This window comes from Aplidium turbinatum, chromosome 3 (assembly GCF_918807975.1).
Source record: "Aplidium turbinatum chromosome 3, kaAplTurb1.1, whole genome shotgun sequence".
NCBI classification, from domain to species: domain Eukaryota; kingdom Metazoa; phylum Chordata; class Ascidiacea; order Aplousobranchia; family Polyclinidae; genus Aplidium; species Aplidium turbinatum.
The window spans coordinates 32,605,782-32,723,643 of NC_137474.1; the positions used below are offsets into that span (position 1 = coordinate 32,605,782).

The window sequence follows — 117,862 nt, forward strand, 5'->3', positions numbered from 1 at the left end:
CGGGCCTGCATTTTTCTTCAATCGCACTTGGGTGACTGCCCTTTTCATGCTTTGCACACTTGGCAGTTTTGCTGCCGTGGCTTGACTGAGTCCAATAGTTTTTGCTGAGACGAGGTAACTTGGGGCATCACGACTGTCTTTCGCTGCTAAACGAATATTTTTCATAACCTTTGCTGCTTCGACATGACCAGCATCTCCAGCATGATTGTGCTCACCTCTGGATTGTACAATGGCTGCCATAGCAGTTGTTACTCGTGCAGGACATTTCTTATTAAAATGCTCACATTTCCAATAAGTAGTTTCTTGCCCTTGTGCGTTAAGTGCACTATAATCTTTGTAATAAAGCTGGCCACTATACAAAAGTTTTGGCTTTCCTTTTTCGCTGCTCACAAACTGTAATGCCATTTTGAATCAGGGACTCTACACTCTGTCTGCTCGTCTACACTCTACAGGTACAGCACGTCTTTAAGCACAATTAGCACATTTTTAGCATATAGGCTACCCTAATTGATTGTTCGTAAACAATTGTAACCATAGCCGTAGGAGATGGGGGAGCAGGGGGGGCGATCGCCACCCCGCTGAAAAAAAAACATTACGAATTTGGGCAAAAAATGTCCACTTATTTGGGCAAATCAATTGTTCCATATTTCGACATCTTACAAGTTTAAGAACTTTGCATAATTATAATTATTTATGAGATAGCCTACATTAACATTTTGCAATGAATGTAAAATGTAGCCTATTATGGTTTTGGTTTTGTACGTTTTTTTGGTTTTGTACGTTTTTTTCCTTGTGTTTTCGTACACGGCCAAGTTGATGCCTGTGGAGTTATTAGACTACACTACCGCAGCAATTGAGTAATGTTACTTTTCTGGAAACGTTTTGCAAAGACAAAATTTGGGCAAATTTTGTTTGCTCCCCCAAAAGGTTTTACTCTCCTACGGCTATGATTGTAACTATTTTTTTTTTTCTTAAAAGCTGTAGCCTAACTTTTATGAACATTTGTTTACGAACAATTGGTAATACAGTCAATTGCATGCCCGAAGAATTGCTTTACGAAGAATTGATTTTACGAACAATTGCTTACGAACAATTGTTTTACGAAAAACTGTTTACGAAAAAAACGTCGGACACCAAAGTTAAGTCTCTATGTTTCTTGTTGCTAATTCCAGACTGAGATATTTGAATGTTTGGTATTGGCAAAACTCGCTCTTTTAATGCAGTTTGGTTTAAAATTAGGCAAACTTTGTTTTAGAGACATAGGTTGATTGCTTTTTTTTTGCGAGATTATTACAGTTTTATTATTTATCAATTTTCTCCTTGGTTGATTCAAAAAACGATCTTATTCTGGTAAGTCACTAACTTTTATGCTCTAAAGCAGGGCTTCCCGATTCGTTTATCACCCCACACCCCATGGGATTGATGAAGCCAATCTCGCACCCCCTGTTCTGAACCGGAGTGGTTCTGAGAAAAAAAAATTAAAATACGTACGAAAACAACGCAGAAAAGTAGCTCATCGGCCTTTATATGGCTAACGAATAGGAAAATTTCTGTTATCAGCAACTTGTTGGGTGGTATTTTTTTGTTGTTGTGCAATGTGCATTGTGCTGTATAGGCCAACATAGAATGCTCTGAGATAATCACCACCTCAAAATCCATCTCTATATACGGTATAGCTCTTCTTCCTCGATGTATTTTCGCACCCCCAGCAACAGCTACTCGCACCCCCAGGGGGTGCGGGCACCCCCAATAGTCAACCCAAAGTTTAGAAAATGTAACGTCATAGAGGTCATACATCTTGATGAGTGTCAAACAAAAAGCTTTGAGACAATGAAGTTACTTTAGGCTATTTCTGATATATTGAAGTTTTGTATAACGAACAGCTGTTTAGATGTTAATCTAGATCGAACAAGCGATCTCAGCAGTTGCAGATGGCTTGCATCCTTGCACAGTTTGACGAGAAAGTACATCATAGGCTAAAACTTTTCTTGTAGCCTAAACAATGTAGAACATCCGCAAATTCAATTTGAAAGGTTGAAACCCCGAACCCCCCTCCCTTGGCTACGCCACTGGTGCAAGACAGTGGTATATTATTTAATTTCTCTTGTTTTCTACCAGGGCTGGAAAAAATGTTTAGCTTCCCGGGAATCTGTTTTTTAGAGAAAAAATTTCCCGCGGCTTACAATCACGATAATGAGAACCTTATATTTTACTGATCTCCGGAGCTGACGTAAACCTTAAAAGTCATGTCGACATATTCTTGATGCCCCCCTTATCGAAAATTGTTCTTTGTAATACCGCTTTCAAGGAGGATTACGACTATGAACAAAAGAATAAATTTTAAGCTTCATTTTGAATTGAAAAGACATGACGTAATGTCTTCCAACCTTAGTTATATATTTTTTCATTATGTAACGTCTTGTAGGAATAAATTGAAAATGAGTATAATCACTCAAAATGAAAGTAATGGGACTACGAATCCTCACTAAACCAATCAATCAATGGTCTTGTTGCACTGAAGATGACAACCTTATATTTTACTGATCTCCAGAGCTGACGTAAACCTTAAGGCATAGATTTGTTAACTCAATTCAAACCCTTTGAAAGTTGGGGGGGCTGTCAATTCAACTTTTTTGTATCAACAGTTGTATCTTTAAAACCACTGAGGCTGCGACTACGAGATTTCTTGACTTTTCCAAACTTTTATTCACCTTTATTGAGCTTAAATTTTGAGCGAATAAAGATTATAAATTGAAAGATATAAGGCATTTCTCAGCACATCCTCTGAAATATTTTCCTACCAGCTGGATGAAAGTAATTAATTTGGCCCATGTCTCGTTAATCCTAACTGTTTCACAGCGTGAAGGGCATTGGCTGTATGTAAAATAATGTAAAAAAAATTAATCACAACATTACTATGCACGTTCTTCATTACTCTACCAAAAAATAATGTGTAAACTCACGCTACAAATTACACTCATAAGTGACCTCAACATTTCAACGTATAGGGGAACGTTCAAATATTACGTAACGCCTTCGAGGGGGAGGGGAGGGGGGGGGTTTATGCAAAGCGTTACGTGAGCGTCACATCGGGGGGGAGGGGGTTCAAGCAAAACGTTATGTAACGCTTTCGAATACGTAATGGTAGTTTTTTGTGCTGAATTCGTAGTGAAAAAGCGTTACGTTGGGGAGGGGGGGATTGAAAAAAGCGTTACGTTGGCGTTACATGGGGGAGGGGGGGGTCAAAAATTCGGAAAAAAAGCGTTACGTAATATTTGAACGTTCCCTAGGCCTATGACCAGTTCTAAAATTCACATAGTTTTAATTTTCGGATATGCTCAGCGTGAATAATTTTACAAAGTGAATCCCAAATTTTGAAACCGTGCCAAAATAACAGAGATATCACTCCTAAAGCATAAGAAGAATTGACAGCTCCCCTCCAAACTGAGCAAGACTCCAGGAGCCCAAACTTCTAAAGATTAAAAGTCATGTCGACTTATTCTTGATGCCCCCCTTATCGAAAATTGTTCTTTGTAGTACCGCTTTGAAGGTGGATTACGACCATGAACAAAAGAATAAATTTTAAACTTCATATTTGTATTGAAAATACATGACGTAATGTCTTCCAACCTTATCACATTTTTTTCATTACGTAATATTTACCACCACCAAACCACTTTTGACGATCGAATTTGTTAATTTATTATTCGGTAAAATGTTTAGATGATGTCACGTCATTACGCCGATTTGTGAAATAAATTTGCAGAACAATGTGAATGCCGAAATGCAAAAAGTTTACAACTGGTTGAAGCTTAAAGGCATACTAAAGGAAAATTTCAAACCGGAATTAAGCATTAAAATGAGTAAACTGAACATTCAAGAATACATTTCAAAAACAATTACCCAAAAAAATTTGTTTTCAATGGCGCTGGCAAGGCCCAAAGTCCAGTGTTTCATTTATTTTTATTTTTTTCAAAATGACCAAAACGTGCAAACACAGCTCAAGAATACGTCATAAAGTCCAGCAATAACAAAAACCACGTTACCAATCTGATGTTTTGAGCAAACTGTCTGCTGTTTTGATGTTAAAATGTGCTGTTTTGATGTAAATACATACATAGCCTACAGTCAAATCGCCCGCAGTAACAATTATTGCGTGATCGGTTGATTGCTAGACTTTATGACGTAGACTTTATGACGTTCTTTACAGTCGCACGCTTCGTTGCTCAGGCCAATGTCGTTTTGAAAGCTCTGACAAAAGCACGCGCACAATGGTGGTCAGACCGCAATGGGGCAAAATTTTATTGAAAATCGTTTTATGGTAGCATGTTAAACACAAAGAACGTGGAAAATCGCCAAGTCAGGTTTTTCCTTTAATACCCCTTTAATAGATTATCATTAAATTTCTCAAAAACTGAATACATGCTAATAACAAATAAAAAACACATAAAAAATTTTAACATTAACATTGGTAACACAAGCATTCAACAAAAAGATCAAATAAAATACCTTGGCGTTTACATAGATAACAAATTAACATGGAAATATCACATAGATAAAATTTATGGAAAAGTAGCAAAAGGTTCATGGGCGTTGCTTAAACTCAGAAATTATGTCAACACAGACACTTTAAAAGATGTGTATCACGCTTTGATTTACTGTCATTTGCAATATTGTATTTCAAGCTGGGGAAAGGCCTGTGACAGTGCACTGGATCCATTAATAAAATTACAAAAAAAGGTTATAAGAATAATTACGAAACAAAATTACTATGCTCACACTAATTTTTTATTTTTCAAAATGAACATCTTGAAACTAAAAGACATTATAACATTGAAATAAAAAAACATATGTACAAAGTTCATATGAATGAGTATCCGTCTACGTATTGTGATTTATTTACAAATGCTTCATCTATTCATCAGCATAACACAAGATATCAAACAGGCAACAATTATTTTATAAACAGATCAAACACAGAATTTGGCAAGAAGTCCATGCATGTATTGGGACCAATGCTCTGGTCAGAGGTTCCAAGTAGGCTAAAAAACTTATCATTTCATTGTTTCAAAAAAGAGATCAAAACGTTAATTTTACAAAGCTACAGTGCATCGTAAGTGATATGTTATGGAAACCAACTTGTCAGTTGCTTCGGAAACTTTATTATTCTCTGCTTGCTTCATGGAATTTTGTGTTTTGGCCTACGTTATCATCAATATGTTTTTTTTATGCGTAGGCTATGCTGTTGTTGAAGCGCGGGAACGTTTCAATTACTGTATTATTTTTCTCTTGTAAGCTTATTTTAAATGGCAAAATCGTAATTTCCGTAGGGTGGCAATTGACTAGTAGACCGTATGGTCGTCTCGTTGTCTCCCTGTCGGTATGGGAACTTGTGTAACTTTTGTACTGTGTATATTGCATATTTCAACATGTACCTATGTTCCTGTTACTGACAAATAAAACATTGATTGATTGATTGTAATTTCATTCATGACGTCGTATGGATGAAAAACTTTTAGCCTACAAGTTTTATACTCTGCTGAGATTAAAGAAGAAACATAAATAATAAATATTGGAGAAATTGAGTCTCCTTTACAACTTAAGAATCGAACAACTCAAAACTGCTGAAACAAAACGTTTTGTTTAAGTGAAAGAATCACTGCAAGCAACCAATGCCAAAATGCGCGCGGAAGAAGTCATGGAAGTGTGAGGTAACAAAAATTTTACAGGTTGTTATTTTCTACATCAATATGTGACGTTAGTTAAAACTTTAAAAAGTCTATATCTTTGCTTCTGTAGAAAATCTTTTTATCTACTGTAACTGTACAATTTAGTCATCAAGGTTTTCCATACTTTTTTTTAAAGAGAGAACTTTTACCCCCCCCCCCCCCCCCCCCTTGCAACTTGAGGTTGGGATCCAAATATAAAAAAAAAAATATTAATATGTATTAATAAAAAAAAATTAAAAAGATGATGCCCAAAACATTGGGGGGGCAGCTGCCCTGCCTGCCTCCCCCTCGCCGGCGTCACTGCCTGACACTGAAGAAATTTGTTAATATGAAAGACTCAATTAAAAGAGGAGGCAGGCGACGGCCATTTGGAGTTTGCTACAGATGCGGTAGACACGGACACTTCGCCAGGGAATGCGTTGCTGACGGCGGACATTCGGAAAACAGACGTTGCCGTGACAACCATTGCTACCGATGTGGGGAGATTGGACACATAGCTTGGAGCTGCCCTTTTGATGAAAAGGCTTGCTACAATTGTTACAAAGAAGGTCATCTCGCCAAGGACTGTCCGGAGAGGAAGTGTTTCCGATTTAAGAAGATGAGTCATCTCGCTCGCCGGTGCACTGAAGACATTGAGGACGTTGGAAACTTTCGCAGAAAACGTAATTATTGTTTTGAAAAACGCCGTCCTTGGTAATTCATGCAACGATGGACTAATGAGTCGTTGAAGATAACTTATGAGAATTGTTTTATCGAGTAATTATTTGTTTTGTAATGTGTTTTGTATTGATTGTGTTGTTATATTGTTTCCAACAATATTTTAAGGGAAGGCGTATGTCACAATCAATGTGCAATGTCTCGCGATGGGTTGCTTTGTTTTGCAAATTATTGTTTTGAAAAACGCCGTCCTTGGTAGGCTAATTCATGCAACGATGGACTAATGAGTCGTTGAAGATAACTTATGAGAATTGTTTTATCGAGTAATTATTTGTTTTGTAATGTGTTTTGTATTGATTGTGTTGTTATATTGTTTCCAACAATATTTTAAGGGAAGGCGTATGTCACAATCAATGTGCAATGTCTCGCGATGGGTTGCTTTGTATCTTGACCGAACGCGCTGTTTTAATTATGGAATTCTTGAGCGGTATGTTATTATCGGTCAATGACCAGTAGTAACCTTTGGTTGGCTACAAAACGTTTCATTCACCTGCAAACTGGCATAGCCTAGTAAATGATTGTGTTGGCATAATTCGTTTATACCCATAAACCCGTATCAATCGCTGGGTTACTGATTGGTTGTTGGTTGCTGTCATAAAATCTTCTTCAAAATCAGATACTTTCCATCAGATACGGTACACTAACAAAGTTGTGGGTAGCCTACGTGTCGAGAGCTGCAATCAGATGACTAAATGCAGTCACTTGTTAGGCTATTTATCAGGGACAGTAGGCTAACACAAGCCTACTGACTTTATTCGTTGCTTTATTGCATGTTTGCGATAAAACTGAAAGATAAACAAACACTCACTGGATAAATTCGAGTATGCGCCCCATTCATCGGAATGGATTTCGGTGCCGGGAGCAATGTGGAGTATAATTTCAGCCACGAGAGTAGTTCGGTCCCGGCGCGGCACCAGTGTGATGAAACAACAAAACACTGGAATTAAAACTCCTTTTAAACAGGGTGTTTATTGACATATCATAGTATATTGTCTACAAATAATAAGTAGCCTAATATGGACAACAAGATATTGACCAATTGTCATAGCTACTAACTGCGTTCGCTGGACTTAACCGCTAAGCAATTACCAAGGAGGATTTTTACCTGAAAGAATTCGACCCAAAACTGTTGTCATAACTTAGAGTTTAGCAGGCTGAGCAACCTTTTTCTTCTTTCCGATCAAAACCAGGCAATGTAAAGTCTTGTTACTGAATCAAACAGGGGTGGCTTAGAGGCTACTGATGAATGATCGATTCGCCTTTACAATGCATTGTAAAAAAGCTTCTCCAGGCGATTAAGTTTGAACGACGATTGCCCGTTTTGTAGATGAGACATAAACTTGAAACTTTTCTGGTGCATAAAGCAAGACATATTGTTTTAGCTTGGAAAGAAATAATAGTTTTATTGTAAAAATTAAATTGCTGAGAATTGGTACAAGTTGGTGAAGTTTAAGTTATCACAAAATAAAGATAGTAGCCTACTTGTTTTGGGTTTGTAGCCAATTGATTCAGGTAGATGTAGGCCTACGATCGTGCTTTCCAACGATGGCAAAATTGCTAAAATCCGAGCAGTATGAGAAAGCTACAGCACATAGTGGCAAAGGTTTCATATTTTTGATGTTAAACTTTAATTAAATAAATTTTTAGTTGAGTTGATGCAAATTGATAAGCTTTAAGTTATCCTAAGGCCTTATATCGAACACTCGACGTTGGTGTAATGTTTTAATTGTAAAAAAAATAGTCACTCGACGTTGGTCTAATGTTTTTATTGTGAAAAAATTGTCAAAAAATCCATATTCATTCCGCCTTATCACCTCCATTCCGCCGCTTTTTACATTCCTTTTTTTCACCCTCCCAATAATAGTTGCGTGCGTTTTGTGACGTCATATTGACATAAGAAGCGGATTTTATACGAGCAATGGAGCACCATTGTTGCCATTATTTAGTTACAGTCTCGCGGCTGGCCGGAGAGATTTTGCGCGGCTGAGGTTGTGATTTTTAGTGAATTGCGCGGCTGCGCCTGTGATTTTTCATGAATTGCGCGGCTGAAACCGCGGCTGGAATTTGAAGTGCGCGGGGGATTTATCCCCCGCGCAGGCCAAACTTTCCAATGTGGGCACACCCTAGCTGAACTAAAACCATTGCTGTTTTCGCTGCCTTGTGACGTCATTTTTCTTAATTGTTTATTTTAAATAGCACTCGCCAAGGTGTCAGTGCACTAGAGATGCAGCGAACCCAAAATTTTTATCCGCACACCGCACCGCAACTGACTCATCTATCCGCGCACCGCACCGCACACCGCAATTTATCTGGAACTTTGACACTGCACCGCACCGCACACCGCAAATTACAAAATTAAAAAAAAAAATTTTAACGAGTTATTGTTTAGAAAGTCAATTGTAGGAAAAAGCATCCATGGCATATAACTGGTAACCTAGTACCAATACAGTTGTGCACTAATTGGCCAGGCTAACCAGATCATATTCTCTTATCAGCAATGCATCTAAGTTCTAAGACATAATACAAACTAAGACAAATAGAATGTTCCTGGATCCAGTATCAGGACTTTTGAACACTTTTTGTAAGCAATAATGCAATTATAATGCCAGTGGCTATATGAACTACACACACAAGAGAAAAACTTATAGCCTGAACTCACTGGGCTAACTGATATAGTAAATAATGCGGTAGTTGCGCTAGGCCTATAGCCTGGTAACTGAGCTTATCAGCTAGGCTACTAACCAAAAACATTCGTACAGCTTCCCTGACAAGCAAGCCCTAAAACCCTGTCAACTGCAAGCCATTTGCAATTTGCATTTGCATAGCTTTCCATCTTAGGGTTTCCGAAGGGAAAAATAACTGATCCGTGTTTCCAATTTAAATTTGAAGTTTCATAGCTGATTCTTGAAAAGTTGAAAGTTTACGTTTACGAAAGTTTAATTTCTTGAAAGTTTACGTTTACGAAAAATTAATTTCTTGAAAGTTTACGCGGCAAGCGGCGCGGCGCGGCTTTGTCATTTCAACCTTCCACGCGGCGCGGCGCGGCACGCGGCGAAAAAGTCAAAAGCGGCCGCGTACGCGGCGCGGCGCGGCGCGGCTTGCATCACTACAGTGCACACCCAGCTTAAAGGTAATGACCGAAAAAAATTAAAGGTAATGACCTCAAACGTAGGAGTATTAAAATTAGAAGGGGACGAGTTTTGCAATTGAAAAGAAAGCAATCAGCATGCAGCAAGATGTTAAAATATCAGGAAAGTAAAAAACATCGACAACCGATGGAAATTTTCTTTTTTTCTGGATTTCTTGGGGTGTGCAGTGCACACCTTGAACACCCTGAATATACGCCACTGGTCACCACCCCGTAGCAATAAGTCTAACTCAGTGGTTTGTCTATCCCGTTAGCTCAGTAGTTACGCGCCCGGCTCAAGATCACGCGACGCAAGTTTGACTCTCTGGGTGTGGGCTTGAGCAGCGCATTTCAGGACTGCTCTCCATTCAGCGTTACATAGTGAATGGAATAATTCTCCAGCAACAACACTTCAACAATCGGAAAATTTCACTCTGCCAATCTCGGTAACCGGCCCTGTGTCAAAAACCTCTAACAAGTATGCGAAACTACCAGGAAAAAACAATGGCATTGTCAGTTCGAAGATAAAGATTCAAAACCAATAAACCTAACTACACATTTGATAGTTGAACATTTGAAACATTTGAGCATTTTTACACACTCAAAAAAATGTTTTGTAGAACTTAACCATTGCGAGAAATCAAGAATTATGACGACAAATCGAACGGAAATGAAGCTTGTATAAAAACTTTAAAACATAGCCATTTTATCATTTAAAAATATATATGTGGCAACACGTTTTTTGTAATTGTCAAAAAGCAAAAAGCTTTAACATGGTCATAGATTTAACAAACAAAAGTGTAAACGGAAAAAAAAAAATAAAAAAACAAGCGTGGTTTACGAAAATGAGAGAATAAAAATACCACGTTTTTAAATGTTAATTTCTCTATTTATTTTCTTGTTTTCGTAAACCATACTTTTTTTCTTTACCGCTTATATTTTTCTCTGGCAAATCTACGACCATGTTAAAGTTTTTCGCTTAATACCCTGGCAGTGTCAGACCACCGTCATTCTGGCAGAATAATTTCTCCGCTTTCCGCCTAAAAAAGTCATCCGTGAATAAGTGCGAGATATACAATGCGACCCGAGGTACTTTCGACAAATCTCAAATAAAACTATAATCCGCAACATATGCCACTTAAATTTTACATGCATCGGATTCAGTATTGAAGTCCCTTTCCAGGGGTGTGCACCAATAGGTGGGCATTTGGTAGGAACTCCCAGCAGAACGGTTCAAAGATGGAGGATAGGCCTATATTGACGATAATCAAGAGAATAATGCAATTTTTGCATAATTGACACCTCTCTAATAAAGCTCAAATAAAACTATAATCCGCAACATATGCCACTGAAATTTTACATGCATCGGATTTAGTATTGGATTACCTTTCCAGGGGTGTACACCAATAGGTGGGCATTTGGTAGGAACTCCCAGCAGAACGGTTCAAAGATTGAGGATATATTTACGATAGACATTAAAATAATACGATTTTTGCATAATTGACACCTCTCCAATAAACCTCAAATAAAACTATAATCCGCAACATATGCCACTTAAATTTTACATGCATCGGATTCAGTATTGAATTACCTTTCCAGAGGTGTGCCCCAGTAGGTGGGCATTTCGTAGGAACTCTCAGCAGAATGGTTCAAAGATGGAGGATATATTGAAGATAATCAAGAGAATAATGCAATTTTGCATAGTTGACACCTCTCTAATAAAGCTCAAATAAAACTATAATCCGCAACATATGCCACTTTAATTTTACATGCATCGGATTCAGTATTAAATTACCTTTCCAGGGGTGTGCACCAATAGATGGGCATTTGGTTGGATCTCCCAGCAGAACGGTTCAAAGATTGAGGATATATTTACGATAGACATTAAAATAATACGATTTTTGCATGATTGACACCTCTCATCCGCATATGTTGCGGATTATAGTTTTATTTGAGCTTTATTACAGAGGTGTCAATTATGCAAAAATTGCATTATTCTCTTGATTATCGTCAATATATCCTCCATCTTTGAACCATTCTGCTGAGAGTTCCTATTAAATGCCCACCTATTGGTGCACACCCCTGGAAAGGTAATTCAATACTGAATCCGATGCATGTAAAATTTAAGTGGCATATATGTTGCGGATTATAATTTTAATTGAGGTTTATTGGAGAGGTGTCAATTATGCAAAAATCGTATTATTTTAATGTCTATCGTAAATATATCCTCAATCTTTGAACCGTTCTGCTGGGAGTTACTACCAAATGCCCACCTATTGGTGCACACCCCTGGAAAGGTAATTCAATACTGAATCCGATGCATGTAAAATTTAAGTGGCATATGTTGCGGATTATAGTTTTATTTGAGCTTTATTAGAGAGGTGTCAATTATGCAAAATTGCATTATTCTCTTGATTATCGTCAATATATCCTCCATCTTTGAACCATTCTGCTGAGAGTTTCTACGAAATGCCCACCTACTGGTGCACACCCCTGGAAAGGTAATTCAATACTGAATCCGATGCATGTAAAATTTAAGTGGCATATGTTGCGAATTATAGTTTTATTTGAGCTTTATTAGAGAGGTGTCAATTATGCAAAATTGCATTATTCTCTTGATTATCGTCAATATATCCTCCATCTTTGAACCGTTCTGCTGGGAGTTCCTACCAAATGCCCACTTATTGGTGCACACCCCTGGAAAGGGAATTCAATACTGAATCCGATGCATGTAAAATTTAAGTGGCATATGTTGCGAATTATAGTTTTATTTGAGCTTTATTGGAGAGGTGTCAATTATGCAAAAATCGTATTATTTTAATGTCTATCATAAATATGTCCTCAATCTTTGAACCGTTCTGCTGGGAGTTCCTACCAAATGCCCACCTATTGGTGCACACCCCTGGAAAGGTAATTCAATACTGAATCCGATGCATGTAAAATTTAAGTGGCATATATGTTGCGGATTATAGTTTTATTTGAGGTTTATTGGAGAGGTGTCAGTTATGCAAAAATCGTGTTATTTTATTATTTTCTATTTGAATAAGCTGAAGATGCTATTACTATAGCGAAATCGATTCTTAACTTAATAAATTACACTAAGAGGTTAGATTGTTGTGCAAATGCCAGCATTTGATGAATGCAAATTAGCAGTACTATTTTAATGTCTATCGTAAATATATCCTCAATCTTTGAACCGTTCTGCTGGGAGTTCCTACCAAATGCCCACCTATTGGTGCACACCCCTGGAAAGGTAATTCAATACTGAATCCGATGCATGTAAAATTTAAGTGGCATATGTTGCGGATTATAGTTTTATTTGAGCTTTATTGGAGAGGTGTCAATTATGCAAAAATCGTATTATTTTAATGTCTATCGTAAATATATCCTCAATCTTTGAACCGTTCTGCTGGGAGTTCCTACCAAATGCCCACCTATTGGTGCACACCTCTGGAAAGGTAATTCAATACTGAATCCGATGCATGTAAAATTTAAGTGGCATATGTTGCGGATTATAGTTTTATTTGAGATTTGTCGAAAGTACCTCGGGTCGCATTGTATACCTCGCACTTATTCACGGATGACTTTTTTAGGCGGAAAGCGGAGAAATTATTCTGCCTGAATGACGGTGGTGGACTGGTGGTGTCAGGCAGACCACAACCCAGGCAAAGAGGAAACTGCTGGATTGGTTTACTGAAGGAAAAATGGAAAAAAGTGTGTGTAAAATCTAAAAAGAAAATGGGACCAATACGGTACAGCTCAGTTTATCAACAAAAGATTGTTAAATGGTCAATAAAATAAAGAACTTTTAGCTTCTGTTGGATGGGTGGTAAGTTTCAAGCTGGTTTGTTTTTTCGGTCATTTATCGGTTATTGACCGATTTTTTAGCAAAATGTCCGAAATCAATTCGGTCAAAACTCTGAAAATTTTTTGGTTTGTATCAGCTACTTGAAAGGAAATATTTTCACCAGAAAAAATGACCGAAATAAGTAAAAAATGATCGAATTTTTTCAAGTCATTTCGGACAAATGACCGAAAAGTCTCAGCGAAAAAAACCCCCCAGGTTTCAAGTACCGGTATAATCAATATAGAGTAGGCTAAGAGACATTAGCTGAAGCTATGCTAACTGCCCCTACTGGGATGCAACCTAATTCGTACCATGAATAATTCGTACCGTCAGTTTGTACCTTAAAAAGATCGAGAGAAAAAATTAAAAAAAGACGAAGTCGCTGATTGCAGTTTTCGCAAACATTTTAAAATTTTCCGCAAAGAAACAAAAACTCTTAGGATCATTACCAGAACTTTTAAAATGTTTGCAGAAACTACGATCAACCCTAACCCCATCCCTTTTAAAATGTTAGCGGAAACTGCAATCAATCCTAACCCTAAACCCTATCCCTTTTAAAATGTTTGCGGAAACTGCAATCAGCGACTTCGGCAAACTCTTAGGATCATTACCGGAAAATTTAAAATGTTTGCAAAAACTGCGGAAAAACGGAAACTGCGATCAACGACTTTGGCTTTGTTCTGTGTTTTCTCTCGATCTTTTCTGTTTGTTTGTTTGCGGAAATACCATAACCCCTTTAAAATGTTTGCGGAAATTACGATCAGCGACTTCGGTAAACTCTTATGATCATTATCGGAAATTTAAACATGTTTGCGGAAACTGTGGAAAAACGGAAACTGCGATCAGCGATGTTCTATTTTTTCTCTCAATTTTTTCAGGGCAATACTAAAAGGCGGAAATGCGGAAGCGTGGAAATAAGTCGAAATAACTTTAGAATTAAAACAATCATAGTATTTAATGATCTCACGATTGCTTCTAAATAATATCTTTCAATGATATTTCAACATAAGAAAATGTTCGGTATTGAGTTGTGGCTAAAAATCGGATTTCCGCCTTTTTCCTATTTCAATAAATTCCATTAAATTTCGAAATTTACTCCAATAACTGTGGAGTTAAAACAGTCAAAGTATTTAATGACCTCACAATTGCTTCTAAACAATATCTTTCAATGATATTTCAACATAAAAGTAGGCTCGGTGGTGAGTTGTTGTTAAAAATCGCATTTCCGCCTTTTTCCATGTTGCAACATTTCATTCTTTCATGATGAAGTTATCACTATGTTAAACAATATAGACGCCAAGATCGTACTTCCGCGTTTTCTACATCGGCATTAAATCGCTACTTCTGCGGACAATACGCCATTTCACGCCCGGCTTATTTCCGCCTTCCGCATTTCCGCCTTTTAGTGTTACCCATTTTTTCAGTTTGTTTGTTTGCAGATACTGATACCTAACCAATATTACGATAGTGTTGGGCGATACTGAAAAAAATAAAACGATACGATATTTGAAAAAATACTCGATATTTCGATACTTTTCGATATTTTTGTTCTAATTAAGAAAAGAGTTTCTCAGTCTTCGAAATTAGTGCCGGCAATTGCCGAGGTGATTGTCGACGCAGATGCATGAATGGCGCATTAGCGTCGGCAATGAAAATGCCGAGGCCAAATGAGCGCTTGTAAGGTTAGGGTTAGACATTCCTCCCGGTCGTTATGCCACAGCCATAGATTTGCTCCTTAGTCAACACCCTGATGGAGCTCTGCGAAAGAGGCGTGTGGATTAAGGCGATGTGAAAATCACAAAATTTAAAAAAATCAAAAATTGAATTATCACACAGGGTGACTATTGCTATGTAGAGTATTTCTGTAAAATTTCACGCAAAAATATTCAGTAACCTTAAACATGTAGTCGATTTTGTCTTTGGCATTTGTTGCAAGCACAGAGTTGCCAGGTACAAATTTTTTGAAGAAAAAACTTTGTTTATCTTTTTTAAATTGTAAAAATTTCCAACTTTAACAACCACAACAACAATTACATATGATGCGACTGCTAGTTGCCCTTTTAGGTAAAGGCTGGCGGTGTACGGTAACATATTAAACAATCACCTGGCAACCCTATTTTTGCTTGGTCAGCAAAAACTGATGATATTAAAGCCTTTTTCACTTCTGTGGCAAGAGTAGGAACGCACTGTGCATAAGATGACACTTTGGTTTTGTTGTAGTAATATGTATTACATAATCACACAACGCACTGCATTAATATTCGATTGTTTTCGCCGATTTACATTTGTTTTTTGACAGATATAGTAACTGTAACTCTCCAATAGTAGCTTACACATCAACCAACCAACTTTATATGTGCTTGTAAAACGTGCACAAACGCCACAAACGAATGAAGAATAAAGACAATGAACAAGAAACAATGGTAAATATCAAAACATTGTACTGCAGCCAATGAAAGAAAGTCAGATTTCGTGTCTGCTTTCGGCAAGACCCTACGCGAAACAATTCTCGCCCGAATGAAACCATACTGTCGTTAATGGCCAGCAACACTTCCACAGTCGTTAGTGACTTCCCAAATGATACGCTGCACAGCCTGAGTATGGGCAGGAAAATGAGGGCATTCAAACTTTGTGTTTATCAAACCCTTTAGTAATAGTTCATCTATGGTCAAGTGTGAAGTAAGGATAGACTCAGTAAGCGTGACATGGTCCCAATCAAAGAGAACAGTGAGTTGGCATCCAAATTTATTTTGGTTGGGTAAAAGTGCGGACAGAATCAGAATCAAGAGTTACTGCCTTTGCGAATATTTTCTAACATGTTCACAGAAAAAGATCGCAGAGCAGGATCATCACTGGATACCAGGGCATTGTCACATTCAGATGTGCCAGGTGCAGCTGGTTCGAAAGGAGAGTCAATTTCTTTATGAATTGCTGCAGAAAACTGCTGTTTTTTTCCAGTTCTCTTCCTCTATCACTTGTGACTGCTTTGCTGCAGCGAAATTATCTTCTCGCTGTTGTTTGAGGCTCTTGAAAAACAAGTTTTTTGTGTGAATGATAAATGTAAAGAACACAAAATAATCCATGTAAATCAGTTCAGTTTGTTTTTATTTCTGACTATCACAACGAAAACAATATATGCCAAACATAACAAATAATACTCTTTCGGACAAATGGCAGTAAAAATCAGTAATAGTCAAGAAAAATCTTCTCGCCATAGCACGACTAGCTTTAGTGAAAGCACAAGCTGCCTGCCTTTACAGACATAGAAATCAGAACATCTGAATCACTTTCCCACGAGGAAATGCTTTAGGAAAGCGAAAAATCCTTAAAGCACCTACTATCTAGAGTTGGTTGCACTACATCTGCAATGGTGAAGTGGGGTTGTAGAATTGGCAGTAATCCATTCTCCTTCTCATATGGCTCCATTCAACAAATGTTGTTAGAAGAGCCATGTCAATGACAACAACTGACCAACCCCAGTACACAACATGGGACATGTCTATGCATGACCCATTGACCCTATTATCAAAGAATATATATAAAAGCCTTACATTTCATAGAAAATTACTAGACAAAAAAGTTTGAAAAGATACCTTATGTAAGAACTTACCTTTTGTTAACTCTCTTTTGAAGTGTTTTCGTTGTCCTTTTGTCAAGAGGCCCAATTTGGTATAACGACGTTGGAAGAGGAGAAACCTCAATTGTTTTAGGAATGCGGTCTTCATTTGAAAAGAGAATAGTTAGCTTTTTTCCAACTTCCTGAAAAATTAATTCCTTATGAGTGCTCTGTCTCTGCAAACGTGCAATTAATTATTTCAACACATTAAGGTTTTGAAAAGTGTCTGCTAGTTGGTTATTGTAGCCTACGTGTACTGTTCATTAATGCAAGCTATATGTTAGTATTTTTAACAACTACCCTTCATCCATACGAAGATATACGAGTTGGTCTATGTTTTATGTCACTACCAAGCTTAATTAAAACCGGTCAGAGAAAAAGTTGCAGTAATAAAGTACTTGAGTATCACCTTTAACAAAGTACAGAATGCAAGAACATATCGTAGTGTTGGTAAATCAGCAGTGGGAAGCTCCTTGGAGGGTCCAGTGACAGAAGAGCTTTCCATGCTTCTTACTCTCTGTTTAGAACTTTTAGGCATGATTTAACAGTTAACAATGCTACCCACAACAAGTTCAGTTTTATGAACTAAAAATAATATGTGAAGAGATTAATGTATTTTTTGAAAAATAAACATAGCCCACTTACAGTACACAGAACTAAGAATTTAAGTGCTGAAAACTTAGTTGTCTGAGCCTTCCGTAATAATACGAACTTTATTAGTGTCATTCTCAAAGCTACATATAAAAAATGCAGGACCACAAACAGCAACTTCACCTGAATAAGCAGTTCTTATTCCAGAAGACCTGATAATTACAGACACTGCCTCTTAGGCCTACTTTACACAATCTGGAAAACCTAGCCTAAACTAACTTTGAACCGAAGCTTGAATGATTATTTAACAACCAAGCATAAAATCATAGCAAACATTTTGCCTGAACACAACTTCTTATCTGAATTTTGCAGCCTTATCTTCAATAATAATCAGCAATTCAGCATCTCAAGCTATAAATCTCTCAGCAGCAGACAGCATTCAGCAATCGCTCGCGCGCGCATGTGTGCGGCACACAACGCGTTTTCCCTAACTAGCCATTCAGAGCGCGCTATCTGGATCACGTGGATTGATGCGTTGTGATAGTATTTTTTGTGGAATCACCTTGCAAGAATTAGAAAATACTAACCTTAAAACGCTTACATGTTTACGGATACAGGATTTTATTGCATAAAACTTCACAAAAAGACTCTACACAACAGTAGTCACCCTGTGTGATAATTCGATTTTGTCCATTCAAATTTCACATCGCCTTAGTGTGGATGGGTATCAAAGAACGAAAGCAGCAAAACGTGGACGCTCCTTTCAAGTAGCTGATACAAACCAAAATTTGCACTTCTTGACTAGCTACAACATTAAGTTTCGCTGAGAAACGTTGTCGTGTTTTATCTGAGAAAAGTTGGAACAGACAAACGTTTCTTCAACGTTCATCAGCGAAACTTCAACCAAACTTTTTTTCGGACATTTTGACCGAATTGACTATTTTTTTCGGACATTTTGCTAAATAATCGGTCAATGACCGATAAATGACCGAAAAAAAACAAAACAGTGTTAGTGCATACGTAAATCGAGGCAATCTTCTCGCAGGGAGCTATTAATTTGTTACCGGTACTTGGTTGAGCAATTAACGTTATTTTATGATAATTCAACGTCGCTAGATGTCGAATTAATGTAAAACAAACGTAAATTTCTTATTGGGCATTGTTGTTACGCAATATAACCAATATAAGCCGCCGGGAAAATTAAATCGATTTGTGTTGACTCGATCGTTGAATCAACCCAAAATTAACTTACTTTTATTCAACGTGAATCACCGTAACAGCGTGCGTATCGCGTTGTTCGCTTTATCGCTACTTTTGGTATTATTACATCACAACAAATCCAACAGTGCGGTCGTGATAGACTACTCTAGTATATTTTTCGCTTCTCGTTTTACATGTTTTGGTACAGTTTTTTTTCGTAATAAACGTTCACAGCAATTGCCGAGGCAATTTCAACTTTTGCCGTTTGGCCTTGGCAACGTTTTTGTATGAGTTTGCAGTTACGAGTTAGGGCTGTAATAGTCAAAATATCGAACGATATTGAAATAAATATCGATATTGAAAAGATATTGTATCGTATCGAAAATTCGATATATCGCCCAACACTATATTACGATACCCTAACTAACCCTAACAGGCCTTAAAACTCATATTTTTTTTCCTTGCAGCCATCGTGGCCTACCGGGAGCTCCTTCTCGGTGGCCAAATCTGCGCGCTTGGAGGCCAAAATACAAATATCGATAGCACATGTAAATAGAACTAAACTTGCAATAATGCTAAAATGATGGTGGCCGGTCGATTGGTCGAAAGACATTTGGTCGACAGTCAATTGGTCGACAGACATTTGGTCGACAGGACGTTTGGTCGACAGACAATTGGTCGACAGACATTTGGTCGACAGGACATTTGGTCGACAAGACATTTGGTCGACAAGACATTTGGTCGACAGACATTTGGTCGACAAGACATTTGGTCGACAGACATTTGGTCGACAAGACATTTGGTCGACAGGACATTTGGGTTAGAGTTAGGGTTAGGTTAGGGTTAATGTTAGGGTTAGGGTTAGGATTAGGGTTAGGTTTAGTTAACCCTAAAATGAATCGTTCTTGTCGACCAAATGTCCTGCCGACCAAATGTCTTGTCGACCAAATGTCCTGTCGACCAAATGTCTGTCGACCAAACGTCCTGTCGACCAAATGTCTGTCGACCAAATGTCCTGTCGACCAAATGTCTGTCGACCAAATGTCTGTCGACCAAATGTCCTGTCGACCAAATGTCTTGTCGACCAATTGTCTGTCGACCAAACGTCCTGTCGACCAAATGTCTGTCGACCAAATGACTGTCGACCAAATGTCTTTCGACCAATTGACCGGGTACCAAAATGATCACTTAGCGTTGCTGAAGTCTGGGCGATATCCTGCAATAGAATCGTTGTACCACGCAATAACTGCTTTATCGGGATTGCAATCCAGTATTGCGGGACCATCTAACGACCCTAAATTGTTTCAGCTGCTCGCAGCTCAGTAAATTGTTTCAACTGCATTACCGAATACCGCCTTTCAAGAAATCTGACCATTTATACCGTTATGATGTCACCATTGAGGGTGTGAAATCGTTAACCCACAGCGGGAACATTTCTCAACTATGAAGACACGTGTTTTCCCCTCGGATGTCAACAAACCTAGTTCTTCTTTTTAACAACGATTCAATGTCCGACAACATTGCATCGACATAAAAACGACAATATTGCCAGCGGCTGTAAATTAGCACTTCGGATTAACACTTTGTTTAAATAAACGTCGGGAATTACAAACAAGACTTAGTCAAACAGGCAAATAAGCGAAAGTTTTTTTAAAAACTTTATTCTAGATCATTTAATAAGCGGAAAATTCGTCTTGTTTTTGTTCAGTTATGTTCGTTTAGTACTGCTCTATAATCATGCAAAAAAATTGCAAACCTGGGACTTGCGGTTTCGCGTCGCGGTAATTAGCGCTATTACTCGCGCACAATGGATGAATGCGCGTTGGCCGAATGCGCGGGCAGACTACAGCTGGTGAAGTGGTGATCCCAGCTAGATATAATCCATATATACAGTAGCAAATGTTCCCGCACAATACAACAGTGGTGAATGGTGATTATAATGCGCTGACCTAATTCTGTGTCACTCTTTGATAAACTACCTATTTTCGACAGTTAATCCACGCTCATTCTATTGCAAAATTAAATAATTGGCTAGAAGAAACCGGCGGCCAAACTTGGCCGACTGAGAAGGTTACACCGGCGGTCATTCAAGCACTACTTAGCGGCCATGGCCGCCGGCTGCTTTAAGGCTTGCCTTAACCCTTTTAAAATGTTTGCAGAAACTGCTGAAAAACGGAAATTGCAATCAGCAATGTTCTATTTTTTTCACTCGATCTTTTCAGTTTGTTTGATTGCGGATAGCGATACTCCGATACCCGGATGCAACCTAGTTTGTACCCTGAACAGTTCGTACCCTCAGTTCGTACTCTGAAAAGATTGAGAGAAAAAATTAAAAAAAGCGGAAGTCCCTGATCGCAGTTTCCGCAAACATTTAAAAATTTTCCCTCTGAAAAGATTGAGAGAAAGATAGCACAAAGCCAAAGTCGCTGATCGCAGTTTCCGCTAACCGTAACCCTAACGCTAACCCTCGCTCATCGCAGTTTCTGCAAAATTTTTCCGCAGTTTCCGCTAACCCTAACCATAGACTAATCTATGCTCTAACCCTAACCTTCCCTGATCGCAGTTTCCGCAAACATTTTTCTGTAGTTTCCGCTAACCCTTACCCTAACTCTAAGTCTCTAACCATAGAGTAATCTACCGTATGCTCTAACCCTCGCTGACCGCAGTTTCCGCAAACAATTTTCTGCAGTTTCCGCTAACCTTTACCCTAACTCTAACCATAGAGTATTAGAGTAATCTATGTTCTTACCCTCTGTGATCGCAGTTTCCGCAAACATTTTTCCGCAATTTCTGCTAACCGCAGTTTCCGCTTACCCTAACTCTCACAATCAAGTAATCTATGCTCTCTAACCCTAACCCTCGCTGATCGCAGTTTTTGCAAACATTTTTTCGCAGTTTCAGCTAACCTTTACCCTAACCATAGAGTAATCTATGCTCTAATCCTCACTGATCGCAGTTTCCGCAAACATTTTTCCGCAAACATTTTTCCGCAGCTTTGCAGTTTTTGCTAACTGCAGGTTCCGGTAACCTTTACCCTAACCAAAGAGTAATCTATGCTCTAACCCTAACCCTCGCTGATTGCAGTTTCCGCAAACATTTTTCCGCAATTTCATTTTTTTGCAATTTCTGCTAACCCTAACCCTCGAGTTTGTTTGCGGAAACTCTGATCAGCGAGTTCGGCTTTGTGCTGTTAAACTGCGATCAGAGACTTCGGCTTTTCTTAATTTTTTCTTTCGATCTTTTCATGGTACGAACTGAGGGTGCAAACTGTTCAGGGTACGAACTAGGTTGCACCCCCGATACCCTAACCCTTTTAAAATGTTTGCGGAAACTGCGATCAGCGACTTCGTCTTTTTTTAATTTTTTCTCTTGATCTTTTCAAGGTACGAACTGACGGTACAAATTGTTCATGGTACGAATTAGGTTGCACCCTCCCTACTGTCCCTGTACTGCCCAGCTGGAAGAGGACTACCACCACAATTTCGGCGCCCACTTGTTTAAATGTTAAGTGTTGTGTTTTTTGGCGATTTGAAAAAAAATGAAAATAATACAGTGGTACCATGGAACTAGATAAGGACTCAAATAGATATCCTGGTACAGTTTCTGGCTCATGTATGGAGTGGTATGTGCCTAGATAACCAAGTGAATAAATGCTTAGAAACAAGATCAAACAACAATGGTTCACTTCTCAGGCCTAATGAGCATTAAACATTTTATGGACATTTTATTTTATGGACAACTCTTCAAAACAGCACTTAGTATAGCTTTTGCAAAGTTGAATGATTTTGGAGTCACCAGCCAATATGTAGTATAGCGTGTCTTGAAAAATTTATTGTCTGAGAAAATATTTAATATTATATATATTCATAGTTTCTTAGCAGTTTAATGTTTTACTAAAAATTCATATTATATATACAGCCTTTTTATAATTTTTTTTTGCTGAATTAGTATATATATATAAGTCATTCCCCTAAGCACGAATTTTTTTTCTGAAACACAAAATATTTTTCATCACCCACTCTTTAATTCTGAACTGGGTTTTTTTTTTTTCGCTGAGACTTTTCGGTCATTTGTCTGAAATGACTTGAAAACATTTGGTCATTTTTTATTTATTTCGGTCATTTTTGGTCATATATAGTCAATTGACTAACTGCAGACAGTGCACACCGTTTCGACCTTCCGGTCTCGTCAGTGCAGTGTTTACACTGGAATGGCCATGAAGGTATTTACCTCTGGAATGGCCATGTGACATTTTCCTATTTGTGGTACGTAAGCACCAAAAATAGTACTACTGCCAACCTTGCCAAAGTGCTCAAACTGCAAGCAGTGAGCTTTGCGCAATGCATAGCAAGGTGCCCCTAGTAAAGTGCTCAATCGGCGTAAACCAAGAGCGTCAATAACTGCAGACAGTGCACACCGGTGTGAAACTGTTTTATTCGCATCAACAGCGCACGGGTACAAAGGATTGACACGGCGAGAGAGCACAAACAAACATAGCCAGGTCGAAGACTTTTCGAAAACCGGCCTGCTACACCTCTCGGCGGCGGGGAGCGGCGTGATTTAGGGGTGACGATGCACCCGGAGGGGTAAGTCCACCAGCTTAGGTCGCGGGGGCCAGGCTGGAGAGTCGAGGTACCTGTGGAGGGAGAGTGTGGATCGAAAACGTTACATGACCCATCCGCAAATTTAGAATGGCGGAGCGGGCCAGGGAGACAGGCTCTTTCTGCATAGCCCAGAAAGATGGCCTGCGACGGGCCGGGTGACCCGTCGCGTGTGGATGCTGGAACCGGCAGTAATTGATCGCCGGGCGGCGTCCACGTCTCCTTCACGCGACCTCGGCGCAGGTACTTGACTCTTATACCCGGTCTGCCAGTAGGCAGAGCGGATAAAATTGGGGTCTACCACGAGGAAGAGAGTCAACTATTTAAGAGTAATTTGGCTCTCGTGGCAGACAAAATTCAAATAAAAATGTGGAGCAGAGGCTCGATTAATCAATAGAAACAAAAAATATAGGTAGGAATGTAATACATACTCACTGGAGAAGAGTAAGCTTTGATTCGGCGAGCACGGATGTGCACTGGCCAGACGTTGAGGCAGGTTTGCCCTTTTTTCGGACATTTTGACCGAATTGACTATATTTTTTTTGGACATTTTGTTAAAAAATCGGTCAATGACCGAAAAAACCCCCCAGATTTTGAAGATATATTTTTTTGGTGGTAATCCACTTCTAGCTACTTGCGTCTACCTAACAAAACAACTTATTTGAGGCGAAAACTCCATTAACTTCTGGAATACGGAAGAAGATCATGAATTGGGAGTCAGGGTTTTTGTGGAAGGGGAAAAATCCCTAATGCGTAAGTGCGCAATTGGGGAAATTCGTGGATACAACAAATCTTTCAATTGCACGTTTATTTTGGAATAAATTTGCTTCCATTTGACATGGTTAGCTCCTGCATACCTACTGATTATTTTCACATACTGTAGTTTCATCCAAAAAAAAAACCTTGGCGTAATGGATCCCGAAACGATGTTGGTCTGTAGGAAAATATGTATAAATTACTGCGGATCTGCAATTTTCCTAATATTTATTTGATTAGTGAAAAAATATCAATCCAAACATATTAAGGACTTGAGAACACAATAGCAGTAATGACATTACTCATCAATTGATTTATTGAATCTTTATCCTCGGACTGGGAAAGCTTCTTGCAGAGCTTAATTCTGGCAGTTTCGCATACTTGTAGAAGCTTTGAATCACTGACGCCCGGTCACCGAGGTTGACAGAGTGAAGTTTCCGATTGTTAAAGTCTTGTTGCCAGGGAATTATTTCATCCATTACATGCCGCTGAATGGAGAGCAAACCATAACGTGCGTTGCTCAAGCGCACACATCGAGAGTCGAACCAACGCCGCTTGATCTTGAAGCTTCTTCGTTCCAGAAGTCACGCGCTAACCAACTGAGCTATCGGGGCGGACACCATAACACAACGCAACAGTTAAAAAAAAGAAATTTATTAAAGAAGTTAAAATAAGAAACACGAAAACAACACGGAGAAATTAAAATGATTTAACAAAGTCTTCAAATATTTTGACTCGCTCTGAGTGACGAGTGCGCGTGAGAGTACTATGGCATCATGGTTAGTGCATTGCCATTTGTTGCCTTTAAGAGGCAGCAATGCAGGGGTCTGCAACTATTCGGTGAGTCCGATTCGGTGAGTCTGATTCGGTGAGTCTGATTCGGTGAGTTCCTAACCTCTAACCCCGAACCCTAAAACGGCAATGATAACTAGGCTACGCTACCCGATAATTTATAAAAAAAAATTGAAAAAATCCCCCGGGATCGGACTCACCGAAACGGGCCATTCCGGCAATGCAGCATGGATGCAACAGATATTACGTCACATGCTTGGAAAATGGAGATGTCCGGATTTAAATCATCCGGGACATTTTGCACATTTCAAACATGTGTTATGTTTCTGTTACTGACAAATAAACCATTGATTGATTGACATTTGTAAATTTGCCTCCGGCTCTGAACACCCCCACACTAGCCTGTATAATATACATGTTTAAATAAGTTTCTACATTCTCTAATGCATATATCTGAATTATATCTGCGTCCTAGGCAAAGGCTAACTCTTCATTACACTTCCTTACCTTTTCCATGACCAAATCAAAACGGATATAATAAAAGCATGGCCGCTTTTGTGCAATGGTAAAATTGCTCGAATGCGCGAAATTTACTATCGCCATCTAGCTGTTGCTGTTTTGAACTTTTATTTGCCACATGGCGCTGGAGTATTATTTTCCGATTTTATTGATGTTTCAATGGCAATTCTAGGTTCACCAGAAGAGATTTAACAGCAAAGTTAGTGCAGACGGTCAGAGAGTTTTCAATTTTATTAGGGACAGGGTTTTGGGCCTAGGTGAAATATTTGCTGATTGCTGAAATCTGAAAAGCGATTTTGGTCTAATTTTTAGTGCAGATATAGGGATAGCAATCTTCTTACCTGTGCCATTTCAGTTTTTGAGTTTAAACAAACATTAGTCTGTTTTATTTGAAATTCGTGTTTCGGGTTATTTTACCAAAAATTCGTGTTTAGGGGAATCACTTATATTTCTATAAGACGCATCATTAATTGTTTTAAAATGAATGGCATAGCTTGTGCACGACTTTCAGAAGAACGAAAATCATGGAGAAAAGATCATCCTTTTGGTTTTGTCGCCAGGCCAACTAAATCAAGTGATGGAACTTTAAACCTGATGAATTGGGAATGTGCCATACCTGGAAAGAAAGGAACGTCTTGGGAGGGTGGTTTATATAAACTGCGAATTATATTTAAAGATGACTACCCCTCGTCGCCCCCTAAATGCAGATTTGAACCGGCTTTGTTTCACCCCAACGTATACCCTTCCGGGACTGTTTGTTTGTCAATCCTTGATGAAGACAAAGATTGGAGACCAGCAATTACCATCAAACAAATCCTTCTTGGTATTCAAGATCTTTTGACAGAACCTAACATCAATGACCCAGCCCAGGCTGAAGCATATGCAATTTATAGTCAAAATCGTAGTGAGTATGACAAGCGTGTCCGAGAACAAGCTCGACAATTCTGTGGACTTGATGTATAAAATGAAAAAACTTCTTCAGGTGATGACAGAAACTATGAGTATATTTCACTGTCAATGTGATGTGACTTTCGGATTACTTATTGTAAAGATCTTAATATTTTAAGTGCATTTGCAAATTACAATTGTTATTTAACCTGTTCTTTTGCTAAACCCAATTAACAAAACTCAATTACTATTGGTGTGCTTACTACTTAGTGGCATTGAAATATGAGTTTTAAAGTATTTTTTGCTGATGTGATGTTTTTGTGATCAAGAGAAGATATGAAAGCAAAAGTATTATAAAACTGTATGTTATTACTTTGACTTGCTATTTATTGGCGAGCTCAAGTAACAGGTGTGTCAATATTGAGTGGACTGCATATTAAGTTGCTAGACCAACGGTGGGCAAACTGCGGCTCGCGAGCCGCATGCGGCTCTTCAACATAAATTTTGTGGCTCTTGTATTGAATCTTAATATTACAAAAAATTTAAGTTTATATTTTATAAATATTTTCTCTCGCGAATTCAACCAAGCAGTGGCGTACCTCAGGTATGGCAGGCATGGCTCGAGCCATGGGCGGCACATTGACAGAGGCTAGAAAATCGGTTTGTAAAAATTAAAATTTGTTACTTACACTTTCTTCAAAATCTAATTTGCACCCAATACAATACAAAGATCAAAGAGGAGTCTCTCGTTTACTGTAGCCATTGTTAAACAATAGAATTGTGACGTTGCAAAAGCAACATTGTGCTTCTCCTGGCTCATTTTGCGTTCAGTCAGCAACTATTGGAAGTTTCATAAAGTCGCTAAGCAGCAAATTAATTGAAGCTTAGAAGTAGCACCAGAATTTATTTATTCATTTTTATAAGAATTTATAACTTTTTTAATTCAAAACATCGTGCAACCTTGACAAATGAACACTTGGAAGAATTCGCACAGCATCAACAACTTATCGTCCAAATTTTCAGAGATTAGCGAGTCAAGTACAAAACTGATGTGGATAAACAATCATTGTGTTTTTATTGCTGTTATGTTATTTTGTGTCAACTGATTTTGCGGCTCGCCGGTCTTTATAGTTTATTCGCAAACGGTTCTTTCTTTGAACAACTTTGCCCACCCCTGTGCTAGACAAATTTCTCCACAACAAAATATACAGTAATCTGCTGTGAAAAAATGTTCAGACCACATGAACAAATTAAAATAACTGCTTGATAGTCTGTCTTAATAGCTCAATTGGTTATAATGGTTAAGCAGTGCTGGTTCATGTGTGCTGGAATAACACCTGCATGCAGCAGGATTTAGTGGATAGGAAAAATCCACAGAAAACAACTTTTTTAGCAAGCACAAACTTCACTCTGTCAACCTCGGTGACAGGCCAGTATCAGTGGTTCAAATCTCTTCAGGTACTGCCTGGTATGCAAATGTACCAGATTTAGCTCCCAAAGAAGCTTGTTTAGTTTGAGGATCAAGATTCTCTCATTTAACTTAAGCATCGAAGTACTTTTAGGTGCAAGAAAGCAAGCGTTTGTGGTTTTATTAACTTGATTATTTTATTTCTGAACCTGTACAAATGTGGAAAGTTCCCCATTTTCAATCAAGTACGGTAATTGTATTTGAAATATGATCGGATACCAACTTGTTGTGAAAATTGCATTGAAATTTATGCTTATTGAGTATGCTTAAAGGAGTTTTCTCAGGAATCATGAGTATTCAAATAAATTTGATGTCACCAAATCTCTGTTTTTCTCTAGTCTGTATCAATGAGATTGTAAACTATTCAAGACCCAATGAACTAGGATGTAAAAAAATACTGAAAATTAAACAATCAATAAAATTGCTCAGTATACAACTTGGTATGTTCAATTGATAAATTTTTGGCTTATTGTAACAGCCGCTTTCTCAATATCTTATTCCAAAACTATATAGGCCTATTGATTTTACTTGAATACGATACTGAGGAATTACCTTCTTTGGCCGCCGAAAGTTTTATCAAAACCTACCTAAAATATTGTTGAAATTAAATCCACAACTTTCTGAATATGTTCATTGTACAATTATGTTAACAGTACAACCTTCCATAATAAAAGACCTATGTGCACAATGCGCATGCTAGAAAAGTTTATAACTGACACTGATCAAATTGACAATTTGAAATAGTCCTGATGCATTTCATGTTTAGGTACCGTAGTGACTACTTTTTCATTCATTTTCTCCTAAACCAGTGCTTTTCAACCGGTCTTGGGGGATTTCAGTTAATGTGCTCAACAGCAGAAATGGTGCATTGGTACATGCTTGCAATCCTTGTCATTCCCATACATACAGTTTTCTTGGTGAGCCTCTGTATTCCACACTGCTGATGTACCTTTGTGGCTGTTGTTGTGCAGCACTCTAGGTTGTACCAATGTACCATGCACTTTGGTTGAAAGGCGCTGTCCTAGACTATTTAATGATGTGACATGTATTGTAGCTTTCCATAAATCATTCTTCAAAACTTTTAATGTTGCAATTTCATATGTTAGTTCTTTATATATACCATTCAATTTTTATCAACTGAGTTATTTGTTTTGTTTATATAATAACTTTTTTTGTGAAACATTTGTGTTAAAAAATGTATTAAATCAAATTAACATGTTGAAGTAATTTATATAAAGTTGTATTTGTATGCTTTGATCATCTTTTTTCACTGCTTATCTCTTTGCATTTATAATGTTGACTAGGGATAGCCTAGGGATATATAGATATTTATATAATATCTTAAACATCACTATCAACTTAAGAAAGATCACTGTCAAAATCATTGTTGTGAAACAATGTTTAATTTATGCTATGGTAACTGAAGTAGAAAATAAACAATGGTCTTTATGCAATATGATTGATATCTGGTGCAGTAGTTTCAGTACGTCAAACAAGCATTTTGCAAAGAAGTTATATATAATTTTACATGTTCTGGCACTGGCAGCATCAGCTACTCCTGAACCTACTCCTGAATTATGAATAACATTGACACCTTTATAAAGTTGTATATATGTCTTGAATCCAAGAATTTTAGTGAATTTTGGTTTTTAGTTTGAGATAAATTAAATTACACTCAAATATGATGTCAACTTTAAATCAGTTGAAGCCTGTCATATTGTAAAGTTAAACTATTTTATGTGCACGATGTTACAGTTCCTTACAAAAGTCTCCTGTCAATGTATCACTTAGGCTATTCAAAGTTTTCACTTGTATGTGTGTTGTGTTGGCATATGTGGATGAACAGTTGAACACTGAACAATTCAGTTTGGATGGTGGCTTATTGTAATGCGTTTAAATTCGGATTTGCTTCATGCTCTTTTTTCTTAAAGATTTACTGGTCAGTTGTTTAGTGAAAAATGTCTGTGACATCTGATTCGCCTTCAAAAGTTGATAGTGATGAAATGGCTGACAAGGTTTTTGTTTGCCCATCCGCAGGATGTAATCAGGTGAGAAAACTCTTAGAATAATTCTTTGTAGTACGGTACTGCATACTTAATTACTTATTAACAAAAAAAAAAAATGTTTTTATCTGATTGTTTTGTGGTTATTTTCTAGTCCAATAAATTTATTAGACTTTTAATCTGCAACACAGTAAATTCCTTATTTTTTTAAACGCAGCCCCTTTTTACTTCATCTATAATAAACTCTATTGCTAACATTATATACATGCATTTCATCATTATTTATTTTGCTTGGTCTTCATTCCGAAACTTTAGGGTTGACCAGTTGTCTGCAGTAACTCCTCCAACTCTGTTGTTGGCATCTTCAATTTTCAGGTTTATTTTTGTCATGTCATTTTCACAGTGTCATATCACATTTTCTTTGGTCTTCATTTTTCTTGTCACTAGCTTACCTTATTTTAAACTTGCTTTATTGAAGATATCCAACCCAACTCAACCGTTGACCTCACAAGTATATACTCTTTAATATTCTTGACATCATTCCACTCTCAACTCTTAAGACATTATTTTTAATTTTGTTGAGAAGTGTCTTGACACACGACTTGTACGACCTTCCTTTCAAATTTGCGTTTGTGCTATGCAAACTTCTCATTCATGTAGTGAGGACTTCAACATTGTTGCATGTTGTGTTAAGCCTCGACCAACATTCTCAATGTTCAATAGTTAAAGGCTACAAATATTGTAAAAAGTACCAGTTCCTGTCATCAGTAGTTTTTCTTCATGCATTGAAGTATTTACCAGCAAACATCATTAGGGTAACTTTTGATTGAATTCATTGCAATCATAGCCATTACAAAAGAATCAATTGCATCCACTTTGCTAGAACAACAGATTGTTTCACCATTTACCAACATTTATCACAATGGAAATCACTTTTACCAGCTCAATTTTCAAAAACAAACAGTTCTTTGCATAGGCGTCATTTCAGGGGTGCGAAGGGTGCTTGAGCACCCCAAAATGAAAATCTGAGGTAACAACATAAATGCGAGAGCACCCCTGGGCCCTGGTTTGCATACAAAATACACCGATTCAAATGGAAATTTGCATTGCTAAATAACGTTTTTTTTTTCTTTCTTGAAAGTCGTTTCACCAAAGCGCAATATTTTCAGTGTTTTACATTTGTGGGTGGCACGCAGCGCCACACATATCAAAGGCAGACATGATTGTACTATTGCGTAACAATTAAGCACAAACACGCGCACTGCGTCAAGAAGTGCTGTTTTCTACTCAAACGTCTACAAAAACATTCTGCAAACGGCGTCAGATGCAATCGTTAGCCGTTTCCCTTCTTCATCATACCGAATGGCAGACTTGCTACTAGAGCTGCTAGAGCAGTGGTTCTCAACGGGGGCGGTACCGCCCCCCAGGGGGCGTTTTGATTTTGTAGGGGGGCGGTATGATTATATCGGCTCAAGGGGGGCGTTTTGATCATTAAGGTGCATTCTGGTTTAACCCATCTACCGCCCAGCGTAACGATTTTGTCAAAGAGCTCGCATCTTCGTGGTAGCATTTCCTACTTAATACCTGGTGGAAAAATGGTTTAGCGGTGTTAATCTGCTACATACCAAACAGCGAAACCCACTTGACATATCCATAAGAGGTGATCTTCGAATGTTTCTCACTGGCTTTACCCCGGATGTGAAGAAACTGGCACTTTCTCACCAAGCCCAAGGTTCACACTGACTACCAGTAGCCTAGGCCTATAGCCTACTGTTTTCATGCTGGCAAATATATATTTGCTTTTCGTTAAATAAAGTCACTAGTCTCTAAAACCCTTACAGCCTGTTTCATCCTAAAAGGGGAATCATCAAAAGAGGAATCATCAAAAATCTATTTGAATAAGGACCTTCTGATAATCCCCCTTTTAGGGTAAAACAGGCTGTAAAGGTTTTAGAGATTGGTAACTAGCCTATGTTTGATGTAATTCGTTCTGCTTGGCTTTTTGCTTGGCATTGAGCACTTTTTGTAGTATTGATAGTAAGTTATTCATTGTTTTATATTTGCTTTTTGTAATTAATCGATTTTGTTGGGGGGTGGGGGGGCGGTAATATTTTGCCAGTTTATGAAGGGGGCGTTGGGCCAAAAAAGGTTGAGAATCACTGTGCTAGAGAATCCCACAATGAAAGAAGCCGATGTTACGAAAGTAAGCAAATTTTATGATGGTGACTGGGAACGCAAGGATTTGCTGCGTGAACGCAAACAGTGGTTCGCTTGTTGCAAACGTGACGGTGATGTTGTGACAGTGAATACGCTAAGTCAGAAATTCATTGCACAGCCGTCAATGGTCGATATAATGCCAAATATATATGCAGCTCTGGTAACTTACATTGTTATGCCGACTTCTTCCTGTGAAGCCGAACGTTCCTTTTCGTTATTACGACGCTTGAAGACCTACCTTCGCAGCACTCAAACGCAACAACGACCGAACAATTTGGCCGTTACAGGTAGTCATCGCGAATTGGCGGAGAAATTAAACATGGAAGAACTTGTCACGGAGTTTGTTTCCAAGACAACGACCCGCAGAAACAAATTTGGATGTGATTAATTTATAGCAAGCCGCATTATAAGGCAGACGTGAACAAATTAAAGTCGAATATATTTCAATATTCAATGTAAGATCACTTTCGCCTCGCATGTAATACTTGTTTTCATTTCTATCTGATCGTTTGACATACCGCTGCAGTCTATTCGATTACACATACGACAAAATTATCTTCTTTTATGTTGATTCGACGTTTCATGACGTAGGCTAAACATGGTTGAATTTACTATTAGATTGAGTCATTTGTTTTAACATTTTCCATCGGTCAGGTTTTCAATTGATTAGCCTATATTGACAATTTTCATAAGATAACTTAGAGCACCCCTAATTTCGTCAAATTTTTTAAAAAAATTACGCCAATGGTTCTTTGCATTAATTTGTATTATTTCAATACAAACACTTGGTTATTGCATTGCCTGGTGTATGTCAGGGGTGTGCAAACCGAGGCCATCATGCATTAAACTTTAGGTCTGGATTTTAAAATGTTTTCATTGATGCTTCAAGTTTGCAACATTTAGTAAACATTATTTTTTGTTTGGCAACTCGACAAGTTCAACTAGTGTGAAACTAGGTTAGCTAGGGGCGAGGTAGCTGCGTGGTTGTTCATTGTGTACATACACATTCGTCATAATATAGTGATTGGTGAATCTTCAATATTTCCAGTGAACGCTAGTGCGGGTACTTGACAGTTAGGGATGCCCAAAGTAGAATAATTGCCTATTCTAGAATTTATTTTCAGATCTATAATTCCGAATCCTATTTTAGAATCCTCTTCCTCGGCGTAAATTTTTAACCTTTTCTTTTTGTTGAGAAAATACACATAACGACATGAAAAAGAAGCTTTACAAAGCCATCATTTTAACAAGTTCTCAATCGTTCACAACAGTGATGAATTGCAATGTGGAACGTTTATCTCCTCCAGATGCTGTCATGTCAGCCTTGCCCTCCAGGTGCAGCCCTGTCAGCCTTGTTTTGCTGATCGGCGAAGCATTTTTTCAATTTTTTTTTTTTTTAATATTTTTCCTTTCTCCTTATTTCCGAATCCAACTACCCGATAATAAAGCGGTTTTTAGATTCGATTCTGGATGGATTCGAATCTTTGAAATTCTACTTTGGGCATCCCTATTGACAGTACAGTAGTATTATTTCTTTCAAGGATATAGACTAGCCTGGTTGTGACATTGTTGATAGTATGTTATCGCACATTGCCTACGTTGAGGTTATTTACAAATGTATTTGCATAGTTAATGTGGAACACAGTTGTGGCCGTGGAGTGTAGACCTATATTATACTGGTTGTGTGTATTTGGCCCAGCAGTGCTGCAAGCTTACACACCTCTGGTGTATGCAATTAGACTACATTTATTCATATGTTCACATTTTCTTGGTTTATAAAAGATCTGTGGGCATAAACTTCGAAAATGTGTGATGTATTTTTATTCTTATTTTCCTAATACTTTCATGTTATCATCATATAAAATTATTTTTATTTTATTACTGTAATCACAATTGAACAGACATAGTTTGACATACTGTATATAAGTTTAACAATTGTATCATTAGTCTATGTACCCTTTATACCATGTCTCCTTTCACATTATTTCCAATAGAAAAGTACACTACCTGTACCATATCTTGAAAATTATTTAGAATCTAAATGTCCTTTTGCTGACATTGAGACAATGAAGAAATTGGATTGAATATCTTTATTCAAAGTATTACAAACATTGCAAACTCAAGTGTTTTCGGCGCATGACACAGTGCTGCACCGAAAACGTTTCAATTTGTTTCTTAAATGATGATTTCAGATTGAAGCGCAATTTTTTGATTGCTATTTTGCATCACAGAAATTTGACAGCGCGAATAGTTTAGCCGTCCACAAGCAGAAACACCAGATGACTTTAACACTTGGCCCTTCCAAACTGACAAGCATAGCGGATGTTTTACCTGTTGGTAAGTTTTGGATTTATGGTAGATGTTGTAAAGACGTAAACATAGACTTTTGTCAAATTTGTTTTTTTCTATTGCCTGTCGCACATCAGTCCGTTTTGAATGGATTTAACGCTTGCAGATGTTGAACCAATGTAAAAAAGTGACTGATGTGCTACATAACCTAGGCAACATTTAACAGGCAATAGGCATGACAGTGAGTTATTATTACGATGTAAACAGCAAGTTGCGTTCTATTTCATGCTTTCTTTTCTTGCTTATGAGGCTTTCTTTGACAATTCAGGCAACATAATGTTAGTTGCATAAATCGGCATTGATTTTTTTCCTGTCCAATTGCTTATCTCAAATCTGATAGAGAACACTATTCCAATTTATTGTATGTGGTGTATTGCATACTCCATAAGCAAAACCTTAATTGGCCTCCACTGTCAATTTTTTGTCAATGTTTTGACATTCTTGTCATGTAAGTTTCAGGAAGACTACTGGTACTGGTTAACCTTTTGACAACTTTCAACAAACTGTTGACAACTTTTGTGATTTTCAGATCAAACACCCACTCCCACAAGATTCCTGCACTTGGGAAACCAAATAGGATTATTTGATGAACTCAATCCTTTTGATAGAGAATTTAAATGCGCTCAAAAAGATGTAAGTCTGACAAAAATGTTTCCCTAAAAAGATATACTGTAGTTTAGTTCATGTTTAGTTCAAATAAAACGCGTGCTGTCACCAAAAGTACGCTTCAAAACTTGGTATCACTCTCTGGCCTAATGCAACTACCCAGGCAGAAAACCTGTTTTTTGCATGTATTGAACGTCTGCAGACGTTGAATCACTGCAAAAAGGACTGGTTTGCTGCTGAGATTTTTGCACCACTCAGTCCTCATTCAAGTTTCAAATGGAAATTACCACGTGTCACATAAGCCGACTTTTGACTAAAATTTGTTGTTGTGGCTACGTGTTTAGATCAAGAAATCTGTTTTAGTCGTGAAAAGTGCTGAATGAAAAACATGCTTAGGTACAAAGCGTGTTACAATAGTTTTAAGTAGTTACAATAGTTCGTGGAAAAACTATACTAAGAAGTGCAAAGTTTTCAGATATATATATTGAGATTATACTGTGAAGCTTTCATAGACTAGAGCTGACTTTTGACGCTATGAATTGTAGTGTGGTCGTAACCTTTCACCAATGTGACGTCATCCATGCTTACCGTAACCACACCACCCCCTATTGAACAGAAAAAGCACCGGCGTCCATGCTTAAATGCTCAATAATATCTGCTTACTCATTATGTTTTCATTTTGTCTCAAACACCACATTTGGTTAAGTATCTTGTCTGGTATAATTAATCACGGTTTGAATTGGCTGTTTTACAACACGAAAATAAACGTACAATTAGCTTTCACAAATACAAAGGCTGACTGCTGCTGTGGAAAAGTAATACGATGAGCTACTGTACTTTGATTGTAGTAGCAAGCCACTTGCTAATTAAATCAGTTTCTTGTGTATTTCTTAAAACTAAACTATATTAGTTTCTGATAACCATCTTTGACTTTTAACTGGGCCTATACTTTTAATCTGCCATTTTAAAAACGATTTGTCTTCGCGTTTACTCTTAAGATTGCGCCAACAACATGCGACTCCGGTGATTATGAGTAAACTTATCGTAACGTAACAACAATTTTTGAGTTGTTTACATCACACGTTGTTTACTACGTGCTTACGTCGTTTTTGCACACCACACGTTTGCGTAACTCCGTGCGTTGCATGCATCGGAAAAGTGCGGTGATTTGCGACTTACGATTTCATCTGAAAAGTTGTTTCCCAAAAAACGCGCCTTGCTTGGATGAAGTGGATAGTGGGACTTTGAAAATGTCATGCGCAAACAGTAACCGCGTTGCAAATGTAATTATATCCTGTACATACAATGGTAATCCCTTTTTGTCCACAACCAAATGATAATTGCTTTTTTGTGATGATTTTATTAAACTTTTTTATGTATTTATATTCACCCAAAAAGAGACTGCTATTTAAAAAAAAAAAAGTTTTTCACAAAAGTTCAAATGGAAAATGCCTACAGCGAATTGAACTTCTTTGATGCTTAATGACAGCTAGTTAAATTAGATAATTTCTGGGCTGGATCGGAAACACACCATTTCTAACTTATTGTTTATGTCAGTGCTTTAAGTTGCACTAACATGTGGTTGTGTGATCAAGAAGTGAATTATAAGCAAATGGAAGCTACTTCGTCTCCAGAGAGTAACTTAATTTTGTTCTTTTGTTATTTCAGCATCTTCTTTCAATCTATTACTCCAATATATATAGTTTGTAATATTTTTGTAAGATTTTCCAATATTATACTTTTTGTGACACAGTTGGTATCGAGTATTATATTGTACTTCTGTTGTCAGACAATGTCACTCTTAAGCACTAACATTGGTCCAATGAAGATATATATAGTTGTAATGGTGTATACATTATATATTTTTTTTCCACACTGATGTTGATTTTTATATCCCACATTTTCAAGGGTAGTTGGGGCAAAAATCGATTTTAGCTGTTTTAACCTTTTATCATATTCTTTGTACTTTAAATGTGGTTGTTACGTAGCCTATATATATATTGTATATGCATAAAATCACTTTTTTACTTAAATTAAGCCTTTAGAAAATTTTTACAAAGCTTAATGTAACCACAAGATTATCATTTGAAAGTCGTTGATATAGCATGAATTTCCCGATTCCACCATATAAAGCAATACATTACCAGCCTCGGTGGATTGCTGTGTTATTATTCTGTAACCAGTCGAACAAATCTTGGCCACTGCTGAAGTAGAACAGCTTCAAAAAATTACTCATTATCAATATACAACTCGATTCAACACAATTACATATCAGTCACTGCTAATCTTTTGCGTGTCCCCCAAATGTTTTTTTTTTTCGTTGAGACTTTTCGGTCATTTGTCCGAAATGACTTGAAAAAGTTCGGTCATTTTTTATTTATTTCGGTCATTGTTTCTGATGAAAATATTTCCTTTCAAGTAGCTGATACAAACCACAATTTGTACTTCCTCACTAGCTACAACACTAAGTTTCGCCGAGAAACTTTGTTTTTTTCAGACATTTTCACCGAATTGACTATATATATATTTTTTTTTTCGGACATTTTGCTAAAAAATCGGTCAATGACCGATAAATGACCGAAAAAAACCCCCCAGGCTTTCTAGGTTTGTCCACTGGATTTGATTTGAATTCATTTTACTTATTGTATTATATATCATATGTTCTATCGCATGCTGTTCACAGCTTCAGATTGACGTCAACGTTAGAAGAAAGTGTGCCGATTAAGGATTTATTCACAGCTCCGTTATATTTTGAATTTTGCTCATGTCATGTTTAACTGCTATGTTAATGATCTGTGTTATCAGACAAACAGTCCCACACCAGTAGACCGATAGAAGTTGAACACCATATAGGTTTTAGTCTGACAGTCTTCCAATTTTAAAACTAAAATTTTGTGTGTGTAAAACGATGAGTGTTAGAAAATTTTATACATTTTTGTAAAAAAATCTAAAACTCTAAAATCTTCAAGATGATGTCACTAGGCCGGCACAGCTTGCAAAATATATTTTTATATCAATTACTAATTAGAAGCATGGGAACATAAAAAGAGGTAGGCTATGCTGGAATTGGTTTACCACAGAAGATGATAGTGCCAATTTTATTTAGGACCAGTGCTGGCCATAGTAAAAAGGGTCAGATGTAGATGATTATTATTATGATTAGGCTAAAGAAGGGAATGCAGAAAGTGTTTGTATTCTTGTCGGAATTGGTTTGTAGCCTACAATCTTTAGTGTTGTAATTGATTGCTGGGCTGGGGTTTCTGTTATTGTTGTTTGCATCACCATAACGTATGTTTCCATGAAGTCGATTTTTTTTGTTCCATGCATGATTTTTGCACCATTGTGAGAGTGAAAAAGGCAACACACTTTTTGACATGTCTTTATTTGTTATATGCTGACGTGAAGCAAACCTTTTTTAAAGATGAACCACATGCTAACCTTTCCAACCAATGCAAACAGTTTTGTTTCAACTTACACACCATAAGTTATATTACACAAGCCAACACACTTTTTGTGTCAGCATAGTAAATGTCATTCTAGGGTATATATATTTTGGGTGCTGAATTCAAGAATCACATCAGATTTTTTATATCACATCAGGATTTTATGATATCTGAATGCTGTTTTGGTAAAAATGGGTAAAATCCACTCCTGATCTATATTGGTAGACAATGTCGTTTCATGGAATTTGAACTCTTTTTTTGTCAACAAGGTCTGTGATAAAGTCTAAATTCATCACGATAAAGTCTAAAGTCTACACAAGAGATACAAACATAATATTAATGAAAGCATTGAAGTATTTCAAGACCTGTTTTATATAATTTTTAATTTTATTGAAGTGTGGTAACTTGAACCCAATTCTTCAAAGTTTGTCTGCTAACACTAAACGTTCAGCGTCATTTTTTTTACAAGAGTAGGCTACATTGTTATTTTTTTCGTGTTAAGTAGGTTTGGTGGCTTTACAAATCCCCAATACATATTTTAAACCTTTTGGTTTTGCTATCTTTTCCTTTTGTTGGTGCTACAGTTGTGTGTTTGTAATGTCATTCGCTCTTATGTTTGCGCCAGCAAAGAAAAATAAAATTGAAGAAATTGAATAGAATAGACACTTAAAAATAGATTCAATTCTACAGAAAAAAGGAAATTTACATGCACATTAGGGAAACGTTACTCTGGACAAACTTTCGCTTGCATGATTTTTGTGAATGTTGTGAGTGGATTTAGGATTTCCATTGATCTATCGTCTTAGGTTTTCCACACAAGCTTTACATGCAGCATGTGTGGAGCCCATGATTTGTCCTGATCACCCAGGCGAATTTTAAAGTAGCTATGTAAGATATGCTTGTTTCACAAAACTTGTTATGGTTTGCCTTTGGTTAGGAACAGTAGCCTATAACTGCCACATGTGTAACGAAGAACATCAGGGTCATTTTCACTCTTTTTTGAAGATGTCATTTTGCTACTTATTCACACCACAAACAGAATTAACACCTTGCTAATATGAAAAATCTGAATACATGAAAATTCAAATAAGAATGAGTCATAGACAAGTTTCACATAAGCTTAAATCTTCACGTTCAGCGAAAAAGATAAAACCGATGTTATATATCAAAAAGTAGAATGGTACTAAGCATTCAGGCGAAAAGGAATGTAACCCTGCCTGTAAGGGGTGGTTTATGGACAGTTCTCAAAAGGTACAAAAGTTGGATGGTCTACCATAGCCAGATGGTCTAGGACTCTAGGTGACTATTTTGACCAGTGGACCATCTAGCTAGGGGGGCTTCTGACCAGTGTACCTTCGGAAGGTAGGTCGGTCACTCCAATGGTCATGGTGTCATCATACATCTCCAAATGTTACAAAATAAAATCATTTCCATGAATATGACAAATTTTCAAACACTATTGGCTCATAAGGTCTTTATAAAACGGTAACAGGAAGAGAAAATTCGGCCAAAAAGCCAATATTATGAGAAAAAATATCATGCAAAAATCTCAAAAACCTGATGTGGTGGGTAAAATCTGATGTGATTTTTGAAATCAGCAGCCTCAATATACCCCAAATCACATCTTACATTGCAGACACAAAATTTTTTATCTTTTTTGTTGGCCTGTGTTATTTATAGTTTGTGTTTTTTGACTTTTTTTTAACTCATCTTACTTATGAGAAAAAAAATCTTTTATATTTTCCAATTGCCAACCAAGTTTTTACATAACCTTTTGATTGAACAATGTTTTAGGGTATCACTTCCAAGCAAAGACGTGCTGCAGCCGTGGCGCAACAGTTGCAATTGCAAGCACTTAACAACAAGAATAAGTCTCCATCAACTCCAACTCGCACTGCAACCACAGCTGAGGGAAATGGCTACTCCTTCCCAGGGGTCAGTGTTTTGTTTATGTTTTTTTCTTTTTTATATTCATACTGGAGACTGGTATTGTACATGAAAGCATTGCTTTTTAAATGTAGACCTGTGCAATTACAAACATAAATTGTTTTTGTACTAGCAGTAAACTTCGTTATACTGTGACCCACGGTAGGTCCAATCTCCAGCCACTGCTACTGTAGAGTAGATGTTCACAGTTGACATTCAAATACCGTCTTGCGAATTGGTGCATTGTCTTTGTTGACAAATTTTGCTGTGACAACATAATCAGACGCAGCACAGAAGCTTGTTCCTTTTGGAAAGGGCAGAGCGGTTGTTATCAAATGACATTAATCTCAGCTATCTTCCCTTGTAGCTAAACGTGCATTATCTGGTCGGTTATCAGTAGCAATTGAAATTTATTTAGCTTTCTTCGACTTGCTAATGTTCCTAGTCCTGGTCTGAGCTAATTTTAAACTAGGGCAGTTTGGCATGAAGTTGTTGGAAAAAGTGTATTTTTGACTGGTTGTTTACTTTGCCTGTAGTGTTATATACTGTTGTTGACATTATTTTGTGTACCTCTCTTACACATAGGCCTACACTACTAGTACTACACAAATGGTTGTCACTGTATGTAGCTAATTTCTTAAATAAACGAAAGCTTATATATATAATTATTTATATTTAAATGTCAATATATTTTAGTATCTCTTTCATAACCTTTACAAGTATGGCAAAAGGAATCGTGTTAATTATTTGTATCTTATTTTTGTGAGTGGTTTTCTAATGACTGTATAAGCTGCGATATTTCTACTACTAGCATTCATCTCGGTTATTGCACGCCATATCTCGAAATGGCCCGTTTCGGCGAGTCCGATTCGGCGAGAACCTTTTTCGGCGAGTTCCCTATTCGGCGAGTTTTTGAAAATTTTAAAGGAAATTATCGGGCGATTTTTTGAATTTTTGAAAGGTTATCATTGCCGTTTTTACATCGTTTTAACGTCGCTAAACGTTGAAATCGTGCAGAAAAAAAATAAAAATAAAATGTTTGAACTATTAAATTAAAATTCGTCATGTTTCTGTCATTCGTTTATGTCTATAAGTTAGTACTTTTGAATGGTTAAAGTGATTACTTTGGATCAACAAATGTGTGGACAGCTTAGCTTGGATTGAAAGGAAATCATCGGGTATCGTAGCCTAGTTATCCCGACCAGCAAAAATTTGTTCCAATAACCCAGTTAGCCTGACAGTTCATTTTTACATTGCAGTAACAGAATGAAAAGGCTAACCAAATGTGTGGCTTACACCTTGGATTGAAAGGAAGTTATAGGGTACGGTAGCCTAGTTATCCTGACCAGCAGAAATTGCCGTTTTACATCGTTTTAACGTCGCTAAACGTTGAAATCGTGCATATAGAAAAGAGAACTTTTGCTGACTAGGATGCGTTGAAACTGAGAAACATTCACAGAAGCCCTTCGATTTGTTCCAAGAACCCAGTTAGCCTAACAGTTCATTTTTACATTGATTCAATGTCTGAATATTCAATCGTTGGATTTGCAGAAGGTGTCGTTGGATTTTCAAAAATTCGCCGAATAAGGCACTCGCCGAAAAAGGCTCTCGCCGAATAGGAAACTCGCCGAATCGGAATGGCCGAATTGGACTCGCCGAATAGTAGCAGACCCCCATATCTATTGTGCAGTTAAATTCAAAGTGGTTTGCTTAACAGTTGATTGAAGTACTACATAGACGATTAGACGTGCTTATTTTTTCACACCAATGTGTTTTTTGCAGCAACCTTTACATGTCCTTGCGCTGACCCCTTCATTGCCGTCACCTGCCACAGCCTTTCCCGGAGGTTCGGGGCAATTTCTTGTCCCCCCACTCTTGCCATCACCACAAGGACTTCTCCCTTCCCTTTCTTGCTACAATACAAATTCCCCTCTCCAAGCGCCATTGCATCTGCTCAGTCCAACTCTAATGCCTTTTTCCTCAGGTATTATATAAATGCTTGATAGGTTTTCACAGTTTTTTTTTAATGATTACGGGTTAGTCTATGCATGGCGGCCTAATGTACCTGCAAAGCGGTATATTGGTAAACCAACCAGGATGTTTCTAACTAATCTAAAAATATATATAGAGTCCAAAATGTAGACACTAAACTCATGTTTAGCAAACGTTTTGAAAACTGTCGTTATCTTCAGTGCTATAAATGTTCCATTGTATGAGTTTTCGCATTTGTAGCACTTGTTGTAGCATTTGTAGCACTTGATACACAATCTATACTACAAGCAGCAAGCCGCTGTCATGCTTCCCGATGGAATCACTGAATAGATGGAAATATCAAGAGGTGTTCGGCAGAGCTGTGTCATGAGCCCAGATCTCTTCAATTTGTATTGTGAACTCATCCTTAGAGAACTGGAAGATATTGATGAAGGAATTAATACAAACGGAAAACTTATAAATAACATTCGATATGCAGATGACACAGTCTTGCTTGCAACGTCACAATGTGGTTTGCAAATTTTACTAGATGCAGTTCAAACATCTAGTGAAAAATATGGATTAAAAATAAACATTAACAAAAAACTAAAACTCTGGCAGTCTCGAAAAGTCTTCCTGAACCAACAATTTGCGTGTACTGCAATGACAACCAAATTGAACAGGTCCAAAAATTCAATTATTTGGGCTCAATACTGAATCCAAGCACCCGATGTGAAGAAGAAATTAGACGACGCATTGCATTATCAAAGTCAAGTTTCAACACCATGGCAAAAATCTTTAAAGATCGAAAGCTCTCCAAAACCTTAAAAATTCGTTTGTTAAAATGTTTTGTTTGGTCGATTTTGATGTACGGATGTGAAACCTGGACGCTAACGGCAAAAATCCGAAAAACTTGAAGCTGCAGAAATGTGGTTTTACCGAAGAATTCTTAAAATTGCGTGGACAGCTTTTCGAACCAACAGAGCAGTTCTCTAACAGATGGGCTAGGAGCAGCAGATAATGAGATCTATAGAAATGCGGCAGCTGAAGTTCTTGGGTCACATCATAAGGAAAGGCGAACGAAGATTTATCTTTAAGTGGAAAAATACTAGGAAAACGGTCAAGAGGAGCTCAAAGATTCACATTTTTGCGCAATTTTCAACCACATATCAAAAACCCTACTGAAATTTGGCAAGACGCACGAGATCGATCAAACTGGAACATCATTGTACATTGAGGGCTGTATCAGCCATGATACCTACAGAGAGAGAGAGAGAGCACTTATGTGAACATTTGTAAAATAAAGCATTTACTGTATAGCATTGAAGATGGAGACAGTATACTTTTCAAAACGTTTGCTGAACATGACTTTAGTTTCTACATTTTAAGCTCTTCATTTTTTGATTAGATTAACCAGGCGTTCAAACCATTTTGCTCCTATGTCTGTAACTACTTAAAAAAAGCATATCAGCTGAGAAGCATCTTTAAATTATTATAATACTGTTTTATAATTAGTCTTTGCAGTCTGCATTACAAAATTCATTAATCGCCTTGTGAAGAAATCGTCCATTTCTAAATATAGATATCAGTTGTCATTTCCAAGTTTTGATCATAAGATTACCAACGTTTCTAGACGTTCAAGCGACGTTAAAAGAACATTTTTGTTGGCTACGCTGCCTTCCCAGACAACAAAATCCGTCATTTTTACATTGATTCAACGTCTGCAGATGTCAAAGTAAAAATGGCGGATTTTGCTGAATGGGTTAGACCGGATTGGCTCACTTTAGTCAATTAAGTTTGATATTGTTGATTCAATTTTTACAGCAAACGCATGTCAGACGTTGAGTTTGTAGATTGGCTTTGATTCAAACTTTCAAGCATCCAATTCCACTCTTGCGCTCATGAATCACCCAATGCTGTATCCCATTTACATCATTGAAATTGTAAATAGTACAACTTTAGTTTTTGTCAAACATTTTGATATCCATTATGCCATCATCAAGGCATGCTATTTAAGGAAACAGAATACCATAATCTAGACCCCTTCCATAAGTTTAGTTTTGAACCTCTAAGCAGGCCGCTTGGGTTTTTAAAAGAAATTGCATTCAGTTTTACATTTGTCACAATGACTGATTTTTGGTACAAATTAATAGTTTACATCATTGTTCTCATTGAAAAAAAAAGTCAAGTCTGGTTGCTTTAGTGCAAACTGTTTGCCAGAAAACTCGACAACCAAAACCAAGTTTTTTAGTCCTTCAGAGTTCTTTCTCACGTGCCCTTCATCACACAAACCGGAGTTTTTTTCCTTTTTGGGCATCTGTTAGCTTCAACGCAACCCTTCCTCTTCAACAATTACCAAATAAAGACTCTTGGATGCATGTTTTTTTGTGCTTCGGTACAGCTGTTCTTAAAAAAACGAAAATCTTATCATTTCAGCAGCCACAAAATTTTAGTTTTTATGTACCGGTATACTTACTTTTATACAGCCAAGTACACATTTCTGGACTTTTTGTTTTTTTAGCCTACCACTTTTATTAGAATTATTTCAATACCCTTGAACATAAATTGTGTTTTTTACTGTAAATCTTAGACTAGAGTTGGTGAGTGCAAGGCTGAGTTGTTTCTTTTTTCATTGGGTTGCCTAACAACCACTTGCTGAATTGAATTATGTCGGCTGCATAGGCGAGTGGTTAGATTGAAGATTGGCTTCCTTGCCTTGCCGTCCACTTAATCTAAATCTTTAACCACCAGGTGTTGTAAGCCTGGATGCGACAAACAAACAATTGAATTATGTTGTAATTTTGTTTTTGTCTAAGTTGTCTTTTCAGCTACTATTCAATTTTTTTTTCATTTCTGTCTTATTTGTAATGTGAATATATTGTTAACGTCGACTTACACTCACTGCTTTAACAAAAAAAAAGGTTAGCAGCGTTTTTAAACTTTTATCATGACCCTACCTGGAATCGAACCCAGATATTCTAGATCCACTGGCAGAGATACTAATCATTTGGCCACAGATGTGACTCTACATTTGCCATTGCTCGTGTTAGAACTTTTTTTGTTGAAAACCTTTTTTGTGACGTAAAGGAACTTCCGAGAATTGCACGTACATGCACAATGCGTTCTGTACAATACTAGCGACCAAAACGTTTTGTGCTGATTAACTTGGTGTTAGTTGTTTTCTGAAGCCTTATTCAGTTTCATCTTCTATGGCTAACCAACTCATGAACCGACCGACCAGTTGCAAGTAACTGCTGCTTTTGGTATACCGGTAACTTGGTTTGGTTCTAGATCGGTCTGAGCAAGGATTTAAAAATTGTATTGATTATTGTGTTTTGTCTTATATAGGTCATTGTCTCATTGATGTTGAGTTGGTGTCACAACGTAGTTTTATTGTAAATCAGATACAAACTGAAAATAATAAATTGCGAAAAACGTTGTAGTGTGACAAAAAATGAAACAAAAACATCTTCGTCATCGCCAGACGTCTGCAGACGTTGAATCAATGCAAAAATGACGGTTTTTGCTGTCTAGGCCATTGCTTAAACAACTCTCAATCCAAGCTAGTGTATCTAAACCAGGGGTTCCCAACCTTTTTACGATCACGTACCACTTGGACGCTCTGTACTGCCAAGCGTACCACTTCTTGCATAACAACTAATTTGATCAAATCATATTTTATTCAGAAGAAGAATATTGGCGTACTAATATAACACTATAAAAGCACTACAACTAAATTTAATGACATTTTTTTTTTACTGTCTACGAATTGGTCGATGCGCGGTGTAAATTTGCTAACAGCGCATCGAAAGTCATTGCCGGGCGCACCTATAGTCGGTTTCGATTTTTAGACTTGATGTTCATCATGACTGAAAATCCCAGTTCGCATTCCCGCGTGGAAGGGAAAATCAGTAGCTGTGAAACAGCATGGGAAGCTAGCGTTGAATATGAAGAGGCCATACTGTCACTGAGCCGGAAGTTTATTGGTTAACATTCCTTGTAACTGTTATTGATAGGCTTAGGGAATTTATTTTTTGTAAACAAAACCAGATAAATAAAATATGAAGTTGCGAATCCAAGTTTTTGTGAAAAAACAGAAGCTACCCGCGTACCACCTAAAATGACTTCGCGTACCACAGGTTGGGAACCCCTGATCTAAACCCAACAGGCTGAAACTTAAGACTAAAAAGTAATATCTTGAACGTTCTCATCAGCGTTCATCTGCATCAGCAGTTGAATCAATGTAAAAACGATAGATTTTGCTGACTGGGTGATAGTGAATTTGAGTACTCTTGAATGTAAACTAATATGACTACGTCAGGCAAAATCAAAAACGTTTATTTGCATTAAAAAAACGCAAAACATGCATTGAACTTTCACAATTTTTAAGTATTATACGATAGGCCTATTCACCAAAAAAAAAAATGTTCTTTTTACATTGATTCAACGTATGTAGATATTGAATCAATGTAAAAAACGACAAATCTTGCTAGCTGGGTACAACTTTGCTTGTCACTGGCGTTTGGGCCAACAAACTATCGTGGCATTGTCTATTTATCGTGTCATTTAAAACATTTTTATTTCATTTTCGTTTTGCAAACCTAATGTCACACTTAAAACATATTTTTCACCCTCATTTTTCAGGCTTGATGTCAGCTTCGTTGATGGCCGATGCACAACAGCGTGCAGCAGCGTTCACACAAGTAAGCTACTTACAACTTCAGATTGTTATCCTGATGTTTCCTTACCCAGACAGCAAATCAGCCATTTTTACATTGATTTAACGTCTGCAGACGTTAAATCAGTGTAAAAGTGGTTGATTTTGCTGTAGGTAGTTCTCATTATTGGAATGAATGGTCTCTCTTTATTGGAATGAATGTAATTATGACTTATAGAATTCAAAAATATATTTTTTGGCACTTAGCAGTTAGCCCTATAGCGCAATGTTCATGCCTACAGGTCTATAAAAAATTCAACTTTAATACGAATAATTATGTCTATTTTTATGTCACCTTTATGTTGTTCTTGTTTTTGATTATTACCAATTGATTGATTGACTAAGTAAAAAGTACAGAACCCGAAAAGCAGGAACTAAACTCATGTTTAGTAGTCTCAGCATTTCTAAAGCTATGCTGTATCCGTTATGGAAACATCTGTTCCGAAGCATGACTTTAGTCTGTCTCTCCGTTTTGGGCTCTGTCTTCTTAACTGAGGCTAATTAAGCATTTCAACTATTTCCCTCATGAGATGACATCGATTTGAAGAAAAGAAAAAAAAAATGTTTAATTCGGTGTCAATGCAGGCGATGTTTGCTGCGGCGGCTTCTGCCTCGTCACCCTTGGCAACCCACACACCTCCATTTCCATCTGCTTCGCAACAGCAGCAAGTTTCTTCGACGGTTTCTCATGCTTCTACAACAGCTAATGTCTCCAATGCGAATGTGAGTAACATGAAACCATCTCAATAAAATGGTTTTCTTCTTACTTATATTAAAGGCAGTAATGGCCGAAGTGTTTTAGAGCCAGAAGCATGTTTTGTATTGGTTCCTTGCTCAGTACTTTCAAAATGGATAAGCTTGTTTTAACTGCTCGTATTTGTAGACTTATGTTTGTGAGCTCTCAATATAAGGGAAACTTACTAAGAAGGGCTTGGAATTTTTTCTGGATTTCTTGTTGTGTCTACTAAGAAGGGCTTGGGGTTTTGTCTGGATCTTCTTGTTGTGTCGAGCATTAAGCAGTGCTCGACATTCTCTGGCTACGTGGTTTAGTTAGAGTTAGTCTCTCTACCACGCACACCTCTTGTGAATAAGTCTCACACTGACAAATGATCTCCAATTATTCAATTATAACACTAGGTTAATTTTTTTGTAACTATAACGAATTTATTTTTGTTTGAAAATTATCTTTCGTTAACACCTCAGTAATATGTCCACAGCCACAAAATCGCACAGAATCGTTGCCCATCCCGTCCTTGGTTGTCACTAAGGAGGAAAGGCCGTTGTCGGTGTCATCTGCTGACTCCGAGGCTAACAACAGGTTTCCAGATGGAGCCAGTGGAATGGCACAGTCTCAATCCGGCATGGCTGCCACATCGTATGCCTTGGATCGAACGTTCGTGTACGTTTCAATAATAGATTTTGTTATATCAACCACTAAAACTAGTAAACTACTATAGGTGGTTTTGGTAAACGTAAACTTTTTAATTGCGTTTATGACATGTTGAGCTTTTTCTTTAAACAGACAAATTAATTTTTCAATTTTCAAAAGGTTTGACAGTTTGTTTCAACTGTTTTCTTCATTTTTGCTTTGACGTAAAAATTGTTTTTTTTTTCATTATTTTGCATTATAATCTTAAAAGTCTTTCAGCTATCAAGTGAAAGTAAGGTTTTAAGTCAATTTAAAAGTGTCAACCAGTAACATTTTCTCTATGCGTTTGATATATTTTCATGTTGAATGCATGATGGTCTCCCAGACTTCACTAGACTTCCCATGATTCAGATTCATGATTCAGACTTCCCATGGCCTCCCAGACTTCACTAGTGCATTTTTGTAGTTGTATTGCCCAGTTTGTGAATCCTTTTTTTACATAAGTTCAACGTCTGCTGACGTTGAATCAATATAATAAGAACAAATTGTTGAACGCAATGTCGGCGTTCGGCGTGCTATTGACGTACCATCATCATTTTCAGCCTGTGGTATAGCCCATTGCTGAGCGAAGGCTTTCTCTTTCTCTTGCCAATCCAGTCGATCGTGTTTTTTATGTAGGCTATCAGTTTGCTGTTCCACATTCTTTGTCAATCTCGTCTCTCCATCTCATCTCGATGTATCATTATGACATACAAATTATACTTGAAGCAATTTGTTTGCACAGGGCTCCTGATAGCGGCTCAACTTACCCCGTGGTGGTGCAGTTGCCGAATGGCCAGACAACATGCATAGGACTGAGTTCGAACACTGGGACATCCCTAACCAATAGTCTTGCCTCTGCCGTCTCATCGTCCTTACCGTCCGTATCGAATCTTTCACGTCCCATAATGGTAACTGATGTTTATTGCACCACGTTGATTGCTTCTTTGTGTATCATGCCTGTTCCAGGCCTAGGCGTTCATGCACAATTCTTTCCATTTATCCCTGTATTTGACTGTATTAAAATTGTTGCAATTGTAACGTTAATGTGATTCTTAAGGTTATTAAGAAAAGTTTTCTTAATAACCTTATGGAAGACGCTGTTTTCCACGAGGTCGTTTTTCTTTGATCTTTCCACTAAAAGCAGTGTATTCTAATTTTTTCCTTTCTTATGACGTGGCCAAAAAAGCTCGTTGATTTAGCATAAACGTAACTTCGACTGTGACTTATTTCTAATTTTCTGTCAGCTTCCAAATTTCTAGACACAGGTTTGTGTATACTCATTACTCAGCTGCTTATTCTTCTCCAGAACACAAAAACAAGCGACGCAAACCACCCAGCTCATGGCTTACGAGCATCCAGCGAATTCGGGAGCACTTCTAGTTTGCTAGAAGCCAAACAGGTGATCTCACAGCATCATGTGATTATGATCGTGTCATGTCACTTTCATTAAAATCCTTGCATTTTGTGAACTATTTCGTGTCCGATCACATCATCTTTTCATATGATTGCGTTTGTATCACACAGCCATAATATACACAATGCCATATGATGTTGATAACACTTATTCTGCTCATGGAATTAAGTTGTTAACGATTAAGTTTAAATCCTTAATTACAGAAATCAAACTCCACCCCATCCATTTTGTTGAATCGTAATTGATCTTTAAACATCAAAGTTGGGAAATTTAACGATTTTAAACTACTTGCTTGTGTCAAGCCTTCAACCGACGTTTTTGTTCGGCGCCTTTTGCAAGGCACATCAGCTTTGGTCACTAATCGATGATGTTTGTGCAGAAACTGAAGAAAACCTTGACGAACAACAACCCGAACCTTCAGGCTGGGGAAGCCGCAGCAAATCTGGTAAGTTTTCCAATGCAATTCTCCCCCTCACTCTTTCTCTCTCGGCGAATCTGATCAAGCTCTCTCTGTCTCTTTTCTCTCTATTTTCTTCAAAGTAGCCTGGTCTTTATCCCGAAACATCAATGTCGACCAGTTGTCTGTAGTGGCTCCTCCACTTCTCTTTTTCGTTTACATCTTGAATTTGTAAGTTTCTCTTTGTCAGATCATTCTTCACTGTGTGTTTCCATGTTTTCTTTGGTCTGTTCTTTCTCGTTTTCCCATCATTACCTTATTCCAAACTTGCTTTGTTAAATTGTTTTCATTCATTTCTTCATGATCATTTCAGACGATGTCCACACAAGTACTTCTCAATCGGAATGGCCCGTTTCGGCGAGTCCGATTCGGCTAATCCGATTCGGCTAGTCCGATTCGGCGAGTTCCCTATTCAGCGAGAGCCTTTTTCGACGAGTGCCCTATTCGGCGAGTTTTTGAAAGTTTATTTTTGAAAGGGAATTATCGGGTACCGTAGCCTAACTGTTTTCACATTCGTTTTAACGTCGCTAAACGTTGAAAACGTGCAGAAAGGAATAAAAATAAAATGTTTGAACTATTAAATTAAAACTCGTCATGTCAGTTGAGTTGTTTTTATTTCTGACCATCATATCAAAAACAATACACGTCAACATAGCAAAGGTAGAAGCGACAAAACGCGAACGCTAAAATGTGCTTGAATTCGTCATATCAGTTCAGTTGTTTTTAAGGTAGAAGCCACAAAACGCGAACGTTAAAACGTGCTTGTGACCGAAGTAAGTTATTGAGTTGAAAGAAATTTGGCACGGTCGCAACACCTTCAGAAAAATTTAAGATATGAAGGGAAAATAAAAAAAAATAAAATGTTACAAAAAAAAATCATGTTTATGTCTATAAGTTAGTACTTTTGAATAGTTAAAACGATTAGTTTGGATCAACAAAATGTGTGGCCTACAGCTTGGATTGAAAGGAAATTATCGGGTATCGTAGCCTAGTTATCCCTACCAGCAAAAATTTGTTCCAAGAACCCAGTTAGCTTAACAGTTCATTTTTACATTGTAGCAACAGAATGAAAAGACTAACCAAATGTGTGGCCTATCGGTTTAACGTCGCTAAACGTTGAAATCGTGTAGAAAAGAGAACTTTGCTGACTAGGATACGTTGAAACTGGGAAACATTCACAGAAGCCCTTCGATACGTTGCATTTTTAAGATTATGCATTTTTAAGATAATGTATTCAGACGTTAAATCAATGTACAAATGAACTGTTAGGCTAGATGGGTTCTTGGAACAAATCGAAGGGCTTCTGTGAATGTTTCCCGGTTTCAACGTATCCTAGTCAGCAAATTTCTCTTTTCTACACGATTTCAACGTTTAGCGACGTTAAAACGATGTAAAACGGCAATTTTTGCGGTCGGGATAACTAGGCTACGATACCCGATAATTTCCTTTCAATCCAAGCTGTAGGCCACACATTTGTTGATCCAAACTAATCATTTTAACTATTCAAAAGTACTAACTTATAGACATAAACATGATTTTTTTTTTTGTAACATTGTCTTTTTTTATTTTCCTTTCGTATCTTAAATTTTTCTGAAGGTGTTGCGACCGTGCCAAATTTCTTTCAACTCAATAACTTACTTGAACGATCACAAGCCCGTTTTAACGTTCGCGTTTTGTCGCTTCTACCTTTTTCTACACTTTTGCTATGTTGACGTGTATTGTTTTTGATATCATGATCAGAAATAAAAACAACTGAACTGACATGACGAATTCAACACGTTTTAACATTCGCGTTTTGTCGCTTCTACCTTTGCTATGTTGACGTGTATTGTTTTTCATATGATGGTCAGAAATAAAAACAACTCAACTGAACTGACATAACGAATTTTAATTTAATAGTTCAAACATTTTATTTTTATTCCTTTCTGCACGTTTTCAACGTTTAGCGAGGTTAAAACGATGTAAAACGGCAATTATAATTAGGCTACGGTACCCGATAATTTCCTTTCAAAAATTTCAAAAACTCGCCGAATAGGGCACTCGCCGAATAGGGCACTCGCCGAAAAAGGTTCTCGCCGAATAGGGAACTCGCCGAATCGGACTCGCCGAATAGTAGCAGACCCCTCCTCAATACGCATTCACTCTCGCAAGGCATTATTTCTAATATTATTGATAAGTGTCTTTCCGCACATTATTCGAATCATTCACATTTCTGTTAATTGCATTCGCTTGATATCTTCTTCATTCACCTCCATAGCACATTACGCTTCTTACACATACCCTGCATAATCTTCCTTTTAGTCTGTGAGAAAGCGGTCTGCCGCAGAGCATGCTTGATAATTCTTTAAACTTCCCAATGCAGGTTGGCTCATTTTTTTGGCATTTTATCAAACCCACTTGTAAGCTACCGTGCAGTTTTTCAGCAATTATGCCTTTTTATTGACTTTGTTTCAAGTTTAACTCTACAGCCCAATAATAGCGATAAACTTTCTTGTCAGGCATCTGTTCTCCCCACGAGCACATCCGAAACTCGTGGTGATTCCAAGCCTGGACGTAGACGTGGAAGACAAAGCTTGGATATGGATCCTGACGTGAAGCGACAAAGATTTTTAGAGCGAAACAGGGCTGCGGCAAGCAGGTACCGAATATCTTTCCAAAAACGAAGACTGAATTGATTTGATGAAAATGCATGATTTGATATCAAGACAATCATATTTTGTTCCTTGCATCGAAGATATTTGTTTATTTTGAATTCACTGGCTAACTTTTGTTCTGTTGAGAAGGAGCGATGTTCCTGGCGTCTGCACTACCTGACTACTCACTACAGAACAGATATCATTGTGTTTCACTAACCATACCGGTGTAGCCTCCACACTAGCCATAAAGACTTTTTCAAAAACAATGAACATGTGTTACTCGGCATTCGAGTGTAGCAAGAATCGACAACGATAGACACGTGTTTCACCCATGAGGCTGGGCTCATTAGTATCGTACCACTAATTCATGCCACATAGTTATCAACGGCTGTTCTCAACCGGTAAGGATTCAATTGACTGACAAAAGCAGCGGTTGAGTTGGTTCTTGAGTTGTCCGTTTTTTAATCTGCAGAACAAATTGTTGATCTACTGGACGATAGAGGCTGAGTCTCTGCTTGAGGTATAGTTAATGCGTTTTATGAATTCGAGCAGTAGGTGTATGAAATCCACTGCTACTACTACCAAATGCTACTACTGCGACATCTAACTATCACTCTATGACAGATGCCGGTCGAAGAAGAAGGTCTGGGTAGACGGCTTGGAGATCAAAGCGAAGTCATTGGCCCAAACGAACATAGCCTATCAGGTGAGTGTCCACTATCCCTTGTGGTTCATTCCATTACATTAAGAACCTGTTCTAAAACAAAATAACTAAGTTTTTAAGCTCTTGTTTGTATTGCGATTAGAATTGAAAGAAGCACATTTCTGCAAAACAGAAATTGCATCATGGATTTAGCAAAGATTATGCATGTCAGGGGTTTTCGCGTAAGACCTCTTTTGCATGAGCCCTGCCTGCAACTGTCTGAAAACGTTACTAGCCTTATCAGCTGGTATTGAAAACCGCCATTTCCTCGACCGGTAGCATGTTAGCTCTATTTTGATGCACTAATACAAACATTTTGTTTAGAATGAAATTGCTACATTAAAAGACGAAGTTGCCACCTTGAAACAACTACTTTTAGCTCACCGGTAGGTTTGCCGACATTTGTAAAGCGCATTGCCTCGCGGACATGGTTCGTTGATTGGCAGTGCTGCGTTGTGACAATTGCATTACTTCATACTGTCACTCGTAAATACGGTTATCATGTCGTAATTGGCGAATCTGATTCAATTTCTTGCCTTTTAACTGCGCTTTTCTACGTTTGCCCTCATTTTGCTTCATGCTCTTACTTTCCTGTCATCGTGAAAAGTTACTTAACGAGCATTTCTAAAATAAATAAATATTGGAAACGAACCCAGTTATCCACATTTAATTTCTTGTCTCCAGAGACTGCCCTGTGACCAAGATGCAACAGCAGAGCATGTCCATGGCTGGGATCAACCTCGATCTCACGTCGTCTTCCAGTTTATCTCTTAAGCCCAGTTCAAATTATGAAACAGGTGAGTTGCGGACGCAGCTTGTTATGTGAATGTTTCTACAGTTGAAACATGTCCTCCACATGTTTCAATTGTTTTTGTTCATCAGGGAAATTTAGTGGTTTTAAAATTTCTTCGACATTTCTGTTGTAGACAAGCTTGTAAATTCTTTCGTTGACGTCATTGTGTAGCATCACCATGTTTTTTGACAATTTTTTGTGGTGTATAAATAAACTTCATACCGATTAGACATCTTAAATGTTTGTATTTATTTTCCACTAAACCTCATAATTTTTAATTTTATATGTCGCTATCAACAATGCAGTTTCTAGCTCATCTCTTTTACAGACCTTGTCCGCCAAACCTTATGTAATACCATGTCGAATGGTTCTATCAGCGACATCTCGCGGACAAGCTCCCAGCAGGTGTGTTCAAACTGTAAAATACACATTATAAGATATGAAAAGTAAACAATTTGCAACAGTCAATGCGATGTGATCAGTGCGTTATTATTATGATCAAAGACAACATCGCTAACCCACAGTTAGGTCAACGCAGCATAGTATGATTGACCATGGATCAGGCCTGCACAACTCGAAGTGGTGCAAGGCCGCAACATAAAAACTCTATTTTGCGGGCTCCGTACAATCGTTGTTGTAAAGTTTATATAAAGTGACTAAAAAAGAATGCAAGAAGCTTACAAGGAAAAGTAGAAAAACATGTACATGTGCTTTGTTGACTTGAAGAAGGCGTTTGACAGTCCCGAGGAGTGATGGAATGGGCAATAAGAAAAGGATGGATGTCGGTAAAAGACGTATACCGGAGGTGCTAGTAAGGGCGGTGGTGTCGATGTATGAAGGACACAAGTAAAAATTGGTTCAAGTGACTACGCAGATGAATTTTTGTGAAAGTTGGTGTACACCAAGGACCAGTGCTGTCTCCTCTGATATTTTCTATCGTGGTTGATGTTGTGACTGAAGGGGTAAGGGAGGGCTTGGTGAGTGAAATTTTGTATGCGGATGACCTGGTCTTGACCAGTGATAGAATATTGAGGGATTGGAAGAAAAGTTTGGAAAACGGAAGGAAGCATTTGAGGCAAAAGGTGTGAAGGTAAATCTAGAAAAAAAACGAAAGTGATGGTGAGTGTAGAAGGTATAGTTGTAAAGAGCTAAGTCGATCCATGTGCATTGAATGGAAAGGGAATGATAAGAGATTCGATGCAATGCTAGGAGTGTAGTAACTGGGTACGGTACATGCAAGATGTGTCAATAGAAGAAAAGCTACGGGAAGATTGACAAAGTGTTTTGTTTGTAGGAAATGTGATTAAGGATTGCGAAGATAGTTTCATGGAATTGAAACAGTGACGAATTTATGTTATTTGGATTACCAAATAAATGGAAGCGGTGGATGCGAAGCAGCTGTGACAAGCAAGGCTGGGTTGGGTAAAGTTCAGGGAATGTAGGGTAATGTTATACGGAAAAAAATTTTCGTTAAAAATAAAAGGGAAAGTCTGTCAAAGTTGTGTGCAACCTACAATATTGTACGGCAGCGAGACGTGGGTGCTAAAAGAAAGTGAAGTTGCAATTCTGAGAAAAGTGGAAAGGGCAATGGTGAGAGCAATGTGAGGAGTAAAAACGAGGATGAAAATGACCATTGAACAACTTGCAAGGGCAAATGGAGTAAGATGGTAAGGGCACATGTGCTAAGGAGGGAGGAAGGAAGTTTTCTTCAAAAGCATTGACTTTGAAGATAGGAAGAAGAAGCGGTGATGTCGAAAAAGGACAAGTGAAGAAGGCAACGAGGCCAAACTTCTTGTCTGCCTTCAAAAGTGTCTTGTCAAGTACACAGTTGGTTGCTCATGTTGGTAGTAGAGCCCGTGTTTTTTCGAATGTTTTGCTCATCTCTGTCTTATGCGAATTGTTTTTAAAATTGGAATTTTAAAAGCATAGGCCGGGCGCTTTTCCGTATGTGAAAAGATGTAGGCTATGCAAAGTAATTGCAAGCTGTGTGGAATCTTTAGAGTTAAGGTGCGTCTACAGGAAAAAGTGTTCTTGCTTGGAAATTCTTGCTTAAGCTAGTTTTTAAGCTCGTTTCGTCTGCACTCACAATCTCGAAATAAGATTTTGCCTGCGTGAACCGCGGTCACGTGAGTATTTCAACCGCAATGACGTCACGTTTCAAAAAGTTTGCGCCAAAGCAAGAATTAAACCAACTGTTGTTTAATAACTAGTCGGAGTGAGCTGACACTTTGAGTTTTTGCAGTCATTCAATAATGGCTTTCAAATGTTAACGTGTATTATTTTTGTTGTGATGGTCATGGCCAGAAATAAAAGCAACTGAACTGAACTTGTGTGAAAAATGCTGCAAAAAGATAAGGTTGCAAACACGCAATTTACTTCAGAAAGAAGTGTTCAGATACCTTAGTGAAGTTAAAAAGTTAGAAACAGGCGTGGCCAGAGAACACTGGGAGCATCAAATACAAAACAACAACTACAAACTTCCCAGTTGCTTGACGAGCAGCCAGACTACTGAGTGTAGACCTGAGGTTTTGCCACGAAAATATTTCTAAGCAAGAGAACTCGCTTAAGCGCTCAGTTTTTCGCTCTGGGGCGTATTTTTTCTTTCGCACTCGCTTACTCGCTCATTTGCTTAAAAGTAAGCGGCACAAAGTGCGATTATCTTAAACAAACAAGAAGTTTTGCTAGCTTAAGCAAGAAAACAGTCGTCGTGTAGACGCACCTTTCCTTCTCAGCTGTTGAAGCTGGCAAAGCGCCTAAAAGTTGTTTTGTTGCTACTGTTTTATTAACTTTGAATTGAAAATTATTGTGAAGTTTCAAACTCAGAACGTTCTTCATCTTAATACTTATTTTTATTTGCAGTCAAATGCTTCAAGTTCATCAGCAAATGGCTCCTTATACCAAAACATGTCCTCTACAACTAACGCATCATGACTATGTAGTTTTAGCATAATTTATACCTGAAAACTACTTGGTGCATGTCAGAGGCAACTTTTCGTTTGATTTGTAACTAGGGTTGTTAGCAAATCTTTTTGTCTATTCCTCGTTAAAAAAACAACAACAGAAGCTGCAGAACGCATAAAAGTTCTTGTTTTCATGGTACAGCATTACTTTAGCCTTTTAATTGGTTTGTGTTCATTTTTTTTTTCGTTGCTTTGATTTTGCTAAGCGTTATGATAACAGCAGCACTTTGAGTATCTTGTTTCTTTATTGTAAACATTATAATGTTGGTTGTGACAACATCAATCATGGACAGATATTGTCCCAGACAGCAAATCAACCGTTTTGTAGATTGATTCAACGTTGAATCAATGTAAAAACGGTTGATTTGATGTCTGGAGATGCAGGTTTCTCAACTATAGTAAGATCGGTTACTGATAAAAAGATGTAGCAGTTTCATACTTGATTGAGCTTGTTCTATCAGTAAAGTTTAAACAAGCTCAGTTGGTTTGTTGAATTCTACATATGTTTTGTTGAGAACAAATTAGTTTTTGAATTTGTTTTTGCTCATGTGTGTGATAGATTTTAATTGTACTGTCAGGTACAAAGAATCAGGCCTCCATAAGTGATCGAAGTTTTTACGTTGACCAGGCCTGGCGTTTACTATGGCCATGGGAAATTGTTTTCCATGTTGGCTGTGTGACATATTTTGGCTGTAATTGTCCGTATTGCACTGCCTACGATTGTCTATCTGTACGTCTTGAAATGCCGCAAAAAGTAGTAAACGTTTACCGGTAGTCTATTTTGAAACTATTTTGCGGCATTTCGTTATTTTTTAACTTGTTCAATGTTCATATAATAGAAAACTTATCTTCTTCGCAGTTTAACACCAATTCTGTCACTTTACTCCATAAGTAAATAGTCAAAATTAAGGCATTTGGAATTTTTAGGCCCATGCCCAGTGCCCACATCTTTATGACGTCAAAGCGTTTTGAGTGTCGAGTTTTTACCTAAAACCCCCCGACCTCAAACTTTCTTAAAATCAAACCTGGTGAAAATTTGAAACATACCAATAGACATTGGACATGCAACAAATATGTTGTGGTTATATATTGAAAAATATCATCGTAACTTCGTTGGTAACCTTGCCGTGATAACCCAGACAGCTAATTCGTAATTTTTAATTGATTCAACGTTTGCAGATGTCTGGGAAATTGCCATTACGCGATTTAAAATTCGATTTTTTTTTAGGTGGTTTGCTAGCCGAGCCATTTCAATTAAAGATTTGGCTTAATTGAACTATAAGTTACGTTAAGTGCTTCTCGCTTCAACCGATTATCTTAAAAATTGGACTTATGTTGCTAATGTATTGACCGAAAAATTGACTTTTATTGACCAAAAAATAACACTTTTTCTGTAGATACTTTACATGTCATTCATTGCAAGTATTAATATAAAGAATGAAGTATCGCAAACAGTTTTTGATACAAAGTCTAGTTGGTTCAACTTCTGTTTGTATTCAAAGGCGACATTTCTTAATTGATTTCATTCACTCTTATTATATGTCAAATTTACTTCACTGGTTTTATGAAACTAGTATCGGGCAGTATTTTTACATTTTTATTACGTTTCATATTGTCACGATTTATTCATGTTCTTACGCTTGTGTGTTTATTGTAAATTTTGTTTTCTTTTAAAACACCTTTTCAGTGAACTACACCCAGCATGACGTGATTGTGACGTCGCAATATACGTCACAGATTTACGTGAATAGACAATGTTCCATGAAACACATGTTTTTGGAAAAGTCTTGATGGCTAGTGTGGAGGCTACACCGGTATGGTTAGCGAAACACAATGCTCGCTGTTCTATAGTGAGTAGTCAGGTAGTGCTGACGCCAGGAAGATCGCTCCTTTTCAACAAGTAGTTTATTGATGGTTTACCGTGATCTGTAAATGTTGTTTGTTTAAGCTGGTTTTTTAAGGGGGTGATATCTTCGCCACAAAGTTCAATATCTTGTTGTTGTCTGAACCCCTTTCGTTTTATAACAATGGTTCGTAACCTAAGAGCCTCGGACACTCAAGGGATGCGTGAGAGGTTTTGAGGGGTCCGTGAATTTTATTTTACAAAGAAGTGCAAAAATTAAAAGGACGACAATTCCTAGAGCCATGTTTCAGAACTAGCTTGACAAGTTTTCACTTGGAGCGACGTTTAAATGTTCGCTGACTTGACAGGAGTCCGTGGCTACAAAAAGGTGGAAACTAGTGTACTGTAGCATTAGGGTGTACCATTTTTCAAAAAGTTTTTAGAAATTATTGCGGCTATGTATTACGGGTTTCCACTTTTGTTAAAAAGTATTTTGGTACAGTTTCAGAATTTTTCCGCCAAAACTGTGGTTCTGCCGCCATTTTGAAAAAATGTGGCGTCCAGATAAGATATTATGAAAATCTGCAGCCTTAAACTGGCGCAATGTGATCATATAATATGTCGATTACAGGGTTTTTGGGGTCGCAGAACACGAATCTGAAGTCAAAAGTGCTCTACGACAACAATTTTGCAAAGTAAAATTTTACCACTTGAAATTTATGGTGAAATTTTGCAGACATGGACACAACCTGACCAAGAATACTTCACCCCAGAATGAGCATTCCTGAAATATTGTCAAACTGTTGAAATAACAACACGATTCATTTACAAACAAATTGAGTTAATCACTCTCAAACACGATCCATCCCTGTTTCTTCTACATGCTATTCCTTATGCTTCAGTCCTGATTGATTTCAATTCCCAGTATTTCATCAACACAATAGCTTACCAGAGTTATGCAAACACTCAATTCACTGAATTTTTGACGAATTTCTTTAACAATTGAGTTTGGCTAAGGTAGCTTTTTGGTAATTTTAGAACTGTTCTCTGTGCCTTTGCAGTTTGCACGACAAGCAAGAGAGCTTGCTGGTGGCTTTCGTCAGAACACCTGTCAAAAAAATCAGTGATTAGCTTAATCCCGCGTTCCACAATATCGTTGACCATCCTTACGTTCAAAACGAATTTGCTTAGTTTCTTATAATCACTGAAATTTTTCCATTCTAATACTGGCATTTGTTGCCACTCTTGATCAGTAAGTTCCAAATTGCTTTCTCAATTGTTGCCTCCAGCAATGTAGCCTACAAGTACCTTGCCACTTCCCTGAATTGACGGCAGTCGTATCAAATACCTTCATCAATGACACCTTTCTCTCTCCAGTCTTCCACCAATTTTATAACGGCCTGTTCCTGAGATGATCTGGTGCCGTCTGGTCTCATGCACCCCCAGAAGCTTTCATTTCTGCATTACCTTCATCATCAAAACTAACGCCAGATACATATACACAGCACTGTTCTGATGAAACATTTCCTCTCATTTTCAGAATCTTACCGGCCCAGTGAATTATTGCCAAATCAGGGGCCTGGAACTCATCTCTGATAATTAATTTGGGAGTGAGAGGACCTATAGTCTTATTAGCCAGTCTATGAGCTGCTGTGACTGATATTAGTATCTTCGACTTGTATGCCGGACGCTTGAGCCACATAGCGAACATTGTTCTTTGCCGATAGCTCATCCAAGTCGATCAGAGGCTAGGCGACGTAATACCCATTTTCTTTTCCATTCAGGAGTTTTCCAGTTGTCACTGTCACTTTCTGTTTCTTCATCTGCACTTAAGTCCAACTTCACGGTTTTCAGATTGTCAGCAACATCCTCTTTCTGTTTCCTTTCACCAGCTGCACTGTGTCGTTTTTCTCTAGCTCGGTCCCGTCTCTTCTACAGAGCATCTCTGCCCAATGCGCAACCTAGCCTACTTGATCTCTCTGAGCTGATTTTTCAGTTGTTCCAAATCTTTCTCCCAGTCAATAATACCGGAATGCATGAGAATTGATCGCGAAGTAATCTTACATATATTCAGAGGATCCTTGAGCTTTTCTTCCATATCACGCAAACGTTTTTTTTAAATGAATCACTATTATTCCTCTCACGCCTGGAATCAAGTTCTAGATACCAAGTTTCATACAAATTCTTCAGATGCCGGTCTATATCCGCATTTTTAACAATAACCTTTCACGATTACTTCTCTTTTCCAGATTGTTTCTCGTTTTTCTTGCCAAATACCTAACCCACGCCAAAATGATGTTTCCATACCAGGGGAATTTCCTCCCTTGCTATCACGATGGATTGGTTGATCGTTCTGTGACTTTCGTCTCTGAGGAACAACAGCCTAGCAAGAACGTCAGAGCTTTTAGGAAGCTTTGGAACACCTAGTCTTTCGCTAGTGTTCCCAATGAGGAAGAACTTTCTTTTTGGTTTTTGTGCCTGTGAGCGGTGTGCTTCACCGGCCGTCTCATTCAGTGCCATTACTGATCGGAATCTTGTAACTTGCGTACGATCACTAGCTACTCTTCGAGTCACTGAGCTAATGATGATCTTCGTCGTGTAGAAGTAAAGCATTTACCCAGTTGGGAGAGTTCACTTCGGCTTTTCGAACTATTTGGTCTGCCGTGGGGTACTCTGTTGCCGTCCATTAGTTAATAAGCAGGTAGGTTAGTAACTAAGTACAGGCTATACTGTGGACTAGTTAGTAGATTTTTATCGGATGTGAAAGTACACGAGAAAATACATGTTAATTTTTCCCTCATACTGATTGATATAATCACACCGACTATAAAAGTTTATGCATAGCCTACATGCATTTCAAGGTTAAAATGACAATAAGATGCTCTTTTCATGTAAATCTGCAGTCCAAAACAGTGTGGTCACATCTATATGTCAAAATTCACTTTGCAAAATTGTTGCCGTAGAGTGTTTTTAACTTCAAATTCGAGTTCTGCGACCCCAAAAACCCCGTAATCAACATATTATATGATCACATTGCGCCAGTTTAAGGCTGTAGACTTTCATAATATCCTATCTGGACGCCACATTTTTTCAAAATGGCGGCAGAACCACAATTTTGGCGGGAAAATTCTGAAACTGTACCAAAATACTTTTTAACAAAAGTAGAAACCCGTAATACATAGCCGCAATAATTTCTAAAAACTTTTTGAAAAATGGTACACACCCTACTGTAGCATGGATCCATGAAAGGCCGTTTCACCTGCTTTGTGCCCTCGCCAATCTTTGGAGTTGGTGAACACAAGGGTTGCCAGATAGTCATGATTAAAGTTAATTATTAGCTGAATTTAAAAAAAATCACCTTGTAGTTTTAATAGTTTTTACTTTGGTCGTCACATTTACGACTGGTTAAGTGTTTTCTCAGTCATGCGTAACATTTTATCAATGTAGAAAGTTTTAGGGGTCACCTTCTCCTGCTGTTGTGCGCCTGTTCCACAAAAATTTATTGTTTTGTATATATTCATCGCAATTGATGTTTCATCTCGTGGTATGTAACCCGCACTTCCAATGATACCATGCGGCCATCTGCATCAACGCTTTTTTTCGTAAATTTTCAACTTAAAATTCAAGAGCAAAAGTTGCATTTTAAAGGGTTGCCAGGTCAATCTAGTCGGATTTATCTGCAACAAATTTGACTTGGCAAGATGTTTCAATTTTTTTTTTACATTTTGTAACTATAATAAGTTTTTAACTGGTATATCATGTTTAATTAACAGGCGTTTAGACACACTTCGCCTGCTATGAACCAGCAAAAGTAAGAAAGATGTGATTTTTACAACAGTCAACTTATCTGAAAACCTTAAAACGTTTTTAATGAGGTAACTTTTGCCATTAGGGCATTGTGTTTACCCCCAATGCGCTGATTGAACGTTTTTTTGAGAAAAAAAGTCTTAGCATCTGTGGTTTCATACTTTCCGTCCCTGAGCAAATTTGTTTGTCTACAGAAGCTTGAGTCGAAAGCTCACCAGCTTTTGAAACTCAGAAATCTCACCTCATAGCCTGCAATGTGCAGGCCTACATCAGTAATCTGCCCATGAAATGCTTTGCTCAAGCGTACACCCCGAGAGTTGAACCATCGTTGCTTGAACTTCCGCCGAGCATTGATTCACTGAGCTAGCGAGGCACGTGCCACTCTAAAGTTAACTCAAACTATACTAGCATTCTCTTGAGTCCATCATGAGTTACATAGTCTTTGTTTTTTGAAAAGGCTTTCCTATTGGTTAATGCATGGCTTTGTTGTCCATTCAAATTATAAGTCACGTTTTTACCTGGCCGTATGTATTATGTCAAGTTATTTCTTTTTTCATTGTTTGTATTGTTTATTCAATGTCGGTTTATTGTTGCAAAATCGCATTATTGTATTTCTTGGAGACAAGTTTTATTTTGTATTTCTATCAGATCAGCAATTTCTGAAAAAAATTGCATCTAGTTGTCATATCTTCTGTTCTGTTTGCCATCAAATGAGTTGCATTCCATTTCAATGCTTACGATTTCGTATATTGCCTTGCAAGACATTGACAGCCTTCTTGTCCATGAAATCATCTCTTGCTGTTTTTTTGTCTTGAAAACAAAATAATCTTCTGACAACAATGAAGTCGTGCTGTGTAGCTCACATATTCAGAGCAGGAATTAGCTTACAGTAAGTTTTTAGTTTGATGCAAATTTAAGCTACTGCATCGGATTTAGTGATTTGAAACATCTCAATTTATACATACAATATTGTACAATTTACTCTCAAAACAGATTATAAAAAGTACTTTTCAACACGTCAAAAAAACAAGTCTACCGAACAGGCTTCGGACAAACATTGTTCTAATAGCTAGGCTACTCCAGTATCAATGTGTTCTGTAGTAGGCCTATTGCCCAAGTGCCCAACCATGTAATGTCCCCAAACCAGGCATGGAGGAATTATTTTAAAAGTAGGTGGGCCCAGAGGCGCAGTAGTCAAAGTCAATCCAACTTCTGGGGGCTTTGCCCCCCAGAACCCCCATTACATTGTTGCATTCTTAATACTTGAAGTAATTTATACATTGTGTTTTCATGGTTGCCCTTCGTGCCTACAAGTGTAAAATTTCCATTTTTGGGCCCGATTTCGCCAAACAATTTACAAAATTGCTTTATGGCGCTGTACAAAATATGGCGATGCACACACAAATAAAAAGGCAACAGTGTACACACAGTTATAAATACCACATGGGTGTAATAATCTGCAGCATTGCACAGCACATGTAATGATATCAACAAAAAGTGATCTTGATCTTCAAGATAACCAAAACTAGTGATTTTCCCCATTTGTGACTATAGCTTAAGGTAAATGCTAAAATTAGCCTACAGGTAAAAGAGCAGTCTTAAACTACTGGCTCAAGTCCACCACAGCCACTCATCACATGTGAAGTGACAAAATCTGTGCTAGCTTTATGAGCATTAGCCTTTAAATCTGAAAATATTGTGCTAAGCTTACAACTAGGACAAATACCACTTTGGCCAAAATTTTGAACAATATGCGTCGACACTTAGATTTACTAAGGCACGGTTTCACAAATAATGACTTGCATTGCCAATTTTTAGATTTTTTAGCCTGTAGTCACAGGCTACAGAATACAGCATAATTCGAAACACCTTCGTCTACTTTCATACAAATAATATTGAGGACAGATCATAAAAAGTTTGCAAAGCACCGAGAAAGTAACAAAGGTCGGCCAACCCCACGCACCAAGGAAAAACAATGTTCTCAAACTCCAGCATTGGTCGTGTTCTGTGGTATTGCCCAATCAGGGAATGATCCCAAACCGAAATAGCTATATCCATAAGTGTTGATGAATAAAGTTACAACCCCAATTCCAATGATATTCAACAGGCTCCCGACTTTGATCTGAAAAGGAACACACTTTTGCTAAGCTTGATCTGCTACTTTTTATTAGCCATAAACTTGGGCCATATAAAGTTTTTAATGGATTATTTCAAATTATTTCGTGCAATGTAGGTTATTAGCCGTAGTCTTCAGAATCAGAAGTAGATTTCTGAGAAAACGTTTTAGGTTAAAAAGTTAAGGAAAGAAGTTGTTGATCAAAAAGAAACAATTTAATTAATATTCTTGATAGGCTATTGAGTGTTGGTAAATTTAAACGAAAGGGCTCATACAGAGCCATCTTCATTCAATTTCAATTCAATTTATTTTTCTTTGTCAGAATGCAAAAGAAATGATATTGTGAAAAAGAAATACAGTAACAAAACTAACACAAGGAAAAGGTGGCAAAACCTTAATGGTTTAAGACGTGCATGAAAGGATCTAATATTGCGGTATATGCATCAATAAATATAGTTAAGCACGGCCACCAAACCTGATACTTTAAAATAAGTTGATGAGTTAGTTAAGAATCAGTCGCCTCCTCGTTCCTGGAGCAACTGGAGCGCCAATTCTTAAAGCAATGAGAACACGACTGAACCCAACATCACAAAAACAAACTAATATACACAGTTACACACACATATTGAAATTACGTAACGGACTATCAAAACAAGGACTATTTACAGATTTCATACAGAAATAATTTAGGGCAGTGGTTCCCAACCTGGGGTTCGCGGACCCCTTGGGGGTCCGTGAGAAAGCATTTGGGGGTCCGTGATTACCTTGATGAATTTTGGAGAAAAAAAAACTTTGTTCTATATGCACGGATGAAGCACCAGCTATGCTCGGGAACAAATCCGGATTTGCTGCTTTAGTAAAAAACAAAGCTCCTCGCGTGGTTGTTACCCATTGCTTCTTGCACATGTACGCCTTAGCAGCAAAAACTTTACTAGCAAGTCTCAAAGAAATTCTGACAAATTGCGTGAAGTCGTTAATTTCATCAAAAGCAGACCTGTAAACCACCTTACTTTTAAAGCGCTCTGTCAAGAAGTAGGGTCAGATTACGAAGTACTTTTGTATCGGTACGTTGGTTATCTAGAGAAGTTTTAAAACGACTGCAACAGCTAAAAAACAAGGTATCAACTCTTTTGAAAGCAAAAGGAAGTCCCCTTTTAAAATTGTTCGAAAGTAAAAGTTTTCTATACGGCGTGGCCTACTTAGCCGATATTTTCGGTCATATTAATAATGTTAATCGTGGCATTCAAGGACCAGGTGTGACAATAATTGATGCAGCTGAAAAACTGAAAGCGTTTTTAGCCAAGTTGCCGGTTTGGAAACGTAGATTGGAAGCAGGTAATTACACTAACTTTCCAATGTTAGAAGATCTTATCGTGATGGATGAAACTCAAAGAGAATGTAGGCTACTCTTTTGATCTCTATTATTATTATTTATTTGCAATCAGACTCAAAGTCCATAGAATTCAAAATTTTAACAGTCATCACACAAAATATCAGACTAACACTATGAGAGAAAATTTTGCGCACTCTTGAAACCCTGCAAATCTCATTTCAACGTTATTTTAATTTAGAACACCTGCCGAACGAAATTGAAACATGGATTCGAAATCCTTTTCTTTTTGACTTGAACAACATTAGCGATGACGATCTCGGTAAAGATGACCTAATTGATTTGACTTGAGATCAAAAGAGTTATTACGCATTGAGTTTCATTCAAAAACTGTGGAAGAATTTTGGTGCTCACAACTGCAAACCTACCCATTCGTAGCAAAGCAAGCGATTATTGTTTTGTTACCATTCATAACTATTTAACCTTTGTGAGGCAGGATTCTCAGCTCTTGTTACAATAAAAACAACATAGAAATCGCCTGGACAGTGGACGTTGAAGATGACATGCGTGTTGCATTGTCAAAAACTCAATCGCAGTTCAGTCGTTTAGTTCAGGAAAGGCAACAACAACCATCTCATTAAATTTGCTTACGTTGAAAAAGTTTCGGCATGACACTTTGGGTCACCTTAATATTCAAATAGGCCTACTGCTGACATTTCTTAAATAACCTTTCATTTTCTTATTTGAGCAACTGTTTAACCTGATATTTGCCGCAGGAGTCATAGCGGCAATGCAATATGACACAGTATAGCCTACAGTAGTTGAGTAGCATAATTATTTGTATTACAATAGTCAATAGTATGTTAATTGAGTTTCAGGCAAAATTTAGGTAGGGGTCCGCAGAATTAATAGTTTGTCTACAGGGGTCCGTGACAACAAAAAGGTTGGGAACCACTGATTTAGGCTATATAAAAAAGGTCATTGGCTCAAACTATACAATATACTTGTCAGATTATATAGGTTTACAGCTCAATTTGCTTACCATGTCCAGAACTTTTAAGTGGCCATACGCAAAAGCGATTGCGTTTGGTGGTGTCGCGACGGGCAACATAAAAGCCATGGATGTTGCTAGTATTGGAGGAACTAGCAAGTAGATTGGATGGACTTCAATATTTTGTGACTGTAAAAAAAGATGTTTTAGCAAAAATATTTTTTTCAAGAAAAAAATGTTAGAAACAGTTTTTACTCGCACTTATTTACAATATAAATTATAGGCTAATTCCTCATCTAATTACTGTATGTTGGTTTCTTAGTCTCATGCTCAGTCCCGAATTAGGCTGTTCCTCATTGTTTATAGCCTACCTACTTTCTGACCCTTTACGTAGCCCTTGTTTAGGCTACATGACAAGTTTCGATCGACTGCGAAAACTCTTCTCAAAATAAGCTTTATGCACATTCCCGGATGTTGTCATCGACATGATCTTCGTCGTATGAGCTGTTCTTCTGGACTATATGTTTGGGCATGATGTCATCAGCCACTCGACAGTCTCGTTATCCAGGGCCTTCAGTCCAAGCGTTCCATGTGGTGGTTGATGGATTGGGCAGTCATGGACAACATGGTCTACTGTCTGGTCTGTGGCGCCACACTCGCATCCCGGTGAGGGAGCCAGGCCCCATCTGCACATGTCTGAACGAAAGCGACCGACGCCGGTTCGTAGGCGGTTAAGCCGGACCCACGCAAGTCTTGCGAGGGACATTCCCGGAGGGTGGGGATCGACGTCGGGTAGGAAATCACGGAGTCGGGAGGTGTTGTTTTGCCACTCCATGTTCCATGTGTAGTTCGTCCAGTGTGCCGCACTTATTCCAAGATCTTCAATGTTGTTCAAAAGCTGTCGTGCGGCGGGCATAAATGGGCGTCTTGATTTCGGTCGCTGCTGTTCTCCAGGTAGGCGTTGGAATGTACTGTGGAGGAGGTGGTCAGGGTCCAGTGCGCGACGAGCAAGGGAAATCATGGCTCCTTTACGGCGAAGCTCAGCAGGTTGGATGCCTGCAAGGATGGGAAGGCAGTCTGTTGGAGTGGGACGCAGGCATCCAGTCACAGTGCGTAGTGCGTCATTGATGGCGGTGTCAATGTGGTGGGTGTTGGAGCTGCGGCACCACACTGGTGCGCAGTAGCCTACTCAGCGGTAGAATGGACGAGGGCCAAGGTAGCTGTGCGAAGAGTTTTCGCATCAGGTCCCCAGCCGGAACCCGCCAGTCGCCTCAAAAGTGCAACGCGCGCAAATAGTTTTTTGCGCAGTGACTCCAGGTGTCGTCGTTACGTGAGTGACCTGTCCAGGGTTACGCCGAGGTAGGTGGGTTCGACGCAGTAGGGCAGGTGTTCGTCATCGGTGGTAATGTTGATCTCACGTTTTTCTTCCTTGTTGTTTAGATGGAAGGCCGCCGACACTGTCTTTGCCTTGCTGAGCTGTAGCTTCCATTTCTGGAGATATGTTGATATAGTTGACATGTCCTGGCTTAGGTTCCTCTCCATTGACTGCCAATCTCCGGCTGGATGCAGGAGAGCCAGATCGTCTGCGTAAGCATACTTCCTGGAGATGGTGTCAGGCAGGTCATAGATGTAAGTGTTAAAGAGGAGGGTAGCCAGGACACATCCTGTAAAATGTTTCAAGCAGCAAAACTACTTAAAGCGAGAAAGCCTCCTACCCCCATCATGATTCAAGATGTCAATGGCAGTTTTGTGCTCTCAGACAAAAGCAAAGTAGAGATTGTAAGAAAATGGTTTCAGCAACAATTTACAGATTCAGATGATGAACCAATACAACCATTCACCGGAGAAGCAAGACCCTTGCAAACACCAATAACCACTGAGGAAGTATCTGCAGCAATTTCTTCTTTGAAAAACCGTCGTGCTGCTGGCCCTGATAACGTCAACAACGAACTCTTCAAATTCTCCAAAGACATAACCTCCGGTTTAATATCACAGACTATTAATGAATCTTTCAAACAACACAAACCAGTATACACCATCGGCGAAGGCATACTAATTGCTATACCAAAACCCAAGAAACCAAAAGGACCACCAGCTAATCTTCGACCCATTGTGCTCCTCAATAGCATCAGAAAAATCTTCTCCATCATCATTTTGCATCGGATTAGAGCCAAAATTGACAGCTTCACTGGACCCTTCCAAAGCGGTTTCAAACGTGGCAGAAGCTGTGCTGACATTGTCTGGGCACAACGTATGCTCGTTTCAGTGGTAATGGCTAGAAAATGGGACTTCCACAAAATGGGAATAGATATGTCCAAAGCCTTTGACACCATCAAACGCAAAAAAATCCTTCAAATTTTAGACCAAGCTGGCTGTGATGAAGATGAACTGCGACTAACCCGCACCCTGCTAGCTGGCACGAAACTGTATGTGCGCATTAACAACGAAATGTCCGCAAACTTTGAGACTACCATCGGTTCCCCTCAAGGAGACAGCCTCTCCCCAATACTCTTCACCTGCTACCTATCTGCAGCATTGAGCTCAGTGCGAGAGCAGTCCTCCAGACCAAACCCCCCTATATCTGACACATGCATGCCTTTGGAAATGGAGTATGCAGACGATGTTGAGTTTCTGGATGAGGAAAGACAGCCACTTGATATGCTACAATCTATTGCTACAAAGAACCTGAAAAACTACAATCTTTTCATGAATGAGACTAAAACTGAATTCACCCACATATTTCTTGCAGACACAAATGAAACTGATACTGATAGCCTACCGATTCGAGGAAACGAAAAATGGCGTACACACAAACTTTTGGGATCATTATTGTGCAGCACTGCCGATCTCAAATCCCGCTGCAATTTAGGCAATGTCGCTTTCAGATCACACTGGAAACTATGGAGCAAGAGATCGAGAATCCCATTACAGTTGCGACTAAGATTGTACAACGCGTACTGCATCCCAATAATATGATCCACAACTGTAATAGCTGGTCTGTTACCAAAGGAAGTCTTGAAAGATTGGATGCCTGTCATCGAAGACATTTACGTGTCATAACTGGTCATACTTGGCCAAACAGTCTTATCTCGAACAAAAATCTCTACAAAATATGCAACAGTGAACTATTGTCTTGCAAGATCTCCACCATGAGATGGAACATGTTTGGACACATTCTGAGACTTCACCAGGACTCACCTCCCCAGAAAGCCCTTGAATTTGCAATAATTGGCAGCAAAAAGTACCAAGGCCGAACCGGACGTCACCGTACCAATCTATTACAACTGCTGAGATCTGACATCAGAAAAGCTGGCCTGGGATCCCTGCTCAGCACACCACATCTCCATCGATTGCAAAACATCGCAAAGGACAAAACAGAATGGAGATCCTATCAACCTTGTTGAAAGACTGATCGAAGCCAGCGGATGCCAAACGATTTGGCTACACTGGCGGCGGAGACAGTTACAATAATAATAATAATAGCCAGGACAGAGCCCTATGGAACGCCGTTCCTGAGTCGACGTAGTCTACTTCGTCGGCCGCTACCGGTGGAAAGGGTAAAGCTGCGGTTTTGCACAAGTTCCATAATCATATGGACCATGTGCCTGTCAGGAAGGAGACGGAGTAGTTTGCAGGTAAGGCGCTGTGCCATACAGTGTCGTAGGCAGCCGTGAGATCGACAAACACGGCGCCAGCCTTATTTTTGCCGAGAAGCTGTCCTCGATCTCTTGGGTCATCAGAGTGACCTGGTCTACGGTTGATCTTCCGTGGCGAAAGCCGGCTTGTTCCCGAGGGATCTGAGGGTCTATTATCGGTTCGACACGGGCGTAGATAAGTCTCTCGAGTACCTTGAAGGGGATACAGAGCAGAGAGATGGGGCGGTAGCTCTTCGGATCCCCTGGGGGCTTCTTTGGCTTTGGGACTGCAACCACAAGGGCTCTTCTCCAGTGTCTTGGGATGCGCAGGTGACGCAAGCAGCAGGAAAGGAAGTCTTTTAACCAGGACCTCATAGTGGGGAAGCTTGGAGTATTAGTTCCGAGCATAGGTGGTCAAGGCCCGGGGATTTGCCTGGCTTTAGGTGCTGGAGGGCGGAGGCAAATTCTTCTGGGGTAAACTCACCAGAGATGTTGCCCTCGACAGGTGTTGGGACCTTCCAGAGGTCCGTCATTTCCTTGAGGACGGACTTGTCTGATTCACGGTCTCTCGTTCTGTGCACTCCATTTTTCACAAGTTGTGAGGCGATGGCATTTGCTGAAATGGGTCATTGGCGACGAGAGGCACGTGATCTGCCAGTGAGGTTGCTGAGTGTACTCCATGCTGTGCGGCTGGAGTGCGTGAAGTCGATTGAGTCTATGGCTTCTGTCCAGCGCTCCTTCCTCTTTGAATCTAATCTTGCCAGCAGGGCTGCTGCTGAGTTGGTGGTGGCGGTGCCCTGGGGGGAACGGAGGAAGTCGCGGTAGAGCCTGTCGCACTCCACATCCCAGCAAGGTATGTAGTTTTTCCGTCGACCTCGCGGGATAGAGTCTTTTGCCGCAGATATGATTGCATCACAGAAGTCATGGTAGGCTTCATCCACTTTGATGGTGTGTGGGGATGGGAGGTACTGCGTAGCTTCGTTTGTGAGGAAGCTGTAGTATTCCCAATCAGCCTTTCTGAAGTTCCATCGCTTGACAGGCTTGCTCGGAATAGGTATGGCAAGCAAGGGGGGCGTGATTAGCGAGGGTCGGTGTTAAGACCTTGGGAACTTCTCTAACACACGTCTGTCCGGCTGGCGATCATTGGGGTCATTACTTGCGAAAGCCAGGTCTGGGTTCGTGCCAGCGTTCCAACGACCGGAGTGGAAGCTCAGTGCGCCCTTAGGATCGTATAAGAAGGCGAGGTTGTTGTGATGTTGATATTTGATGGCGACGCAGAAGATTCGAAAGCATCTTTTTAGGATTTAAAAATTTATTGTTGTGGAAGTCATACAGTAGGCTATGTAAGTACACTCTTGTTTATATTTCTGTTTGAATAAGGGCCCAATAACTGATTGCCTGCCGGATTTGTACTGATAGATTAATGTAGGCCGACATGTAGGCCTAATTGCCTGCTGGAAGCGTGGAAACCGTAATGACTGTTGGTGCTACTGCTCAGCGAATCAATGCCCTTGTCCTCTGCTAAACCTTATGCTGGCCTAGTCCATTGCTCGCGCTCAGTTCATAAATTCGTAAGTTTGGATGGTGCTTAACTAGCCTTCTTAATCCACGCCGTGCGTGCTCCCTGGTGGTCTCAGTGGGGCCTAACCCTATCAATTTTCACGGTTCTGCTGTGTGTTGGATATCCTTTATTGCATTCTCTTAATGTATGTGCAGTCCACATAGCTACTATTGGTCGCCAAATAGAATCAGTAACTCAACCTGTGGTGGTTACACTGTAAACAACAAAAAAGGTTTAGCCTACATCACAGCAATCTGTATTCACACACAGGCCGTGTCAACGTGCGAACCCACAATGATAACTAGAGGCCGATGTAACTTTTATTTTGAACTTTAGGCTAAATTAGCCTACTTACAGCCTACTATTTTATTCTTTGAAATGTTAGTTATGAGAAACCAAATTGCGGTAGTGTAATCGCTGAATCTCAAATTGCTGCAAAACTTCTGGATTGAGTTATGAAATCATTTGTATAACTGCAATTATATTGATATTTTGCCAAAAACATGTCTTGAAAAGTTTATATGCATTCTGATCTTGTTGAGGAACATGAAAATTTGTCGTCACAGGATGTATGTTATATTTCAAAAACTAGATGACATAAGAAAAACTGATGACATTTAATCAGCGCCCCAAACATATTCTTAAATAAGTCCAACATTTCGCCAGGTATCAAAGAAAAAAAAATTTTTTGACCAGGTTGTACAATTGCTTTTTTGGATAAAAAAAAAAGAAACTCACCAGTGTAGCTAAAATGGGGACAAATAAAGTCGCTGTAGCGACGTTGCTGGTAACTTCAGTGAAAGCGCAGAGAATGATTGTGATTATTAACGATATCAACCAAGTGTCGATGCCTTGTAAGAAACTGAGCTGATCACCCAACCATTGAGAAAGGCCGGATTCCTGAATAAAATATAGAAACTTCAAATAGCTTTGTCTAACAGCAATAGCCTAACTGAAATGAAACAAAATGGAGTGGAGGATCATTCATGTTTGTGGTTGGTTGTCTTTATCCTAGGACTGAAAAAGCCTTGAGAGGTTATTCCTGGTAGCTTCGCCTAGGCCTACTTGTAGAGACTTTTGACGCAGGGCCGGTCTTACCGAGATTGACAGAGTGAAGTGTTCTGATTGTCACAGTGTTGTTTCTGGGGAATTATTCCATTCACTAGGTGCCGCTAAATGTATAGCAGCCTTAGAATGCTTTGTTCAAGCGCACACCTCGAGAGTCGAATCAGCGCTGCTTGATCTTGAAGCTTCTTCAGGGGCGTTGACAGGGGGGTTTAGGTGGTACTTTTGGACCCGGGCCCGGAATATTTAAGGGGCCCGGATTTAAAAAATTCCCGGCGACTTCAAACATTATCAAAATCTTAATATAATCAGATCTGAAGGAATTGCCATCAGAGGTTAAAACAGCCATTTCAGCCGTCAGATGGTAAAGTACCGGGCCCACTTCATCTTTCTGGTGGTAAAATAGCCACTTCTGCCACCAAACAGTAAAATAAGAATTTAGTCTAGTATAATGATTTCTCTAACCACGAATATTACCCGTAACACGAATTTCAAAATAAACAGGCTAATATTTGTTCAAACTCAAAAACTGAAATGGCACAGGTAAGAAGATTACTATCCCTATTTCTGCACTAAAAATTAGACCAAAACCGCTTTTCAGATTGCAGCAATCAGCAAATGTTTGACCTAGGCCCAAACACCTTTCCCAAATCAAATTGAAAAGTTTCTGACTGTCTGCAGTGCTGTAAATTCTCTTCTGGTGAGCCTAGAATGACCAGTGAAATATCAATGGAATCGGGAAGTAATACGCTAGCGCCATGTGACAAACAAAAGTTCAAAAAAGCTACCGCTAGATAGAGATAGTAAGTTTTGCGGTTCAAGAAATTTTAAGATTGCGCAAGATTTGTTAAATGACCATGCTTAAACGACATCAATAAAAGTTCATACACAACCTTTATATTCATAACTTTGTCGATGAAGGGGGCCCGAAAATAAATTGGTACCGGGCCCGAGAAATTCTGTCAACGGCCCTGAGCTTCTTCGTTTACGAAGTCACGCTCTAACCAACTGAGCTATCATCCTCTGTGAGTCGTGTGAGACGTCTCGATATTATGTGGATCAATAGACTAATGATAATCATACCATTCATTAGAATCAGGGTTGCCACCGACATGGACCCCAAAATAAGGACAACCAAAAATTAAATGTTTATACGGAATGAAATAAAAAATTTTGAACAAATCTTTGCATTTATACCAGCCATGACATGTCACATTCCATACTTTTTGCCGGAAAGAATCTTTTCCAACAACTTCTTGTTTTTAAAAGATACTTCGTGCTGAGATTTGACTGCCCTTTCACTATGTTTCTTTTCTTGGTCCACTGAACCGAAGCAAGAGAGAACACTTGCTCCACAAACACATTACTGACCGGAAGGAAGCTGATGCTTACCAACTTGTAGAGCAACGAAAAAGAATCGTCTCCAGTAAAGATCTTCATCCACTTTCATCCGTACAAAACACATTATCTGGAAATCTTCTTGAGCAGATCATTAACACCCGAGACCTCATCAAACAACTCATCTTTTATTCCATTGGCTGATCAATTTGCTTTGCCAACCGCTTGATTTCCCCGTACTCAAATGTTTGATCTCTTAGCAGGGTCCAGTTCATATGCGTTGGACGCTTTTCAAATCGATACCATCTTCATCCAAATTCGGTTTTGTCTTCACTAGTGGGGGTAACCGATTCTTTCCTTTCAGCGATTGCCTTCACTCCTATTCTCCATCTAGTTCTGTCCATCGCATCGTCATCCTTTAGTCCGAGTTTGTGCCTCATTCTTCACCTATTTCTTTCATGTTGTTTTTGGGCATTTCCGTTTCCTCTTCCCATCTACCTTCGGCAGGATGGCCGAGTGGCCGAGTGGTTAGCGCGTTGGGCTCGCAGTCGAGAGCCTACATGTTCGACTCCAGCCACCTGCACTTGCTGTTGTTTCTCTGGGCAAGAAACTTTACGATAATTGCCTCTACCCAGTAATCGATTTCGAGTGATGGGTAGTACCAAATTTAAGTCATAAGTAGAGTATACAACCGGAAACAGACATTGCAGTCGGCTGCAGCGTGGGTCAGGTGTAGCCTACGTCGGAAGGCGTACACCGATGCATAGCGCTCAAGTCCGCTTTCCGCAAAGCAGGATAAAGATATGAAAAACAAACAAACAAAAACAAACAAAGTCAATGTCTTTCAAAGAAAACTTCATTTGTCCCTCTTTAGTAGGCCTACATGTCCATACCATCTTACTCCGTTTGCCCTGGCAAACTGTTCCATAATCTCCCTCATCTCAAGCACATCTATCGGTCTTCAGTCTTTTTCCCCTTCTAGTTTTTACTCCTCACATTGCTCTCACCATTGCCCTTTCCGTTTTTTTCAAAATATACAGTTTACTCTCTCTTAATATCCATGTTTCGCTGCCATACAATATTGCACGCAACTCCGATAGACTTTCTTTTTCATTTTTGATGAAAACTTTTTTCCATATAACATTTCCCCACATTCCTTGAACTTTGCCCAACTCAGCCTTGCCCTTCTTGTCACATCTGCTTCGCATCCACCACTTCCATTTATTTGATCACCCTAGTAACAGAAGTTGGTCACTGTTTCAATTCCATATCAAAAACTCTCAATTGCAATCCCCAACTGAATGTTTTCTTTTATCACATTTCCCACAAATAAAACAATTTGCCAGTCTTGCTGTTGCTCTCATCGTATTGACACATCTTGTATGTTACCAAAACACCAGGCGACTTATTGTTATGTTCAAAAAAATATTAAAGTTTTGTAATTGACGAAAAATAAGACAAAATAAGGACTCAAATCAAAAACAAGGACATTGCTTAGAAATAAGGACACAATTTTTTTCTAAGACCTTGCCCTTCACAGTAAGGACAAATCTTAGAAATAAGGACGGTATGGCAACCCTAATTATAATCCATGAGGCGTTGAAACAAGTAAAAGTTTTTAAATAGACTGCTTTAGTTCGACAGTTCATGTGAATACAAGCGACAGGAAAAAGCAAAAAGTGTCAGGCGTGATAAGGAGCATGAACAAAAAAAGTTGAAGAAATTCTGTATAATGCGATGGTGAGACCAGCAATGTTGTAGCCTTGGTGATTGAAACGGTGAATGTGACAGGAAACAGGTAGACTTGGACAACTAGATAATTCTATTTGTCTAATTCGATAAATCAAAGCGAAATGTCGGTAATTCTAATTCTAATCTAATTCGGTAAAAACTTGTTTGCTCCAATTGCAGTTCTTATCCAATCTCCAGTTTTGCTAAAAATTTTAGTTTGTCCAACAGTATTTTTTGGCAAATGGAATGATACTGCGCTCTTATCAACGTTATACAAAGAAAATGCAATAAAATGATCAAGATCAAAGTGTCATTGCATCCCTTGAACAGCAAAGCCATGAAAAATTCGATTAATTCATCAATTCACTGACGTTAGCAGGCATGGAGGAACCACTTGGGCCTGGGCTCACCTACTTTATTTTGCCACCCACTTTTCAAAGCCAAATTTCTTTGAAAAGGTAGCGAAAATGGCAAGTCAGAGAGGAAGTTTCAAAAAAAGGTCTTCACTCATTTGATACACACTAGTTTGATTATCTTTGATAGCTCAATGATGAAATCCAATCTTGAAACTTTTCTGTTGAGCCCACTATTGATGGGCAACACGTGTGGGTGAGGTGTGATTGCGTGTGATTGGTGGAGCAATATATCAATCAATACAATTATTTTGTATGGTCTCTATGGGTGAAACAATGATACCATAACATATGCACAGCAGTTATGCACGTAGGCTACTGTATACTGCTGCAGATTCTTACTCCCATGTCGTAGGCTATTCATAACTGTGCGTGTGTTGCTGCCTTTTTATTTGTGTGTAGGCTACATCGCCATATTTTGTACAGCGCTATAGAACAATTTAACAATTTGAATTTTTTCGGCCAAATTGGGCCCAAAAATGGAAAATTTTTGCTTGTTGGCACGAAAGGCAATCATAAAAACACAATGTATAGTGTTAACGATTTCAAGTATTAGGAATGCAACAATGTTATTGGGGGTCTGGGAGGCTTAGCCCTCCAGAAGTTGGATTGACTTCGACGGCTGCGCCTCTGGACCCACCTACTTTTAAAATGGTTCCTCCATGCCCGGCAGTCAGCAAATGAGCTTTTTTTTTTACATTGAATCAACTTATTTAGACGTGAAATCAATGTAAAGAAAAACGGTAGGCCAACTGAGTGATTCAACGTATTCAGACGTTGAATCAATGTAAAAATGAACTGTTAGGCCAATTGGGTTCTTAAAATAAATCAAATGGCTTCTGTAAATGTTTCTTAGTTTCAACCTATACCTAGTCAGCAAAAGTTCCCTTTTTTAAATTACACGAATACATTTTCTACACTAATACTTCAAGTTTTTTTCACAGTGATTGGTATTTCGGTTTCTATTTAATTTTAAAAACTCACTGGAAAATGAGTTAAAAATCGTTTTTTTTTTTTTTTTAAATTGAAGCAACCTGTCAAGCCCCAAGATTGGCAACCCAGCAAGCCTTCTTGGAGCGTCGTGTTGTGACGTGATGGGGCGTCCAATTACATCACAATATTACGAATTGGCTTGTGTATGGCTGATTAACTGTTGAGTTCGTTTCATCTACGCTTGCAACCTCGAAAAAAAATTTGCTCGTTGGAACCGCGGTTTATGTTTGGAATCAGATCAGAGTTTGGAGTCAATATTCCCAAAATATTTGGAGCAGGAGTGGAGCAAGGTTACGTGACAATGCAATGACGTCACGTTTCAAAAATTCGCGCCTTAGCAAGAAGTAGACGTCATAGTTTGGAGTCGACCAAGAAATATAGGATGAAGTACGTGAAATAACTTAGTAGGCTATTCCATGCAAAAGCTGATTTATGCCTTCACTACTTCATCTTTTTTGCTATTTTTTTTACATTAAACCCTAACCTTCAGGGTTTTGGGCTAAAAAATAGCAAAACAAAGGTAAAGTTGTAAAGGCGCCATTTACACACTTCACCCTGTATTTCATGGTCGCTTTCAATCTATGATGTCATAAAATTTTTATCCAGGGCGTAAACTTGTATACCAGCTCCCAGTTTACTTCTTATACTTATAGAAGCATTCAGACCTCTGAATGAATTTGTAAAGTTAGAAACATGTGTGGTCAGTGTGATCAGAGAATATTGGATGCATCCAATATTATTCATTTATCCAATAAAATTAAAACTATCCAACTACAAATTTCTTAGTTGCTTGACCAGCAGCCAGATTACTGAGAGTAGACCTGAGGTTTCGGGGAGAAAAATATTTTCAAGTACGAGAACTCGCTTAGTTAAGCCAGTGTTCCAGCTTAGCTGTTCGCACTGGAGCGTATTTTCTCTTGCTTGCTTTCGCTTAAGTTTCAGTAAGCAAAACTAAGCCCGATTATCTAAAACAAACAAAAAGTTAAGTAAAACGGTCGTGTAGACGTACCTTTAGCCTATCAAATTAATGTCTGCGATTAGATTGTTGGCCACTTACCGTTGCTCCTTGAGCCAAGGCAAAACCTCCTCCAAGTAAGAACACCACGCTCCATGGAAACACCTTCTGCATGGTGTTCCAGTTCAAAATTGCAGGCACAGGCGAAGAAACAGATGCTTCTATATAGAGTTTGTTTTCAAAAGTTTGATGAAAAGTGGCAAGATATATAGACCAAACATGGTGTTGTCGGCTACAAATGATAGACTACGGTACGTTGAATATTTATCAGTTTAAAAATAAGTTGGCTAAAATTTGTAAAAACATGGTTTAGGAGTTAATCAAAAAATAAAGAGGCCAAAATGCAGAAACTAAATTCATGTTCAGCATACGTTTCGAAAACTATACTTTCTTCATCGTTAGTGATATAAATGTAAGTAGGTTATAGTTTTACTTTTGATCAACAAAAAAATTTAATCGTTGTAAACCTAAGTCTTTATTGCTAAGCTGTAGTAGACTATTGCGTAGCCTAATCACTTTAAAGTTACAAGGTTTAGAACAAGGATCGGCAAATTACGGCCCGCCAAAAAAAACATCCTGCCGCGTTTTCTCAATTGACTTTTAATAGTCTACTGAGGACATATACATATATCATTGCAAATATAGAGAATACTGCGTGCCAGTAAACCTGTTTGAAACAATATCTAAGGCAGCGTAAGCCTATCAATCAAGATCCCACAAGAACAAGCGGGGTTCGGAAGAGGAAGATCAACAGTCGACCAAGTAACAAAACATCGATGAGAAGTTTGAAGTTTTTCTTCTCTTCTTCGTCGTATGAGCTGTTCTTCTGGACTATATGTTTGGGCATGATGTCATCAGCCACTCGACAGTCTCGTCATCCAGGGCCTTCAGTCCAGGCGCTCCATGTGGTGGTTGATGGATTGGGCAGTCATGGACGACATGATCTACTGTCTGGTCTGTGGCGCCACACTCGCATCCCGGTGAGGGAGCCAGGCCCAATTTGCACATGTCTGAACGAAAGCGACCGACGCCGGTTCGTAGGCGGTTAAGCCGGACCCACGCAAGTCTTGCGAGGGACATTCCCGGAGGGTGGGGATCGACGTCGGGTAGGAAATCACGGAGTCGGGAGGTGTTGTTTTGCCACTCCATGTTCCATGTGTAGTTCGTCCAGTGTGCCGCACTTATTCCAAGATCTTCAACGTTGTTCAGAAGCTGTCGTGCGGCGGGCACAAATGGGCGTCTTGATTTCAGTCGCTGCTGTCCTCCAGGTAGGCGCTGGAATGTACTGTGGAGGAGGTGGTCGGGGTCCAGTGCGCGACGAGCAAGGGAAATCATGGCTCCTTTACGGCGAAGCTCAGCAGGTTGGATGCCTGCAAGGATGGGAAGGCAGTCCGTTGGAGTGGGACGCAGGCATCCAGTCACAGATCGATGAGAAGTTTGAGGTTTGAGTCTGGAGCAGTCTTACTCGACTTTACTGTGGCTTTGGTGCTACTTGGCACAGGGGTCTCACAAATTATGAGAGATAATCCCAGACAGACACATGGTTAAATTTATTGTCGAACTTATCTCCAACTGCAGCTTCACTCTTAAAACCTGCGACAGAATGAAAAGTCGCAAAGACGTTTAAGAAATGGAGTTCCACAAGGATCTGTTCTCGCCCCATTGCTGCTACATCTATAACCTTCAGAATTGCTATGGACGACAAATGGCTCCTCTTGCCCCATCGTGCGAGTAACATCTGCACAGAAGCAGATGAGAAACGAAACTTGCCAACAAAGAGCCTCCGCCCGGACAACGCAGCCGCAAGGTGCAATTGATAATTTCAGACGCCCCACCATTCTGCAGCTCAACATAGAAGGCTACACAACAAGAAAGATCAAAGTTGTGGAGCAGGTTGCCCATATCAACCGGGCAGTCGTCACTCTCTTACAAGAGACCCACTGCACCTCTGCAGATAGGCTAGTTATGCCCAACTACACGCTAGCCGGGTCTATCGTAAACAGGAAGCACGGCATTGCTACGTTGTGCATGAGAGCCTAAAGTGGATCTTTGTCGACAAATCCCCAACTGATGCCGATTTTGAGTGGGTGTGCATTTGTATCTCAGACTACAATATTGTCAACATCTACAAGCCCCCACCCTCGCAAATGTTGCCACCATCCCTTCCAACGTTCCCTTTCCCTAGTCTTTACGCTGGAGATTTCAACTGCCAGCACATCGACTGGGGCTATGCAACAACACAAGCAGCGACGGAGAATTGCTGCCTGGCTGGGCCTCTACAAACCATATCTTGTCCTCCAATTCAACTCAAAGGAACCAGCCAGTTTCCACTCCGGTCGCTGGGGAACATAGGAACGAAGAAGCTTCAAGATCAAGCGGCACTAGTTCGACTCTCGGGGTGTGCGCTTGAGCAACGCACGTTAAGGACTGCTCTCCATTCAGAGGCATCTAATGGATAGAATAATTTCCCGCAACAAGACTTCAACATTGAAAACTTCACTCTGTCAATCTTGGTAACCGGGCCTGCTTCAGTGATTCAAAGCCTCTACAAGTATGCGAAGCTGCCAGGATAAAGCCCTGCAAGAAGCTTTCCCGTTCCGAGGATAAAGGTTCAATTAATCATATCTGACAAAGCGAAATCTAGAATTCTTTAAAAAGTAATCGTTGACATCTAAGTGTTCTTATCAATAGCGTTAGATGGAAAAAGAACAAAACCAAAGAGAAACAAATATGTAGAACAGACACCTTACACCGCGTGAGCAAACGCATGCAGCTCAGCTTGTAGTATTTGAAGCTAAAATGATAGCCTATATCGCTAGGCTAATCTAAGATGAATTACAAATGCGCTACTGCATACGAATCACTAAATTAGAAATGTTGAACATCCTAAATAGCACCGAAAGAAACGAATTACAAGATAGTCTTAACCTCAATAAGTGTCCAAAACTACCAGAATAAAATCTTTCAAATGAGGTATTTTCATTCGGACGATAAAAATTTTTGAGTTATTTGTAGCTAATCAATACCCTACCGCCCCCTGAATTTTGTAGAATTTGCTTTTGGCTGTAACAGTTGAAAATGTTGCCGATCTTTGCATTAGAAGATACTGTATATCGTTAGTTACTCGATTTGATGAAGAATTCTGGCTTTTTGGAAGGCAAGAAAAAGAGTAGAAAAGCCATTGTGACAGCAACGGTTCCATCCTTGACAAAGTCATCCTCAAATATTATTGACCAACCAGGGATGAAGCCAGGATCTCGGAAGAACCACAAAAGAGCTGTCAAAATGAAAATGACAAGTACAGTGGCTTCTGCCCACCTGGAATGGTTAAAACGTCATAAAAGTTGGGTAAGCATAACAAAATCGCACACTGTAACACTCGCATTATTTAACAAAAATTTTAGCACGTATTACTTATTTACCTTATTAGAGCAGTGGTTCCCAAACTGTGGTACGCAAGCAACTCACTTAAATAAGAGTTAAGACAAAACAACAGAATTTGCGAGAACTGTCAGATTATCCATTGTGCATTCAGAGCCACTGGCTCTGGTGCACTGTCGTGTTATACCTTGTACTTATTAGTATTCGGGGCTTCAAGCGTTTATGACGCAACACTTTGGTTGCTTAAGAAAAACGCTATGGCAGTGGAAGGTTCCCAAACTCTTTTATTCTGTGAAACCTTTTAGTCGATATTCAAATCATAATTCTCCCCCGACAAATTTAGTTTGTTAAAAACTACATAAATATATTAATCTAAGTCTTAAAAGATAAACTAATCTTTCACTAGTAATAATTATAAGCTTTTTAGCCTCTAATATTCCTCTTTATACTAAAATTATTTAATGAATGATGAACGTTGCTGAAAATAATTTTATTCAAAAAATATATTGAAAATATAAAAGTCAATGCATTTAACAGTCAGTGTGAAGCTTTTGATTTTTTGTTTCTCCATTTTGTTTTCATTTGCAAAACCTAATTCGCATAGATAAGTGAAAGCAAATGGGAGAACACTTCGAATATCTTTCTCTGCCACTTTGGAATAGGAATCACACATTAATAACCAAAATCCAATGGTTGATTTTTCTTTAAATAAGTCTTTCGCGCAAGAATCCGTTTTGAGTTCTAAAAATTCATCCTGCAATTTATCGGGAAATTTTTCCACCAACATTGTGAATGGATTTCGTAGTAAATTAAGCTGAACGTACTTGCTTCGATAGTACATATACTAAATTGTCAACAATTTCAGAAAAATATCGAATGGATTCCGGCTCTAATGCTGTGAGATGTTGCAAAATCATTTTTTTCCTACTCTGGAAGATTGCCATCAATAACCAGCACCGATGATGGCTCTTCAAACATGGCAACATTATTCCTTCTAACTTTTCTCTTTCAATTATCAAGGTCGCTAGAGAAAGCTTCCAAAGAATCTTTAAATGCTGAGCGATACTGACATCTGCTCCTTGAAGGGTCACCCAAACCAGGTTGATCGAAAGGTAGAGGCCAGACAAAACGTAGTCCCCTCGATCAGGACAGGAGAGTCTTTTAGTACGTTAATCCAATCTTCTAATGACAGTGGCATGAATCAATCACTCTCTTCCAACACACCTTGAGCCAGCATGGAAGCAGTACGGCTTTTAAAATCACATGACATCAATACGTCAATGACTCATAGATACAGATAGCCAATGTTGATGCGCAATTTGCTTAACGAAAATGGGATTTAAATATATATCGTATATTGGTGTTTTCCCTTGCATTTTCAGATTTAGTAGCATATATTCAATTGATCAAACATGTCAACCAAATATGGAAAGCATGTAATCCATCTATCATCATGCAGCAATGAAACAAATTCCAATTTCTTTTGAAACTCAAAAAATAATTTATTCTCTTTTCTGAGCTCAAACACTCGCTTGGTTACCTTTCCTCTTGAAAGCCATCGAGTATTTGCATAAAAAAGAAGTAGGCCTACGTGATAGTCTGCATTCATGTCAGTGCACAGCTGCTTACATAATCGAGAGTTAAGGGCTTCTCCTTAGTGCTCTAAAGCTCTAGTCTTGACCAACTTGCTAGGTTTAAAAACCTTTACAATCTTAAAACCAAATTCCCCCAGAAAATTTTACATTCCCCCCTAGTAGGGGATTCCCTTCCGGTTGGAAACCACTGCGCTATGGGGTTTAGCAAGCTTGATTACTCTTAATAAATCCAAACTGTTACATGCACATAAAATAGTTATTACTTTGCGTTGTTAATAGGCTAGCCTACTTAGTGACAAACATGATATTTTTTTGGAACAGAAATTATTTTGAGTAAGAATTATAAGAATCGACAGAATAAACAGACGTAGGCCAACTTACGAAATTGGACCGAGGTTTTTATATGCTCGTTTCAAAAGTTCGTCAGCTTTTCGTTCTTCATCAGATAACGAATTTCGCTTCAAGCAAGCAAACAGATCACGAACACTATGAAACAATTTAGATTTTATAGTCTGTTTTATTTGAAAAAGAAAACTTATAAAAATATTGGTTTGTTAAATCGGAGAAACTGCACTATGGCAGGAGCTGATAATCGTGAAATCAAGTCGTACCTATTTCAATTAAAATGTGCGATACAGGGAAAAACATGTAGGCTATGAGACGTTTACAAGTTTTCTTTCACTCTGCCGAGATAGGTTACCTACAATAAAGATTGATGTATTTACTTGAATCCTAAGTAAAAGCACGATATCCACAAGTAAGCGATAAAGAAGAACACCAGAGCTCCCGGAAGGCAATAAGCGAGCCACGTTGCAAAGGAAAGCTGCATGTTGGCGTCAGGAAAAAGTCTAAATAAACAAATTGCCATTTATATGAGGTGGGATAAAATAACCTATGTCCATCAAATATATTTGTAATTCTATCTGTTGGATAAACTAACGTAAGAAGCTACAGATAGATTGATTCCAAATAAAAGCTGATCAAGATGGTGAAGAACTTTCTCAAAGGAAAACAAAGTGTAGCCTAGTCTATACGATTGCCAAAAGGTCGGTCGCTGATAAAGCGTTTGTTTAGGTTGACTGTAGTATATGGTACAACAGTCAACAATTATGAACTAACAGATCTCTAAACTTTTTGTAACAAGATAAGCACGAAATCACCAGGCCACAAATTCAATAGTGATGTATGTCCTTTGTGTTCGAGAATGATGGTCTTCGCATACATTTAAACGGTCGGGCCACTTGCAGTTATATTTGTATGTCTTGCGAAGACGCATGTGCGTATGTTTCATTAGTGTGGACTTGATGATACAAAATTAACAAGCACACGTGAACTCGACAAGCCACTAGTTTAAGAATAACAAAGCAGCAAGAGAAAATGACTAAAGTTGGCGACTTATTGTAGCCTTCATCCGCCTTCAAAGCCGTTAAGCATATTGACTTCATCCTTCTATTTCACTCTTGGAGAGTGGAGATATTTGAAACTACTTTTGTGGGGACAAACCTTTCAGTTTCCCTACCGCAGCTTGAGTGATCCGTCTGGAAGTAGATTGCTATAAGGAATGCTAGATTTTTGGCCTATTTTGTTTAACAACAAATATGAAAAATAAGCTAGGATCAGGAACTCAGCGATAGACACGTGTTCGACTGCCGAGAAACACATGTTTTTGGAAAAGTCTTGATGGCTACTGTGGAGGCTACACGGTATGGTTAGCGAAACACAATGCTCGCTGTTCTAAAGTGAGTAGTCAGGTAGTGTTGACCCCAGGAAGATCGCTCCTTTTCAACATTTATTTATTCCGTTAAGTGCGTAATTAATTTTTCGCAACTCGAAATACTGCGCACATTTAATTTAGAAACTCCCAGCATTTTTGTCACAATATTACTTTGTAGAGTATTGAGGAGTTCCCAGCCCACAGAACAACAAGGTTTTGTTTTATTTTATTTTTTTGTACTTTTTGCTTCATTTTGACCATTCCGGAGAAGTCAATATTGGACTATTGTTTTTTTATGTAATCGCATTATCACTGCATTATTTCTGTCTGACTGCAATTTTTAATGGAAACAATGTTCCTTGGTTTCTTCATAGCTCCTTTCAGACAAAGCAAATTGAGGAAAGCGAAATGAAAAGCAGCCTACCATGAATGGCTGTGATCACGAAACGACGATGGTCTAGTTGTCTTACGCACAGCAAGTAGGCCTACGACTGTCTCGGACGATAATTGTTGTCATACGCACCAGGTTAAACACAAAAACAGCATATTTTTGTGTTTGCTGTTGTTATGTTTATATAAAGGCCAATGCAGTGTTATTGTTTGTCTTATAGCATATTGCTATACTGGATTATCGGTAAATATATAGCTTACTGTGCGTATTGCCCAGACAGCACAAGATTAGGCCCAGTTCCAGTGACTGTTGATGTTCCTCCAATACTGGCGGCGTAGGGAACGCAAATGGTTAATCCTTTTCGAAGATTTGTGTTTCGTTGCTCTTGGTCCATTTGATTTTTCGTTTTATTCTATAAAACAACATATAAAACACTAATCAAAGTTTATTAAATATATAATTTAAAGCTTCTCAAAACTTCAAGAAGCAAGAAATGAAATAACTCACATCTTCATCAACTACCACTGCGTCATAAGCGGGGCAAGATTCTTTTTCACTTTGCAGATCATCATCATCATCAACAAAAGCTTCATTCGAAAAACTTGTACCTTGTTGAGCATGTTGCGTTATACTTGTTGGTGAGTTATACTGTTTCTTCTCCTAAAAAGCGTTCATTAATAATCGCACAAACAACTCTGCAGTCGAAAATATCGTGTTTAATTCTTTCTTTAGGAAGTAGATGATATTCGCTACAAGACAATAGTTTACCTTTGAGAAGCATTTATATTAACTATAGGCCACCGAAATATTGAAACAAAAGATGCTAACTATTGTTTTATGTGACCATATTCGTAACAAAATGGTAGCTCAAATTACTCAACTTTTAAAGAAGCATAAAAATCTTCGGCATGTTTGCTGTTAACCCTTTGAAGGTTGGGGAGGGCTGTCAATTCAACTTTTTTGTATCAACAGTTATATCTCTGAAACCACTGAGGTTGCGACTACGAGATTTCTTGACTTTTCCTAACTTTTATACACCTCTATTGAGCTGAAATTTTGAGCGAATAAAGGCTATAACTTGAGAGATATAAGGCATTTCTCAGCGCATCCTTTGAAATATTTCATATTCTATTGTTCAAAATTTTCCCACCAGCTGGATGAAAGTAATTAATTTGGCCCATGTCTCGTTAATCCTAACTGTTTCACAGCGTGAAGGGAATTGGCTGTATGCGTAGACCTTTTGTTCTCACCACGGCTTATAAGCGACGTTGATACAGTAAAAGCTTCAGCTTTGATACGATGAGTTACTGTCGCTTGCAGTTGAAATTGCGTAAAATTAAACATAAGACTTGGTGCCAATGCATCTAGAGCGACAATTGTTTTTCGCAGACAATGATGTCCTTTCAATCAAACAAAGCATACAACGTTATTGCAATGACTCAGCGTCATTTGGAGTAGATTTGATGTAAAATGTGAGATAAGTATTGAAAGTGATCGACTTGTTTCTTTTGATTGCATTCTCCTTTCTCGTGACATATTCAACGTTGTGGACTGTTTCTAGATTGCTCTGTTTGGGCCACAACGCTTTTATGAATAATTTGAAATTTAGCTACTGTAGAAGCTCCGCTGTAACATATTATGATTTTGGTTTCAAATCTTTCCTTCTGTCCGACACACTATCAAAAGCAGAAAATGCCTCGATGTTCCCAAAGCTTCTCAAATATACTTGTAAACATTTATTCCCAAGTCGACATGTAAAGGTTTGAAATGCAATACGCTTCTCATTTGTGTAGGATAAACCAGAAGATCACGCTTTTGTGAAAAGGACGATCGTTCCACCATGTTTATACGTGACGCGGCTTAGTTGAATCAATATATTCGAGGCTTCTCGTACCAGGTTCACTGTCACTGATAAACTAAAATACAATGCAGTACCTCGCAAAGCAATTGTAGCGTAGCATTGCCATGTGCTATAACTCGTCATAAATTGTGAAAACTTGTGTATTTACTTGTCAAGTTGTCTCATGTGAAATGCATGTTTACATAGCAATGTCTCAATGAAATCTTATCTCCGTTTACCAAACTGAAGATATGAACTTATGCGACGTCTTGCAACGTTGAATCGACAGAAAGGCGGGTAACTGAGAATGGCTATGCTGCCATTACTTGGTCTAATGCAAGGCCGGTGCACAATGGGAGAAGGGGCCGAGCTAACATTATATCTGGCCCGACTGGTGTTAGAGGAGAAGCCAAAGAAGCCAAGACTCCTCGGCAAGCATGGGAACTATTTTTTTTCTTTAAACATTTTGAGCATTATTGTTCAAAAAACAAATAGAAAAATTGCCACACTCATTTCTCAATTGCCAGAGAGAATTTTAGATGACAGCAGGTACTGCTATTTTGGCCCAACCAACAACGAGGAGATGCTGGCCTTTGTTGGATTGGGGTATCTTCGGGGGCTTTTAGGACAGGCTGGTCATTTCACGGATGTATTGTTCAATCAACTGTAAGGGCATCCCGTGTTTAGTGCAACAATGAGCAAGAACCGCTTTAAATTTTTATTTTCGAATATTTCGTTTGACGACCAAAATACTAGGCCGCAACGTTGGAAGAATGACCGGTTTGCCGCATTTAGAGTCGTTTATTGAAGTGTTTAACGAAAACTGCGGCAAACATGTCATTCCAGGTGACTACTTGTCGTTGGATGAAACGCTATACCCCATGAGTACACAAATTTCCTTCAAGCAATATAATCCAAACAAGCCTGCGAAATATGGCTTTTTGTTCAAGTCGGTAAACGACAGCAGATTCCCATACACATTTATGGCATCGGTGTATTCAGTTAAACTGAAGGAAAAGCCATTTCATTTTTGCGTTCGTGGAACAGAAGAAGTGGTAAAAGGAATGGTGATGGGCATGGAACAACACGGTGACCTTCAAGGTCGGAATATTTCGTATGACCGCTTATACACCTCCATACCACTCGCGCAGTGGTTGCTTGACAGGGGTATAACGTCAGTGGGAACCCTCAACGCTATACGTAGAGGAAAATCTCTAGTGAACACCCCTAGTAGAGGAAGTGAAGCAAGTGAGTGGTAGGGAAGAATTTTCCTACGACATTTATTGGCAGACGAGTGCGGCTGATCTCAGCCTACATTCTTATGTAGTAAAAACGAAGAGTTCTGGCATGCGGAATGTTTTTATGTTGACGACCATGCAACCTCTATTGGGGATTACTTAGGATGATGGCAAAAAGAAGCCAGGCTTGTATAAGCTTTACGGCTTCACAAAGGGTGGCACCGATATCATCGACCAAAGGATGGGTTCATTCACGTGCAAAGCGAAATCCCATGGTGGACAACTACTGCGTTTGCTTATTTTTTTGGATACTTGCCGCGTCAACGCATCTACAGTTTTAGCACTAAATGAAGGGACTGATCCACGCAAGCGAAAATCCTTCGACTTCGGTTGGGAACTAGCCATGGAACTCGTGAAGCCATCATAAAGTCGCGATCTCTACAGGGCCTGAACTATCACACTATACATAAGATTGAAGCAGTAATAGGGAAACAACCTTCAACAACAACTCCAAGCGGCAGAAGGGCCACTCTGCCCCAACTATCGTCGACACGGCGTAGATGCGACGTATGCAAACACGCTATTATGGGAGAAGGTGCCAAAGCCAGAAAAAATAGACTACCAAAAAACCGTGGCCAATGTCAGTGCTGTGAAAAGCCTTTATGTCCTGCACATTCCATACGAGTATGTCAAGCTTGCTTTTGCGCAGAATAAACTATTTGAATGATTGCGGTTTTATAAACATTGGCTTCAACCACAGCCTAAATAAAACGCGGAGCTCAATGAAAGATTTTCCTTTTTTCCTTTCATTAGACAGATAGCTATTTTTACGTTGATTCAACATATCAAGACGTTGAATATTTGTAAACATGCGTGGTTTTGCAATTAGATTGCTTATCAAAATCATCGATTCTTTTTTGAATAAAAAGTTGGTCATAAAACTAATCGTAATAGGCCTACTCGATGTAAAATTCAGCATTTTTATATGCTGAAACAGTATTGTATTCATATTTTATAAATCCATTTTGTATTTAGAAAATATCAATATAATGCGGTTTGAACATAACTGAATTTTAGCACGGACAAAACGACTGATTTTATGACTTTTATACAAACAAGGACAGAAGAGAAGTAATCTAATTGCAAACCCGCGCATGTTTACATCGTCTTGCGATGTTGAATCCACGTCGAAATGATTGTACCGTATAAACGCCACCCTGCTTCTTCAGCTGGTCTACATTTGTTAAATAAAGCGTAGGAGTTGCTGTTCTAGGAACCGAGGTCACAAGCAGTTTGGCAGCTTGGCAGCAATGGCCGAGTGGTTAGCGCGTTGGGCTCGCAGTCGAGAGCCTGCATGTTCGACTCCAGCCACCCGCACTTGCTGTTGTTTCTCTGGGCAAGAAACTTTACGATAATTGCCTCTACCCAGTGATCAATTTCGAGTAATGGGTAGTACCAAATTTAAGTCATAAATAGAGTAGACAACCGGAAACAGACATTGCCGTCGGCTGCAGCGTGGGTCAGGTGTAGCCTACGTCGGAAGGCGTACACCGATGCATAGCGCTCAAGTCCGCTTTCCGCAATGCAGGATAAAGATAAACAAACAAAACAAACAAACAAACAAGATCATAATCCAAATTGGTGTGACGCGCGCTCAGAAATCTCATTACTGCATGCAGGGGCGGCGCCAGCCAAAAATGAGTGGGGTGGACAAAAATATTTCGAGGTAAAATGCTACCGTACAATATGGTCACTAAGATTACCGATTGCGAAGTGATTCACTGCAGCTCGGTTGTAAAATTTATTGAAAAATAAACAAAGGAAATTGAAAGGGGGCAAAAGCTGGTTTTCCATTGAGCGCACTCTAAATTATGAACAAAAGAATAGAATGGGGCCAAACGCTCCCATACATTTCCTATGCGGTCCATGGAATTGCCGACTACGATCTTGATGTTAGCAAGCTTGTCGTTATTTTATGTCATGGAGCTGCTGCAATGATAGGCGGCCTCATAAAAATTTATTGGGTGGCCCCTTAAACAGAATTTTAAAAAACTTAGCTATTACCCAATAATACCCATAGCTATAGGTTAAGAATCACTGCACTAAACTTTTATTTTGCGCTCGCAGATTAGCTTAAAAGCTTCCACCAATTTTTGAAGATCAGTGTTATCGGCAATGTCTCGCTCACTGCTGATCTGCACCAGATGTTCAAGTCTTTGTGATGACACGGCAGGTCGCAGATAATTGTTTATTGTCTTAACTTTGCTGTGGATACTTTCACAAGACGCCACAGTCATGGGCAAAGTAGCAAAAATTTGAAACAAATCGCTGTACAAATGATTTAAGATCGTTTTGTCCACACAAATTTAAAAGTTAAGGCAAACACAATTAACCACGCGGTCTTGATCAATCCACTTTGGTGCTTTTTAAATTCTAGTTTCCACTTGTGACAATTATAGCTGATCTCAAAAAAGGAAGATCCTATTGCTGCCCAACCTGATTTTCATCGAAATTATAGAATTTGACTAAATATTCAACTTTAGACAAATTTGATGGAGACATGTGCGTGAAATAAAATGCAGCTGCATTTGACATTAATTCACATGCTTGATTCGAGTAACGCTTTTTAAGTTCATTTAGCATTCTGTCAAAGGGTAAAGAAAAATCTCTTCTCAACTTTTCTGTAATGGCTTCTGATTCACTCCACGGAAGACTGTTGCAATCTATCAATAATATCTGACCATCTCGGAAATGGTTTGGTGGGTAGCGGCATCGCTTAGCCGGCGTGGTGGTTTCACTGGTTTGATTTCTATCCGCAAACAGCGATGAGTTGAAAACCAATTTGTTAAAATCTTCCTCTGAACGCAGTGAGTCAAATGCTCTTGTCAAGTCGTTGATAGCAGCAACCCCAGTGGTGAGATCCATTTCTTCACTTTTTAAATAATCTGAAGCCTGTTTATTTAACGAAAAGCATTTATGAGGAATAAGACTAGCAGTAACAAATTCAGTTTGCTTGATGCGGAACAACAAACCAGTAGCTACACCATTACCTTTGTTTGACATTTGTTGGAACATTGACAGCAGTGCTGGATATAGGCTACATTAATAACAACATCCAGATCATCTAAACCTGCAGACCATTTAGTAGCCTATCAGATAACGAGTGCAATGTAATTTTTCCAGACATGATTCCCTCCTTTTTCAAATGCTCTTTATACAAAAAATGTCAGTTGGGAGAACAATCCATAAAGTGGTAGATGTTACCAATTGTTTCAAAAATTGTTTTGACTGTCGCTAGTCGCTACGTTTTCAACACTGTGCTCAAGCACAAAATTTAATCGGTGTGCAAAACAACGAAAATATACCGACAGTTTGGCACCCGCTGCAACTAGGTGTTGCTGTACACCTTCATCCTTGACTGACATGTTGGTGGCCCCATCAAAACCTTTGCCTATTAGGTCTTACAAAGCTTGTGTCTCAGCTGTGATAAAAGCCATCACCTCAAAATGGTAAAATTAGACTACAATCAATCAATACAACAGAGCGATAACAATGAAGATTCTTCATTTTATGTCAATGCTGCAAAAGTAATTCATACGTAAGAAGTTGAAATTAATTTATGACGCAGTCACTAGGTCCCCCTAACCCCCTGCATACACCCCCAAGTTTTCTAATCAGATCTCGACGAATTACAAAATTGACCTTAAATAGGAGTGGGGTGGACATGTCCACCCCAGTCCACCCCGTGGCGCCGCTACTGACTGCATGTAATTGATGAAGTATTGTTCTTTTAGACAAGCAGCGAGCTTATGTTTGAGCGTGGGAAAAGTTATTATTTTGCATGAAAAATATGGATTCAAATTGAGATTATGTAAAAAAAATTTAGCACAACATTGCGATGCATGTTCTTTATTACTCTACCAAAAAATAATGTGTAAACTCACGCTACAATTGCTTTAATCGCAAAATAATCCAAAAGTCATAAGTCACCTCAACATTTCAACGTATATGAGCAGTTCTAACATTTACATAGTTTTAATTTTCGGATATGCTCAGCGTGAATAATTTTACCAAGTGAATACCAAATTTTAAAACCGTGCGTTAAACAATAACAGAGATATCACTCATAAAGCATAAGAAGAATCGACAGCCCCCCCCCCCTCCAAACTGAACAAGACTCCAGGAGCCCAACCTTCTAAGTGTTAAGCCATATCCCAATAATAATAATAATAATAATAATAATAGCAATAATCATAATTAATTAATAGTAATAAATATATTATTATTAGTTTTATTTTAGGTCTCTGTGGCAATATTGAGTAGCTTGCGAAGAAATTACATATGCAACACCATACACATGTAGAAGCAAGCAACATTACACAGCTACCGTGTCAAATTTTTCCATCTTGGCATGTCATTGAATATCTAGCCATAACGCAGCCGCATGGTCTCTAGCAGTATCGAACGGATGATCCTTCGAGCGTCGTGCAGAGACAAATACCAACAAAGATTAATGCCTGAAACTAGAGACACTAAAAAAAGTTACTTAAATCATTTAAGCATCACAAACCTTTCCATCAAGTTTTTCATCTTTTTTATCCTCTCCTGTTAGTTCGTTAGTTACAGCTTCAACAATCGGAAGCATCATTGCAGTGGTGGCTGTGTTGCTAATCCACATTGACAAGAAAAATGTCGTGCTCATAAACCCAAGCATCAAGCTAGAAAAAATACATTCGACTTGAATAAAGTTGTCAATACCAGAATATTCATAAAATGTACTCATGTGTTTTTATCTGTTGTTTCAACAAATCTTTTACTTTGAAGATCAAGCAATCCTGCAATCCACACAAATGTAAGCTATTTCATGATAACGTTATTTAATTACAGAAAATCAATTCAAAACCCTCACAATAATGAGCATGAATATACAGTAGGCCTATTGTATTATTGTTCAAATATAATTGCACTAACTTCGCAGTGTAGCGAAACTGAATATAAAAAGCAAAACTCCATCTGTTGCATAATTGCACAAAGTTTGCATAAATTTCTCAAAAACTTTAATTAACCAATACTTTAACCGAAAAATGCTTTTCCTTTCAATTGCTTCTCATCAATGTGTGTGATTGAATTTTTACTTCGAAATTTGGTTCACACTAATAAAAACCCTTGGAAACGTGTAAAAACGTTGTTGGCGTTTGAACAATCACATTAATTGCCTTTACACAGTGTCTCTTTAAATAATACTATCATGCCAAAATTTAACTGGAGATCAGTTCAATCTTCTAGTTCTGTAGTAATTATCATAAATAAAAGGTTGTAATATCCAAGAATAAGCATTAAGTGTGACATTCTGTTCAGCATTATTACTTATTTCTGAGCATTTCAAATCGTATGTCTAACAATCTGCTGCGTTTGGGACGCATATTGTCCTTTCCAAGCGAAAACATGCGTTCCACAGCAGCGCTGAATGGTATTGGTGTGTTGTATTTCGAAAACAAGTCTTGAAAACGTTTACTCGGAAAGGTAGCCTATCACTGTTCCAAGCGTGCTGTGATGGCTTAGCATATATATGTCTTATTTTAACTAAGTCCACTGCACCAACATCGCTCTTTTCAGGGACATAGAGCTCTTGAAATAAAATTTCTTCAATCTCCGCGATGACATTCATTGATTTTTCGCTTTCTCTCTCTGATCCCTCGTTCTCGATACTGTTCACGATATGAGTGATCACCATTTGGCAAACTTCTTCCGCTTGTTTTCCAGGGAGCCATTCCAACCAACGTGAAAGCGGGTAATTCGGATGAGTCGCGCTGGCCAGATTACATTGTGAAACTCTCATTGTGAAACGAGATTTTCCATGAAAACGAAAAATGACGCATAGCGCTTGACGCTTAAAATTGGCAAAATAGTTGACGGCGCTATCACTTCCGCCAACTAAAAAATGTCGGCTGCATAGCCGAGTGGTGAGAACACTGAAACGGCAATCGAAAGGGCCCCGGTTCGACACCGCTCAAGAGCATGGGGCTGTGTTTGTGGCAGGACACTTAAAGGCATGCCTGAAAGTGGACACGAAGTTTGGCTTCCTTGCCTTCCCGTCCACTTAATCTAAATCTTCAACCACCGGGGTGTAAGCCTGGATACGACAAAACTAAAAAATAAACTGACGGCGCTAGCCTCAATGTCAACAAAAAGTTGACGCCGTCACATGACGACGCCGTCAAATTGACGGCGTCAACGTACAACACTGCTCTCTGCTAATATTCTTTTTTCTTCTGCAACTGAACTGAGTGTAGGAAGAATCTTAATAACTGCAATCAATTGGGTTAATAAGGAAAATTGTGACTAAAACACCAGTGATGTCATATACGTCATGCATGATTGTGTTATGTCATTCGGACAGTGGTGTACGTTGAAGGGCCTACCATTTTTTGGCAGGTAAGGTAGCCTAGTTGGAGTCTCGTTCTTTTGAATATCTGAGTTAATGTTCCACTGTTGCTATGAAAATGTTCTTGAAAAAAACATATTTTTTGTGCAACTAGTTTGTGACACACCCTTGTGTTCCCCTTAGTACTGCTGGTTGGGTATTTTCGTATGCACTCCTTACATATATTACACACACAGTAGGCTATTGGTGCACTCTAGGGTGCATTATGGGTTGCACTTGCAGGGTGCATTAAGGGTTGCATTTTAAGGGTTGCAGGTATGTCACAGGTGATTCAACTATCAACGAATAAAAAACGTATAGTAGGCCAAATAACAAGTAGACTTGCCCTACAGACGTGACATGAAAATCCTTGAGATGAGAGCTTACCATCGTGGCTTCGAACCAAGTATTGTCAAAACTCTTAGAGCAATTCTTTTGTGCAAATTCGTTGTTTCAACTGAAACTGCGATGATCAAACCACCGATAAAGAGCCAGTTTGTATCGCTAAGATAGGCTTTGCTCACGTCACCAGCCGTCATAATTCCTAGAAGTGGGAACAAAATAAGTGGAATGAATGAGGTTACAGCCAAAGGGAGCACTTCTGTCATCCAATAAATTGCCATTATCGCCATGCAGTATCCACATAATGCTTCCTGAAATATAACGTTAAGAACGTGAACAAACATGAGTTGACTTAAGCATTTTTGATCCACTGCATTATGCCAAGAAGTAGGCTATACGGCTGTAAGGTAGGTAGGCTAGGTCCAGTCTCGAGTGGGCTCTATATTATAGGTCCCCTTTTCGAAATCCACTGGTGGCTGTGGGTCCCTATTTTTCAGTGACGGCGCATTAAATAGCATAAAGTCATTGGTAATCGTTGTTTATTATCAACCAGCTCAGCTCAAGCCAGGAGTCGAATCAGAATTGTATATTTTAAGTGCCATATCCGCTGCGCCATTTGATTGTAGCGTACACTTTCTCTATAGTAGCTTACAGAAGCTGCTGTAACAATCGAATTCTGTAAGATCATAAACTGACCTTGCATCCAACAGCTGTGCTTTTCGCCTGACAAGAACGGCTCCAAGGTTAGGCCTCAAATTATCACAAACTTACGCTGATTAAAAGTTTGAAAACACTTACTTGCAATCGACGAACAAATAGTCAACCTTCATCAGTATGAAATTTTTGAAAATATGATATGACCGTCCACCGCTCTAGTCAGAACGCTAAACAACGATTTCGATAGATAAATGAAAAACAGAAATTAAAACTCATGTGGCTGGATGTCACTAGAGCGTGACAGTAAAGCAAAAACATTGAAATTAAAAAGGGATCGCAAAAAATTGTTTCTTACAGCTGCTGCTGCTACGATGCAATTGCAAAGTAGAATGTTTCAAACTTACCTTTCCTGCTACAACAAGTGGTAGTGGAAGAAGCACAATTGGAGTGAAAAGACACAACAAGGTTGATCTGTACCTCCACAGGCCGTTCACGAAACTCATGTTCAAATTTATTTGAGTTAGTTTGTGAAAGAATTCGGTCACAATGTAGCCTACTTGCCTCTCCAAGCACGTCTATATCATTGGTGGAAGTGATCTACAGTATGATTATTATTACTCTTTGCCGAATAAACCTGCGAGAAAATATTTTTTCAGCTTTAAAACAAGTTTCGTCTACAAGTGCAACACAAAAATTAGGCTGTAACCAGTTGTGTGGAAAATAATAAACTATCACGTGGAATGAGCCTATATGGTAAAGGTAAACCATTACATTACGAATGTGAAACGTGGTTTTAGTAGTATTTATCCACTCTTCATCCCTGGATCTAGACTTATTGGTACAACCTAAATGTACCAACATCTAAAGCCTACGCCTAATACGGATATTATGCGTGGACGAGTCAACAGCTAACACGGCAAGTAAGCCTTGAGTTGACAGTTATTTTTATGTGAAAAAGATTTAGCTGTTCAAGCAAACGAACAACAAGCTTATAGCCTACTACACCAGGACAAAATGTTTACTCATTACTTCAACACTTCCTCACATAGGGAACAAATTTTGAAGTACCGTAGGCTAAATGGAAGCAACGTTGCAAAGGCTTCTACTCACACAACTAGATCGTATCAGCATCTACACACCAGAACGCAAAGCACGAACAAATTTTTTAGAAGAAGTAGCCTACTTTTGTTTTATCTGAGTATATTTTTGAATATAACAGGTCACTATAACTGCTTTAGATATTTGTTCTCATTGCTCAAAAACTCATTGCTTTGCTTCTCACTTCAACTTTCGTAGAAAGCAGGTGCTTGCAGTTAGTAACAGCGCGTAAAGTTTGTTTATTTAATGCGGTAGTTCATACCCTTCACGTTTGCAGCTGCAAATGTAATAATTGTTAGCCAGTCATAACAGTAAAAATGTTAAACAATTTGTTTTTTAGAGATCAACTATGTAATTAAAATAACTATAAATTTTTTGTTCATTTTGATAAAGCAGTCCAAACAATTCAGTAGGCCTATCCCTTTTTCGTTTAATTTTTAGAAAAATGATTAATTTTATTAAAAAACAAGTTATTTTTGAAACTATTGCAGACTGTTGGTAAAAATCAAAGTGACACTAGTGGTGATGATCAAGCTCTGTCTCATTTGATTATACAAACAACCAACAGCTTATCCCACAGTTGTCCAACAAGTGCATCTTATCAGCAGTGGCGTAGCTAGGGGAGGCGGACCGCCCCGGGTGGCACGTCTGGGGACGGCACTTTCAGACAGGACGTTTTTTTTTTTTTTTGATAATGCAAAAGTACACGAAAAATAAAAGCAAACAGAATGGCCACGTTCAAAACATAGAATAATTCCACGTTAAGTCAGCAATTAAGAAAATGAAATTATCTATTGCAAATCAATTAACCCCCCTCAAAAACAAGTCAGAAAATCTTTGAATTCTACTAACGCGAAATTATAATCCTATCGCTGTGTAAGTCGGACCGGTTTTGCAGAGCTCCTTAGTGCATTTTTTCAGATTTAGATTTTTTATTATTTGCTGTAACAATATACTACCTACTGTACTATTGTACTATTGTTACTGATGCCATGCCGCACTGGAGTTCATTTTTGGCCACATTAACCGGCCTTGTATCCTGAATTATATATTTTAAATACAAGGAGAGGGGGAGTACAACACTATGTTTATTAACTGTTGTAATAAATAACTTTGCTACCGTCACTAGAATGTGGCTGTTAGATTGCGAAAAGTGAAAACATTGCGCAGTAGCATGTCTAAAGTCTACTTAAAGGGATACTAAAGGAAAAACCTGACTTGGCGATTTTCCACGTTCTTTGTGTTTAACATGCTACCATTAAACAATTTTCAAGAAAATTTTGCCCCATTGCGGTCTGACCACCATTGCGCGCGTGCTTTTGCCAGAGCTTTCAAAACCAGATTTGGCCTGAGCAGCGAAGCGTGCGACTGTACAGTTACGTCACTAAAGACTATAGCAATCAGCTAATCGCGCAACAATTGTTACTGCGGGGATTTGACTGTAGGCTATGTATGCATGTACATCAAAACAACAGATTTCAACATCAAAACATCAGATAGTTTGCTCAAAACATCAGATGTGGTAACGTGGCTTTTGTTATGGCTGTCTTTAGTGACGTATTCTCGAGCAGTGTTTGCACTTTTTGGTCATTTTGAAAAAAAATGAAAATATATGAAATATTGGACTTTGGGCCTTACCAGCGCCATTGAAAACAAATTTTTTTCGGTAATTTTTTTTGAAATGTATTCTTGAATGTTCAGTTTACTCATTTTAATGCTTAATTCCCGTTTGAAATTTTTATTTAGTATGCCTTTAAAGATGATTTTGCTGCACGCTTGCTCATTTTGTAATCGCTTTACAGTTGATAGGAATAAGCTTCTATATGATTCTATCTTGTTGTTTGTTTGTCGTATCCAGGTTTACACCTGGTGGTTGAAGATTTAGATTAAGTAGACGGGAAGGCAAGGAAGCCAAACTTCATGTCCACCTTTAGGCATGCCTTTAAGTATCCTGCCAAAGACACAGCTGCATGCTCATGAGCGGTGTCGAACCGCCGCCCTTTTGATGGCCGTTCCAGCGCTCTCACCACTCGGCCATGCAGCCGACAATTTATTTTAAAGCATTGTAAGTATATAAAATTAATGGAAAAATTATAAACTTACGTTGCGAATAAGTAAAGAAAGTTCAATGAGCAAAAGCAGAAAACGTCTATATCATTACATTGGTAAGTGTCACAAATTCAATTGTTCTGCTGCTTATGCTTTCAGTCAAGCCCAGTCATTGTGACCTATCATGGTCCCTTTTGCTTTATTATGTCATTGTGTGATTTTATTTTGGCAACTCTGGTCAAAGTTCATTTTCAGCTGAGGCATGGCATGGCTTGTTACTACTTGTTAGACACAGTTCACTTGATCTGTTTTTGACTGTTCTGTATTAGAGTTGAGTGAAAGGGTCAATTATTCTGTTATAGTTGAGTAGGAGTGTCGTTTATCCTGTGTCGTCTGTAATAACTAGATTATTATTACTTTAGCCTGATTAAATATTCGCCTGACCAGTTAGCCCTGCTCTGCAGTAATTATGAGACTGTAAGTAGCCTAACTACCGTACTGATTTTTAACACTTTACTTGGCTAACTAAGAGAGCTGGTGTGTGCTATGTCTTTCTAACCGCCATTTCGTTTGTTTTTCATGCTTGATTCTATTTGAATAAGACTTGATTGATGTTGTAAACTGTATTTAATAAAGTGACTAAGGCTACACAAAAAGTGCTTCTTGCATAGCAGTCCGCGCGAGTTTGTAAATAAGACAAACCGTGACAGTAAGCAACTATTTAGTATTCATATTACACTATATTACACAGTCTAGTTGAAATGAATTAAATGAATTTTTCTGCCGTTATGTTTTTAATACGTTACAAATTTCCTACTAGCCTTTATTAAGCAGTGGCGGAAACATGCTCTTCAAATTTGGGTTGCCTTGTAAAAGGTTACAAATCGATTTATTTTAATTCTGCAGCAGTTTTTGTGCTTTTGCATTCAGTATATTACTAAATTATAATGGTACGTTCGTCTGACTTTACACCGCAAATTGAAAAAAAGCACGTTGCGTATTGGAGTGCTGATAAAAAAACGCATTTCATTTTCACATGCTTTTTCTTGAAGGAGCAGTAAAATCTGAATCCGCCCCGGGCGGCACATTCCCTAGCTACGCCACTGCCTATCAGTGGTGAAAGAAAGCTTTTGTTCCACCCAATAGGCCTGCAAGTTTTACTGGCCCTACAATCCAAATTCCAGATGATGAAGTGTTAAAATATCCATTTGAATAATTATTTTCAGCAATTTGTAACTTCTGCTATGATTGAAAACTTGGTGGAGAACACAAATTTGTATAGTGTATAAAAATCTGGAAAAAATGTAAATAAGTTACAGTACAAACACGAAAGAACAAGTCATAGGTATGTTTTTTAGAATGGGACTCATCAGAATGAGAAGTGTATTGGGAGCATGATACTAACCATGAACTGGTATCCAGCGTGATGCCCTGTAATAGATTTCAGCAGCTATTGACTTTTCTTCACTTTGTGGACAATACTGGGGTGTCAGATAATGACAAAAAAAACATGCTTTGGAAATGGCCATGGTTGACTGGCATCAGGGAGCAATGTTGAAAATTACACCTGAAGAACATTGCTCAATTGATGAAATGATATGCCAATATAGGTAGAAAACCAGCTCCATCAGACAATACATCAAAAGCAAACTTCACCCATGGGCATTCAAGGTATGGGGTAAAGCTGGTTTCAGCGGCATGTTGAATGATTTTGATGTATATCAAGGGGGTGATGGAACAAATAGCCAACTTGGTCAAGGTGGAGATGTTATCATAAAATTAATCTCGACATTAGAAAAAGGTTCCAATTATAAGGTGTTTGCAGACAATTTGTTTACCAGTCTCCCTCTTCTGGAAAAGCTCAATGCATATGGATTTTTATACACTGGTACTGTTCGACAAAACCGACTGCGAAACTGCACCTTGGCAACTGAAAAAGAACTTCAAAAACAAGGCCGAAGCTCATTAGACCATCGAGTGGAAGTTAATCATAACATTGCTGCTGTACAGTGGTATGACTAAAAGGCTGTCATCACCCTACTCTCCACCCAAAACCTGCATTGATCCACATAATAACAGCAACAAATGGGCCAAGAAAACAAAACAGCATGTACAGGTGGCTATGCCATCTATAATTACTAACTACAACCAATACATGAGTGGCATAGACATGTTGGATTCATTTCTTGCCAAATATCACTTCAGAACACGATCTTGAAGATGGCACATTTATTTATTTTGGCACTTCGTTTGTATTGGCCTTGTCAACAGTTGGCTGTTCTATAGAAGACACTACCGGTTGCTGGGACTACCAGAGAAAAAAATCTTGTCTCAACGTCACTTTCAGGGCCAAGTTGCATCAGCTTTGATCTTGATACATACCTCCAGGATGCGTGGCCGTCCTTCTACTTCTGCATCACCTTTTCCTCTGAGTAAACAAAAGGTTTATAACCTTCCATATGCAGATGTCAGAAAAGATAACATTTCGCAGTGACCCACAAAAGTTGATAAAAGAGGACGATGTAGATTATATGAAAGAAACAATGCGAACACTTTATGCTCTAAATGTAATGACACATTGTGTTTTGTAGGAGAAAGAAATTGTTTGTAGATTTTCATGTCTGAAATGTATGCAGGCATTACTAAATTTACAAGATTATTTGATCAGTTTCAGTGTTTAAAATTGAGATGTGTGTGCAGCTGTTCATGCGTTTTTCTTTTTTTGCTAAATTGTATTTTATTGCCCATTATTATGTAAATCTCTCAGACAACAAAATATGTCATTTTTAAATTGATTTAACGTCTGCCGACGTGGAATCAATGTAAATATGACTGATTTGTTGGCTGGGGTCACAAAGTCAAAATGTACTGTAAATACCCGCTAGGAAAAAAAAACCAATGATCAAATGTGTTTTGTTTTAACTAATTATTTGATGTACAAGATATGATCAGCTAAATAACTGAAAATGCATTTTTTCCAACTTGTTTATGTTGGTCTGGGTTCTGCGGGGTTAACTCAACAAAGTGACTAACTAACTTTTGAAATTCAATCTGATTCTGATAAATGATTATATTTAGTGAATGGCGCATTTCTAAAATAAATCTGAGCATTTTTATTTTCTTTTTTTATTATTTCGCAGGATATTCACGACTAACTTCTGTAAACGTTTTACTCCCTACTTTTTGTGGCATAAGACACGTAGGCTATAGAAGTGTTTTATCACAGTCTTCCTCATCCTGTCGCATAGTACGAATATCTCCTCAAATTACGCCAATGCATTCCGCCAATGCAATGCCAGTGGTTAAATCTCAAACTTTTTCAGCTTGTGGCACATTAGAAAAAAGATAAAACGCACGCGGCACACTTACAAAAGAAGAAAAATTGCTTTAAAAAAAATTATTTTTACGTGTCAATGCGATGATGTCAATGTCAATGCGTGTCAATGCTTGTTTATACCAATATAAGCTTCGACTGAAACGAGGTTGCATGGTTGACAAACATATACCCGAATTTCATCGTCAATTCCAAGCAGTCTCTCTCGTTTACAGCTTTTAATTTCAGTCAAAACAGAAAAGCCATGTTCACATAGCCATGACGATGCAAATGGTAATATAATTTTGATTGCTTTTGCACGGATCATGAAATAGAATTTGGAAGCAGACAGCCAAAACGCATCCAATTTTTTTTGTGGCAACAGCGTTTGAAAAAATGAGTCGTTTCGTAAATCAATGAGCTGTTCTTCTTCTGCAGAAACATTGCTTGATTCATTGCTTCCAAATGGTGGGAAGTAATGTTAGCAATAGCAATAGCTAACATAGCAGCCCAATAGTGACGTGGCAATTACCTTGCTGTATCGGCAATGCCATAATTGGTTTCATCGTCACATATCATCATCTATTGAAGGAGTTAAAGCGCTTTTAAGTCGCATTATGCTTGTCTGAATTGCTTATTTTAAATATTTATACAGTTCTTTTCCAAAATTTCAAAAAGATTCGCGGCACACTTGGGAATCTGTGGCGGCACACTAGTGTGCCGTGGCACACAGTTTGAGAATCACTAGACGTAGACTAACTTACGTAAATGTGCAAGTACGAAGTGCTTATTGATGAGAATTTGAGCTACCTTTTAAAAGTATTGCCTAATCTATAAAAGCTAGTCCATGCTGTATCTCTTGCTGTGAAACTCAACAAATCTGAAGCTACTCCACTTGTACCGTAACGTCAAGGAAGGCTAATGTTATCTAGAGTATTATTTCAAGCTCGTTAGATGGAATTCACAAAATTTGGTCACAAAAATGACTTTCAGTGACTCTGAGACCCTATCTAACTTTTTGATGACTCAACACCGCCCTAGTAACTTTCGTGAAAAAGTTTGTTTGCACAATCTCGGCCAACTTTGTCAATCTATTTTACCTAAGCTAATTCTGAATACATGATTTTGAATAAAATTAGCTCTTAAGTATTGAATACCTGAAGCGCGGTTGAAAAATACGCATCTCGATGACATGGGTTCAGTTGCAAAGAGATTTATCGTTTTGCAAGCAGTTGCTTGGATTGTGTCAACTCAAACTGAATCATCTTTATTTGAAGTTACTATACGAGCAGTCAAAAGTAAACAAGATAAAATGACATAAAGGAGCGTAAAGCCGTAAAGTAACCAGCAGTTTATGCAGTTCATTCGTTCTTTATGGTTAAGTTAATGATTCAAAGGTATTTTACATGCTAGTGGCAGAGCAATTTCGTGCAACTTTTTTTTACAACTTTAGGCAGCTTCCAACAAAATTAAAACGTATGTAATAATATAATATGAGCTGTTTCCATCAAATTTATAATGCAGCATTTTGCTCTTATTTGTCTGAATGTAATTTTAATTGTGGTTTTTCCAAGCATTGCGCTAAAAGTAAAAGTGATCATTAAAAATGTTTTTTTTTTGTCTTGGAAATCGATCCAATTGGTATAAACTTGTATTTGGATTATCAGAAGAAGTGTTCCACTAGTAAAATTGTTGGCTACATTAAGCTAGAAAAAAAACAACTTGATTTTCTAAGGCCTAAAATATTATATCTCGCACTTTCAAAGTATTCAGATATTTTCAGATCTACCCAAAATCTTGCTGCTCATTTTGACTGCATGGTTGCAGAGCTTGCTAAATCAGAATTTCCCAACATTGATGCTGAAAGACCGACTGGAAAGTAGTTACTTACCATTTACAACTCATCACAGTAGCCTTTTCTGGTCTGGACCAGTGAGCTCAGATCTCCTAGCAAAGCTTGGCCGTGCTTGGCGGTGTTACCGATTTAGCAAATACACTGATGGGGACGACGAGCGTCGTTAATCTGTATCTTTGTTATTGAGCAGCAGACCACACGCCACGTAGCACGTAAGTGTAGTGCATCGTTTGGCCTACCGAGTGATTAAGTGATCTGAAATTTTCGAATAGGTCAAGAGTTTCTGCTACAGCAAACCACCAGCAAACCTATACAACGGCCTAATATCGCTTAGCTGGTCAACCACATACAAGAAGAAGCCATTGCAATTAGCAAAACCAATGCAAACATTTTAGGCTTATCAGATTAGTAAGACTGTTCGTGAGTTTGCAATCTATAACAGGTATATTATAGCTCAACGACTAGCAATTGTAGGACACATTCAACTTATCTCAGTGATACTGAAACAGGTTTCTCTTAGCTGCATTAAAAGATACCACGATACCACAGTATCCAGTAGCGTAGCCAGGAATTTTGAAAGGGGGGGGGTTTGACAACCCAGCGGCTGGGGGTCTGGGGGGCTTCCCCTAGAAAATTTTGAAAAATTACTTTGAATTTGCTGCATTCTGAGAGCATTTTCAACAAAAATGTGGGTATGAATATTCCTGTAAAATGGTGCTGTCCGGTGGCATAGCAAAAGGATAAGATCATGTTTTTTTTCGGCATTTTTCGGAAATAAAGCTAAGTCTCTGTGTTTTCTTGTTGCTAATTCCTGGCTGAGATGTTTAGTATTGGCAAAACTCGCTCTTTTAATGCAGTTTTGTTCAAAATTAGGCGATTTGTTTTAGACTGAAAGCATCATTCTCAATATCGTGAGGTCACACGCGTGCCAAAGGGGGGGTTGTAACCCCAAAACCCCCCCTTTGGCTACGCCACTGACAGTATCTATAGCCTACACTCCATCAAAATAAAAAAAAATAAAAAAATAAAATAAAAAAAACTTGAAGCCAGACACAGCTTAGCGGCTAAGTGGTTCCCAACCCGGGGGGGTATTTTTCCTGTTTTTTGGGGGTAACGAGACCCGATTCAGAAACAGCGAAGGTTGTAAGCTTTATAAAAGCGAAGGAATTGAACAGCCGTCTTTTCAAGGAACTGTGCAAGAAGATGGGAGAAAAATACGAAGCATTACTGTACCACACAGAAGTACGATGGTTGTCTCGTGGCAAAATGATAACCCGCCTGGTTGAACTTCGTGAGGCTGTCCATGTTTTTCCGATAGAAAAGAAGCCCGACTTGGCTGAATACTTCTCTAACCTGCCGATATCTTTGGTGAAACAAAGGTAATCTTTTTATTCAAAGCAAGAATGTAACTGTGATCGACACCAAAGTAGCCGTAGCAGCATTTATCGCAAAGGTTAAATTGCGGAACAAGTGAGTTGGGAGAGGCACAGCGGCGCAGTTTCAGACGCTTGACATGTATCTCGAAGGCATTGGACTTGAGTTGACAGCGGTGTTGAAGGAAGACATAGCTGACCACTTAAGGCCAGCTAGCCAAGAAGGTGGACAACCACTTTCCGAGTTTGGACATGGCTAGGCTAGTCTCATTGCATGGCTAGGTGCATTGAGCCCTTCACATGTGATGACAGCCAGGTGGATGATGACGACTGTCCAGCCAAAGAAGAATTTATCACTCTCCGAATGAAAAAAGCGTTGAAACTTGGTTTCAAGGGGAAAGGCTTAGGCTAGAACCCTTCTGGTTTAGCAGACTCCAGGACGCACCAACATTAGCGACACGGGTATTTAATATCTTGACTTTTTTTTCAACAACGTAGGCCTATCGCTGTGAACAAGGATTTTTAACTGTCTTGGGAATGAAGACAAAGAAGCGCAAACGCCAGGATGTCGAAAGCGACACAAGAATCGTCCTCAGTACCACAAAGCCCAGGATCACAAAGCTGGCGGCTGAAGTCCAGGCCCAACCTTCGTATTGAATGTTTACCAAGCTTCGTTGTATTCGTTATCTTGTATTCAATATTGTATTGCATTTTGCTTGTCATAGTTAGCCCTTTGAAATAAATAGCAATAAACACTTTTGTTTTTGAAAATTGATCGTTAGGGTAATTGGCTCACTTCAGGGTGGAGATTAGGCCGGGTAACAGCCAAAAAAAGGTTGGGTACCACTTAGCCTAGAGTTGCCAAACCGTCCGGAAAATTCCGGACATGTCCGGAATTTAGTGTTAAATTTTGCGTCCGGGAGGAATTTTAAAAAATGCTCAAATGTTCGGAATTTTATGATGGGCGTTTTGGGGGAATTAGAAAATTTTTTTTCTAGAAAATTCGCTCAGCCAGCTCATTTTGCTGCATCTGCAATCGTACTGTGCAAAACTGTCATTTTTTTTACCACGAGGTTGTACGGAATTATGATGTAACAGAGCGTTTTCCTTATCAATGATGTTTACCACTTGGAACTTTCTGGAGCTTTGGAACTTTCTTGAACTTATTGACCGTTGTGCTGAATCAGAATTGGTTAGATATAGATCACATGCTGCAAAAATTACTAGAACATTCAAACAGTTTATAAAAGCAGGCGATTTTGCACTTATAAGAAAAGATTTACTTGAAATGTCATAGAGGAGGCCTAGTGAATTTTTGATATAGAATCCTTGACTAATTCTAATGGCTAATAGTTCGGTAGCGCATATATGGTCTCATGAAAATGGTCATGCACTGTCCGGAATTTTGCGTTTTCAAATATGGTAATCCTAACTTAGCCTATCAGCTGAAATATAGAGTATGCTGGCAATGAAACTCGTCTTACAACGTCACGTCGTAAATCAAATCATGTAAACAAACCGCAAGTTTGGCTGATTGTTAAATATTTATTTTGAGGTGAAAATGCTGTTTCAAACTTTTGAGTTATCATAATTTGGCCCGTGCAAAATATTAGTAAGAAAATCGTCTTTGCATTTCACCGATTGCCCTGAAATCAAAAGACAACATCTTAAATAGCCTATGTTGAATGAAACGTCTGAAGAAAATTCTTACGAGCCAGAGGTCCTTGAAAGTCTTATCGACTAGAAATTTGCAAAATGCAATCATTCAAAATGTTTTTACGATTTAGCATACATAACTAAGACTGTTTTTGACCATATTTTATAAGTAGGCTACCGCAGCAAATGTAAAGAAATATAAGTAGCAGTGATGTACCCTGACCACTTTGACAGGGTGTTCAGTGACGGCAAAGCAACTGCGGGGGGTCTGGGGGGCCTCCCTCAGAAAATTTTTAAAATTAACATTGAATTTGGTGCGTTCTGAGAGCATTTTCAGCACAAATTCTGAACATGAACAGAACTGACAAAAATAGTGTTGTCGGAATGGAGAAGAATACAAAATAGATATTTATTTGACAGCGCCTATTGAATGAAAGACTTAATAATATCAAACATAAAGTTGCATTTCTAAAGTCACATACTTCAGTTCAGTTCAGTTTTTATTTCCGACCATTAAAACGAACAATATTACTTGCTATAACACAGCAGGAGTCTGAAAAAACGCGAAAGTTAAAGCGTGCTCGAGATGGAAATGATTTACTTCATGCAAGGATTAGGCACGGTCGCAACACCTTGAGAAATGTACAAGCAAATTAAAAACAAACAGGTGAAAGTTAAAACAAAAAACAATAGCAAAGCAACTCGATAATAAACAAGAAAAGAAAGTCGATTGCTATGTTGGTCGGCTGTACTTTTATTCGCCGTACTACTTAATAAAAACGAAAATGTTTAACACCTCGACTACAGAAGGAAAATTCATCTATAGCATAATTCGATTCTTATAGCACAATACCAGTAACATACAAACACTCTAATTACAAAACGATTAGATGTGTTGTTTTAGCATGCTGCATCAATGATATTGGCTGTTGCCATAAGCTTTGTTGCAGATTCAGACAAGCTAATCCTAATTTACTGGCACTTGGTGCATAAAAAAACATTTTATCTTATCTTGTTTCCAACTCTGATCACCTCAAACTCTAATCCAATACGCTAAAACTTGCTGACGTCAAACGTTGGAGTATTAAAATTAGAAGGGACGAGTTTTGCAATTGAAAAGAAAGCAATCAGCATGCAGCAAGATGTTAGAATATCATGAAAGTAAAGAACATCGACAACCGATGGAAATTTTCTTTTTTTCTGGATTTCTTGGGGTGTTCAGTGAACACCTTGAACACTCTAAATATACGCCACTGATAAGTAGCCTACGTATAGTAATGAAGAATGTTTAAGAATTCATGGAAGGAAAAAATCACAAACATGAACTATCTAGAATACAAACCAACATGGAAATTCTACAAACAATTAAATCAAGAAAATTGAAATATTTTAGCCTCATGATTTGCACTAATTCCATTTAAAGACAACTACTAGAAGGGAAAATGAACGGCAAACGAAATTGGAGCAGACCACTAAGAATTTGGACAAATTATATTGAAGACTGATCAGGACTTAATTACAAAACTGCAGTAGAAAAATCTCACAACAGAAAAACTTGGCGCCTCATTGCCTCCAACCCTCGACGAGAGGAAGGAACTTGATGATGATGATTGTAATGAAATCGCTGCGATATTGTTAAAGTAATTTTAACGGAAAAGTGAGTGTAACCTACCACAGTTAGTGGGGTCTTTGGAAGGTTCTTATGCAAATAGAATGGATTCGTGAATGGATTCTATTCAAGAGTTTGCCAGCAATTGCAGCTTTTATGGAACGAGTAGACTAACCGAAAAGAGAACAAAGCAAACTTTTCTCAACTGATGGACCGAAACCACAGGACATCATTCGTACTTACTAGTCTGCAACAGATAGATGCAAGAAATTAGATGGTAGCCGTCAAACTGTGGTTGCATCAATCATTCGTGTGTCCGCAATTTATCTACCTTAGGCGCTAGAGACGAAGACAGCATAATAACACACTCAAACACCTTACCAACAACAGTTTACCTTGCACCCTGTGTCAACGTCAGTAAGTACGATGTTAAAACGCCATCATTACAATTAAAATGTGATGCATGCATGCTTTAATATAATGTACGCAAACTCGGCAGAAGTTAAACTTTTTTACTTACAGTAATGGATACTAATCGATAAAAAGCTAGAAAGCAAGTTTTTCCCTTGTATAGGCTATGCTATGGTACTTATTTTGGTAGTTCAACCACTTTTGTTGTGTGGTTTCTATGCACAATACTATTCAAAAAAACTAATTGTTGAATTACAGATATTTTTTATTTATTTTTTTACGAATGTTGCATAGCCTACAATGATATAAAAAAAATCGAGACTAAAAATTGAATGAGACTGTTTATCAGGCATTTGATTCAATAACAAGATACAGTTTTCTGGTGTATGCAAATTGTTTTTCATAAATTATTTTCCTAAGAAAATCAAGAACCACACTGTTTGCAGCAATTGTTTGCAACGTAAATTGCTCACGTCTGATCAAAGTCATGGTTGGCTTCTATCTAGTCGTCTAGTAGTGTGCGTCCAAGGTCAGAGAACACTTCTCATTTAGGATTTAAGAATATTTTGTAGACCATGTTTTATTACCCATTATCATATTCACATACCACATTGCTAAACCGCATTTCACATTAAATGTAGGCTACATTACTTTTGTTGAAAAAGTGTAAGAAAGTACAGTGGGCTGCCATGCTTAAAATTAGTCAACTTGTCAGGATATTTTCACTACATCGGCCGCCTAAATACGTTGCGAGGCCAAGTATTGCCATTCACGTTGCCCAAGGAAATATGTAGCCGATTTATTTGTAGCCCAATAAAGCTGCTGCTTACCAACCTAGACTTCCCTGGTCGAAACCATTTCTTAACAAACAAATTTGTTTTGTTCTCTAAATACCCTTTACTTTGAATAGCTATGCAACTAGGCATAATATTCACTTTGTAAGCAAGAACCTTTTAAAATAACTGCGTTAGCCTTTTGTCAGCAACCTCACTTTGATTTACATCACCTTTGTGGCTTTGAGAAGCAAACAAAAAGTTATCCTTACTGCGTAGCCAATTTATGAAAAATTATAGATCTCATTTTACTTTTGGCCATAGCGTAGGGAAGTTTTATAACTAACAAAAATAGGCCTATCACTTGGTCTGATCTTATCCAAGCCAATAATAAAACCAAGCCATTGCTTGGATTTACTCAACGCGTTTCTAGGGTCATAACCTAAGATTTATTTCGGTTTATATCTATCATAAAAAATATAAATAAACAATCAATAATAAATAAATCAATTATCATAAACTTAATCTTTTTGTCTACTTTTTGTATACTGTATGTATCGAGGTTAATTTTTTTTTTTAGTCCATCTATTGTCTTGATATCTTGCTATATGACCTGCCCAGGACCATTTTAGTTTCTTGATTGTGCAGGGGGCTATGATATCTCGTAATTTCGTTTGATTTCTGATGCATTCGGCAGTCTTTTTATCTCGCCATGACACCACGAGAAACCAAAAGAAAGAAAGGAAAACCAAAAGTGAGATGGAGGGACGACATTGACAAACAATGCAATACAACCAATTGGTACCAACTAGCACATAATCATGTAAACTAAATTGGCATGAAAAGGGGAAGGCTTACGCTCTGCAGTGGGCTCTCACAGGCCGAAAATGATGATGATATCGAGGTTAACCCATTTACGGCCGGTGTCCTTTTAAAAGGACATCGTTTTGAATGCATCAGTATTGCATCATCTTATTTTGATTGAATCATTTTGGACTTCTTAGTAGTTGTTTAGGGTCTGTTTTGGAAGGTGTTGATAAATATTTGCGAACAACGTACTTTTTCTGAATTTTGTGAAAGTTTGAAAATTGTTGAAAAATGAGAAGAGCCCGATGAAGTGAAGTGAGGAGGAACATGCATGTTTTATTGCCTATTGGTAATAGATATGAATTATGTTTCTTCATAGTTTGGCACTCTATAATATTGTGCTTCTTACTACACTCTAATTTGTGTAAGGTTTTGCTTCTTTTATTTATTTATTTTGCTTTATATTTATTGTTGCCTTTTAAAAGGACACCGGCCACATGGCCACATTTTTTTGGTTGTTTGTAACACTGTCAAAGAGTATTAAACATCGTGTAAAAGCAGCACATTGTGCCTATGGAAGACTTAACCATCGTGTTTTCAACAACCATGCTATATCTATCCTCACAAAAATTATGGTCCTACGGGCAGTCGTTCTATCCACCCTTCTCTATGCTTGTGAAACCTTTACATTATACCGCCGTGACATCAAACGTCTTGAAAATTTTCAGCAGAGGAAACTGGGTCAAATGCTAGGCACTCGTTGGGAAGATTGTCTCATCAAAAATGCAAATCCTTGATCGCGCTAGGTTGGTTGCCCAGTTCAGAAGCCACCATATTGCAACACTGCCTTCGCTGGACAGGGCATGTCATGAAAAGGGACAACGAGGAGGGACAACTAGAGACAGGAACCCCCCCACAAGACCAAAAATGAGATAGAAAGATCAGCTGAAAGTCTCCCTCAACCATGCAAACATTGATCTGGATTCATGGGAAAACCTTGCTAGTGACAGATTACTCTGGAGAAAAAGATCTAAGGAAGGCACGGAAATTTTCGAAAAAAAAAGATACAAAAAGCCCAAGAAAAACGAACACTAGAAAAGCTAAAACTACCACGTCCCTCCCTCCATACAATCCATAGCCCCCATACAATGTGACTTTTGCCCACGTCTTTTCCATCATAGACTGGCCTCCAAAGCCATATATGACATCACCATCCAAAGCAAAATTCGATTTGATGACGAAACCAATGCTCGGTCACGAGCTGGAGCCGACGATTGTCAGTGGGGTATCGCTATGGTTTGTGCCGCCCGCGGCGGACCATGATTTTGCACCCCTGAACGCGTGAAGTAGAAGCCAGCAAATAGAATTCGAGCCAAATCTGTTTCAAAAAATATTTTTACTATAATTTTTCGTTTAGGTTTAAAAATATTCTGCCGCCACAAGCTTCCGACCGGGGGGGGGACTGCCAACTGGGAGGGGGCACCCTCTCACTAGCTGCGCCGATGGTTATCGTGAATATAATATGTTCATACAATAACTTTGAAACGTCCTTCAAGAAAGATCTGACAAATTTCTATCGAAACAAACACCTTCTTATGTTAAGGTATCGCGAGATTTACATTTGACTATGTGGCCGGTGTTCTTTTAAAAGGCAAACAAAAAATGCATCAAAAAAGCAAAAATCATCAAATTTTTTTAAACTAATTCAAAAGTTATGACAATACAACTTTGTGGCTGAAATATTTCCTAAAACGAGCAATGGGAACTTGTGGCGGCTTTTAATGGGAAAGAAAGAAATATTTTTTGTTTTGATAACAGGAATTACCTATAGCCAGTAAATGTTTTGAGATGGAATTTGGTTAAATTTTTTGCCTACTTCAAGATATACTTTTGTTGTTCGTAAGCCCAGTTGGGCTGCATGAAGCAAAACTAGGCTATACTTATAGGCACATTCCACTGCATCATTTCAATACCGATAGTTAAAATTTTCCATATTTAAATAGTTTTCTGCCTCCTTTCAAATTGGTTTCCTTGCGTTAAAGAAGTTTATAAACATTTAGAAGTAGGCCTACAGTAGCCTAACATTGCACATTGTATTCTAACATTGTAGGCTACTGTAGACTGCATGGACTCTGGTGTAGGTTTCAGTCATGACCAGCAACGTTATATCGAAGTCTTCTCTGGAAAGCTAATAGAAAATGTGATCACATATTCACATCCGTCAACCAGTGTCAGTAGTTTCGCATTGGTCTATGAATAGCTCGATGCAAAAACATAATCACAATGCGTGAAAACACACGCAAAACTACTTTTTTATCGATAGCCTATTGTAATCTACCAGATAGTCAAGCCTTCTTCAGTTGTGGTTACAGTTTTCTTGCTCATTTGAATTTGATTGACTAAATCACTCCCATTACTTCACGCTATAGCATCAATATACGCTTTTTTAGCTGTTTGTCAAATTCTTTATAAGTATTATAATTATTGTAGGCTACTTAAAAAAATTAATAAACTGTCAGAACCTTGCGAAAATCTATACTAGGCCATAGCCTAGCCCTAACCCAAACCAACCGTCATTATCTGGAAGTGCGAATATTTTACTCAATGAAGTAGCCTACTAGCCTACTTCATAACAATTGCATCAAAGACTTATGTTAAATCGTATTATGTTGTTAAATGGTACCAAAGACTTACGAACCGCTTTTACTTTCCAGAGTTGTAAGTGTGTTAAAAGCAGATAGGCTAATGTAAAGGAAACTAACCAAGCTTATAGAAATTACCATGTTTAAATCTTGAAGTGATGTAAAAATTGCGCAGTTTGTTGACTGAGACAGGCAGGGCCCACAAGAGGGGGGGGGGACAACCGGTGCATTGCCCCGGAGCCCGGTGAGTTCAAGGGGGCCCGACAAAATGTCTAAATTTACGTGATAAAAAGATTGATTTCAACGATTTTGCATAAAATATTGTTTTTATATTAGTTCCCGTATGTCGAATGGGGGCCCTTTATTGGTAGCCTAGGCTATGCTTTTTTTTTAAATAAAAAATTTCAACTTTTTGAGTTTAGGGGGGCCCGACAAAATGTTTAAATTTGCGTGCTCAGGTTGATTTTGCATAAAATATTGTTTTTTGTATGAATATTAGTTTTGTATTTTGAATGGGCCCCCTCATGGGTAGGCTATGCCCTTTTTTAGAACAACAATATTTTCATTTTTTTGCGTTCAGGGTGCCAATAAAATGTTTAAATTTGTGTGTTAAAGTCAATTTTGCATACAGTTTTTTTAATACTTTGAAGTTGGTATTTCTTATATGAAGTTGGTATTTCTTATATTGAAGTTGGTATTTCTTAATGTCATGAACAATAGCAATGCATTCATCCTAACTTTGCTGCCCTAGTCTCTGCAGATTTCAAGGTCAGAAATGGTATTGTATGTTAATGTAAAGCTGTAAGCACACATATGCAATGCTATGTCAGCCATGTCGGATAGTATTGCAATTTTTGTCTTCGAAATGGCTGATTTTACCCACTTGTTGCCATGGTTACAATCAGGTGTTGTCAGAGTTATGAAGGGTTAGAGTTAGGAAAGGTTAGGGTTTTGATCTTTGCCCAGGACTAAAAAAATATCCAAAATACAAGTTTTTGTTTTCAACAGCTATAAACTTTTCCTCAAATTAGGGTAGAATTCCATATCTGACAACGCTATTGAGACTATATTTACACTATGTGGTGTTTTAGCATTTTATCTTTATGTATAACTAGTGTGTAGGCTATCTGTGAATTTAAAGTTATATTTACAATAGTGCATTGTTTGTGAAATAATGGAGTGTTAATACTTTAATCTAATTTATCCTTTGTAAGAACGCGCACCGCAAATTTTGCTTGTGATTGGTGAGATATCACGCGATATGTCGCGCTGAGGGGCCCGGCAGCAACATCTGCACCGGGGCCCGGCAGGGCTCTTGGAGGCCCTGGAGACAGGTACAGTATGTTGCAAACCCACTTCATCATTTTTACGTTGATATGGGTTCAAACAGAAAGAAATTGATCTGTTTCACTTTTCAAGTAGTGTGAAGTGGTCTATTCTATAAAATCTATCATCGCTCTTATATCCCAGTCAATCAATACTTGACTCTAAAAACAAACTGATAAGATTTTGAGCACTTCTTGTCATTTCCATTTGAACTTAATTATTTTGATGCTTTCAACACATATCGGCAGCCGTGGCCGAGTGGTTAGCGCGTTGGGCTCGCAGTCGAGAGCCTGCATGTTCGACTCCAGCCACCCGCACTTGCTGTTGTTTCTCTGGGCAAGAAACTTAACGATAATTGCCTCTACCTAGTGATCGATTTCGAGTAATGGGTAGTACCAAATTTAAGTCATAAGTAGAGTAGACAACCGGAAACTGACATTGCCGTCGGCTGCAGCGTGGGTCAGGTGTATGTCGGAAGGCGTACACCGATGCATAGAGCTCAAGTCCGCTTTCCCGCAATGCAGGATAAAGATAAACAAACAAACAAACAAATAGGCTATGACCCAGCAAGAGTTAGGATTTAGAGAAAAAAAGAAAAACACTTTTTGCACAAGCCGGGCGGCCTATGGTTTCAGAACCCCTCGTAAAACTTCCGAAAATAAACACTTAAAGAGGAGTTTTAATAAGTACGAGGATAAACCATCACTCAAATAATGTGATACTGCAACATTTATAAACTCATTTGTCGTCGTCATTGAAACTTCGTAAAGCTGTATAATATATAAAACTGAAGTTAGGCTATAGCAGACGTTGTGTGTGTTGTCGTGTCGTTGGCATGTAAATTCACCAATTGACTATAAATCTATAATTGCGTCTAAATAGGAACATTAAAAAAATCTACAAACGATTAGGGTTTAATCGTTTGTAGACTTAACTAAGAACTTAACTTTACTAACTTAACTAGAAAACTAGAAAACAAAGTTTTTATTTTATTGTAGCCAACAACTTTTCAACAGTAAGAAGCAAACTTCATATCACCAACTTCTCTAACTGGGCCAAGATTAGTTGTTAATCACTCGCATAAATGAGCAACACTATCAGGTTAAACTTTTATTTTACCGCGCATAGTTTTTCTCGTCGGGATTTAGTACACTTTATAATTTAGATGTTTTTATTGATGTGATGAAAGGCTGCTTTATGAAGTTTTAGGAATGTAACATGCCTCTAACGGAAGTTACGTCATATGGAACATTGGCAATTTAGCTTATCGTAGAAGATTTTTAACTTTTGGCTCAACCGACTTAGAACGACTTCTGTCTGGTTAGAGTTACCATGGCCACCTGGAGATGCGGCCTGATTTGTCACATTTTGCAGATTTTGATTACAGCTACTGCTAGTGCTTGACTGACATTTTTTGAGATGTTTTTACTTTTTGCGGTTTCCTAATGACAAAAAACTTTTTTGTTGCCTTGGGGAAGCAGTAGCAAATGAGAAAAAGTAAGTTGAAAAACGCAAAATCAGACTGTTATTTAAAATTAACAGTCTGACTAAAATTTACAAAATCAAATTTTCTTTGTTTTTTAACATGTGAGGATGTTAAAACCTATTGTGTCATCTGGGGAAAAGAATAAAGAAAGCGTAAAAATATAATTTTTAGAAAAATTTATTTAAACGTTTGCCCAAAGTTAGAAAAACCTGGATATTTCTTCAAAATGTGACAAATCAGGCCGTATCATTAGGTGGCTATGGAGTTACATAAAAGCTGAAATAGTTGGAAAAACATCAATGTGATTATGCCCTTGCGTGTGTGACAATCTTTGAAGCAAGTTTTGCCACGCTCCCCATGGAGATGGCTGTTGCACTTTGCGCACATACTTCTTGTACTCTTATCACACATTCTGCAACGACAATGGATTGTAGTCTTTGAAATCGTAAGTTACATCTTATTGTTATTTGCGTTGAGCAAATTTTGTTATGCAATAGATCGAGTTTCGCTTTTAGCAGCATGATATTTGCAATACTTTCAGTTGAATAATTAGACACTAACGCATTTGCAGCAAATTATATTTTAAG

The 117,862-nt window shown here is 38.4% G+C and overlaps 2 protein-coding genes and 1 pseudogene across 3 annotated transcripts; 2 read left to right on the plus strand and 1 right to left on the minus strand.

Moving 5' to 3' along the window:
- The first annotated feature begins 25,934 nt into the window (after nucleotides 1-25,934).
- On the plus strand, nucleotides 25,935-29,783 carry LOC145766911 (SUMO-conjugating enzyme UBC9-B pseudogene; annotated as a pseudogene).
- Nucleotide 29,784: 1 nt separating this feature from the next.
- On the plus strand, nucleotides 29,785-57,428 carry LOC145766720 (cyclic AMP-dependent transcription factor ATF-7-like). Its single transcript, XM_082578427.1, has 17 exons — nucleotides 29,785-29,899; nucleotides 34,303-34,408; nucleotides 34,950-35,053; nucleotides 40,264-40,410; nucleotides 42,178-42,379; nucleotides 47,011-47,069; nucleotides 47,669-47,806; nucleotides 48,301-48,482; nucleotides 49,237-49,402; nucleotides 49,801-49,893; nucleotides 50,288-50,353; nucleotides 52,864-53,003; nucleotides 53,626-53,707; nucleotides 54,029-54,090; nucleotides 54,389-54,501; nucleotides 54,826-54,902; nucleotides 57,357-57,428. Exons 1-17 carry the CDS (start codon nucleotides 29,810-29,812, stop codon nucleotides 57,426-57,428), a joined length of 1,899 nt encoding a protein of 632 aa, XP_082434553.1. The 5' UTR covers nucleotides 29,785-29,809.
- Nucleotides 57,429-63,691: 6,263 nt separating this feature from the next.
- On the minus strand, nucleotides 63,692-97,412 carry LOC145766008 (Na(+)/citrate cotransporter-like). 2 transcript variants are annotated; one of them, XM_082577661.1, is made up of 12 exons: nucleotides 97,282-97,412; nucleotides 96,266-96,531; nucleotides 94,025-94,172; nucleotides 86,884-87,036; nucleotides 86,637-86,788; nucleotides 84,997-85,119; nucleotides 84,653-84,757; nucleotides 82,420-82,613; nucleotides 79,338-79,453; nucleotides 73,479-73,640; nucleotides 67,596-67,733; nucleotides 63,692-65,229 (listed from the first exon to the last, which is right to left on the minus strand). In XM_082577661.1, the coding sequence occupies exons 1-12, from the start codon at nucleotides 97,378-97,380 to the stop codon at nucleotides 65,089-65,091; spliced, it is 1,797 nt and encodes a 598-aa protein (XP_082433787.1). In that variant the 5' UTR covers nucleotides 97,381-97,412; the 3' UTR covers nucleotides 63,692-65,088. The 2 variants fall into 2 exon arrangements, with proteins under 2 accessions (XP_082433787.1, XP_082433786.1); XM_082577660.1 differs by having other exon boundaries at nucleotides 79,338-79,456.
- Nucleotides 97,413-117,862: the final 20,450 nt, after the last annotated feature.

Bases quoted from the DNA above. Each gene is read 5' to 3' on its own strand.
- LOC145766008 (XM_082577660.1), bottom strand. From the start codon at position 97,380: ATGAGTTTCGTGAACGGCCTGTGGAGGTACAGATCAACCTTGTTGTGT. The intron at 87,037-94,024 runs GTTTGTGATGCT...AACGCTTTTTAG, and splicing joins ATGAAAAACTTGATGGAAAG to GAGAAGAAACAGTATAACTC. The intron at 82,614-84,652 runs GTAAGTTGGCCT...TAACCATTCCAG, and splicing joins AAAAACCTCGGTCCAATTTC to GTGGGCAGAAGCCACTGTAC.
- LOC145766720 (XM_082578427.1), top strand. From the start codon at position 29,810: ATGTCTGTGACATCTGATTCGCCTTCAAAAGTTGATAGTGATGAAATG. The intron at 29,900-34,302 runs GTGAGAAAACTC...TTTGCATCACAG, and splicing joins CATCCGCAGGATGTAATCAG to AAATTTGACAGCGCGAATAG. The intron at 54,502-54,825 runs GTGAGTTGCGGA...TCTCTTTTACAG, and splicing joins CAGTTCAAATTATGAAACAG to ACCTTGTCCGCCAAACCTTA.